Source organism: Podarcis cretensis (assembly GCF_951804945.1).
Source record: "Podarcis cretensis genome assembly, chromosome: 10".
In the NCBI taxonomy this organism is placed as follows: domain Eukaryota; kingdom Metazoa; phylum Chordata; class Lepidosauria; order Squamata; family Lacertidae; genus Podarcis; species Podarcis cretensis.
The window spans coordinates 9,448,438-9,559,183 of record NC_137179.1 but is presented as its reverse complement, the minus strand read 5'-3'; the positions used below and the strand labels follow the sequence as shown (position 1 = coordinate 9,559,183).

The following is a 110,746-nucleotide window of genomic DNA, read 5'->3' as shown; positions in this document are numbered from 1 at the left end:
CGGATCCGGCCCAATCGCCTTCTCAACCCGGCCCGTGGACGGTCCAGGAATCAGCGTGTTTTTACATGAGCAGAATGTGTGCTTTTATTTAAAATGCATCTCTGGGTTATTTGTGGGGCATAGGAAGTCGTTCATTTTTTTCTTCAAAATATAGTCCGGCCCACTACATGGTCTGAGGGACGTGGACTGGCCCACGGCTGAAAAAGGTTGCTGACTCCTGGGTAAGAGTAACCCCTGGGCTGAATTTCATGGGTCACCATCCTGCCCTTTGCTATGTTGGTGCAATGTGAACAATGGGTTAAATTACGCAGTACTTGGTCTTGTGACCTCTACATCTGGAGGCTCTGAGATATGGGTGAGGGAGGGCAGGTGACGTAAGCATGGCCCCCGCTTAGCTCTGGTTGCAAGAGCTGGCCTGGCCTGGCCGGCTCCATTCATCTTCTGTGGCCCACCCCTGCCTGGCATGAATCTGCACTGCCCCGGGCACCAGCAAACGCTGCTACGCCACTGAAAGAGAGGTGTCAGAGTGGGTGGTCCTGTGCTAAGGTCAAGGCTTTCTGGGACATTATTTACAATGAATTAAAAAAAATATTAAAATATAACTTTAGCAAAAAAAACCAGAAGCATTCTTACTAGGGCTAACTGATGAAGAAATTAATAAAAAAGATGTAAATTTATTTATGTATGCCACAACAGCAGCAAGAATCCTCTTGGCTCAAAGGTGGAAGCAGCAAAAACTCCCTACATTGGAAGACTGGAGAATAAAAATGGTAGAATTTGTGGAGTTGGCGAAGTTGACGGGGAGGAATCAGATATCGGCCCAAAGAAAAACATCAAAAGGACTGGAGCAAATTTATTTATTATTTGAAAGAAAACTGTACTCATTTAAAATCGTTTGTAGCATTAACGTGAAATGTTTTGTAATGTGAAATTATGGTCTGATTTATAAATAAGAATGTGATTTCTTAAGGTGATTATAGATAAAGAAGTGATTATGGGAATGCGAAAGATATGTTATAGGCTATAGGGATGTCAGAAAGAGAGGTAGAAGGAAATCAAAGCTCACTTTGAGCAAATAAGATGTTGTGAATATGTGTATTGAATTAAAATGAAAATGAAATATGGAAAAATTCAATAAAAATTATGTTAAAAAGAGAGAGAGAGGTGTGAGAGTGTGTGTAGACCCTAGCCAACTGCTCAAAGGTAAAGTTTCCATTTGTTGCTGTGGCATAGCTGTCAACTTACAGATTTGAAAATAAGGGACCAGCAGCCTCGAAAAGAAGGGACCAGCAGCCAAAATAAGGGATTTTCCCAGCACAGGTATGTTCAACTTCTGAGCCCCTCTGAGCCAAAGGCAGAAAGCCCAGCCAGCAGCCAAACGAAGCCTCAAGCGGTGGTTCCCACAGTGCAGCAACCCAGCAAAGGGGATGCAGCAAGGAAAACCACCGTCACCTCTCCGCTGGGAAGCGCTGAGCAAAGGCGAGTCCCCAGGCAACGCGGCCGATTTGATTGGCACAAGGCATGCAAGTTCCACCCCCCGGTCGTTCTTAGGCTCCTTATTGGGTGAGCAACGCAGCCAAGCAACACAGTTGGAGCCTCCCCCCTCCCTGGCTGGCAGGGAGGGAGGGAGAGGAGCTGCTTCCTTTGAAACCCGGGAATTTTAAGGGAAATCATCAATAAGGGACAGCAGCGGGACACAGCGCTGGGATAAGGGACTTTCCCGCCAAATAAGGGGCGGTTGACAGCTATGTGCTGTGGCTCTGCCCACTATTGGTGTGCAGCCCCAGAAAGGTGGCCCAAAAGATAATGTGAGCCACAGGCTGAAAAAGACTCCCCACCCCTGCCATAGAGACTGGTAACAGAGAACAAAAAGGATGTGAAGTTGCATCCGTTTCCACTTTAAAGCAGATTTTATTCTCCAGAAGGTGGTGCTGCGATGTCAGCGTTTAGCCAGCTCATCTGATCTCTCTTTGCTACAGTGACGGGCTTAAGCATGAGCTTTTCGAAGGTTGCGCAAAAAGGGGAAGGCCACAAGTGGCAACGATCTAATTTCCATGGATGAAAGCTTCCGGTGTAGCTGGGGCACAAACAGGGAGCCCAGTGAACCTGCCGTGGCAAAAGCAAAAGGGACAATCGATAAATTCTGCTTGAGTTCACACCTCTAGATTCTACCTAGTTTCATCCATCATGGAACTCTTAAGCTACCGACCCAAAATATGCTACAGCTAAAAATTTAGGGAGAAATTTGATTCAGTTCAAATTCAAAGACGAACCTACCTACTGTACTTCCAAAGCGGTACACAAACTGAAACCTAGCTATCGTTTGGAATTTGCACTTCTCCAAGTTTCGCAAAACCCTTCGGCCAAGTAATGTGTCCAAAATTGCGCACACCAGGGCAAAGTGAGAATAAAAATGCCCACGTGAATGAAAAGAACATGCAAAAATGCTTTCTATCAGGAAACACTGCTTTGCATATTTATGTCCATTTGGCAAAATTGCATGCAAAATGATAATGATTTCTCCTGCAAACTTTTCTTTTTAAAAAATAAAAATAAAAACCATACTGATATAGGTATGTGGAACAATGAACTTAAGACTGCAGAAGTTGAAATTGACCTTTTCTCGGTCTCTCTAGCTCTAGCAAGGTGTCTACATCACACCCCTCCAGGTCAATAAATGATCTTGCTTGCTAGTCCTAAATTGTGTGGCTGTTCTTTGAAAGTTTGACCTAATATGGTAAATGGGTTTCTCAAAGTGCTGAGGGCTGGATGAAGTTTACACCCACAAAGACAGCATTGTGTTTATATCAGGCACAGATCTGCTCCTACGATGCATCTCAGCCTTTTGTCTCCCACCCATAAGCATATAGTCCCCTGCCCCATTTTTCCAAGCTCAGTGATTGACAGTAATAATGTGTTGATCAACTGGGGCTGGATCCAGCAGCATCCAAGTTGATTATTCTGATTGCTCTTTATAGCAGGGTAGGGGAGCTGGGAGGATAACACCTGTATGCTAAATACATTAATTCTGGTAATGGTATGGTCAGGGCTTTAGGTCAGGTGGTTACACGGGTTGTAAGGCAGGCAGCGGGACGCGGGTGGTGCTGTGGGTTAAACCACAGAGCCTAGGACTTGCCGATCGAAGGTCGGCAGTTCGAATCCCCCTGACGGGTTGAGTTCCCGTTGCTCGGTCCCTGCTCCTGCCAACCTAGCAGTTCGAAAGCACGTCAAAGTGCAAGTAGATAAATAGGTACCGCTCCGGAGGGAAGGTAAACGGCGTTTCCGTGCGCTGCTCTGGTTTGCCAGAAGCAGCTTAGTCATGCTGGCCACATGACCCGGAAGCTGTATGCCAGTTCCCTCAGCCAATAAAGTGAGATGAGCACCGCAACCCCAGAGTCAGCCACAACTGGACCTAATGGTCAGGGGTCCCTTTACCTTTACCTTGTCTCTCATTATTTTCTCTCTCTCTCTCTGTCTTCTCTTTCCCCCTTTGTCTTCTCTCTCTCTCTCTCTCTCTCTCTCTCTCTCTCTCTCTCTCTCTTCTTCTCTTTTTGTTTTTATTTAGATTAACATTTTAGTTTCAATTAAAAAAAATGTTTGATAATATCCCCTTTCCCAAATAATAAAAGATTATTCCAAACAAGATGTAGTTTACGATGGATGCAGAAACCACAGCTCAGCGTGCATACAAATGCAATCAAAGCATCCCAGGTTGAATTCGAAATATTGCTAATCCAGAGAATTTCAGTGGCGAGACTGTGGGAGACCCCTCTCGACCCACTCCAGGCGTCTCACATCAGGCCCAACCAGCATGGACAAAGATCAGGGGTGATCAGAGCCCAGCAGCATCTTGGGAGGGGGAATACACTGTTGAATTAGACAATCCTGGTCCACATGTGGACCAGTGGGCCAGCTCCATCTAAGGAAGAAGCAGCATCTCAACAGCTTCATCCTTTGGGGAAATGACCATAGCTCTGTGGAAGAACATCGGCTTTGCCAACAGAATCCCTGGCATCTGCAGGCAGGGCTGAAAATGTCCCTTGCCGAAATCCTGGAGAGGTGCTGCCCGTCAGTGTAAACATTACTAAGCGAGATGGATACCATGTAAGACAGCCTTCCAGTGCTCCACCGCAGGTCTCTAGATAACTTACAAGGTGCTTCTAGATTCTTGTGAGTCCACAGAAAGCTGGGAAATGTCTCTGAAGACACCCTGCTGCAGCTACATGGTGGGTGGGAATAAACCGCAGGGGCAACTGAGATAAAATAAAGGCTGGGCTGCTCTAATCTTACTAAGCACAAGGCAATGGTCAACAGAAAATAGGTGAAGAAGAGGCAGCAACACAGCTTTCACAGCCGTGCCAAATGTGGTCTTTTTTTGCTAGCGATAACTCCTTGCAATTATTTTCTTATGATAACCAGTTTCCTGTCTGCTGGGTTAGAGGAATTGCGAGAGAGATTAGGCTTGAACGCTTAACTGAGCACCCCCTAACTTTGTCCCATAGGATTTAATGGGAGCCCCTGAGCTTATTCTACCCCCACAATTCTGCCCCTTCATCCAGATATTCTATTCTTATCCGTGTGTTTCCCAATTTCCTGTGATCATGCGTGATCCTTTGGGGGTTGTTTGCTTGCTCCCATGCCTGCTTGTTTACTGACCAGTTGCAATACCTTCCTGACTTTTTGCCAAAGCACTAAAGAAGATTTTCGGTTTAAAAGTGATGTGCAAACAGTGGAATTGCCATGCTCCAAAAGGAAGAGTGAATGGGAAGGGAAGAGTTAAATACATATTTGCACACGTGCTTCTCAGAAATTCACACACCTTAAGTGCACATATGTTATATGCACTCTGAAATGACCTAGTGACATGGTTGGTCCATTCTGCCAACATTGTAATTTTTCTATTTATCAGTCCTAAAAGTGTTTTTCTAAAAACTGAAATCTCCTGAGTGTATGCACCCCAACCTTATTACTCTGCAGAATTCAGTAACTGAACTGGCTTTCTGATTTTTTTTAAATGCAATCCTCTGACCCCCTCCAGTGGGGAGTGAGTGACAAAGTCCAATTGAACAGAATTTTGACTTCCCAGTAAATAAGTGTAAAACTGAACTCTGAATGGCCCAACGCTGAGCACTATTCACTCCCAAACCAGTCCTTTGCCTGCTTACTCAGGAGTCATTCTCGTGGTATTCAAATAAGTCACCGAAAACGTGACACTGCGAAAGCATAAATGACTACTCAGGAGTAAGTCCCAATACCCCTCACATAAGGGTGTGCGTGTTTGTGTATGTTTGTGGTTGACCTGTTTCTAAAAATGTTGTATTTACCAAGTAGTAAACCCATAAGCAAGGGACGCGGGTGGCGCTGTGGGTTAAACCACAGAACCTAGGACTTGCCAATCAGAACGCAATGGGGTGAGCTCCTGCTACTCGGTCCCTGCTCCTGCCAACCTAGCAGTTCGATAGCACGTCAAAGTGCAAGTAGATAAATGGGTACCGCTCTGGCGGGAAGGCAAAAGGCATTTCCGTGTGCTGCTCTGATTCGCCAGAAGCGGCTTAGTCATGCTGGCCACATGACCCGGAAGCTGTACGCCGGCTCCCTCGGCCAATAAAGCGAGATGAGTGCTGCAACCCCAGAGTTGTCCACGACTGGACCTAATGGTCAGGGGTCCCTTTAGCTTTACCTTTACCTTTAAACCCATAAGCAGTCTCACTTGAAAATAAAATTTTACCCACGAACAAAACGTTGTGTTTAATTATTATGGATTGTTTCCAACGTTGGACCTACTTAGTGCAGAGACCCATTGAAGTTATTGGACATGCCTAACTTAGATTTAAGGGACGTGGGTGGCGCTGTGGTCTAAACCACTGAGCCTAGGACTTACTGATCGGAAGGTTGTGGTTTGAATCCCTGCGGCGGGGTGAGCTCCCGTTGCTCGGTCCCAGCTCCTGCCAACCTAGCAGTTTGAAAGCACCTCCAAGTGCAAGTAGATAAATAGGTACCGCTCCGGCGGGAAGGTAAATGGCGTTTCCGTGTGTTGCTCTGCTTTCGCTAGAAGCAGCTTAGTCATGCTGGCCACATGACCCAGAAAAACTGTCTGCGGACAAACGCCAGCTCCCTCAGCCAGTAAAGCGAGATGAGTGCCGCAACCGCAGAGTTGTTTGCGGCTGGACCTAACTGTCAGGGGTCCTTTACCTTTACTTTAACTTAGATTTATTCATTTCAAAGTGTTTTCCCCCCTGAATACAACAGAGCTAAATACAACCCTGTGGTTATTTATATGGATTACCGTAGTTGCCGTATAGAAAAATTTCACCGGGTCACCAACAAGAGAAAAGTAGTAGTAATAATAACTATAATAACTAATGTAACTAATATAAGACAGCTCAGTTTGTCGAGCATGAGACTTTATCTCAGGGTCGTGGGTTCAAGCCACATGTTGGGCAAAAGAAACCTGTTTTCCAAGGGGTTGGACTAGATGACTGTCGTGGTCCCTTCCAACACTACAATTCTATTATTCTATGAAGACAACAACAACAGGTGGCACTTTCAGAGAGTCACCGTGCAATCCTAAGCATACCAACTCGGAAGGAAATCCTATTGAATTCTGTGGAGCACCTTACACTCAGGTAAGTGGGTTTAGGACTGCAGCCTTAATAGCCAAGGCTTGGCATATAAACCTTAAAAAATAAAAATAAAAATTCAGTGAGGTTTCCTCCCAGCCTCAGACTGCAATCCCCATTTAGGATTGTGCTGTAAATCTGCTTTTGGGGATTCCGCCCTGATTATTCATGCCTGCACACAGCTGGGAAATGGGTTCAATAGAAGGCGTCCCGACTAAACCCGCAACAGGACGGGACTTCATCCCATAGCTGTCAACTGTCCCTTATTTGGCGGGAAACTCCCTTATCCCAGCGCCGTTTCCCGCTGCTATCCCTTATTGATGATGTCCCTTAAATTTCCCGGGATTCATGCTCACCCGGCTCAGGAGGGAAGCAGCGGCTCGGGGGTCCTCCGTCTTGAGAGAGAGAGAGCACACGCACGAGCTGCCGCGTCTCCGTCTCTCCCTTTTCCCCCTCAGGGGTGCGTCATGAGGAGACGGGTGGCGGCGGCCAGGCAGGCAGCCCCTCTCTTGCGAGACTTCCACCGCGCTGCCAGGGGAAGCCGGAGACGGCGGCCTGAGGGAGGAGGAAGAGGAGGGCTTGCGGGCGGCCTGGGCGAGAGTCTCTCTCCCTCCCTCCCTCTCTCTTGGGCAGGAAAGGGCCGATGGAACTCCTCGCGCCAGGACGACGGCAGCCCCGACGTGCTGCTTAGCAGACCCTCCAACCAGTGCAGCATCTTAATGTAGTGATTTCCCCCTCTGCATCCCTTTCATAACGCTATTTTTATAAATCATTTGTCCATCCATAGTTCAAATTTTTACTACAAGTTTTCTGTCAATCCTACCAACGTTATGTAACTCTTTACAATAGCTCCTCTTCCTGGTTTTTAATTCTGCCTGTAAGCTTTGCCATCTCGACGTTGTTCATCTGTTTTGTCTGCCACTGTTCTTTGGTTGGAATTGTAGACCCTTAGGACGCAGGTGGCGCTGTGGGTTAAAGCCTCAGCGCCTAGGGCTTGCCGATCGAAAGGTCGGCGGTTCGAATCCCTGCGGCGGGGTGCGCTCCCGCTGCTCGGTCCCAGCGCCTGCCAACCTAGCAGTTCGAAAGCACCTCCGGGTGCAAGTAGATAAATAGGGACCGCTTACCAGCGGGAAGGTAAACGGCGTTTCCGTGTGCGGCTCTGGCTTGCCAGAGCAGCGATGTCACGCTGGCCACGTGACCCGGAAGTGTCTCCGGACAGTGCTGGCCCCTGGCCTCTTAAGTGAGATGGGCGCACAACCCCAGAGTCTGTCAAGACTGGCCCGTAGGGGCAGGGGTACCTTTACCTTTACCTAGGATCATCTAGTCCAACCCCCCGCAAAACACAGTCAGTGGCAGCCAAAGCAGCATAGCTCCATCAGCACCGGATTTCTGTATAGACTAAGCAAAATCCCTTATTTTGGTTGCTGATCCCTTATTTTCGAGGCTGCTGGTCCCTTATTTTCAAATCTGTAAATTGACAACTATGCTTCATCCCTGACCGGGAACCGAAGCGCGCGTCCTTCAGGCGCGCAAAGCTGTCACGGTTACTCGGGAGTAAGACCCATCTCTGCCACTCCACGGGGGGATTTGCACGACGGGGACTGGAGACGCTGTGGGCGCAGGATGCGCGCGCGTGTTTGGCAACTGTGCCGGGGATCAAAAAAAAAAAAGGTCAGCGAAGGAGCCGGCGCGCACACTGGCACACGCTCACACACACATCAAGTACAAGCGAGTGCGAGGCATGCGCACTGAGCGGATGCCATATTGGAAGGAGTGTGGAGCGGCGGCGGCGGCGGCGAGCGAGGCGGGCGCGGATCGCGCTGGCGGGCGGCTGGCGCGGCGGGGGCTGCGCCCCTTCGACGCGGGGAAGGGATCGCGGGGGTGGGAAACTTCGCGCAGGTAAGGCGCGGCCCCGCGCAGCGGCGCGCGGACCTACCCGGGCTGCATCTAACGGAAGGTGGGCTTCTTCCCCCCTTTCTCTCTCCCCCCTTTTTTCTTACGGAGGATGGACCGATCGCTGTGGGTTTTTTTGGGGGGGGCGGCTTCTCTCTCTTCCTCCCCCGATTTTTTGGGTTTATTAGCATGCGTTCTGCTTCGCGCAGAAAAAGCTGACAAGGACCCCGTAAAAAGCAAGTTATTGCAAAGTGATCATTATTTTTTGGATGTGTTTTAATCTCGCCGTTCTGCTAGAAGTCCGTCGTCCCCGCTTCGAATGCGCAGCCCGATCCTGTGCAGGCTTACTCGGAAGTAGTAAAAGTGCCTCCCTCGTCTTTCCTCCTGCCCTGAGGTTCCAGGCGGGCCGTGCTATCCTTTGCATGCTAGCTCGGAAATCAGCCCTTCCAAGTTCAGGGTTCTCCTACGTATTGTTGTGCGCCCGATCCTATGCCTAGAGTTCTAGGCGCGCCTAAACCCGCGCTTGATTGTGGATGACATCACTCTGGGGTGCATTTCTTGGGGGAGGTGTTGCGATCCAATATGCACGCTTTTTTCTAGGGTGGTCCGATCCACTGCGTGCAGTTGGACCTACTTCTGCGTAAAGATGCATCGGGTCAGCTGTTGGTTGTGTGTGTGCGCGGGCGCGCATTTTTTCTCTATGTTGAGGTATTCTTTTTCCTTTTGCAAGGCACGTTTTTGGATCTGTGCCCTAGCGAGTAGAGATGAGCGGAATGCGCGGCTCGTGTTTAATGTCATCGCGTGGCTACTCCAGTTCCTATTTGGAAACGCGCCAAAATTACCGAAGGCTGGTCTCCTACCTTTTGGGGGGGGGGCATGTTTATATCATTAAAAAAAATCTAATGTGATCTCGGCTTAGAATTTACTGAAAGAAAGAAAAAAAGAAAAAAAAATACAATTTTTGAGTCAGTTTCATGGAGCGGGGGAGGGAGGGACGGGAAACTGAGACGGATCAATGGAATACAGATGATTAGATATGTGTATAAAATCGCCCCAAACTAATTCCCGGCCCCTCCCCCCCTCATTGATTTAGTTTCCTTTATGTAACTGCGGTATAAATGGGTATTTAAAGAGGTTTGTCAGTTTCAACATGGCGGGTTTCAGGCTTCTCTACAAACTGAAAATAAACACGTCCCCCCCCCCAAAGTGGAGTAGAGGAAGGCGGAGAAATGTGTGTGTTCCAGTGTAATCTACGCCATCCTATGTAGGCACATTACTTGGGCGTAAATCCTGCGGAAATCACTGGGGCTCCTGAGTAAGCATGTTTAGGATCCGGCAGCCCGAGTTCTCTAACCTGCTGATTTTGTCACGATCTGCTTGGGGGTGGCGGCAGCGGTTAGAGCCGTGCAGCGCAACGCAATCCTATACATGCGCACTCAAAACTATGGATTGCACCATCGGTCCCCCCTGGCGCGGTAGGGTTTACTTCGGAGTAAGCTACACCGGATCCAACTGCAGGCAAGTGTCGCTGCAACTAGGCAGACGGCCCGATCCTGGCTGCCTCAGAAGCGCCCCCTCCCCGTTGTATCCTACGGCGCTTGCTTCCGAGTAAATAATCGCAAGTTTGGACTGAGTACAGTTCTGCATCTGCTTTTGGTTTCGGGCTCGTTTGTCGGCCAGGGATCCTTGCGGGCTGTAGCTCACAACTGCGCAACATCTGTTTGGCATGCAGACGGTTCAGTGCCTGCCATTGAAATCTTGGAGAGTCGCTGCCGGTCAGTGCCTGTTGCGTCCAACTATCTCAGTAGTATGGGCACTGACCGGCAGCGGCTGCAGCGGTGAAACCCCGCGCAAGTTGGGATTTACTTCTAAGTAAAGGAGATGCTTTTTTTTAAAAAAAAAAAACTTTACAAGAAAGGAGATCCCCGACTAAACACCAGGAAGACTTTTCTGACTGTAAGAGCTGTTCGCCAGCGGAACGGTCTCCCACTAGAACTGATGGACTCTCATTCCTCGGAGGTTCTTAAGCAGAGGTTGGATTGCAGGTCTAACTGTATAAGGCTGCAGTGTGGCCCCCGTTGTGGATGCTTTAGTTGAGATACCTGCCTTTCACGGGGGTTGGACTAGATGATTCTTGGAGGATCCCTTCCAACTGTACCATCACTGGATTCTAAGTAGACGTGAGCTGCGCACGTAGAGCTGGCAGGATCCTACCCATTTGAGATCTTATCTGCGGGAAAGCGCGTTAACGATCGACAGAGACCAAAGTCTGAGAGGACGCAGGGAGCGAAGCGGGCGGGGATGATGTGGACATTGGATCCGAATTTTTGGGGGGAGATCAGCCAAGATAGCCGTCGAATCACGGACTGGTCGGTCTCTTACTCTTGCGGAAAAACAGCAGGCTGTGCTTTTTATGCAGATGTGCCTTCGGATTCTGGAGAAAGCCTTTGCTTGTTAAGTCTGATCCCATCGTCAAGATGCAAAAAGCGTCTGGACTCGAGGGACCTTGGAAGTTGCTTTTTAACCAAGTTCAACCATTGGAGCCAGCACTGTCTACTCTGACTGGCAGAGGCATTGGGATGGCGGAGACTGCGCCCATAAAGCTCTGGAGGCGCTGCCCCACCGACCTCAGTCTACCCCCGCCTCCCTTCTTGCTTACAACCAGCGCTCTCCTCCTCTGTCTCAGTTTTGCGCTGAGAGGCAGTGTGTCCTAATGGTTAGAGCACTGGACTGAGACTTGGGAGACTCAGCCATGAAGCTCCTTGGGTGACCTTGGGCCAGGCACCCATCTCCCAGCCAGACCTACCTCACAGGGCTGTTGTGAGAATGAAGGACCATCTGCATCATATTGAGCTCCTAAATAAACAGATAGATGATGATGATAGAGCAGAACTCCGCAGTGAAGAAGACAAAATTAGCGCGAGTGGGCTCAGCGTGTTATTGGCTCTGGCGCCCCCTGCTGTTGGGCTCCCTGCCTTCTGCCCTATCAGTTCCAATGGGTACCAACTATTACAAGTCCTTTCCAAATTGGAAGATGGGAAACTGCCTGGTACTAAGCCAATCCGGACTCAGCGTTATCTCTCGCCGCTCTCCATCGGGCTCCGGAGGCTGTCATATTCCCAACTTTTACCTGGAGATATAGGGGATGCAATCTCCTTCTTGGAAAGCAAATTTTGCTCTCCAAAAAAAACGCATGTGGTTATGATGGGCAGCCCAGCCACGTTTTTTGGAAGGTCGAGCCTCTTTTGCCAACCCTTTGCGGTGACTACTCAGAAGTAAAAAACAACAACCCTCTGCGCTCGGAGAGGCTTGCTCCCGGGTGTTTGCAGGATTGCAACCTGCGCTGCCCCTAAGCGATGTGTGTGTGTGTGTGCGCGCGCGCATCGCAGCCTTGTAGTTGGGTTACTCCGAGCAGGGTTGCAACGCTACGCGCGTTTCCCTGCTTTTCAACTGCGCCTGATCCTACTAGGCATGTTGGCTCGGTATCGAGGATTTGCGAGGCTGACTCCGAAGCAAAGCGCGCAATGCACGATCCTGTGTGAATGTCCTTAGAAGCAAGCCCATTGCGTTGAGTGGCCTTTACTCCCGAGTTACCTTACGCAAAGAAGGCTTGCATGCGTAAATGTTTGTTGAGGAGGTAAAAAGAATGCAACTACTTAAAAAAACAACAACAACAACCCCGCAACCGATCCTATGCACTCTCTTACTCGCGGGTAGACCCCATTGAACTGAGACTTGTTTCCGAGGAAGCACGTCTGCGCTGGGAGGAGCGACGGGCGAGGAGGAAAAAGAAAAACCGCCGCGCGGCTGAAGTTGCGCGGTGCTGCGCGAGCACCTCCCTCTCTGGATCGGCGCAAGGAGCGCCTCGCAAGAGAGCGCTGCCCTCTCTGCGTGGTAGAAAAGAAAGTGGATTTCTAAAATTGTAATTGTGGGCGGCAGTCTGCTTTAAAAGCAGGGCGGAATTTCTCGCTGTTTGCTAGAGAACGAGGGTTGGGAAGTTTTCCCAAAGTCATGTTTTGACTCAAAACTTTTGAGTCACTTCGCAAAAATAAAATTAAAAAGTTGGGGGAGGGGGTGACTCGTGCACTAGGACATTATATATATAGATAATCTCGCAGATTGATCATCAGCCAACAGTGAGGCTAAGAGGGAGTCGATTTTCAGTCGTGTTGCTGGAACTTTTTTTGTTTTTTGTTTTGGAAGAACTTTCTGTGTTTCCTTCTTTTGCAAATTCCCATCAGCAACAAGGCAGGGGAGCCTTTTCTGTGTAAGTGGATCTGCCGCTTGCGGGATAGGATTGCAGAGGTCACCCTTTGCAGCCATCTGCTGTTGGAGGCACACCACATCTGCACCAGATGTGCAGGTTTTCCCCCTTTTTTAAAAAAATCCTCCTCAGCCAGTTGTTTCCCAGGACTTGGATAGCCGCTACCCTTTCACAGCCTCTTCAAACTTAAAACTGGTCTTAAGGCATCACTCTTGTTTGCAAAAACGTTCACCTTCTATGTCATGAAAATGTTGAGATTCTCAACCCTCCACCCCCCCCCCCTCAGAGTGGTGCAGCAATAAAACTGCTAGCACCTTTGCAAAGCTAAACAGGGTCTGGTGTGGTTTAAAATTGGGTGGTTAACTGCGCATGACTGTAGGGGGGGAGCAGATCGAGTAAATAATTAAAAATACTTATCCTTGGGGTTGGACATACCAAAGAAAGGGACACCACCGACAGAACAAGAACAGTTACTGGGTGCAGTTGGAGGAAAGTAAAATAACTACACCATGTCTCTGCAACTGTTAAGCTGGAACATTCGTGGTTTTAATTCCCCGGAAAAAAGGAAAAAAATATTTCATCTATTAAAAAAAGGAACAATTGGACTTGATTTGTTTACAGGAAACACACGTGATAAGGCTACACAGGAAAGTATTAATTAATAAAAGATTAGGCCAAGAATTTATTTCGTCGGACAAGGTTAAAAAGAGAGGAGTTGTAATCTATGCAAAAGAGAGTTTATCACCGAAATTTATATTCAAGGATGACCAAGGAAGATTTGTGGCAATTGAAATTCAAGTTCAAGGTGAGAAATTTTTGATAGTAGGAGTCTATGCTCCGAATGAGGGGAAATCTGAATTTTTTAAGAAGTTACATGAGACATTGGTGGACTTTTTGGATTACAATATTATAATGTTGGGAGATATGAATGGTGTGGTGTCTACAAATATGGACAAGTCACAAAGACAGGTAGTGACTAAAGATGGTAGACTACCAAAAAAAATAAAATTAAAAATACTTAACAAAAAATAGAAATAATCAGAATATTTGAAATTAAAATGTTCCCTGTGGTTACTTGGGTGCATATTCTAGCAACGCAAGTAGCTCGGTTCTGGAATAGGACGGGTGAGTGTCCTGCGCCCCCCCCCCCCATAAATCCTGGCTACACCCATGTTGAGATTCCTGCATTTCAGGGGGTTAGACTAGATGACCCTTAGAAGTCCCTTCCAACTCTACAATTCTATGAACCCTCATCACTAGGGATTTTACCTGAATCTCAGGGGTGAGTGATTCAGTTGCCTCAAATGCAGATGTACCAGAGGCCTCTGTTGTAAGGAGGAAAGGCTGGAGCAGCAACTCATGCAGAGATGCGTTGGGCAGACTCCTCCGGGAAGGAAGTAAATCTGGCTGTGTCTCAGCACCCAGAGTGACAGAGTCACACCTAATACAGTAAGGTAGCAGAATCTGCCCACCTCTCAAGGCAGCTGGGTTTTGGAAGGAAGCAAGTTCAGAACGGTAACTCATCGCAGAGACACAGTGGGCAGCCTCTTCTCTGGGTGGGTCCTTTGAGCTCACAGCGCCTTTAAATTTATGTAGTTGACTCCTCACAACATCCTTGTGTGAGGGTGGTGGCTGGAAGAGGAGCCTGGAGGGAAAATTCATCCCAGAAAGGTTAATGTTGACAAAAGAGAATCTGTGAAAGTTTGGTGGAGGAATCGGGCTGGGACCCACCTGTGTGAGCAAGTCCACGCTCTCCTCTTTCCAAGACCACAAAGCCTCGAGCATCTCACCCCGAGGCTCTGTGTTCGAATCTCGGCATAGCTAAAGGAGGACAGAGGAGATAATACTGTTTCTATTGGAGTGCCAAGAAAGGGCTTTCAGCAGCAATCCAATTTTCAAAGGCTTTCAAAGCAAACTTGGTCCGGACGTGTGGCTAATTAAATAGCTGCAAGTCATTGCAGAAAAAAGCTTTTTGGGAAGGCGTGTGGGAATTGTATCTGTGAAAAAGGACTTTCTACCCTGGTTGAAACAAAATAATAATAAAAAAATCCTTCCAGTGGCACCTTAGACACCAACTATAAGTTTGTTATTGGTATGAGCTTTCGTGTGCATGGTATCTGAAGAAGTGTGCATGCACATGAGAGCTCATACCAATAACAAAGTTAGTTGGTCTCCAAGGTACCACTGGAAGGATTTATTTTATTTTGTTTCGACTACGGCAAACCAACATGGCTACCTACCTCTTTCTACCCTGGAGTTCCTGCTGATTCCAGAGAGGACAGGTCACATGGGTGTAGAATATATTTTTGGTTCTTTGGGCTGAACGTAACCTCTGTAGGGATCTCTGGGGATTCTGCTGGGTAAGGATGGAGAGCTCTGTCGGTAGAGCACGAGACTCTTAATCTCAGAGTTGTGGGTTCGAGTCCTACCCTGGGCATTGCAGGGAGTTGGAGTAGATGACCCTTGTTTGCCCTTCCTACTGTAAATTTCTATGATCCTATGATTCCTTTCTGCGGCGCCATCAGGGTGGGGGTATAGCGCAGAAGTCTGGGGCTCAGCAGACTGGCCAGAAGCCCCCCACAACACAGGGCTGGCTTAACCACATGTTCAAATAACCCTTATTAATGTCTAAAGTGTTGTCGTCCCCCCATAAGCCCATCCGTAAGTCTAGAGTCTAAAATTTCCAAACCACCCCATGCCTTCTTTTATTTTTTGTTAAAAGCACATGAGTTTTCAGTTCGCCACTTCAAATGCTTGCCGATATTAAATTAAAAACTAGAAAAGGACAGCGCAGGAATGTTAGGGATGGAAAAGGATTCTCCAAGTTCTTTCAGTCGGTTATTAAGAAAGGGGAAGGTGGGGGAGAGAGAGGAAAAGGAACTCATTTCCCTCCAAACTGGCACAATATTTTGTAATATGCTGCAATGCTTAATCTATTAATTGGTTTTGTGTATCATAAACATGGCTAATTATGGGTGTCCTTTCATCTGATTATACATTTTTAGGAAGTCCCCATTTTAAAATAGGCATCTCTGCCTTTTTTTTTTTTTACACCTATGGAGGAACAGCCCATTCTTTTCTTTATTTTAGTTTTCACATAAGCGCGAATGTTTCTTTATAATGAACGGTACTATTGTTTATTTTATTTTCCTGTAATTTTTGAAATCAACTTGGAAAGAATTTAATAAAATGTGTTAAAATGACACAACATAACATAAGCTCCCTCAGGTACCCTGTTCCCAAGCCATAGAAGGGCTTTTCAAGCTGAGTACTTAGAAATGTGCTTGGAAACAAATTACCGTATTTTTTGCTCTATAAGACTCACTTTTTCCCTCCTAAAAAGTAAGGGGAAATGTGTGTGCGTCTTATGGAGCGAATGCAGGCTGCGCAGCTATCCCAGAAGCCAGAACAGCAAGAGGGATTGCTGCTTTCACTGCGCAGCGAATCCCTCTTGCTGTTCTGGCTTATGAAATTCAGAATATTTTTTTTCTTGTTTTCCTCCTCCAAAAACTAGGTGCGTCTTGTGGTCTGCTGCGTCTTATAGAGCAAAAAATACAGGTATGTCTGTGTATTTCTTGAAGGGGAAATTTCGTGTAGATTTCTCTCTCACACACGCACACCCTTAATGACAAACTGCACCAGTGGAAGTTTTTTGTGCCATGTGCAACTGTAAGCAGAGGTGAATTCAGTTCTCCTTTGCTTTTTACAATCCTATACACACCCTTTTCAGATTTCTTGAAATCCATCTGCCTCTTCTCCATTTCCAGAGAGATGGTTAAGATAGCTTGTCTCCCATTCTAAGGGATCACTTTCCATAAGTCATTTAAAAAGCATCATTTAAAAAGCAACCGCGCTCCTTGCTTTGAAACTATTGTTTTCACCTGCATGTAAATGTATGCAAATTGAATCCCTCAATGAATCAAACAAAATTCATACGCTTGATTAAAGACTCATTAAACCTGAGTGACGGCCTTCATAATGTGTGCTACAGTCCAAACTTCATTTTGCAGGTAGAAGGAGTGCTTTTTAAACTGGAGCCAAAATAGCTAGCGGTCAACAGAAGTCAGCTATGGTTTATTGGGGTTTATAGAATCCTAAGCTTTGAAATGGACCAAAAAGACACCTAGCCAACACAGAAAATCTGCTACATCCTTGGCTGCATATACATTGCTTTAAAAACTCTGATCATTAAACCTGCTCTGGAAGAGTGCAAGTAATTCAGCTCAATGAATTCATGGAAAAATAGGTTTTCTTTGGGATGTATTAGAACAGCAAATGCATTGGAATCATAGAATCCTAGAGCTAGAAGGGACCATGAGGGTCATCTAGTCCAACCCCCTGCAAGGCAGAGATCTTTCTGCCCAATGCAAGACTTGAACCCACAACCCCGAGAGAAAGAATCTCGTGCCCCACCAACTGTGTTTCGTTTGGCTGGCCTTTTTATCCAAATTAATTTGTATCTCCTGGACTGAAACACATAGCAGAACATGATTTTTATTTATGGATCCTTCATTGCTCTCAAAAAACTTTTCTTTTCTCTCGGGCTGTTGGCTAATTAAATAATCCATGGCCTTTTAAAATGTGTGGGGTGCATGTGTGTGTGTGAATGTTTTTGTTTTATTATTATGTCCCCCCCCCCCGCAAAGATAACACATATATATATGTGTGTGTGTGTATAAAATAACCAAAATTCCCAATGATTCCCTCACATAAAATACAGTGGTGCCTCGCAAGACGAAATTAATTCGTTCTGCGAGTTTTTTATTCTTGCGATTTTTTCGTCTTGCGAAGCATGGACTTTGGAAAAGCTTCAAAAATCACCAAAGTCTTCAAAAACCTCAAAAAAGGCTACCACACCGCGTGCTATGAGTTGCTCCTCGAAGTGAATGCACGGATTTAAGAAAAAGGAAACAAACTTGCAAGACGTTTTCGTCTTGCGAAGCAAGCCCATAGGGAAATCCGTCTTGTGAAGCAACTCAAAAAACGAAAAACTCTTTCGTTTTGCGAGTTTTTCGTCTTACGATGCATTCGTCTTGCGAGGTACCACTGTATAACATCTAAATCACAACAGCTGCATAATTATACATTTAATTATAAAACCCACCACCCACACTCTACTTCCCTCCACAGCAATTCGACTTCTTTATATTTCTTTCTACCTTTTTTCCTTGCATTGTATAATAAATTATTTTTGTTACATTCTGATTTTTTCCTTCTTTCTTTACTGGTTTTGTTATTGCTTACATTTTTTTATTCTAAGCCCATTAGCATGTCATTTTCAGAACAATATTTTGACATATAATCTTCGAAATACTTCCCCTCCATTCTAAACTTTTGATTTGATTGATATCTTATAATTGAAGTTAATTTTGCCAATTCTATATACTCACCTAAATGGAAATCTCAGGGCATACCAACAAAGTAAGAGTGGCTTTGTAAATGTTTTATTACTATGTTATGCATTTTTGTGGTTTTATATTGTAAACCACCCTGTGATTCTCGGATGAAGGGCAGTCTAGAAATCACCACCATCATCTTGCAGTACTATTCTCAGCTCAGAAATTTGCCCAAACTGCATTTACACATGGCCATCCAACCTCTGCTTAAAAACCTCCACAGAAGGAGAGCCCATCACCTCATGAGGAGGACTGTTCCCCTGTTGAACAGCTCTTACTGTCAGAAAGAGCATCTTCCTGATGTTTGGTTCCCAATCTCCTTTCTTGTAACTTGAAGCCGTGGGTTCGAGTCCCGTGATAATGCAGAGTCTTATGCCGTTTTCAGCGCGTTTTGTAACTTGACGTTTATATTAGTGCAGTTTCAAAATATTATACAGTCATACCTCATGTTACGTTTGCTTCAGGTTGAGCGTTTTCTCATATATATATATATATATATATATATATATATATATAATTTTTTTATTGCTTTTAACATATAAATTATAAAATGTACCACAAAACTTATCACTTATACAATCTTTTTGGACTTCCATCAGCACCTCTGATGATCCACCGTTTTAACCACTTCTTATGCAATTCTTAACTTTGTATTGCTTTTACATCTCTTAACAAATTATCCTTCCCCTTATACATTTTCAATACTTCCCATAATACTCCTCACAAAACTTCTTGCAAACCTACAAACGTCGTCTGATCTTCACAAATCCTTTTCAGATAGTCCGTAAATTTACTCCAGTCTTTTGTGAATTTCTGGGACCGCCGGTTTTGAATCTTTCCTGTTAGTTTATCTAGTTCTGCATAGTCCATTAACTTCATCCTCCATTCTTCAATCGTCGGTAATTCTTCTTGCTTCCATTTTTGGGCCAATAATATTCTTGCTGCTGTTATTGCATATAAAAAGAGCTTACATTCATTTCTACTTATATCACGCCCAACAATGCCTAGTAAAAATGCTTCTGGTTTCTTTATAAATGTTTAACAGGTTGAGCATTTTCAGGTTGCTTCCCGCTGCGACTTGTACCGTAACGGGTTACTTCCGGGTTTCGGCACATGCGCAGACACACAAAATGACGTCATGCGCAGAAGCGGCGAATCGCGACACGCGCAGGCGCGGGTTGCGTTCTGCTCATGTTGCAAACGGGCCTCCGGAACGGATCCCGTTCTCAACCAGAAGTACCACCGTACAGTGGTGCCTCGCAAGACGAACGCCTCGCAAAACGAAAAACTCGCAAGACGAAAGAGTTTTCCGTTTTTGAGTCGTTCCGCAAGACGAATTTCCCTATGGGCTTGCTTCGCAAGAAGAAAGCCCATAGGGAAATCTCCGGGGACCTCTTTTAAAATGCTGGCCGTCGGGAGCAAAGACTCCTGGCTCCCAGGGCCAGGTGATGTGAAAGAGAGCAGGGGGAGGGAAATGTAGATTGGACCTCTTCTGAAGGCCGGCGGGGGGCAAAAGACTTTGCTCCCCCCGCCTGCCTTCCCGGGATAGCGGAGAAGCGCAGCGCGTTTCTCCGCTATCCCATACAGCTTTTGAAGGCAGGCGGGGGGGTTCAAAGACTTTTGCCCACCGCCTGCCTTCAGAAGACCTCCGCTGTCCCGGGGACTTTTAAAATGCTGGGGGTCGGCAGCGAAGGCTTCGTTGCCGCCCTCCAGCATTTTAAGATCGCCCCGGGACAGCGGAGAAGTCTCCGCTGTCCCGGTGGCTTTTAAAATGCTGGGGGTCGGCAGCGAAGCCCTCCTGTCCCCGGAGCTTGCGGGGCGGGAGGTGGGGAGAAGGGCTTTTCTTCCCACCGCCAGCCTTCAGAACAGCCTTCTGAAGGCTGGCGGTGGGAAGAAAAGCTCTTGTCCCCCCCCCAGCCTTCAGAAGAGGTCGGGGGACAGACTGTCCCCGGACCTGGTCTGAAGTCGGTTTCCATAGGAACGCATTGATTGATTTTCAATGCATTCCTATGGGAAACCGTGCTTCGCAAGACGAAAAACTCGCAAGAAGAAAAAACTTGCGGAATGAATTAATTTCGTCTTGCGAGGCACCACTGTATAACCTTTGACAACAAGAGTCATAGAAACCTCGCGTCAGAGGAGGTTCCAAATTTCAGAGGGGGGCTGGGGCTTGCACCTATAGCTGGAAGCAGGAGGGACCCCCAAGCTGGTGAATCTGGCGATTGGGACCCCTGCATGAGATGATGGCTGTCTAGGAGTGTTGGAAGAGGGCAGGAGACAAGTTTGTCATGCACCCATGGCCATCATACCACAGCTGCAACGTCAAGGGACGCCTCTTATGAACGATAGACTTCTGTGCAAGCAGCCTCTGGGAATTCTGTGTCTCCACATTTATTTGTCGACTGAGAAATCAAGATGGGCTGCCCCACTGAATTTCTTCAGGGGAGGAGAAATTCTCCCATCAGTTTTTTGTGGGCGGGGATCGCCATTAGTGGCAGCAGTTTCCATAGCTTATTTCTCTGCCCCTCCCCCCCCGAAGCATTTTTTTGCGGAGGGAGATGTTGTTTCGATTTTAGAGAAATGGTACAAAGTTAGGAACAAAACTCACCTGTCAGGTGGCAGTAAGGGACCTGGCAACCCCAAATGTTTGGCCAAGGCTGGCCAAAATTTCTGGGCCCTGGATCACGTGACTAGTACCGGACACTTGATCGAACGGGGCTGGACTAGATCCCTTCCAACTCTGCAATTCTATGATTCTAAGAATCTGCGAAGTCAGAACGTGTTTCTAAGTGGGAAAGGTCTGTCCCACCATCCTCACCATCTTCTGCCACAAATTACTCAGAAGCCTTCAGGGTATCTCGTCACTAAACCCAATGTTAGTGGTACTCTGAGTAGATTCATTGAGGTTAATGGGCATGATGACTTAAGTTAGGACCATTCATTATGGTGGGTTTGCTCCAAGTATATCTGGAGATAATCTTTTGCTCCCAGGGCCAGGTGATGTGAAAGAGAGCAGGGGGAGGGAAATGTAGATTGATTACTGAAAGGTCTTCTTCCTCGTCACAGGAATGCTGTGCTTCGTGGTGATGAATTAGGGCTCAGAGAATCCTTTCTCTGAGCAATGGAGACAAGAGGGTCTGTGATCTTCAGCATGACTGAGAGTCGGGGCCTCTCCTTGGACGAAAATACAGACCTAGTCAACGGGGATGCTGAACAGTTTGATTCAGGTGGGCTTTTTATTTTTGGCTAAGCTTTATGAGCCGGTGTACTGTAGCAGTTAAGATAATAATAATAATAATAATAATAATAATAATAATAATAATACAGTGGTACCTCGCAAGACGAATGCCTCGTAAGATGAAAAACTCGCAAGACGAAAGAGTTTTTCATTTTTTGAGTTGCTTCGCAAGACGGATTTCCCTATGGGCTTGCTTCGCAAGACGAAAACGCCTTGCAAGTTTGTTTCCTTTTTCTTAAAACCGTGCATTCAGGGGCTGCAGTTGCGACTTGACTTCGAGGAGCAACTCATAGCACCCGGTGTGGTAGCCTTTTTTGAGGTTTTTGAAGACTTTGGTGATTTTTGAAGCTTTTCCAAAATCCGTGCTTCGCAAGACGAAAAAATCTCAAGACGAAAAACTCGCAGAACGAATTAATTTCGTCTTGCGAGGTACCACTGTAATAATTAATTTTATCTATACCCCACCCTCCCCAGCCAAGACCAGGCCCAGGGCGGCTAACACCAGATATAAAAACAATTGATTAAAATACAACATTAAATTGCAGCCACATTTCAGTAGAAACTCAAATCAAAAACTTTTTGGGGATGAAAACAGGATGAGAACAGGATGCTGGACTAGATGGGCCATTGGCCTGATCCAGCAGACTCTTCTTATGCCCTTATGCTGATTTAAATTGTAGATTTATTTTATTTTATTTTAAAAATTGAATCTATACATGTACAGTCATACCTCGGGTTGAAGTAGCTTCAGGTATTTTGGGGTTGCACTCTGTGGCGACCCGGAAGTAACGGAGTGCGTTACTTCCAGGTTTCGCCGCTCGCACATGCGCAGATGCTCAAAATGGTGGCACGCGCATGCGCAGAAGTGGCGAAACGCGACCCGCGCACATGTTATGTTTACTTCAGGATGCGAATGGGGCTCCGGAATGGATCCCGTTCGTATCCAGAGGTACCACTGTACATTAGAACACACAAAATTTATGCAGATCTTTCGTGCCTTTCTCCTTTCCTCCCTGTGGCGATACATTCCCTCTTTTTTTGATGATGTAGAAAAGGCTACCCTAACAGAAGCCCACCTTTTTGTGGTGTAGTCAACAGAGTTGACTAAGTACCGGAGCTAATAAACAGCTAAAGTTGTGCCACTAAACGTATTAGAGAAGCAAGTGATTGAAAGGCAACTAATTAAAACCATTCAAATCTGCTTCTAATGAGCCTGTTTGCTTATTCTTCATTTTCTCACATAACCTGTACAACACGAGACCTCATTGCTGGCTTGAACACATAACATATGTGCTTTTGTTTTTTATTAAGCAGATGAAAGTTCAAATTCCGAAGACGTTGATTTCAACTGGGATGAATACTTGGAAGAGACAGGATCTTGCGCTGCCCCTCACACTTCGTTTAAGCACGTAGGTATTTTTTGCCTGGAGTTTCTAGTCCTCATTACCAATGATGAAACCTTTCAAACAGTGTTAGAAACTCATATCTCAGCTAGGTGCCAAATGGCTCCTTAAACCAGTTGCCGAAACAGAATGTCTAGTTGCCATTTTGGGGGAAAGACAGCTTTAAAGTCTTACTTTTCAAATGACTGGGATTGATTCTCAGTTAAACATCTGGCAAGTTCAGATGACAACCTAGAGCTCAGTTGAGAGCTTTGAGAACCTAAAGAAGAAAAGTCACTTGATCCAGGGACAGTCCACATATCTATCAACCTATTTCACCCTCTTTTTCTTAATGGTGACTGCCCATAACTCTAGAAATTCTGATTATGCAGATGAAATATAACAGATTTCTACAGGATGGGATATGAGTGTGTGGAAACAGTCAAGATCCAATGATCCCCAGATGGTGGAGATGTCAGGCACAATCCTGGCACCCAGGCATCTTCTCTTGGTCGCAGGTGGTCGAAAACCAGGGGCAAAATGCGCCTGGCGCTTGGCTAATTTCGAACACTGCTTGAAAACATGGTGCCTAGTTAGACACTGGAATCTGCTCCCATGAGAGATAGCGATGCCCACCAGTGCGAATGGCTTTCCAGTGTGTTAGACAAATTCACAGAGGATAAGGCTGTGTTCTAGCACCTGTGTCAGAGGCGGTGCTCCTGAGAGTGCTGTTGCTCTCAGGTCTTGCTTGTGGAAAGCCCACAGGCCTATGGTTAACCACTGTGAGAAGGGATGCGGATGGCGCTGTCGTCTAAACCACTGAGCTTCTTGGGCTTGCCGATCGGAAGGTTGGCGGTTCGAATCCCCGCGACGGGGTGAGCTCCTGTTGCTCTGTCCCAGCTCCTGCCATCCTAGCAGTTCAAAAGCCGGCCAGTGCAAGTGGATAAATAGATGTACCACTGCAACGGGAAGGAAAACAGCGTCAGACAGTACTAGGTCTAGAAACATTTAGACCTGCACATTTGTAAAGGCTGTTCTAAATAAAAATAAAAATAATAAATTTTATTTATACCCTGCCCTCCCCGGCTAGAGCCGGGCTCAGGGCGGCTAGCACCAGTAAAATTACAATAGAAACGCAATAGGAGAGGAAACAAAACAAAACAAAAAACCAATTTAAAATACAGGTTAAAATGCCATTTAAAAAGCAGCCTCATTTTAAAAGTAGCCCATAAATCAAAACCGTAAGGGGAGGGAAGACATAAGGGTCAGACTGAGTCCAAACCAAAGGCCAGGCGGAACAGCTCTGTCTTGCAGGCCCTGCAGAAAGATATCAAGTCCTGCAGGGCCCTAGTCTCTTGTGACAGAGCTTTCCACCAAGTCGGGGTCAGTACTGAAAAGGCCCTGGCCCTAGCTGAGACCAACCTAACCACCTTGTAACTTGGGTCCCTCCAGAGTGTTGTCATTTGTGGACCCTAGGTCCTCTGCGAGGCATACCAGGAGAGGCGGTCCCGTAGGTACGTGGGTCCTAGGCCGCATAGGGCTTTAAAGGTCAAAACGAGCACCTTAAACCTGACCCTGTACTCCACTGGGAGCCAGTGCAGTTGGTAAAGCACTGGATGAATGTGATCCCGTGGCAAAGACCCCGTAAGGAGCCTCGCCGCTGCATTCTGCACCCGCTGGAGTTCTAGAGGAATCGTATCTTGTTTCCTTCTTGTTCCTTAAGCCAAAGCAACCCTGTTTCTTTCTTCTTTTGGGGAAGGTGGAAGTCAGCCTGCAGAGCAGTTTCCAACCAGGCATGAAGCTAGAGGTGGCCAACAAACACAACCCAGAGACCTACTGGGTGGCAACCATCATCACCACATGCGGGCAGCTCTTGCTGCTGCGTTACTGCGGCTACGAAGACGACCGCAGAGCTGATTTCTGGTGCGACGTCATGACAGCCGATCTCCACCCTGTGGGTTGGTGCACCCAGAACAACAAGGTTCTCATGCCTCCCAATGGTATGTAAGTCTGGCATCTTAATACGGCGACGTTGGCCAAGGTCTTCTGCTTAGTATTCTAGGGATGCGTTGTGCCTCTGTTCTACCTGCAAATTTTAATCATTGGCAAGCTATCTGGCTGAATCGAACTGCCACTGCAAAATTGACTTCAATGGAGAAGGGCCGTAGCTCAGGATTGCTGTAGGGGTGGAGGAGAAATGTGATTAATTCATTCATTTATTGAATTTATATTCAGAGGTACAGTGGTACCTCTGGTTAAGTACTTAATTCATTCTGGAGGTCCGTTCTTAACCTGAAACTGTTCTTAACCTGAAGCACCACTTTAGCTAATGGGGCCTCCTGCTGCCGCGTGCTGCCGGAGCACGATTTCTGTTCTTATCCTGAAGCAAAGCTCTTAACCTGAAGCACTATTTCTGGGTTAGTGGAGTCTGTAACCTGAAGCATATGTAACCCAAGGTACCACTGTATATACCACCCTATACCCAGAGGGATGGGGGTGACGCTGTTGTCTAAAGTACAGAGCCTAAGGCTTGCTGATCAGAAGGTCGGTGGTTCAAATCCCAGCGATGGGGTGAGCTCCCGTTGCTCGGTCCCTGCTCCTGCCAACCTAGCAGTTTGAAAGCACGTCAAAGTGCAAGTTGATAAATAGGTACCGCTCTGGCGGGAAGGTAAACGGCGTTTCCGTGCGCTGCTCTGGTTTGCCAGAAGCGGCTTAGTCATGCTGGCCACATGACCTGGAAGCTGTACGCCGGCTCCCTTGGCCAATAAAGCAAGATGAGCGCCACAACCCCAGAGTCGTCCGTGACCGGACCTAACGGTCAGGGGTCCCTTTATCTTTTATATCCAGGGGTCTCAGGGCGATTCACAAAAAAGATCACAATATATAAAATCAAATTAAAAACTCTAACCCAGTAACGCACACCCCTCCAAGAGCCACGTTTTAAAGGGTTTAGGGTGTTGATCACGTCAGCCAAAGGTCTGGTTAAAAAGGAACATTTTTGCCTGGCGCCTAAAGGTGTATAATGAAGGCACCAGGCGAACTTCCCTGGGGAGAGCATTCCACAGACGGGGAGCCACTGCAGAGAAGGCCCTGTTCTCGTGTTGCCACCCTCTGGACCTTTCAAGGAGGAGGCACACAAAGAAGGGCCTCAAATGATGATCTCAGGGTCCGGGTAGGTTCATATGCAAAGAGGCGGTCCTTGAGGTATTGTGGTCCTGAGCCATTTAAGTCTTTACAGGTCAAAACCAGCACTTTGACTTGGACCGGAAACTAATCGGTAGCCAGTACAGTCGGCGGCTCTATCGATTTTGCACTTTCAGAAACTATATGTCAACCAAAACACAGTTGTCCTTCAAAATTAAGCTTAGCCGAATTCTGTGATCCGTTTCTCCAGCCAAATAATGTTTACCCCCTCCAAAATAAAAAATGGTAATGTTTTAAAAACTGTTTTATTATGGTTGTGTTTGACTCCCTGCCCTCATTCGGGAGGAAAGACGGGATGGAAAATGAATGAATGAATAAAGATAAATAGCTGTGCATGTAGCAATCTTTTGCCAACACCTGTGCATGAGCTCTCAGGTCAACATCTGTCCTCCTTTCCTGAACCTTATCTCATGCGAGCACATATGGACATACTGGAAAAAAGAAGACGAATTTGAAAATTGAGCTATCCGTGAATCCAGGAAATTCACATGGAGACAGTATGTGTGTGCATGTGCATTAGACACCGCCCCCTTCCCAACTCTGCTTTTACAGTGTGGTTTGTAATTCATTTTTGGCAAGGAGGGGAGAAGGGTTTCGCAGAGGCAAGTGAATCATGATCCGCTTGGGTCAAAAGGGAAGAGTTTTTATTGAGTGCTGTAATGACTGGTTTGCAGCTGGAGGCTTCATGGGCATGCTGAATAGTTTATGTTGATGTGATGCGTTGCCAGACACCATATGACGCATTTGCTAAATAACTTCGGAGTACTGTCTATCATAGCCTCCTGCAGCCTAGATCTTTTGGACTCCCATCAGGTGTTTTGGCCGGGGTTGATGGGAGTTGGAGTCCCAAACCCAGGTGCTTCAGAGGAGGCAGAACGGTCCCAGGTTCAAATCCTGGCATTTTCAGATAGGGCCGGGAATGTGGCCTCCTACCGCTCCCCCCCTCTGGAGAATCTCTGGCAGCCACTGTGGACCACTCTACAGTGGTACCTTGGGTTACAGACGCTCCAAGTTTCATACGCTTCAGGTTACAGACTCCACTAACCCAGAAATAGTACCTCGGGTTAAGAACTTTGCTTCAGGATAAGAACAGAAATCGTGCTCCGGCGGCGCAGCGGCAGCAGGAGGCCCCCATTAGCTAAAGTGGTGCTTCAGGTTAAGAACAGTTTCAGGTTAAGAACGGACCTCCAGAATGAATTAAGTACTTAACCCGAGGTACCACTGTATTCTGTATTGGTCAGGCCCCACCTGGAATACTCTGCCCAGTTCTGAGCGTCACAATTTAAGAAGGCTGTTAACCTGCAAAATAAGCAGGTTTTTCCTCTGTACAGTGGTACAGTACATTTGCTTGCCGTAGCTTACGAGCTTCTTGGTAAACAACCAGAGGAACATAAGAAAGTAATTTCGTTGTCCCCGAGAGGGGGCAATGACAATAAAGATATTATTATTATTATTAAACTTCCTTCTACCAGTTAAGACCATTGGTCTATCTACCTCTGCATTGGCAACTCAGACTGGTAGCGGCTCTCCAAGGTTTCAGACGGGGAGGTTTTCCCAGTCCTGCCTGGAGATGGCGGGGATTGAATTCGGGACGTTCTGTATGCAAGGCAGACGCTCCGTCGCTGAGCTCTGGCCCCCCAGCCCTGCTTCATCGAAAGAAATTTGACTGCCCTTTGCAACAACTTCCAAATAATTTGCGACCAAAGCAGGCAAGAAGTGGTGTGAAATGCCCAGACTTCATCCAAACAGCAGGCGCCAAATGAACGGCGTGTAATGACTTCTAAGTAATATTGTGGCTGCAGCCAAATACTGAGTGGAAATTTATGGAAGATTTAATGAATGAATATTTTGCACCCGTTCAGTTCTTCTCGGGTAGTAAATGATTTAGCAGGATACAAAGGAGCCACCTTCAGGGTTTGTTTAGGCTTTTAAATTGAACTAATTTAATCAACTTCTTCAGTCAGGCTTGATATTGGATTCTTCCTGCATGCTGTACTGTATTTAAAGTTTGTTGAGGACTCTCCGCCCCCTTCTCCTCTTTCAGATTAAATAATAATAATATGGATTTATTTTCATTTATTTTTTTGGTTGGAAAGGTTGGAAAAATTTGTTTCTCTAATTGTTTTTCCATAAGCTAAGTTGCTGATTTTGGAGATCAGTTGCTGGTTTTTTAAAAAATTGGGGGTGGGGATGAGCTGAATCTGCTGAGGATACTGATTAGATCATGTTGACTGAAAGACAACAACAGCTTTTTTACATTTGGGGGGGAATCGGCATATAAACCATGATCGCCGAAGAATTGATGCTTTTGAATTATGGTGCTGGAGGAGACTGTTGAGAATCCCATGGACTGCAAGAAGATCAAAACTCCATTCTGAAGGAAATGAGCCCTGAGTGCTCACTGGAAGGACAAGATCCTGAAGCTGAGGCTCCAATACTTTGGCCACTTCATGAGAAGAGAAGACTCCCTGGAAAAGACCCCGATGTTGGGAAAGATGGAGGGCAGAAGGAGAAGGGGACGACAGAGATGGTTGGACATTGATCTCGAAGCTACCAGCATGAGTTTGACCAAACTGTGGGAGGCAGTGGAAGACAGGAGTGCCTGGCGTGCTCTGGTCCATGGGGTCACGAAGAGTTGGACACGACTAAACAACAATGCCATCCTCACCATGCTGCAAACTTTGCCCACCAATTTTGGTTTAGGATCTGTTCCCTCCATTGGCTACTGATGTGACACTTCCTGTGGGTAAGCAACAACCCTTTCCCCACCGCAAGTGTGGTAGACTTTACTGAGCTAGAGGGGCCGTTGGTCTGACTCTGTATTTGGCAGCTTCCGGCGCAGGCCTGAATTCGCTTAATGAACACGGTTGGCAGTCCCTTGGAGCACTGTGTGCGTCGATCTCCTCCCCGTGAAAAACCTCCTTTATTTTTTGAAACGGCATCCTCGTGGCAGGCTACAGATGGACGGTGCCTGTCGTAAAAAATAAGGAGGCTCAGATTTATGGGAGGCTCGGAATGAATAACCGCCACTCTGGGAGGCAGTGAAACCATTTTAATGAAATGACCCTGCGCTATATGAAAATATCCACTCGCCAACACCGCCTTTATGACAGCTGGGAAGTTGATTTTGGGAGGAAACAAAGGGAGATGAAGAGGATTTATTGTGCTATCGCCCTGCGTGGTGCAACATACATATCAATTATATGAGGGGAGACGGGGGATTATTTAATAGACGTAAATAAATGCTACTCTGTGGCATGAGGAAAGGAAATAAAGGTCTCTGCCTCAAATAGCTTACAATCTCAAGCTTCAAGGAAGTATAGAGGACATGGCAACAGGGAGTTGAAGACTGATGGACCCACATCAGATATCTAGGGAGGGGGTATCACCCCCCAAATACCTTAACTTGTAACTATTTAGGGCCTGGAAGCACCAATAAATCTTTGGCCGTGTGCTTTCCCAAGCCCACATTCCCAACATGATTGCATTTCTGTCTCAGCGCTGTCTACGCTGGCTTGGTTCTAAACCACTGAGCCTCTTGGGCTTGCCAATTGGAAGTTCGGCGGTTCGAATTCCTGCGACGGGGTGAGCTCCCGCTGCTGTGTCCCAGCTCCTGCCAACCTAGCAGTTCGAAAGCACGCCAGCGCAAGTAGATAAATAGGTACCGCTCCAGCGGGAAGGTAAATGGCGTTTCCATGCACTGCTCTGGCTTCAGTGTTCCGTTGCGCCAGAAGCGGCTTAGTCCTGCCGGCCGCATAACCCGGAAAGCTGTCTGTGGACAAACGCCGGCTCCCTTGGCCTGAAAGCGAGATGAGCGCCACAACCCCATAGTCGCCTTTGACTGGACTTAACCGTGCAGGGGTCCTTTAACCTGTCCACAGAATGGGAGATGGCACAATCCCTAAGGAGCTGGCTTCAGGCACCAGTCTTGTTGGCAGATCAACTCTGTGGCACAAAGGGGTCTGCAAGCGTGACGCCTGACTTCACATGCAGACAAAGTTCTGAACTCACTGAGGGTTTGAGACCCATCGGCTCCCCGCAGCTGGTTTAGCCGTCCAGTCAACGCCATTCCCGGGGTGTGGCTGTAGTTGCATGCTAACAGCTTCTAGGAGCCACAGGTGAGAGTGCAAGGTAGGGACCAAAGGTGGACAAATGACCCCAGAAGGGGCAAGACATGTTCCCCCCCCCGAGGTACTACCCTCCCCTCACAACCCATATACCCCAGGGCAGCTGTTGGGAATGATCATTTCATACCCATGCTCTGGTTATCTCTCGCTTGGACTACTGCAATGTGCTCTATGTGGGGCTACCTTTGAAGATGACCCAGAAACTACAACTAATCCAGAATGCAGCAGTTAGACTGGTGACTGGGAGTGGCCGCCGAGACCACATAACACAGGTCTTGAAAGACCTACACTGGCTCTCAGTACGTTTCCGAGCACAATTCAAAATGTTGGTGTTGACCTTTAAAGCCCTAAACAGCCTCGGCCCAGTATACCTGAGGGAGCATCTCCACCCCATTGTTCTGCCCGGACACTGAGGTCCAGTGCCGAGGGCCTTCTGGCGGTTCCCTCGCTGCGAGAAGCCAAGTTACAGGGAACCAGGCAGAGGGCCTTCTTGGTAGTGGCACCCGCCCTGTGGAATGCCCTCCCACCAGACGTCAAAGAGAACAACAACTACCAGACTTTTAGAAGACATCTGAAGGCAGCCTTGTTTAGGGAAGCTTTTGATGTTTGATGCATTACTGTATTTTAATATTCTGTTGGAAGCCGCCCAGAGTGGCTGGGGAAGCCCAGCCAGATGGGTGTGGTGTAAATATATTATTATTATTGTTAAGTTGTGGGTTGACATAGCAGACGACACAGCGATTTCTCCAAGTAGCTCTTTATTTTGTAAGCTGGAATAGAACTGACTGCAAACAGCTCAGCCGGCCTGCTTTTATAGGCAGCCGGCTGTCAACATTGTAGCAACAACAGCCCAGCGTTTCCCGCCTAAAATAACTGACGTGGACCTGAGTGAAAACTATCTACAGACCTGAGTGAAAACTATATACAGTATCCCCCTGCTGGCCCAGGGTGAAACTTCACTACATAACAATTATTATTATTATTATTATTATTATTATTATTATTATTATTAAAGCTGCTAGCAGGCAATGGTCCTTCTCCTTCCTGCCCCAAGCAGCCAAGATCAGGCTTGGCTAAGTTCGAAGCCCTGACGAAAATTCCTTCGTGGCAGCAAATGTTGCTCTAATGAACTTAACTATTGACCTTTGATACACAGAAGTAAGCAGCCTAACTAGAAGAGGCTTGGAGGCATTGCGGAGAGCAAGACTTAAGTCTGTAGGGGGAAAGAAGGTCCCATTTATCTGTGTGAACCTTCCAGCTAATGCAGCACTTTACTTCCACGGCCATAAAATTGCTAATTCCTCTGGAGACGCTATTCAAAGATAGCATTGTGTAATACTGTACGGTTAGTTATTATTTTAATTTTTTCTCTTTTCTTTTACAAGGGATGAGAGCAGTCACCTTTGCATTTTCCACAACCCCCTTAGTTTAAATAGATTTGCACGAAGCTATAAAAGCAGTAACGTAATAAGCAATACACATGTTCCGGATAAGGTGAATTTAATCACAGAGGCGCTGATAGACCGAAAGAGTGTCTGGAATAAAGCACTGCTCTGTTAACAGGGCAGAAATTCGGCATATTTATATATTATGCCTGGCCAATCTGGAGGCCTCATACTGTCTACCAATCAGAAGGGCCGATGTTGCAGGCCCCCATTCCTGTCCCCCATGTAGCCCAGAGGGCCCAGAGGTCTGAGTGCAAGTGCAAGGACGTGATTGGATATTTTTGTTGCCCTAAATGAGGGATGGAGAAGCCATGAATCTTCAGGCATTGTTGGACTCCAACTCCCATGAGCCTCAGCCAGCATGAGCAATGGTCAGGGATGATGGGAGTTGTAGTCCAGCAAACACCTGGACAAGAGCAGAGTATAACCTGTCGAGAAAATAACAGTTTGTCTTCCTGTGATCAGATTTATTGGGGGGGGGGAGTCTCAGGGGCATAGAAAGTCACCTTTATACAGAGTCAGACCACTGGTCCATCTATCTCAATATTATCAGTCCCATAAGTCACACATTTCATGTCTAGTTCTGGGCATAGCTGTCAACTTTCCCCCTTTTTAAAGGGAAATTCCCTTATTCCGAATAGGATTCCTCGCAAGAAAAGGGAAAAGTTGACAGCTATGGTTCTGGCCCCACGATTTAAGAAGGATGTCGACAAGCTGGAAGGTGTGCAGAGGAGGGCGACCAAGATGATCAAGGGCAGGGGTAGGCAAACTCAGGCCCGGGAGCCGAATCCGGCCCAATCGCCTTCTCAATCCGGCCAGCGGACGGTGTGTTTTTACATGAGTAAAAAGTGTCTTTTTATTTAAAATGCATCTCTGGGTTATTTGTTATTTGTGGGGCCTGCCTGGTGTTTGTACATGAGTAGAATGTGTGCTTTTATTTAAAATGCATCTCTGGCTTATTTGTGGGGCATAGGAATTCGCTCATATTTTTTTCTTCAAAATATAGTCCGGCCCACCACATGGTCTGAGGGACGGTGGACCGGCCCACAGCTGAAAAAGGTTGCTTACCCCCGATCAAGGGTCTGGAAACCATGCCTTATGAGGAATGGTTGAGGGAGCTGGGTATGGTTAACTTGGAAAAGTGGAGATAGGAGAGCCATCTTCAAATATCTTACAGAAGAGGGAGCAAGCCTGTTTTCTCCTGCTCTGGAGGGTAGGACTCGAAACCACGGCTTCAAGTTACAACAAGGGAGATTCCGACTCAACATCAGGAATAACTTTCTGGCAGTAAGAGCTGTTTGACAGTGGGGAGATGGTGGACTCTTCTTCCTTGGGGGTTTTTAAGCAGAGGTTAGATGGCCGTCTATCATGGATGCTTTAGCTGAGTTTCCTGCATTGGGTTGGACTAGATGACCCTCGGGTGGCTGGCACCGTTCTATGTTCCTATGAATGGTTCCTGCTGTTGCACTTCTAGCAAGCCAGGCAAAGGGTGCAGCTCTGCCCTGCCCCATTGATGCCCCTGCCCCACCTGTTTCTGACCTCCCTGCCTTCTTCTCCCCTACCAGTCGCAATGGACACCAGCCACCACCTTAAATTATCTGATGCTCTTCCCTGGTTGGAGCGAGATTATCATAGCAGCTGGGCCTGGCTCTCTTGCCTGTGTCTTCCCCCTTGAAGAACCAGCTGGGTGACAAGTTAATTAAATAGCTCATTTGTAACGGTTACATCTTGCTGCTTTGTTTAGGCCTTGTCATACAATCGGTCCCCTTCAGCCGGTAAATGATGCTATCTATTGATTCTCTGTGCTGGTAACATTTACAGCCTTTTGTCATCTGCTGTTTCCTTGATAGATCTGCTGGTAGCTGCTAATGTCGGAGCCTGGATATAAATCCAGCCTTGTTGTTTGTTGGTTTTTTAAATCCTCTTATCCCCGCAATTTTGGCCGACACTTTCACTGCTGCTAACGCAATCCCTCTGGAGAGCTCCTGTCACCTCGCAAATCCCAATTTGTAACCTTGTAATGTGTGGTGCTCATGCACATGCCCTCCCAACACCTTGAAGGCAAAAACCAAGAGGCCATGTTCCCAGATGCCATCTTCCAGTTTTGTAATTGCGAGAGAACGGCGGCCATTTTGGGCGCTGTGATCTCACGTGATTTCACACTGCGATATCCTCCTGGAAAATACAACAACTTTTTAGTGGGGTGGGGGAGAAGTTGCGGCATGAAATCATGGGAGATCATGATGCCCAATATGGCCGCTTTTCTCTCACGATAAAAAACGGGGTGTCCATGTTTTTCTGGGGTACGGGATGTCCACATTTTTTGGGGTATGCATGCCTGGCTCACACCTAAATCCATGCAGTGCTTGGAACAACTAATTTCCCCAAGGACACTCACTGGTACTTTTTACTGCTGAATTTCCCTTCCCCCCCTTATTTATTTATTTTCATGGATTTACTGCCTTTCTTCCACCATGGAAACTCAAGTGGCTTGGGACAGATGGTACCTGCAAACCATAGTTTACTGGACCGAGATTGTGATGGGTCATAGAATTTGGAAGCTACCTTATACAGTCTGCCTCTATGTTTCGGTCTAGCCTTATTACAGGTCAGAATCTGTCGCCTTAGCTAATCATGTGCTCACTTTGCTTTCCCAGCTATCAAGGAGAAATACTCGGACTGGACGGCGTTCCTCATACGTGATTTGACGGGCTCGCGAACAGCGCCTGCAAATTTACTGGAAGGCGTATGTATTGAGTTAATATATCCTCTTGAGTGCTACAGTGTTTGTGGTGGTACGATTATTTAAGCCTGTAAAATTGACTCCCCTCTCCTCGCTTTTTAGCCCAGATCTGACGAGGCGGCGGGTGAGAAGGAAAGCACTGATTGTTTGCATGTGGGTCATCTAAGATAGGCACAGCTTTTAAGTGCAATTACATTCTTAAGTGATCGGATTCTAGGCTATTGGAGAGGTGGAGAGGGAGGCAAACAGATCCAGATTTTCTTATTTGGGTTTCTTTCAACGCATGGAAGCAAGACAGTCTATGCTTGTTTGGAATTCCTTTTCACAGTAATGACCTTCGTAGAGACATTGACCTGGTTAGTGTAGAGCATAGGCGCTAGGTCTTGGGGTACCAGGGTACCCACAATTTTTTTAATGGGTGCTTAACATTCACAACACAGGCCTCTGTCGTGACTTCTGGTTTCTATTGGAAGTTGTCACAGAGCCCTGACACGACCTCCCAGATGATGTAGAAACCGGAAGTCACTCAGAGGTCTTGGACGTAACCTCCGAGACCCTGTGAGGCCTTGATAGTGCCGGCGCATCGCCAATGTGATGTCATGATGTCATGTTATGTCATGGGCGCCGTTGGGGATCCATAACATAAGGCCCAAGTCAGCGCCCCTGGTGTAAAGGGCTGGAAAACACATTCTCCTCTTGATATTGTTAATCCTAGCCAGCAGATATGGTAAGATCTGTGGTCCAGCAACATCTAGAGCAGGCTTCCTCAAACTCGGGAATTGAGACTACAATTCCCATCATCCCTGACCACTGATCCTACTAGCTAGGGATCATGGGAGTTGTAGGCCAAAAACATCTGGAGGGCCGAGTTTGAGGAAGCCTGATGAGGAGTGCTGTAGGTCCCCATGCCCATCATATAACAAGGCAATTCTCTTATCTTCACGATCTCCTAATTGGCTGCAGTTTGGGTGAGATTAAGCTGTGAGAGTATTGCTGTTCGGTTCAGTGCGTCCACAACGGTGTGGAGTTTGTGTGGGATGGTTCTGAGTTGTGTTTTTTCAAGATGAGGGTTATCTCCAGTCCAGCTGTGATTCCTGCATTGCAGTGTGGGGGGGGGGGTTGGACTAGATGACCGCTGGGGTCCCTTCCAGCTCCACAATTCTATGATTCCATTCTTGGTGCAACACAGAGAGATGCAAATCTGGGCATGCACCACAGTGTGTGGCTTGCTAATGCACTGCTGGAGGAATGAATATTCTTGATGCCTTGTGGTGTTTTTTCAGTAAAATGAGCCCTGGATATTCCACTTTTTTTTTAATAGAAAAGCCTCTAGCTCTTTATTTTCCTGAGAAATACGCAGGCAGTACATTCTGTCTGGCTGCTCAATTCAACTCATTCCCAGTGTTTATTCTGCCCAGTGACACCCAACTGCATTTTATTGGAGTATTTAATATACCCCATAGCTTTTAATTTTAACAGAACAAGCAGCTTGCATTTCAGTCTCTGCTGGTTTTGAGGTGTACTAACTTTCAGCTTCTCCCCATGATCACCATCGCTGCAAAACTTATGGCTCTAGGCTTGTTTCACAGTTTGCTATCCGAATTGGTGGCTTACTTGCTAGAATAATCGCTCTTGCATTGTTTGCTCAATAGTCAGGAGTGAGGATCGGGCGGGTGTGTGTGTTTGTGTGCAAATTGTAACTGGTTCCAGATATTACTATTTTTTAATGACAATTATTATCACCATCACTGCTTATCAGTTTAGCAAAAAGGCTATCTAGACCGTAGTGCTTCCTTACGGGGTCCTTTTGCTGTAGAAATGGATGCTCAAGCCAGAGTTGATTATTATCTATAGACATCCTGCTCTCCTTCTGTTTCCCCCATTCCTCACCTAAGAGTTTTAATCAGGCAAACCCCAAACCAACAGGAACTTAAAAACACATAGAATGAGTGCATATAAAAGCCCCGTTCGCACCCCACCAACACGGATATGCTTACGAGCCATCTGGAAATTGTCATGTTAAAAATATTCAAGATTTTGCAGATTGGATGCTTACGTTTCAAGAATGATTTTATTTATTTTGGTAAAGGGTTGAACCAGGTGCTGCTTTAACAGCGTGTTTAGCGACCACCTTTTTTTTGTTTTTAAAAATACAATTAATTAATTAACAAGCACATGGGATTGGGGTTAATTGGGACTGCAGTTTGCCAGTCCCCCCCCCGTCCCCGTCCCCCCCGTTGCAATACTACTTGCAGTGATCCCAACAAGCAAATTAGTCATTAGGGGAAAAAACAACTGTCATTGGCACCAATGGAAGCTTTTATTATAACGCTTTTGCCATGCTAGAGGACTTCATTGGGATTGTGGTTGGGGCATGAAGGATGAAGACTCTCTTTCCCACATGCTACAAAAACCTCTACAAAATCCTTTCCACCTGGTACGCAGGCTGAGACCCTACCTGCCCGCGGACTGTCTCGCCAGAGTGGTGCATGCTCTAGTTATCTCCCGCTTGGACTACTGCAATGCGCTCTACGTGGGGCTACCTTTGAAGGTGACTCGGAAACTACAACTAATCCAGAATGCGGCAGCTAGACTGGTGACTGGGGGCGGCCGCCGAGACCACATAACACCGGTCTTGAAAGACCTACATTGGCTCCCAGTACGTTTCCGAGCACAATTCAAAGTGCTGGTGTTGACCTTTAAAGCCCTAAATGGCCTCGGCCCAGTATACCTGAAGGAGCGTCTCCACCCCCATTGTTCTGCCCGGACGCTGAGGTCCAGCGCCGAGGGCCTTCTGGCGGTTCCTTCATTGCGAGAAGCAAAGCTACAGGGAACCAGGCAGAGGGCCTTCTCAGTCGTGGCGCCTGCCCTGTGGAACGCCCTCCCATCAGATGTCAAAGCGATAAATAACTACCTGACATTCAGAAGACATCTTAAGGCAGCCCTGTTCAGGGAAGTTTTTAATCTGTGATATTTTAGTGTATTTTTGGTTTTTATGGAAGCCGCCCAGAGTGGCTGGGGAAACCCAGCCAGATGGGCGGGGTACAAATAATAAATTATTATTATTATTATTATTATTATTATTATTATTATTATTTTATTTCCGACACATGCACACCTGGTCCTTTTTATAAAACAAAAAACACAGGTGTGTTTGCTGAACACGCTATGAAAATAATGTCTGGTTCGTTCTTCAGATTCACATTTGCTGACACACACGTGTGTGCGTGCACACACACACCCTAAAGGCCATACATAGCTCATCCTTTAAAAAAAATAATAATGTAAATCTAATTCAGAAATCAACACCCAGAATCCAGTGGCAACTGGTAGGGTGGAAGGTTGGGAGGTGGACAGTAGGTGGCGCCAGAGCCAGTGGCAAGTAGAGCCAGCTCATTCTAGTTTTGCCCCTGTCCTTCGCCGCCCTTCTGCTGAGTTCTGCAAGTGCAACACTGGGACTTAAGGAGAAGGACATTTTCAGGCAGGGCCACCCCCTGGAGTATTTGTAAGTAAGGAAACAGGGCAGGTGAGGGCTATCTGGGGGCAAACTGAAGATGGCTGGGCACTAGCTCATTTCTCCAAATGGACCAGCTTCTGCTGCCAGGATCTGAATATATGTGTGACTTTGCAAGGTGAACATTTAAAAGCTTACTCCTTTTCCCTAAACATTTCCTTGTCACAGCTCCCTGCAGTTAAGACCGTTTATTTTATTTTCACATAATCTGATTCCTGGGATATTAATAATATTTTTTTAAAAAATGGGGGGATGTGAGTCAATTTTGAAAAGAATAATTATCAAGCATTAAGCACAGTTAATTTCTCTTCCTGTTTTTCCCTTTTTTTTCTTTTGCTTTTGGAATGTATGACTGGGTTAAAATTAGGAGGAAGGAGAGACTGCTGGGATAAAGGTGAAGAAAAACCGTCATCCAACCGCAAACACACACACACACACACACACACACAAAATATAGAATAAAAAATTAAAAAATATAAATCTTCTGCTGTCTCTGTTACCGTGAGAAGACTTCGCATAAAGTTTAAAATAAGGAGTTTTGCTTCTGTTCAAACAGCCTCTGCGAGGGAAAAACCCTGTAGACCTCATTACAGTTGATTCCTTAATAGAGCTTCAGGATTCCCAGAGTCCCTTTCAATACTGGATAGTTAGTGTTCTTGAGAATGTTGGAGGAAGATTACGCCTTCGCTATGTGGGATTGGAGGAGACTGAATCCTATGACCAGTGGTTGTTTTACTTGGATTACAGACTTCGACCAGTTGGTTGGTGTCAAGAGAATAAGTACAGACTGGATCCACCTGCAGGTAAAAATACGAAAGAAAAAAAATGCAGAAATAAGTTTCCTAATGCTACAAATGTTATAGGCAGGTCCCTGCCTGCCTGCGGTTGATGAATAGTATAATATGCTTTAAATGTATGGTACCTGCATGGCCTTAGTTTGCTGTTACAGGTAACTCACGGCGTGCACACATTTAAGTTGCATAAGCTTTGCACAATTGGCAAAAGGAATTAAAAGTGGGCATAGAAGGATCAAGTGTCCGAGGAGAAAAGGACTTTGGCAACCTCACCCGCCTTTGAACCCAAGGTGTTTAGGCCATACATGATTTTGCTATCCCCAGAACGTAAGAGTAGGGCTGGGCGATATCTGGTTTTCAGCATCACCAGCTAAACATCACCGTATACCAATCGATCATGACATCTGAAATAAGGAGGCATGGGCGGCTGGCTTCATGGTTTTCCCCCACATCGGGATTTTTGCATAGTGCCCACACGCACACGTCATGATTTGCGATATACAGTGGACACTCGGGTTGCGAACGTGATCCATTTGGGAGGCACGTTCACAACCTGCAGTGCCGCGTCTGCGCATGCGCGGGTTGCGCCTCTGACCTTGATTCTAGGAGCAGCTGGAAGAGAGCTCTAGTTCCACTTAGTAGGAGAGCCTGCTTACCTCTCCCATCATGTTTTATTCTGGGGCGTGCAGTTTTGTGGGGGCGCAGTGAGGCAAGAGATTGCCCCAGAAGGAAAGGCTTTATTTTAATCTCACTTTCCTCCTGTGAATGGATTTACAGGCGTTTAAAGAAAAACCCGCTGTGAATTGCTTAAAAGCACTGAGTGAGGCAGCCAACGGAACTTTCCCGCCCCCTCGATTTACGGTTTTTGTACTTTGCAAAGCACGGTCATCAGTTGAGTCCTCAGGGCAGCTTAAAAGCAGGTTGCTGTGTGGGTCTGTTGGGACAAATCTGGTTAAATCTACCAGGTGTGCAAATGAGGCCTATATGAGTGAGTGAGTGAGTGTGTGTGTGTGTGAGAAAGAGAGAGAGAGGGAGAGAACGAGAACCCGGTAAAGTGGCCCACCTAGGAGAAAGCAAACTCTGTTCCTAAACTTCCTCTCCTTTTTGGGATATCTTTGGGAGAAGAAAAGGCTAAGGCATAAACGCTACACAAATCTGCAGTGGATTCCCTAAGGATGGCACCTTGTATGCCTCCTTTTGCCAACTCCTGCAGCCAAGCTGGTACCAAATTTATCTCAGCTTTCTTTTGGCTCACACCAGCAATGCCAAGACAAGGATCTTGTCGCCTGGGCAGTCCAGGCCTTCCAGACACTCTGCCCAGGCTTGCGCCACAGGGAAGCCACTTCGGTGCTGCTAATGCGGCGGTTTGACTTCACCCCTGGAGGCTCACTCCATTGCGTCTTGGGACAGATGGATGCCAACCACGTATTTGCAGACCCAGAACTTGAATGAAGCATTGCAGAATGTTAATACACACTGGTTCAACGTCCATGTGATTTCTGATGTGGTTTGTTTTAGAAATCTGTTCTCTGAAGACTATGTCTGAATGGCATTCTGCTCTGGATAAAGCCCTGATTGAGGCAGCACAATTTCCCCTCCCTATGGAAGTGTTTAAGGTAGGATCTGTTATTCCCTTTTCAGCTGAAACAACAGCCGGTTTGAATTTCGGTGGCATCGCTGTATTGGGCCCCTGACTCTCGTATCAGACTCATCCATCTTTGTTTGGAGAAAGGAATGGGGGAATGGGCTTCATGGAAACTGCCAGCTTGATGCCACTTTCTCCATAGTTCTATTACTGCTGCCGCCATTTTGAACCCTGGGCCAGTCCCTCCATGGGTTGCCTGTTGAAGCTATCTTTGCAAATTCCAGGCTACAGCTGTCCTCAACTTGGTGCCCTCCAGATCTGTGGATTCCAACGACCATCAGCACCAGACGACTGGTCAGGGTTGTTGGGAGTTGTAGTTCAACGTGACTGGATGACGCCAAGTTGGGAGAGGCTGTAGGCTAGAATGGGCACTTATAATCTTGCCGTTTCCATGCCTAGTGTTGTCGTTTCACTGAGAGAAAGCTTGCCTAACCTCCTAACACCATGTCAGACCGTAGGTCCATCTAGCTTGTACTGTGCAGTGGCGTAGCGCGGGGGGGGGGGCAGGCACAAAATTTGAGAGGAGGGCATAACCCACTCAGGCGCCAGCCCTCCCCCCCCCCATGTGAGCTGGCAGGGGGCACAACACGACCCTGCTTGGCTCTGGTGGAGGGACATTCCATCCGCATTGGCAGCTTGCCTGCCCCGGGTGCCGGCAACCCCTGCTATGCCACTGGTACTGTATGCACTGAACTGCAACATCTGCCCCAAGGTTTTGTGTTTTCGGTTTGTGTATTATTTTGGAAAAATGTGAATTGGTATCCTGGACTGGCTGGAGTCAGAGGGATTGTGGGAGGCACCGTTGGGGGGGAAAACCCCGCCCCGGCAATGGGAAGAAGGCTCAGAGCCAGGAGAGTGATGCTGGGAAAGACTTCCTCGAAAGCATTGCTGAGACCACTAGGCCTGAGCTGTGGTTTGTTTCCTTGAATAAAGATCCAACTTCACTGGCCTTGAGAGATTTATTTATTTTTGCTGCTGGCTCCAGCCCTGACATTTAGGTGGATTCGCTTTAATATCTGATCCAGGCCACGCTCCCTGCCCCCTTCCATCCCTAGACCTCAGCCAGTATTTCTTTCCAGCAATTTAAAATCCACTGTTTTACAAACAGTTAAATAGCAGTTTCAGGAACAGGGTGGCTTCTCAAAATGCACATCTCAGGTGTCAAAAGACCTGGGCCAGCATTTGCCAGTAGCTTCGTAGCGAAGGGGTCAGATGCAACTCTGTGGAGAGAAGGCAGTAGCTTCCCAAAAAATCCTGTTTCCTGCATCTTGCCTTCCCTTCCCTTCTTACTTTTGTTTGGATTTGAGTTTCTTGCCAGCTATGCCCTGTCAAAGCAATAAATTCTCACCTTGAGCCGCCTGGCTTGTGAGTTCAGTTTCCCCTGCGGTGAGGATATATATTGGTATGGAAAATTCTGCAGGTTTAATAAAAGGAGAAAGTGATGAATTGCAAACAAGTGCACTCTATCCTACAAGCACTTTTACAATAAGCTCTGAGTGGGGGTGCGGGGGTGTTATTGCTCCTGCTTTCAAAAAACACTTGGTTCCTGTGAAGAATGGGGAGTGGAATTACTAGCATCAAGAATACTGTCATGGCTGCAACGCAGGTCAGTGATGGAAGAGGTCCTCTTCCTTTTGATGAAAACCAGGCTGTTGGAAAGCAGTCGTTTTCCAGTGGTGTAAAACCACACAAAATTGGCGCATAATTGGAGGGGAGAGGGGTCGGTGCTGTGTTCGGAAGCGCAAAATGTGTGGCTTCTGGAATCGAATCCTTTCAATTGCAGAGTCCTGCAGACTCACTTAAATGTGACCCACTGAAAGGTTGGGGACACCACCAGCCCACTACTGCCTTAAGCGTTTGAAAGCAAGGATTCTTGATTTATTTCATTTTGTCTAAACACCATTTTAGCCCACCCTTCATCGTAAAGTGACCCCAAGCAGGAGAACAATTTTTAAAAACCAAATGTATTTCAATCAGTAATCATAGAACGAGCTGGTGAAACACCAAAGAACAACTAGGATAGCATTATTATTATTATTATTATTATTATTATTATTATTATTAAACCCTGCCGATCTGGCTGGGTTTCCCCAGCCACTCTGGGTGGCTTTCAGCAGAATATAGAAACAATATAAATATAAATGGTTAGCTAATTGCCCAGCAAACGCCCTGGTGAATCATCTAATTTGCAATCAGTTAAATTACAGTGGTACCTCGGGTTAAGTACTTAATTAGTTCTGGAGGTCTGTTCTTAACCTGAAACTGTTCTTAACCTGAAGCACCACTTTAGCTAATGGGGCCTCCTGCTGCTGCCGCGCCGCCGGAGCCCGATTTCTCTTCTCATCCTGAAGCAAAGTTCTTAACCCGAGGTACTATTTCTGGGTTAGCGGAGTCTGTAACCTAAAGCTTATGTAACCTGAAGCGTATGTAACCTGAGGTACCACTATACCTAAGTCTGGTCTATATATTACATGAGTATTTCATAGAACGCTTTGTTTATACAGATGAACCTAGGAGCTTTGAGATGCAAAGATGCCACAGAGTGGCTGGGGAAACCCAGTCAGATGAATCATAGAATCACACAATGGTAGGGTTGGGAGGGACCCTGAGGGTCATCTAGTCCAACCCCCTGCAAGACCACTTACATCCCCTCCTTCCTATTTTATCCTCAAAACAACCCTATAAGGTAGGCTGGGCTGAGAGGCAGTGACTGGCCCGAGGTCTCCCAGTGAGCTCTGGTTGGCCGAGTGGAAATTTGCACCCAGCTCAGGGTTCAGCAACCTTTTTCAGCTGTGGGCCGGTCCACCATCCCTCAGACCTTGTGGGGGGCTAGACTATATTTTGAATAAAAAAAATATGAACGAATTCCTATGCCCCACAAATAACCCAGAGATGCATTTTAAATAAAAGGACACATTCTACACATGTAAAAACACCCGGCAGGCCCCACAAATAACCCAGAGATGCATTTTAAATAAAAGGACACATTCTGCTCCTGTAAAAACACACTGATTCCCAGACCATCTGGGGGCCGGATTGAGAAGACGATTGGGCCGCATCCGGCCCCCGGGCCTTAGTTTGCCTTCCCCTGGTCCAGCCCTTTAACCGCTAGACTATACTGGCCCTCAAGTCTCTTAAGTATAAATTGGTAAGAGGGGTTAAGTATCACACAATCACATATATCTGCTATGTCGTATTGAACGTAAAGGACCTATGTTTGATGCACCATGTGGGATCCATGAGGCCCTACTTTCTTTTTTGTCTCAAGAGTAAAGAGAAAGAAAGAGAAGTCGTATTATCTGGCACTGATGTGCGCCAAGGAATTCAGAGAGCAATCCATCATGGCTGCGCGTCAATTTGAGCCTAATAGCAATTAAAAGCTTTGTGTTCGCTCCAGTGAAATGTATCCTTCAGAAATTATGTAGATTAATTGGCGTCTTGAAAGGGAGCATATGTTTGCCGTCTCATTCATTCCTCTGAATCTGAGACAGGCTGGTAAAAGGTTCGCTGGGAGGGAGCGTTTTGAAGCCACCTTCTCACGCTTCGCTTTAAACTGGGGCCCATCACCCTGGGAAGGCAGCCCGTCTAAGAGAAGGAAAACCCTGATCCTAAGCCCTGGCGGGATGTCTTTGGGAGGAGAAAATGCTCAGGAATAAACTCTACACAGATCTGGAGTGGAGTATTTGACGCGGGTGGCACTGTGGGTTAAACCACAGAGCCTAGGACTTGCCAATCAGAAGGTCGGTAGTTCGAATCCCTGCGACGCGGTTAGCTCCCGTTGCTCGGTCCCTGCTCCTGCCAACCTAGCAGTTCGAAAGCACGTCAAAGTGCAAGTAGATAAATAGGTACCGCTCTGGCGGGAAGGTAAACGGTGTTTCCGTGCGCTGCTCTGGTTCGCCAGAAGCGGCTTAGTCATGCTGGCCGCATGACCCGGAAGCTGTACACCGGCTCCCTCGGCCAGTAAAGCGAGATGAGCGCCGCAACCCCAGAGTCGGTCACGACTGGACCTAATGGTCAGGGGTCTCTTTACCTTTACTTTATGCCTCCTTCCAGCAATTCCTGCAGCCAAACTGGTGGTGCAAAACATCTTGCTCTTTTTTCCTTTGGACTACACCAACAAGGCCGGGGGGGGGGTCTTGTCATCTGGACCACAGTACACACTGCCCAGGCTTTCTCCTTGGGGAAGTCACTTCTAGGGTTGCCATATAGTCTCTTTACCCAGGACACGTCCTCTTTTTCAGGAATAATATTTCTGTCTGGGTAGATTTTTAACATTTGGCAAAATGACTGGGGGTTGTTGTTTTTTTGCTTCCAGTAACCCAATTTTTCTACTGCATTAGACTCGGACCTAAGATATCCGGCTAAGCTAGTCTGCAGCAGAGAATCACAACAGAGAAGCGTCTTAAACTAGCTATACATACTGTATAAATCCCTTCTCTTGTGACTGAACTAAAAGGATGCTAGCTCAGCTACAAGATCTTGGAGAAGGAGTCTGGGAGGGCAAGAGTTAACATCCCCCCTGCCCTTAAGGAGAGCCCATATGTACATGTTAAACAGTTTAATAAATTGTTCTGCGCACACACACAAATACTTTGATGTGGCAAGTGAGGGCGCAACATGTATATATTATTTAGTTGTTGAAAGTTGAGAACATTGTGGCTAGGAATATTATCACAGCTTCTATAGCCTACATATAGTAGGGGCATTTGAAATGAGAGTCGTCAAAGGGATCTGTATTTAAAAGTAGGAGTTAGCAAATGTGGCCTCTTTTTTGCTGTTCAAAATATGGCTACCTTAGTAACACAGCGGTTCGGCTTCACCCCTGGAGGCGAACTCCATTGTCTCTCGAGACTGACGGATGCCAGCAAAAGGGGGTGTGACTAAGGCAGAATGGAGAACAGAAGATACCAGGCCCATGTAGCCATGGTGGGCCCACAACTGCTGCTGCAAAGAGCACCCAGACCCCAGGAATTCATATAAATGGTGCTTGCTCCCTACTTGGACTCCACTGAGCCTCTTGGGCTTGCCGATCGGAAGGCTGGCGGTTCGAATCCCTGCGACGGAGTGAGCTCCCGTTGCTCTGTCCCTGCCTGCCAACCTAGCAGTTCAAAAGCACGCCAGTGCAAGTAGATAAATTGGTACCACTCTGGCGGGAAGGTAAACGGCGTTTCCATGTGCTCTGGTTTACGTTACAGTGTCCCATTGTGCCAGACGCGGTTTAGTCCTGCTGGCCACATGACCCGGGAAGCTGTCTGTCGACAAACACCAGCTCCCTCGGCCTGAAAGTGAGATGAGCGTCGCAACCCCATAGTCGCCTTTGACCGGACTTAATTATCTGGGGTCCTTTACCATTTTTACCTAATCACCTTCTGAGCTTCGGGGAAAAAGCCTTGGATTTATTTGTTTTTGTTTCATAGGACCATGACGACTTGAGGAACCACCTGTTCACGGTGGGCATGAAATTGGAGGCGGTGGATATGAAAGATCCATGTAGGATTTGTCCCGCTACAATATCAAAGGTGAGAAATTTAAAATGGGGGAAGGCGGGGGGTTGGACTAGATGACCCTTGGATCCCTTCCAACTCTAAAATTCTGTGATTCTAACACAGATGGAAAATAATAATTGTTAAGTTGTGGGTTGACATAGCAGACGGCACAGCAATTTATCCAAAGCAGCTCTTTATTTTGTAAGCTGGAACAGAACTAAACTGAGGAGCTCAGCCAGCCTGCTTATATAGAGCTACAGAACAATTGTAACTGTTGCAGCGTTCTAAAACTATCCAATCACTGAACGTCACTTTTCGATCCTTCATTTGCATAACTATCTACAGTATCCCCCTGCTGGCCCAGGGTGAGAACTTCAGTACATAACACTAATAATAATAATAATAATAATAATAATAATAATAATAATAGATTTCTTACTTTCCCTTTCCTGTGAGGTCCTAGGGTAGGTTATTAGTGGTAACCTCAATGGTGGGGACACTCTGACAAACTCTCCTTTAGCCAAAAAGAGCACTCCCACTTTATTTATTAATTATATTGCATTTCTACCCCACCTTTTCCTCCAAGGCACTCCAGGTGTCTTACGTGGTTCTCCCTCTCCCCATTTTATCCTCACAACAACCCTGTGAGGTACGTTTCGGACCTGAAGTGTGAAAATTGCAGACCCACTTTTGCTGATGAGTATCCCAAACCTAGTATTTTTCCATGCAAAATGAAAGGAAAACACAAGGCTGGTCCCTGAACACATTTGTTCTGTGTGTGTCGATGGCAGGGTTTTCCTTAATGCAGAATTGTTTGGTTCCCTCCAGGTTTTTAACAACCATTTCGTTCAAGTAACCATCGACGACCTCCGTCCCGAAGGGAGCGCAGCCTCCATGATTTGCCATGCCGATTCCTTGGGGATCATGCCAGTACAGTGGTGTCTTAAAAACGGAGTCCACCTGACACCGCCCAAAGGTCTGTATATATTTATATAGCTCTCTCTGGGCAAAAAGTCTTTCCTGGGTTTTCAGAGTGCTACAGTGCCCTGGCTAGCCCACAGCTTGTTCTGGTTTTGATAGTGGGTTGCAGGGTTGCGTAACCCAGGACGTAGGACGTGGAAGAAACCTATAAATGCTGCCTGCTAAATCTGGAGAGAGGGACTCAGCCATGAAGCTCCCAGATATTTACTGTATTTTTCCGTGTATAAGACAATGCTTTTTGCTTTTATTTATTTATTTATTTATTTATTTATTTATTTATTTATTCCCACCCCGCCCATCTGGCTGAGTTTCCCCAGCCACTCTCGGTGGCTCCCAATCAAGTGTTAAAAACAGTACAGCGTTAAATATTAAAAACTTTCCTGAACAGGGCTGCCTTCAGATGGCTTTTAAAGATAGGAAAGCTGCTTATTTCCTTCACATCTGAAGGGAGGGCGTTCCACAGGGTGGGTGCCACTACCGAGAAGGCCCTCTGTCTGGTTCTCTGTAACCTCACTTCTCGCAATGAGGGAACCGCCAGAAGGCCCTTGGCGCTGGATATCAGTTTCCGGGCTGAACGGTGAGGGTGGAGACACTCCTTCAGGTATACAGTACCGAGGCCTGCTAAGAAAAAATCAGGCAAAAATTGGGTGTCTTCTTATACACGGATAGTGAATGCAGAGGGGGGACGTGCGATTAATGGCAGTGGCGATTGGGCGGGTGATTGGTGGCTGTGGCAAGGCCTGCTGGCGATTGGCTGTGGCTGCGGCAATTGGGCAGGTGATTGGCGGCTGCGGCAAGTAGGTGGGTGGGTTGTTGGTGGCGGTGAGCAGACAATTGGCAGCTGCGGCGAGGCGTGTGATCGGCAGTGGCTGTGGCAAGCGATCAGCAGTGGTGGGCAGGCGAGTGAGCGATTGGCAGAAGTGACCTCCCCCACTCCTCCGAAAAGCTAAAGAACTTAATTTCTTAATTTGGGGCGTCTTATACATGGGGGTGTCTTATACACGGAAAAATACTGTATGTTTGAGAACTGGCATGGTGTACTGCAGCAGTCGCCAGCCTTTCTTGGGGACGCCATTTTGCAATCACAAATTGGAGAAGCTATTTTGGGCGCCACAGGAACACCGCAACCAAGCACACACCACAGTCTGTTTTAATAGCAACTGCAGAATTGCCTCTTTCAGCAAGGGAAAGGCATTCAGGAGGACCAGGAAAGACCCGCAATGGTGACTCCTTGCATAGTGGTTCAAGTTTTGGCTTAATGCTAGAGAAACCTGGCATCATCTCTAAGCCTAACTCAGTGTATCTCTAAGTCTAACCCACCCTACCTCACAGGGTTGTTGTGAGGATAATATATGGGGGGCAGAAGCATTTATTTCCCCCCCCATAAGCTTTATTACCATTATTAACAACCCAAAATAAGGGACGCAGGTGGCGCTGTGGGTTAAACCACAGAGCCTAGGACTTGCTGATCAGAAGGTCAGCGGTTTGAATCCCCGTGACGGGGTGAGCTCCCGTTGCTCGGTCCCTGCTCCTGCCAACCTAGCAGTTCGAAAGCACGTCAAAGTGTAAATAGATAAATATTATTATTTTTTTAATGCAAATTTATTAAAGTTTTTTTAAATACAAATGCGTAAATATTAAACAACATTACTTATATCATAACATAATTTTGTCGCTTCTTTGGACTCCCTCACATCTCCCGCTCCCACTTACATCATTACAAAAAAGAAATTTTTCAGGCAAATTACCCACTTCAAAGTGTAAATAGATAAATAGGTACCGCTCCAGCGGGAAGGTAAACGCCGTTTCCACGCACTGTTCTGGTTCACCAGAAGCGGCTTAGTCATGCTGGCCACATGACCCGGAAGCTGTACGCCGGCTCCCTCGGCCAATAAAGCGAGATGAGCGCCACAACCCCAGAGTCGGTCACGACTGGACCTAATGGTCAGGGGTCCCTTTACCTTTTTAACAACCCAAAAGTGCAATGGCAGTGTATTGCATCGCACCACATACAAAACAAGGAAGTCATAAATAACAAGAGAGATAGTTTCATTGCAGTTGAACTTCCAGTTCTAGGGTTCTATGAAATGGTGACACAACAATATTTTTCAAGACATCCTTATTTTTCCAAGCTGACACCTAAACACAATTAATAAATAAATTCTGCTTTATTATACCAACACAGCCTACTTTGGGGGCTGGTTTTCTGGGGACGGGTAGAGATTAGACTGCATGTTTTTCCTAAATTGAATTTACCCCTTTTGCCTGGAGGCAGATTTAATATACATTCCTTCCCTGCTATTAAACAACTGGAAGAAGAATTGTGCAGCTTCCCTGGGGCCAAAAATAGACCCATGTGCTCTCTCTGTTTGGTGCCAGCCAGCAAATGCATCTCCATTAACTGCCAACTAATGTAAGCACTCTGCTGGCACTGCTTATATTTACTAAGCTGGATTTATAGACCTCTTTTCTTTCTTTCTTAAACATTAAGAGCCATTGCGCCCTTTTACGAGCTGTTTAAGGGGAGGGAGCATTTGCTCAAGGATTACAGCACGTTGCAGAGAACGCTCAGCTATGCGCTCGAATGTAATCATGCGCTGCTCCTTGACTGCATGCTATTGCCGGCATCTGATATCTTAACATGGGCCGCTGCAGTTAATAAAACATTTAGCTGGTTATAAAAGGGCAGCTAGCCTCCAACCTCTAACACCTGCTGCCTGAGGTTGATGGGAGTTGTAATAATAATAATAATAATAATAATAATAATAATAATAATAATTTATTATTTATACTCCACCCATCTGGCTGGGTCCCCCCAGCCACTCTGGGCGGCTTCCAACAAAACACTAAAATACAATAACCTATTAAACATTAAAAGCTTCCCTAAACAGGGCTGCCTTTAGATGTCTTCTAACAGTTTGGTAGTTGTTCTTCTCTTTGACATCTGGTGGGAGGGTGTTCCACAGGGCAGGTGCCACCACCAAGAAGGCCCTCTGCCTGGTTCCCTGTAATCTCACTTCTCACAGTGAGGGAACTGCCAGAAGGCCTTCGGCGCTGGACCTCAATGTCCGGGCAGAACGATGGAGGTGGAGATGCTCCTTCAGGTATACTTCAGGTAGTACAACGCACCTGAACTGCACCCGGTTGGAGAAGGGCTGACCTCAGGCATGACCAAAGTCCAAAATTTCAGTAAGTGCATGGGTGGAAGAACAGAGCAGTGAAGACAGCTGGAGATTTGAGGCTGCAGCAGATCCAGCTGCCAAAGAGGCAAGCCGCCGTTCTTCAAAGGGACCTTGGCAGTGGGAACTTTTTGGTACCCAGAATCATAGAACTGCAGAATGCAAAGGGACCCCTGGGTCATCTAGTCCAACCCCCTGTTGCAATGCCGGAATCTCAGCTAAAGCATCCATGACAGATGGCCGTCCAACCTCTGCTTAAAAACCTCCAGGGAAGGAGAGTCGTCACCTTCCAAGCTGCCAAACTGCTTTTACCGTAAAGAATTTCTTCCTAATGTTAAATCACAGAAAAACATCTAATATTAAAAACTTCACTATACAGGACTGCTTTCAGATGTCTTCTAAAAGCCATATATAGTATTTATCTGTTTGACATCTGATGGGAGGGCGTTCCAGAGGGTGGGTGCCACTACAGAGAAGGCCCTGTAACTTCACTTCTCTCAGTGAGGCAACCACCAGAAGGCCCTCAGAGCTGGATCTCAGTGTCTGGGCTGAACGATGGGGGTGGAGATGCTCCTTCTTATGTCCTTCTATTCAGTGCTAGAAAAAAAGAGGTGCCAGAACTCACCAAGAACTCACCTCTGTTTTCTTATAACAACAAAGGCGCCTACCTGAGAGGTGTCCAAATTGAGTTCCGGCGAGTTGAGGCTGAAAAATAAAGCCCTGTTTATATTCTTATGCATTGTCTTGCAGGTTATTCTAGCCAGGACTTCGACTGGGCAGATTACCAGAAGCAATGTGGAACTGAAGCAGCTCCCCAGTTCTGCTTCAGAAATGTAAGATACCGTTTTCCTTTTCTAAAAAGGTTTATTGATTTAATTGAGACAGATTTTTATTTATTTTTTTGGCTGGCTGCAGGCGTAAGAAAGGGGGGAAACTTCATCTTCTGACACCAATGCAAATATCCCATCGATATGTAAACTGATATAGGCAACCCATGTGTCCAAATCTAGTGAGGACCACTGTGGTGCAGTGGTTAGAGTGTTGGACTAGGACCGGGGAGACCAGGGTTCGAATCCCTGCTCAGCTGTGAAACCCTCTGCGTGACCTTGGGGCCCAGTCACGGTCTCTCAGCCTAACCTACATCACAGGGTTGTTGTGGGATGATAAAATGGGAAGAGAACAATTGATGCCTCTTTGAGCTCCTTGGAGGAAAGGTGAGGCATAAATATGATTAAAGACCCAAATGATATGAATGATCACAAGCTGTGCCTTCAGACTTCGAAAGGGCAGCCAGATCTTCAGACTGCTTTTCTTTTATATCTGCTAATCCCACACCGGCCTCCTCGTTTTCTGGTTCTTAGTTTTCACCTTTCAGCACCACGAACTAAGCAACAGGGACTGCTTAAACCATGAGGGGGAGGGGGAGGAAATGCAGCATTTATCTTTTTAAAAATAAAAACAACCCATCAACAACATAGCATCCCCTCCTGGGCATCTGAGCCTCTGGCCTGGTGGGAAAATGTATGCGGTGGACAAAATAGGGAGGCCGGAAGCAGCCCGGAGGCTGGGGTCCACCAAAGTGATGTTCCCTAGATTCAGCAGGACTCCTTTCCCCATAAACCCTAGGTAGAATGGCCCCTGCCCAAAAGGATGATGGGAGATGTAGTCCCAAGCAACATCTGCAGGCCACCACATTGGTTACCCCTGCTAGGGAGCTGAAATATACCCAGAGTCGCAAAGTGATTTCATGCTCTTTATTCAGCTCATAGTGGTGAGGAGGAATGAATGAAAGTCCCCTCAAAGTATCTGCTTTATATACATTATTTACACAATGGGCTGCACATGATTGGCTAATTCCGGAATTCTACTGTAAGCCAATCAGGTTCTGGATTCACTTCAATCTGGAGCATGATTGGGTGGTTCCTGCCAACCAATCATACTGCTGCATTGTTCTAGGACCAATCAGACTGCTGCATTCTGAATCCTATTGTTCTAGGACCAATCAGACTGCTGCTTTTTGGATCCTATTGTTCTAGGACCAATCAGACTGCTGCAGTTTGGATCCTATTCGACTCAGTACATAACAGGAGCATTGGGAAATTTTGTTTCACTGAGCGCAGGAAACTGCCTGACACCGAGTTGGTCCATTGGACTCCATTGCCCTGGTGTCATCTCCTCTGAAGGACAGCTCCAGGCAGAGACGAACCATTGCTGATCCTCCTTCCCAGCATCCTTTTCAACTGGAAACTCGGCGGATGGAACCGGGAACTGGGTGGGGTTGCGTGGAGTTCCCCTTCGAGGAGGAGTTGGAGGAAAAATAAGAGCAGAGTAGAAAACATAGGAAGATTCCTTATACCTAGTCCATCCAGGTCAGTGCTGTCTACACAGACTGGCAGCAGCTCTCCTGGGCTTTGTGTAGGGGGCATTCCCAGTCCCACTTGCAGGTGTCAGAGATCGAAACAGGGAGCTTCTACATCTGGCCTCCCCAAACTCGGCCCTCCAGCTGTTTTGGGACTACAACTCCCATCATCCCTAACTAACAGGACCAGTGGTCAGGGATGATGGGAATTGTAGTCCCAAAACAGCTGGAGGGCTGAGTTTGGGGATGCCTGTTCTACATGATTGGCTGGCGCTTCACCAGTGAGCTTCAGGTTTTGCCTTCTCTTGGTCAGCTGTTAGAATTCTATAATCATTTCCCTCTCATTTGAGGGTTAAAAAACCCTCTTTTTCTCACTCCTTGCTTCCCTTGCCACCCGTAGCTTGAGTTTTCCTGTCCTGTAAAGCTGGGCTGCATTATCTATGCCCGTTCTTGAGAAGCTCCTTCCTTTCTATTTCTTACAGTAAGATTGCGGGAGAGAGATTTTGAGTCCATTCACCTTTCAGTGAGCACCCACCTAATTTGTACTTCCCAGACCAAATTCTCGCTTCTTATAATTTTGTGAGGCAGTTCGCCAACCCAAGAACGGTCACAGAAATGCGTATTAGGGCAAACTAACATGGAAAAAACGCATTATTTATGGGGAAATGACTTGCAGGAAGTGTTTGCGTCAAGAGAAACCTGTAGCTTTGTCAAATATAAAGTGCACAGCGTAGCTTTGCTGTCTAATCCATCATAGCAATGTTGCAAGGCAATAAGGTAACTGATTTGAGTGTTTTAAAACAACTGTCCATTATTTGACAAAATGTGAAAGGTCAAAATGCTTGTGAAATTTTGTGCCGGTGTGTTTGTTTGTTTTGTAAAACTTTTACAAACCAGTGAAGAAACTGGGCAAAATGCACTTGACGCTTGGAACAAATGAGAAACTTAGTGGAACCAAAGTGGTCAGATTATTCCATCCACATCAATGCATGTCCTTTTTAAAAGAATATTCAGCTGCTCACTTAGTCACCGTCAGTTTATTTATATATACCACACTTTCCACGAATACATTTCTGCTCAAAATGATTCATGGAAAATTAACAGCCTAAATAAAAACCCATAGTGCTATAAAATAATGCTTAACAGCTCCTCAGTGAACACTTTGTTCTATTATATCAGAACTGTTATTGAGCATAGAGCTACGATATCTAATACCTTTGCATTCCAAGGAAGCCTCAAAGCTGTTGGCATTGGGGTCTAGCAACGCACCCCCCCAAAAAAAAACCCCTTCAAAACTTTAATGGTGCTAAGAATTGCTAGGAGACCCCTGTTCCCCTCACAGAACTTCAGTTCCCAGAGTTCCCTGGGAAGAGGGATTGATTGGTTGATAAACCAATGATGTTCACCTGTCACATTTTGACCACGAGGAATCGGCGCTCTGGGAGGGAAATATGGGTCTCCCAGCAACCCTCAGCACCTTAAATGGGGGGGGGGGAATACACTTCCCAGGATTCTTTGCGGGGAAACTCAGCCAGATGGGCGGGGTATAAATAATATATTATTATTATTATTATTATTATTATTATTATTATTATTATTATTATTGCTATTTAAAGTGGTGCAATAGTGTTTTAAATGTCTGGTGCTCAAAAGGTCAGGAATTCCCCTTGAAGTTCTTCTGGTAACAGCCATCACGTGAAGGCAACTATGGCAGGCGTGTGGATATAATTTATATATATATTACTTATTTGGACACAGTTTTGGATTTGGGACTAACATGGCTCTCTCAATTTTCCCTTTAGCAAGCTGCTTGAGATCCTCTTTAAATCAGTTCCCATTAATCTCTGCACTCTTTTTAAGCGGTCTTGCATGGTAGTGATTTATGAATGTCTTATTAACGAAGTTCAGGTTGCAGACCCTCAACAGTTAATGGCTTTGCTTAGCCTGAATGCAGTAGGAACTGGTGTGCTTTCAATGGTCCAGGATCAATATTTTTTATCCATTCTCTCTCCCCCCCCCCCCTCCATCCGAGGTAAATCTCAATATCTATCAAATGAGCACCACAAAACAACTTGAGGATTGTGTCAATTTCCGTCATTTGTTCAGTTGAGGAAATATTACATGGGTGACAAAGGCCAAGCGATTGTATGGCCAGGGCCAGCTTCTCAGATCAAACTTAAATTTCGTGCTTGGAAGCGTTGACACATCTCAATCATTCGGTTAGTTATTCGTAATTGCAGTTATTGCAGTTATCGCCGAAAACATTGGACACCTGTTGAACCAGAAGTGTTAGGGGAATGGACATACAGTGGTACCTCAGGTTAAGAACTTAATTCGTTCCGGAGGTCTGTTCTTAACCTGAAACTGTTCTTAACCTGAGGTACCACTTTAGCTAATGGGGCCTCCTGCTTCCGCTGCGCCACCGCTGCACGATTTCTGTTCTCATCCTGAAGCAAAGTTCTTAACCCGAGGTAATATTTCTGGGTTAGCGGCGTCTGTAACCTGAAGCGTCTGTAACCTGAAGCGTATGTAACCCGAGGTACCACTGTATTCAAGATGAGCATCCAGCCCTCTTTTAAGCCGCCGTCAATGTCCTGAAAACTAGACAAAGCGCTGCTATCTGCACAGGGGCCAAAGGGTACAAAACTAAGGCTATGTGGCTGTCTCTTTCAGGTATCCTTCAGCCGAGGCTTTACGAAAAACATGAAACTGGAGGCCGTGAACCCCAAGAACCAGGCTGAAATCTGTGTGGCTTCCATCATCTCAGTAAAAGGGAGGTTAATGTGGCTCCGCTTGGAAGGTAAGTTAGAATATCTATTACCGTGTTTTTTGCTCCATATGACGCACTTTTATCTTCCTAAAAAGTAAGGGGGAATGTCTGTGCATCTTATGGAGCGAATGCGTGGTCCCTGGAGCCAAATTGTCCAAATTGGCCAAATTGAAAGAGGGAAGTGGGTGTTGAAACAAAGCTGGTATTGTTTGCCAATCAGGGAGAGAGATAAGGGACGCTAGAGATAAAGGAGGCTGCCTAGGAGGGGGAGGTAAAGACAGCAAACTTACAAAGGAGGGAAACAGGAAGACTAAAGCAATAAGGAGAGAAATTAGAAGAGAAGGAGGAGCAAAAAACTGCTCCAGCTAAGGAAAAGAAACTAAGGCAAACAAGAGGGAAGGGAGTGTTGAAAGGAAACAGCTGATCGGTGGGATCGAAAGAGAGATAAGAGACCTAGCGGAGGCTGCCTTGAAGGGGGGGCGGTAAAAGCCCATGGATCCTCAGGATTTTTACATTGGGTCACCCCAAATTCACCATCAGATCACATAGCATGTCCATGGCTACAGCCTGCACCAAGAAAATCACACATCGACTGTTTCTTGGGGCTGCAATGGTGCAAAAATGTGGTTACAAAGCACGGATCCACATGGATCCTCAGGATTTTTGCATTGGGTCACCCCAAATTCACCATCAGATCCTCCTCCAAAAACTAGGTGCGTCTTACGGAGCAAAAAATACTGTATATTTTGTAGTTTTCAATGTGCGGTGGCGGCCTTATAGGCTTAGGGCATGGGTCGGCAACAGAGCACCCATGGGCACCCATACGCCCTCAGAGGCCTTCACTGGTGCCCACGGGATTCTGTAGAAATTGGGCTTGAAGGAAGAAGCACAAGGAAGCCTTCTGTCAACTGTTGTGCAATGTAGACTTCTGGGATATTTTACTTTGGATAAAAGAAAACCTGCAAGATACTCACTTGCAGAGAAGAAAAGAAGGCTTTGTTTAATCTTAATTGTGGTGGGGAGATCTCAGCTGGGGAGGAAGGAGTCAGCACACACCCCACTGTGCCAAGTTAGGGGGTATTTTTCCTAGTTGCCGTTAAAGGAGAAGAAGCTGCCATTTTGTCTGACTCGAGTGGTGGCGGAGAAACTGTGTTTGCTGCAGAGCTGATCTCTTACCTGGGTTCATTGCACCCCCTTGTCCTGCTTTGTCTCCTCTTCCCCCCAAACCCCCACCACCACCTTAGCAGCGTTATTTTCAGCTAAATTGTTTCCAGTTGGGCCTGAGATTATAAGCGGCGATTGGCCGCTTGATTGTTGGGGGTGGGGGGGGAGATGCCTAAAATCTCTCAGCTGTCGGAACGAAGTGCAAGCCCAAAATTGTAAGTGGCAATTGTAAGTGACACGAGCGGTTGTGTGCTGTGTTCTGGTGGGTGAGCGATTTTAGGTACACCCCCCCCCAACAATTAAGCAGCCAATCACCACTTACAATCTCGGGCTCGCGCCAAAAAACCATTCACGTGTCGCCCCTCAGCACTACCCGTGTATAAATTTTGAGCCTCCTTTTTGGGTCAAAGAAGCTCGTTGTATACATGGAAAAATACGGTATTGTGATGTTGGCATCTGTATATGTAACCTGATTGCTATTGTGCTAGCACTTTCTGTCTCTCTTTATATATATATATATGTCAGAATTTTTAAAATGCAGCAGCCTTGTTTATCTTTAGGGCCTCATATGATGAAAGGATATTTTGGAACAGAGAGATTATTCCTTGCTGCATGTCTTACCCTTTTGAGATGGAGGAGACGACTTCTGCTGCCGCCTTCCTGGCTTTCAAATGGCATAATAAATTTGCTTTTATAGGTTCACAGGTGCCTGCTTCAGAATACATCGTCGATGTGGAGTCGATGAACATATTCCCAGTTGGCTGGTGTGAAGCGAATGCTTACAAGCTCTCGACGCCGCATAAAGCCGTGTGTAAGTACACGAAAGAGCAAAATTTGGGCTGTTAACCTTTACTGTGTTGTTTCAGCAGCTAGGCCTTAGTTGGCGGAACGTGAAGAGATTCGGGGAGCTTCCGGGCTGTTGCTGCTTTCGAGAGGAATGCAGTCAAACCCTCGCAAATTGTGCAGTTATAGTTGGTTGGGAACCTGGCACAGCAAAACCCACTTCTGTTGATGCAGCCTAGAATAGGGTTAGGTTTTTTTGCTGCTGCATCACCCTGTTGACTCATGTTAAGCTTGTGGTCCACAAAGACCCCAAGATCCTTTTCACATGTACAGTGGTACCTTGGTTCTCAAATTTAATCCGTTCCGGAAGTCTGTTCCAAAACCGAAGCGTTCCAAAACCAAGGCGCACTTTCCCATAGAAAGCAATGCAAAACGGATTAATCCGTTCCAGACTTTTAAAAACAACCCCTAAAACAGCAATTTAACATGAATTTTTCTATCTAACGAGACCATTGATCCATAAAATGAAAGCAAGAAACAATGTACTGCAGTCACACAATCAATCAGTAGCTGAACTGGGTTCCACACAATCACAAAAACAAAACAAAAAGAACCGCAAAAACAAAAACGCAAAATAGATAGCAAAAACAGACCCCTCAGCGTAGCACTCAAAATAGAAGTGTGGCGCTCAAATCGGAAGCATAACACTCAAATTGGAAGTATAACACTCAAAATGGAAGTGTGGCACTCAAATTGGAAGCGTGGCACTCAAAACAGAGCAAGTTCAGCTTTTGAAAAAAGTTTGCAATCCGGAACACTTACTTCTGCGTTTGCAGAGTTTGGGTTCCAAGTTGTTTGAGTACCAAGGCGTTTGAGAACCAAGGTACCACTGTACTGCTAGTACGTCAGGTGCCCCTCCATCCTATATTTGTGCAACTGGTTCTTCCTGCCTAAGTGTAGGACTTGACGTTTGTCCCTATTGAAATTCCTTTTGTTCGTTTGGGCCCAGTTCTCCAGCAGCCCCAAATATGGATCTCTCACCTCGACCCTAGCTTGACCCCGTGGGGCTGCATTTCCCTAGACGCCTACTCCTTGAGTAAAGAAAAAAATCATCTCATGGGAGCAGGTTGACAACTGTATTTTAATTGTTGGGGGATAAGGTGGTTGAAAGGGACACAGGTGGCGCTGTGGGTTAAACCACAGAGCCAAGGACTTGCCGATCAGAATGTTGGCAGTTCGAATCCCCGCGACGGGGTGAGCTCCCATTGCTCGGTCCCTGCTCCTGCCAACCTAGCAGTTTGAAAGCATGTCAAAGTGCAAGTAGATAAATAGGTACCACTCCGGCGGGAAGGTAAACGGTGTTTCTGTGTGCTGCTCTGGTTCGCCAGAAGCGGCTTAGTCATGCAGGCCAAATGACCCGGAAGCAGTACACCGGCTCCCTCGGCCAATAAAGCAAGATGAGCGCCGCAACCCCAGAGTCGGCCACGACTGGACCTAATGGTCAGGGGTCCCTTTACCCTTTACCTTTTAAGGTGGTTGAAAACGATGAGAAGGAACTATGGACTCTATTAGTTTGCTGTTTGGTGGGTCAGGATGGGACATAGCTTGCCTGTTGAATGTAAAGTACAGAATGGAACAAATGGCAAGCCTTGCACAGAAATTTGCAGGTCATGTTGGAAAATACGAAGGTTTTCTTACAGAGCAAAACACATTTGGCTTTTAAAATCAAGGAGCTATGCCCAATTTGGGAGAACACAACAGAGGCAGCAGTACACAGCCTTCATTGCTATTAATACATTAAGTGAATAAAGACACCAGGGGTAATCAAGCGAGCAAAATCTAGCAGCGTAATAAGATTGTTGGTGTATTATTATTATTAAAGTACAGATCCTGTAAAAGCAAGATGAGTGATCCTGTGGAGAGTCATTCAGCCTGCTTCTTAATGAAGCTGAAGCCTAATTGTTTGCCGCGCACACAGTTAAGCAAGCCAGCATTTAATATCAGTGCAGTTATGCCAAAGGGGTGTCCATGTTACTGGGGCTGTACATGCAAACAGCTACAACTCCCAGCACCCTTAGCAAAATATATTTCCCAGGATTGGGGGGGGGAGAGGCAGAGGCAATAATAATAATAATAATAATAATAATAATAATAATAATAATAATAATACAGTCGTACCTTGTTTTGCGGTCGAAAAGGATGCAGGGCAAAGTGCTGCGTCTGCGCGAGCGGAGCGGTTGGCGCTTCTGCACATGTGCAAAGCGTGATTTAGCGCTTCTGCGCTAGCGGCAAACCCAGAAGTAACCCGATCCGGTACTTCCGGGTTTGCCGGAATGGACGCTAGACAAGGCAGACATTCGTGGAGGTATTACTGTAATAATAATAATTTATTACTTATACCCCGCCCATCTGGCTGGGTTTCCCCAGCCACTCTGGGCGGCTTCCAACAGAACACTAAAATGCAATAACCTATTAAACATTAAAAGCTTCCCTAAACAGGGCTGCCTTCAGATGTCCTCTAAAAGTTTGGTAGTTGTTCTTCTCTTTGACATCTGGTGGGAGGGTGTTCCGCAGGGCGTTACTCTTCTTTGAACGAAGAGTGGAATAGAAATGCTAACCAAAGTCTAACAAAACGTCTGGAGGGGCCACAGCTTCCCCATCCGTGCCCAGCACAGTGCAGTTAATAAAATTGACAGCTGTTTGTCATAACCGCTGCATTGATTTTCCATGTTCAGAGGAAGAACCTGATATGGGTGCCAAACACTTGGAGTTTGTAGAGGGTCGGGCTGGCCTTGTAAACTTCTCCATCAGGTCTACTTGGCTATGTTTGGGGACCAAATGAACTTCTAATTCGATCCAACAAAGCAGTTATTATGTCCGGGGGGGGGGGGGGAGGAAATCTGGTCTTGCTTGCAGATTTGAAGTCCCCCCCCTCCCCACCAAGAACAGAATCTGTTAGACATTTACAAGCATGCATTACCAAAATTGTGTTGTTCTCGCTCTCTCGCTCTGCAGTGCAAAGGAAGAGGAAGATTGCCGTCGTGCAGCCCGAAAAGCAGTAAGTAGGCACTTAAAATGTAAATAACACAGCAGCTTTAATATGTAAATAATAAATAAGATTTGCAGCTAAGCCGAATGGCAGTCGTGCTGAAGCTTACAGCACAGGGTGTGCATAGATATTCTCCTTAAAACGATGCCTGTGCGCATGGTTAGAATGCGCATTGTCTGACTTGGGTGAGCACAGGTTTGCGTGTTTTCATCTGCAGATCTTAAGAGGATGTCTAAAAAAAACCCTCATGTATTGGTTGTGTCTGAATGGGCAGGCGGGGTGGGTGGGCAGAATTCGATCCCCCTACCCACCTTGTGGGACGCGGGTGGCGCTGTGGGTTAAACCACAGAGCCTCTTGGGCTTGCTCATCAGAAGGTCGGCGGTTCGAATCCCCGTGATGGGGTGAGCTCCCGTTGCTCAGTCCCAGCTCCTGCCAACCTAGGAGTTCGAAAGCACGTCAAATAGGTACCGCTCCAGCGGGAAGGTAAAATAATAATAATAATAATAATTTATTATTTATACCCCACCCATCTGGCTGAGTTTCCCCAGCCACTCTGGGCGGCTCCCAATCAAGGATTAAAAACAATACAGTGTTAAATATTAAAAACTTCCCTGAACAGGGCTGCCTTCAGATGTCTTTTAAAGATAGGATAGCTACTTATTTCCTTCACATCTGAAGGGAGGGCGGCTTAGTCATGCTGGCCACATGACCCGGAAGCTTTACGCCGGCTCCCTTGGCCAGTAAAGCGAGATAAGCGCCACAACTCCAGAGTCGGTCACAACTGGACCTAATGGTCAGGGATCCCTTTACCTTTACCTTTACCTTTACCTTTACCCACCTTGTGACAGGGACTTGAGCCTCTCCTTGGTAGGGAAGGTGGGGCAGTCTACCATTTGGTGACCAGAACATGTTTAATAATAATAATAATAAATTTTATTTATATCCCGCCCTCCCCAGCCGAAGCCCGGCTCAGGGCGGCTAACAACAATAAAACAGTACAAAAGTACAGCACAAACAACACTCTAAAATCATTCATTATAAAATTAATTCAAATCAAGCCACTGGCAACCATTGGGCCAGAGCTCCGTGAAGATTGCCGAGGGAGGGAGTCAGGCTGTGCCCTGGCCAAAGGCCTGGTGAAACAGCTCTGTCTTGCAGGCCCTGCGGAAAGATGTCAAGTCCTGCAGGGCCCTTGTCTCTTGTGACAGAGTGTTCCACCAGATTGGAGCCACAGCCGAAAAAGCCCTGGCTCTAATTGAGGCCACCCTAACTTCTCTGTGGCCTGGGACCTTCAAGATGTTTTTATTTGAAGACCGTAAGTTTCTCTGTGGGGCATACCAGGAGAGGCGGTCCCGTAGGTACGAGGGTCCTAGGCCGTATAGGGCTTTAAAGGTTAAAACCAGCACTTTAAACTTGATCCTGTACTCCACCGGGAGCCAGTGCAGCTGGTATAGCACCGGATGAATGTGATCTCGCAGCGAAGACCCCATAGGAGTCTTGCCGTGGCATTCTGCACCCGCTGGAGTTTCTGGGTCAGTCTCAAGGGCAGCCCCACGTAGAGCGAGTTACAATAATCCAGTCTGGAGATGACCGTCGCATGGATCACAGTGGCTAGGTCGGGGCGAGAGAGGTAAGGAGCCAACTGCTTAGCTTGGCGGAGATGAAAAAATGCTGCCTTTGTTATAGCTGCAATCTGCGCCTCCATGGAAAGGGAGGTATCGAAGATTACACCCAAACTCTTAACGGACGGTGCTGGCACTAATTGCGCCCCCGCAAGAGATGGGAGTTGCCCCCCCCCCCCAATCCCATATCTTCCCGTCCCAGCCACAGGACCTCTGTCTTCGAAGGATTTAGCTTCAACCGGCTCCCACATCTCTTGTGTTAATTCACAATTCCCTAAACAACTTAAGCCCAACATACCTTTAAGCCCTGATTCCTTACGCTCCACCTCGATTGCCGATTTCTGTTGATGGGGTGTTTTCGGTGCTCCTCCATGTCCCTGGGGTTCCAGGGACCCAAGCTTTTAGTGTGCGGAACTCCTGGCCACTAGAAGCTTCCTGGGATTTGTTCCTGCCTTCTTTAAGACATCTTTTTTTAAACGGTACTGTGTAGACAGGCCCTTGAAACATGATTAAAAAAAAAACATAAACCAGTCTTTTCTGATGTCATTGTAGCGCTGACTTTTTTATGTTACAGAGTGTCTTGTTAGATTTGCTATGAAAGTGCAGTTTGTCACCATACAGATAAAATAAATAATCATAATAACATAAGGGAACATAACTCGTAACCTTAACATTGGAAATGTGGAGAGGCCGCAATGAATAAATATGACGTCTTGCGTCAGGCAACCCTGATCCATCTTCAGGTTTCACAGAATTTAAATGTAGGTTTTTGTCATCCATCAGATTACCACACGGAGAGCCTGTGGAGAAAAAAATTCACGAGCCATTCATGCTTCCACAGACAGACGCAATAGGTGAGTTTCTTGGGTGCTGTTAAATGAACCTTGTGGGCATGGAAGCAATTATAGCAGGGTTGGAGAACTTGTGGCCTTTTAGACATTGTTGGACTACAGATCCCATTGTCCCCTGCCAGCATAGCCAATGGTCAGGAATAATGGGAATTGTAGTCTTATAGCATCTGGGAAGCAGCAAGGTTCTTCATCTGTGCTTTACATTAATCCTGACCATTATGGGCACCTCTGTACCACCATTAAATGTTCCCGTAATTATCATTTTAATTTTGGCTCACTCCTCAGATTTAGCACTCGTGGCTAAATCTGTGGGTTAAACCACAGAGCTTAGGACTTGCCAATCAGAAGGTCGGCAGTTCGAATCCCTGCGATGGGATGAGCTCCCGTTGCTCGGTCCCTGCTCCTGCCAACCTAGCAGTTCGAAAGCACGTCAAAGTACAAGTAGATAAATAGGTACCACTCCGGCAGGCAGGTAAACACGTTTCCATGCGCTGCTCTGCTTCGCCAGAAGTGGCTTAGTCATGCTGGCCACATGACCCGGAAGCTGTGCGCCGGCTCCCTCGGCCAATAAAACGAGATGAGCGCCGCAACCCCAGAGTCGGTCACAACTGGACCTAATGGTCAGGGGTCCCTTTACCTTTACCTTTAGGACCTCAAAATGGGGCAGACATCTGCCCCCTCAAACACCTGTATTGCAGATATTAATATTGCACAACTTGAAGCAATAGGATGACTCCTCTTGGATGAATAAAAACTGACTCTTCTTGGAATAAAAAATTGTCCAGACCCAAAATATGGTTTCAAAGCTTTACTAACAGAACTTCCTTCAAACATAATAATCAATGTTGCATCCAAATAGTCGTGTAATATCATGTGCATGTCCAGCACAGGTTCATCTTCTTGCAAATTTGAAATAGCTGCGAGCAGAACTAAAATCAAAAGTTTGCCTCTCTCCACACAGCCTCCATTAGCCTGGAGCTCTTTGCTATGCAGGAGAGACCTCATAATCACATCCTTTGCTCCATGTGGCTCCCAGAGAAAGACTCAGAGGCTTTCACAATGGAGATTTGCAACTGAATAACCCTCTCCTGTGATCTAAAGTTAAGCACCATGCTGAGAGCTAGCGGAGAACATCTTATGTTCGTTATCAACCGATTTAGGTGCTCAGAGAGCTCTTCTTAATTTCAGTGGAATTTCCCCAACCAGCAGTAGACAAATAGAGCATACACAGAGTTATTTTCCATTTCAGTGCACAATTCAGCATTCATACTTCACAACCTGCCCCAGCTATGAGGACAGCCCCTGTCACACTCACTCAGAGAGAGAAGCTTTTCGCACCTCTTTTCAGAGCAGACATGAGGGAGTGTGTGTAATTCTGGCATCCAGTGAAATGTGGGTGTATTTAAGGGGGTGTCTTCAATGTAGGAGAAGCTGAGCCAGTGCAAAAAGGAATAGCAAACAGTTGCTGGTACATTTTGGAGGGGATATTTCCTGAGGCCTTTCAAGGGCACTGTAGGAGTTACTGGGGGTGGGACAGTGGTCCCACGGGCTCCAGATTGGCAATCCTAGTTGCTTGTTCTTCATTCCAATATGCTGGATGATGATGATGATGATGATGATAACAACAACAACAACAACAATTTATTACTTATACCCCACCCATCTAGCTGGGTTTCCCTAGCCACTCTGGGCGGCTTCCAACAGAATATTAAAATACAATAACCTATTAAACATTAAAAGCTTCCCTAAAGAGGGCTGCCTTCAGATGTCTTCTGAAAGTCTAGTACAGTGGTACCTCGGGTTAAGTACTTAATTCGTTTCGGAGGTCCGTTCTTAACCTGAAACTGTTCTTAACCTGAAGCACCACTTTAGCTAATGGGGCCTCCCGCTGCCGCCACGCCACCGGAGCACGATTTCTGTTCTCATCCTGAAGCAAAGTTCTTAACCTGAAGCACTATTTCTGGGTTAGCGGAGTCTGTAACCTGAAGCGTATGTAACCTGAAGTGTATGTAACCCGAGGTACCACTGTAGTTGTTTTTCTCTTTGACATCTGATGGGAGGGCGTTCCACAGGGCGGGTGCCACTACCGAGAAGGCCCTCTGTCTTGTTCCCTGTAACCTCTCTTCTCGCAATGAGGGAACCGCCAGATGGCCCTCAGCGCTGGACCTCAGTGTCCGGGCTGAACGATGGGGGTGGAGACGCTCCTTGTGTTCGGAAATGTACTGGGAGCCAGTGTAGGTCTTTCAAGACCGGTGTTATATGGTCTCGGATGGTAGCTAGAAGAGAGAAAAAGTTGCTCAGTGAGGATGCAGGAGGAATGTTGGACCATGTGCTTCTTCTCTGCAGGTACCATCAATGGGAGATACAGCTGCCCTGCGCTGTTCATCAATCACCGCTGTTTCTCAGGACCACACCTGAACAAAGGAAGATTGGCCGAGCTGCCTCAGTCTGTTGGCCCGGGCAAGTGCGTGCTGGTTCTTAAAGAGGTGAGGGTTGTGTTGAAGGGATGGGGCCGAAATTCATAGGGACCACAAGGGTCATCTATTCCAACCCCCTGCAATGCACGACAACCCCCTCAATGAACCCACGACATTGAGAGAAAGAATCTCATGCTCCACCCACTGTGTTTCGTTTGGTCGGCCTTTTTATCCAAATTAATTTGCATCTCCTGGACTGAAACAACATGATTTTCCTTATGGATCCTTCATTGCTCTCAAAAAATCTTTTCTCTCAGGCCGTCGGCTAATTAAATAATCCATGGCCTTTTAAAATGTGTTGGGCGTGTGTGTGTTAATGTTTTTGTTTAAAAATGTTATGCATTTTTGTGGTTTTATATTGTAAACCACCCTGCGATCCTCGGGTGAAGGGCAGTCTAGAAACCGTCATCATGCAATACTGTTCTCGGCTCAAAAAGTGCACCAAACTGCATTTTAAAAGAATTGTATTTGGGGATGAAATGTGTCTAAAAAGGCATATATAAATATCCAACTCAATATTAATCTTTGGGTGGATTAATGCAGAAACAGAAGGAAGATTGACCTTTCCAACTCGGCCATTCCATGATTCTTTTTTTTAATATATATTTTTATTAATTTTTTTAAACATATCATTTTCAACAAATATAAAACATACTTTTATATCTTATACAGGTTTTTTTTTTACTTCCATGAATCTCATCTGAAAATTTTCCAATCTTTTCCACTTAATTTACATTTCTTAATTTCACTATTACATTTAAATATCATAACTAATGTCTCCCTTCTTTATATTCTTTGCAATATTTCATATATTCCTCCTTACAAAACTTCTTGTAGTCCTACTAGCGTAATTTGTTGATTACAGTTGCTCTTCAAATAGTTCCATTCCATGATTCTAAAGGTAAAGGTAAAGGGACCCCTGGCCATTGGGTCCAGTCTTGGACGACTCTGGGGTTGCGGCGCTCATCTCGCTTTATTGGCCGAGGAAGCTGGCGTACAGCTTCCCGGTCATGTGGCCAGCATGACTAAGCCACTTCTGGCGAACCAGAGCAGTGCACAGAAACGCCGTTTACCTTCCCGCCGGAGTGGTACCTATTCATCTACTTGCACTTTGACATGCTTTTGAACTGCTAGGTTGGCAGGAGCAGGGACTGAGCAACGGGAGCTCACCCCGTCGTGGGGATTCAAACCGCCAACCTTCTGATCGGCAAGCCCTAGGCTCTGTGGTTTAACCCACAGCGCCACCCACGTCCCTTCCATGATTCTAAGAAGTCCCAAATGCTATAATCTCTCTGTATCCTCCATCCTCCATTTTGCTTTCTTTGGGCAGGTCCTGAGCATGGTGATCAACTCTGCTTACAAACCCGGGAGTGTGTTGCGGGAGCTGCAGCATGTTGAAGACCCCAGATGGAATTTCCAGGAGGAGACCCTCAAAGCAAAGTAAGGGATCCTTTTGCTTCCCCCTTTTAAACTTGGGGGTGGCGTTGAGCAGGGATGAGGGTCTGCTTTTCTGCTGTGATGAGGCTGGAGAAAACGCCCGGCCTGTTTGCTTCCATCCTCCCTCAATCCTGCTTGTTTGGAATCCATCCCTGGTGTGGCCGCAGGAGGGTGGGATTGAGAGCAGTGTGGCATAGCGGTTAGAGCGTCAGACTAGGTCCCTGGAGACCAGGGTTTGAACCCCAAAGGAAGCTTCAGTGGTAGTTATGTATGTGACTGCACCCATCCATGAGTGTTTTATACCCCACAAAAACTTCCTCTATGCTTCCCATCTACACCGGTTGGTTTTGCATTGTGTATTTGTATTGTATTCATTATCCATTCATTATCCTGAATGGGGGAACTGTGGCCCTGAAGGACCAGATGCGCAGCCAGGGAGTCATTTTGGACTCACAGCTGTCCATGGAGGCGCAGGTCAATTCTGTATCCAGGGCAGCTGTCTACCAGCTCCACCTGGTACGCAGGCTGAGACCCTACCTGCCCTCAGACTGTCTCGCCAGAGTGGTGCATGCTCTGGTTATCTCCCGCTTGGACTACTGCAATGTGCTCTACGCGGAAACTACAACTAATCCAGAATGCGGCAGCTAGACTGGTGACTGGGAGCAGCCGCCGGGACCACATAACACCAGTCTTGAAAGACCTACATTGGCTCCCAGTATGTTTCCGAGCACAATTCAAAGTGTTGGCGTTGACCTTTAAAGCCCTAAACGGCCTCAGCCCAGTATACCTGAAGGAGCGTCTCCACCCCCATCATTCTGCCCGGACGCTGAGATTCAGCACCAAGGGCCTTCTGGCGGTTCGCTCATTGCGAGAAGCAAAGCTACAGGGAACCAGGCAGAGGGCCTTCTCAGTAATGGCGGCAGCACTGTGGAACGCCCTCCCATCATATGTCAAAGAGATAAACAACTACTTGACATTCAGAAGACATCTGAAAGCAGCCCTGTTCAGGGAAGTTTTTAATGTGTGACATTTAGGTGTATTTTTTGTCTTTGTTGGAAACCGCCCAGAGTGGTTGGGGAAACAAATAATAAATACAAATAATATATAATTATTATTATGATTATAGTTATAAATTATTGTTGTTGTTGTTGTTGTTGTTGTTGTTGTTGTTTTGTTGTTATTTCTGGAATTTCCACAACACGGAATTCTGGAATTCAGAAATACAGTGGAACCTTGGTTTTCGAACGTAATCCATTCCATAAGACCGTTCGACTTCTGAAACATTCTACTACTGAGGCGCAATGGGCGGCCAGCAATTTCAATGGAGAAATGCGCCTTGGAAACCGTTCGAATTCCGACGCGCTTTAGAAAATAGAAGCATTCACTTCCGGGTTTTCAGCATTCGGGTTTCAAATTGTTCAGCTTCCAAGATGCTTGAAAACAAAGATTCCACTGTAAAACAGATGCATTTTGCAGGCATGTTAACGGACATTTTCTTACCTCTGCCCACGTCACTTTTTAGATTTTTTAAATATACTTTATATACCACGTTTGCACAGAAGGGCAGTCAAAAACAGTAACAAAAAATAAGCACGCCTCGCACAGTTATCTTACTTAACTGTTGGAAGACTGTGTGTTCCTGTTTATTGGACACAATTTATTCTAATGAATGCGTTATCTGGTGTCCTTTTTGGTTTGCCCCAACATAAGGTCTGGGACGCAGGTGGCGCAGTGGGTTAAACCACACAGCCTAGGACTTGCCGATCAGAAGGTCGGCGGTTCGAATCCCCGCAACGGGGTGAGTTCCTGTTGCTCGGTCCCTGCTCCTGCCAACCTAGCAGTTCGAAAGCACGTCAAAGTGCAAGTAGATAAATAGGTACCACTCCAGCGGGAAGGTAAACGGCGTTTCCGTGTGCTGCTCTGGTTTGCCAGAAGCGGCTTAGTCATGCTGGCCACATGACCCGGAAGCTGTACGCCGGCTCCCTCGGCAGTAAAGCGAGATGAGCGCCGCAACCCCAGAGTCGGTCACGACTGGATCTAATGGTCAGGGGTCCCTTTACCTTTACCTTAAGGTCTGGGAACTTGCTTTTTTTAAAAAAAAAAAACCCACATGTACAGTGGTGCCTCGCAAGACGAAAAGAATCCGTTCCGCGATTCTCTTCGTCTAGCGGTTTTTTCGTCTTGCGAAGCAAGCCCATTGACGGCTTAGCGGATTAGCGCTATTAGCAGCTTAGCGGCTTTTAGCAGCTTATCAGCTTAGCGGATCAGCTGATAAGCGGCTTAGAAAAAGGGGGGGAGGGGGGGAAAGTCGGAAAAACTCGCAAGACATTTCGTCTTGCGAAGCAAGCCCATAGAGAAATTCGTTTTGCGAAGCGCCTCCAAAACGGAAAACCCTTTCGTCTAGCGGGTTTTTCGTCTTGCGAGGCATTCGTCTTGCGGGGCACCACTGTAAATTGTCTGTGCTTCTTTTGCATGAAATTCTGCATTCTGCGCATCATTACTTTGGATGTGCACGCAATGAGATAGCAGGGCTGGCTGTAAATCCCTATTGTGAACAAGGCAATCTGGGCATTCTGGCTGTCTAAGATTGGTGGTGGGTCCCCGTCCCCCCTTTCAAAGTTCTCTTAAGTGGGTCATTACTTTGGAAATCTTTGATCCTTGCCCCTTTAGCGTCGGTTGTAATACATTTAATTAGAAAAGCAAAATGGATTTTACTTGTGGAATCCTTAATGCTACAATTGACGCAAAGCCCAGTGAACTTTGAAGTCTTGCAGCGCCGCCGGCTAATAGCTTCTGATGTGGGGGGTTGGGTTTTTTTATTGCTCAAAGGTAGCTGGCGAAATGAAAGTCTTGTTGGAGCAACGATTATGCTGTTAATAATATGGATATCCAGGGTGACATCATTCAATCTAGTGGTCTTTTTACTAAAAGGCGGAGAAGTCTTGCATGCTGTAAAATCAGTGGTAGGGAACCTTCAGCCCTCAAGTTTAATCAGCCCCCACACCACCCCATTTGGCCCAGGCACCTGTTTGTTTGCTTGTTTGCTGCTTTGTTGCAAAGCTGTGTCCACTTCCCTTGATTATATATTGCATAAAGGTAAAGGGACCCCTGACCTTTAGGTCCAGTCTTGGCCGACTCTGGGGTTGCGCCACTCATCTCGCTTTATTGGCCGAGGGAGCCGGTGTACAGCTTCCGGGTCATGTGGCCAGCATGACTAAGCCGCTTCTGGGGAACCAGAGCAGCGCACGGAAGCGCCGTTTACCTTCCCGCCAGAGCGGTACCTATTTATCTACTTGCACTTTGACGTGCTTTCGAACTGCTAGGTTGGCAGGAGCAGGGACCAAGCAACGGGAGCTTACCCCATCGCGGGGATTCGAACCGCAACCTTCTGATCGGCAAGTTCTAGGCTCTGTGGTTTAACCCACAGCGCCACCCGCGTCCCTATATATTGCATAGAATTGGAAGAGACCACAAGAGCTATCTAGTTCAACACTCTGCAATGCGTAAATCGTTTGCCCATCTCACAACATTTGTATACAGTCGACTCTCGGCTCACGCAAGGTTTACATTTTGAAGATTTCAGCTCATAAAGCCAAGCTTGTATAGATTTTATGTATTTATTTAGTAAATTTGTATACCACTCTTCATTCTGGAACAAATAATATAACAAATGGTCAGTTAAAAAAAAAACACCCGCACATAGTAAAAACTCCAACCCTATGTTCAAAAATTAGAATCAGCAATAATCTAAAAGCAGATTAAAACGCATGTCAACATTCTACATGTCTGGGTAGGGTTGCCTAAACAAAAAATGTTTTAAGGAGGCGCCAAAAAGAGTCCAGCGAAGTAATCGGTCTGATTTCAGTAGGCGGGGAGTTCCAGAGGGTGCTGCCACATTGCAAGATCAATTTCTGCCACATACAGAATATTATGTGGCACCTGTAACAGGGCAAGTTCTCTAAGGGGTTGAATGGACACCCATGGTGTTAAACAATATTCACCTGATGTCACGTGTGATGTCAGATTTCGATTTTCCTCTTCCCCACTCTGTCATTTTCCCCTTGTGCCTTGCATTTTTTCATTTTAATTTTTAAGATTGTGAGCCTGCATGCAGGGACTGTCTTTTTTTTGACTGTATTTAAGCTGCTCTGGGAGTCTTTTTGGCTGAAGAGGGGGATGTAACTGCTTTAGATAGATAGATAGATAGATAGATAGATAGATAGATAAGGCTGGACCATAAGGGGGTTTGCAGCAACCGGGCTTTGCATCCACCAGCAGCCAGCTGATCCGTTGCTGCTTGCAAAATGCTGTACCCTTGCCCACAAAGTTTGATTCCAAAGATTGAACCCTGGAGAGTCGCTGCCAGCCAGTGTAGGCAGGTGCCGAGCTACCTGGGCCCGTGACCTGTCTAACGTTTGCCGTGTTGTGACAACCCACCCGCACAGGTACAGAGGCAAAACCTACAGGGCCACAGTCAAGATTGTCCGCACATCTGATCAAGTCCTGGATTTCTGCCGGAGAGTTTGCGCTAAGCTGGAATGCTGCCCGAATTTATTCAGCCCCATCCCAGTTACTGAAGCCTGCCCGGAAAACTGCTCCGTTCACACCAAAACGAAATATAGTGAGTATGATGGAACTGCATTGGCTCGTGGAAGTTTCCTGCCAACTTGCCCAGTTATCTTTGGGGACAGATGGAACGTTTCGTGTTCAGAAAGAGGAAAGATGACCCCTTTCCGTAAAAGCCAAAGAGTGGGAAGAAGCTAAGCAGGTGTGAGGAACCTGTGACCCTTCAGATGTAACCCTCCCAACATCCCTGACTGTTGGCCAAGTTGCCTGGAACAGGAGAGAGCCGAGGTTCATCTGTGGACATCTGCAGTCAAACCTAGCCATGCTAGTTAGTATATGAAGGGGTTAAGGTCCACAGAGTTCTAATTTGCTAGAGTAGGTTCGGTGATGTCACATCCCCTCTTCTCCTGAGAGGGAGGAAGGCTTGTTTCCTGTTCCTTCTCTCTCTCTGCCTCTCTCATTCTCTCTCCCTATTTACTCTGCAAGCAGCAGAGGCAGAAATGCCTCACCTTAGCTCTCTGCCTCAGGAGTGTGTCTGAGGCTGCCTTTACTATATTTTACTACCCAAGAACATTTGCCTGCATTTCTTATTGTTGCACAAAGGCTAATGCATGACCGTGACCTCGGATTAAGTAAGTACAGCCTTTTTAAACTTACTTCGGAGTGTGGTCTCTTTCATTGCATGAGGGTTAGGAAGGGAGCCAGCCACCTCAGGCAGCTGGAACACAATGAACGAAGGTTTAATAACCTATTCTTATGCTCATTTAATCTGCCTTAACGATGGGATTTAAACTCTGGAATGTGCAAGCCCTGTGGTTTTATAATAGGCACCAGCCACCCCACCTCACCCTTATTAATTAATTTGCATCCTCTGTAGAGGATTAAATAATATATCCTCTGACAGATTCCCATCACAAACAACATCTGAAGGGCCACAGGTGACAATGAACACAGGTTAGGATGACTAAGTACAGTCATACAGATGCTTTGGGTTGTGCGATTTCGGGTTGCGCACCGCGCCGAACCCAGAAGTACCTTGATGTGTTACTTCCGGGTTTCAGCACTTGTGCATGCGCAGAAGTGCCGAATTGCAACCCGCGCATGCATAGACACGGCGCTGCGGGTTGCAGACATTGCGGGTTGCGAACGTGCTTCCCGCACAGATCACATTCACAACTCAAGCATCCACTGTAGTGGAATGAACGGTTGAACCTTTTGCACGTCCCTAGCACTAAAGAGCTGTTTAGCACCGATCAGCCATTTAGTCTCAGTCAACTGCTAAGGAATGTCCCGAAATCGTGAGAGTATAGTATTATCCCCCTGCCGTTGTTGCCTAAATTAGCTCTATAGGCTTTGGTTAGTTCAGCGACTAACCAGGTGTATTTTTATGTTCGTCTTCCACTCCAGCTTATTATTGTGGAAAGAGGAGGAAAGTCATCAAGGCTGCAGCTGGAGAAAACAGCCGCAGCCTGGAGAGCAGACATGGCAAGCCATCTAGGCGCAGGAAGATTCAGAAGCCCAGTCCAGCGCAAAAGAAGAGTCAGCCATCTATAACAGACCTAGCGGAATCCGCGGAGGTGAATTTTTGGATTAAAAAATCTTATTTCTTTCAAAAGCAAATTGTCAGTGGAACATGAGTTGATAGAGCCTTGAGGAGGTAGAGGGGAAGGTGCAATTTCAGGAATGATTTCTCATTCTTTTGTCTTTTAAACTATTTCTCCCTGCTAGTAGAAAGCTGGCATATCATGGAAAGTGCTAGGGCCTTTCCCTGATAAGATAGCTTTTGCAAGCCTGCCAGATTTGCAGTTCCTAAAGCAGTAAGCAGACAGGAACAAAACTACCCTGCAAGATTCACACACCTAGAAAAATGGCAATGCACTTCTCCAAGAATAAAGTGTGCATGAGAATGTGTTTATTGGTTAAATCAACCTACAGAGCCACATTAAATTTGACGGAGGCAACAGGTAGCTTTAAGAAATGAATATATCGGCCATGATTGCACACACAAAAATGTGCATATTTGGAGAAATCAGCACCAAAAATGCATGTGATTATTTTTGTGCATAATTTTATCGTGAATAAGTGGAAATGGGCAAACTGGACTTTAAGTTGGGGAAATAAGAAACCGAAGCAATTATCAAACTTTGTGACTTATTATCTAGTTTATAAACCACTTACATGTCCAAATGGCTTTTAATTAGATTCCAAGAATGAAAACAATTATAAAATTTGTTATGAAGTAAGTATTATTTGGGGAACAACCTTCGCTCAGCTTCCTCTTTCCCCCACAAAAACATACAGTCCTGATAACTCATGAATTCAGGGCTGCTTAAACAGCACCATCCACCCAGTTCATATTACCTCAGTTTCATTGCCGTTCATGTCTTTGACCCCTGTGGAAACCCAACTCTCTGCAGGAAAGCGACGAGGAGGAACCCGAGGCCCTGGACGACGAGACATGGAGTGAAGAGACCAGCCCAGAGCTACAAGATGACCAGACAGACGTCTCCTCGGCCGAGCTGCCTCCAGCCAAACCTGCGAGCACAATGAGGCTGCGCAGCAGTGCTGACCTGGACCGAGTCTCTCGCAGCGGGAGGAGCAGGCGAGCCCGGAAAACCTTGGCTGTCTTGTGCGCCAAAGGGCAGAAAAGGGCTCGGTTCAGACAGGTGAGGTTTTGGACCGCTTTCTCGTGTCACCAATGCTTCTGGCGTGCTCCGGTTGCTACTGGAGCAGTTTAATAACTGCAGCAAGACTCCCGCTTGGACTCCTGCAATGTGCACTACATGGGGCTACCTTTGAAGGTGACCCGGAAACTACAACTAATCCAGAATGCGGCAGCTAGACTGGTGACTGGAACCGGCCGCCGAGACCACATAACACCGGTCTTGAAAGACCTAGATTGGCTCCCAGTACGTTTCCGAGCACAATTCAAAGTGTTGGTGCTGACCTTTAAAGCCCTAAATGGCCTCGGTCCAGTATACCTGAAGGAGCGTCTCCATCTCCATCGTTCTGCCCGGACACTGAGGTCCAGCGCCGACGGCCTTCTGGCAGTTCCCTCACTGCAAATAGCCAAGTTACAGGGAACCAGGCAGAGGGCCTTCTCAGTAGTGGCACCCACCCTGTGGAACGCCCTCCCACCAGATGTCAAAGAGAAAAATAACTCCCAAACTTTTTGAAGACATCTGAAGGCAGCCCTGTTTAGGGAAGCTTTTAATGTTTAATAGGTTATTGTATTTTAGTGTTTTGTTGGAAGCCACCCAAAGTAGCTGGGGAAACCCTGCCAGATGGGTGGGGTATGAATAAATTATTATTATTATTATTATTATGCAGGAGACTGGGTTAGATAAGCCACAGGATCTCATCCATTTCTGCGATTCTATTTTTATATATTTATTTGCCCTCTTAGGTGATGAAGCCAGAGCCGGAACAGAAGCTTGTGCTGGAGAGCAACCCGTTGGAATGGACTGTCACGGACGTGGTGAAGTTCATCAAGCTGACTGACTGTGCCCCTCTTGCCAAAATATTTCAGGAGCAGGTGGGCCGTACTTCATTCTACCGCTTCTTCTGGTCAGGGCTAAGAGTCGAATCCAGATCGTAATTTCCACTGAACATAATTCCCACCCCCATCCCAAGGTCTGACCTCCTGCGCTCATTTTGCTTGTGATGCCTCCTGCTGCTGCAACAAGCTCTCCTCCCTCCCCCTGGCAGCTCCCAGAACCAGAAGAGGTCTGAAAAGGGAGGAGAAGAGGTTGGCTGTACACAGGCATAGTCTCTAGTCGCCCGGGGAAAGCCCTGGAGAGAGGAGGGGACTTTCAGTGTCAGCAACTCGATTTTCACGGAGTAACACAGCTGGGAGTGAGCTGCTATGCATTTTTGCTAATAAATTTTGCCGTTTAGTCGTGTCCGACTCTTCATGACCCCATGGACCAGAGCACGCCAGGCCCTCCTGTCTTCCACTGCTTCCCGCAGTTTGGTCAAACTCATGCTGGTAGCTTCGAGAACACTGTCCAACCATCTCGTCCTCTGTTGTCCCCTTCTCCTTGTGCCCTCCATGTTTCCCAACATGAGGGTCTTTTCCCGGGAGTCTTCTCTTCTCATGAGGTAGCAAAAGTACTGGAGCCTCAGCTTCACGATCTGTCCTTCCAGTGAGCACTCAGGGCTGATTTCCTTCAGAATGGATAGGTTGGATCTTCTTGCAGTCCATGGGACTCTCAAGAGTCTCCTCCAGCACCACAGTTCAAAAGCATCAATTCTTCAGTGATCAGCCTTCTTTATGGTCCAGCTCTCACTTCCATACATCACTCCTGGGAAAACCATAGCTTAACTATACGGACCTTTGTCGACAAGGTGATGTCTCTGCTTTTTAAGATGCTGTCTAGGTTTGTCAGCTTTTCTCCCAAGAAGCAGGTGTCTTTTAATTTCGTGGCTGCTGTCACCATCTGCCATGATCATGGAGCCCAAGAAAGTAAAATCTCTCATTGCCTCCATTTCTTCCCCTTCTATTTGCCAAGAGGCGATGGGACCAGTGGCCATGATCTTAGTTTTTTTGATGCTGAGCTTCAGACTATATTTTGCACTCTCCTCTTTCACCCTCATTAAAAGGTTCTTGAATTCCTCCTCACTTTCTGCCATCAAGGTTGTGTCATCTGCATATCTGAGGTTGTTGATATTTCTTCCGGCAATCTTAATTCCGGCATGGGATTCATCCAGCCCAGCCTTTAACTCCAACTTTGAAGGGTGTGATTACTGCCTGGCATGCTCCTGTGCCACAATTTTTTGAAATTGCAGCATATATTTTAAAAAATAAAAAATCACGAATGTTTCCTCTCCTTTCTGCAGGACATTGATGGCCAAGCTCTCCTCTTGCTGACCCTGCCGACCGTCCAGGAGTGCATGGACCTCAAACTCGGTCCTGCCATCAAGCTGTGCCACCAGATTGAGCGAGTCAAACTGGCTTTCTATGCCCAGTACGCCAACTGACCACGCCGCTTGCCACCTTCCCTTCTCTGTGACTTTCGTTCCAAGGTTGCGCCTGGATCTCCCGACCCTGAACCCCTTTGCATTCGGAAGCACTGATAAAATATATATCGTGGGGAAGAAGCTGGCAACCTGGCTGCTTGCTCACGAGGCAGCTGGGGCATTGGGGTGGGGCTATATAAGGGCTGCAATGCTTCAGGTTCCTGAGAGATTATGAGCCTCAAAGAGAGTCAGGTAAAGGGGTAAGATACGGAGTGATAGGCAGAGGATCCCTCCAGATGGATGGTTTTTTTGTTTGTTCGGGTTTTTTGGGGGAGGGTGGTTGCAGATGTGTTCTGCAACTTGTCCCTGATTCATTCAGATTGCATTAATGATGGATTTACACCAAACCATACGCATACCATTCTGCTTCATGAGTTGTTCTACCATGCTTTCCCCAATGTTGGGCACTTTTGCACTATAGCACAGCTAAAAGAAGAAAAATACCCACCCAGAACATTTGCGGCATAGAAAAGGGATGTGCGTAAGCTCGCAAGGGCTGGACTTTGCAGTAGAGAACCTCTGGCAGAAAAGAAATGAGATGACGAGGGTGACTCTCGCTATCTCAAATCAAGCTTGCTTTTCCGTCACTGTAAGCGCCGGGGTTATTTTGTGTGTTGATTTGCTGTTCTCGGCAACCAATATCCACTATTCTAAAGCACACACGAGAGCACCATTTTGAATGACTTCGCTTGACAGGGGAAAGAGGGGTCTTGAAGGCAGGGCAGCTGTCATTTGGGCCTGATCCTTGCAGTGCAATTTCCCTGGCCGAATAATTGTGTACAGAAATGCATGCGCTGAGTTGAAGTGTGCATAAATGAGAAGGAAAGCTCACAAAACTGGTTCACGGTTGCATTGCAAAAAAATGTGTGCTACACTGCATAGGGAAGAAGTCGGCAGGACGGATTTTTCAGGAGGACTCAAATCACCAACTGATGTGTTAAAAGTGCGAGAAAAAAATTGAGAGAAGCTGAAATGGACGGGCCCGGCCATCCCTAGTTTCCAACCACTGTGCAAGATTAAGGGTCCAAATCGTACAAACCATTTTGCACCGCAGAGCATTGAGGGACACCCGCTTCCCCGACTCCTACAACCAGTGGCGGAGGAAGCTGCTCGGGCACATGGGGCGAGCCGCCCATAGGGACAGGACACACCCCAGGGCCTCCAGAATCTGCCTGCCTCCTCCCACTCAGCCACCCTACAGCTGGTGGGGAGGCAGCAGGCAAACCGTTTGGGCAACGTGGAGCTTTCAGGCACCCAAGCCACTGCGTCACTCCCAGGGGAGATGCGTGGTGACCCAGTGGTGACACCCAGGACGGACCGCACCCACCGCACCCCCCCCCTTTTCTCCAGACCTGCCTCCAGCCCCAGGCAGCCTGCTTGCTCCACTCCAGCAGAGCACATGTGTAACCATGTGGGGCTACAGGAGCATCACTTTTTCTTAAAAGCCAACATCCCAATATGCAGCTCTTTTGGAAGGGATGGGGGAGTTGGGCGCATTGAATCTAGCCCTTCCTCCTCTCAGGCAGCTGATTAGAAGGATCCCAGGCTTTTTAAAGGGCCTGTGTGCTTTTAGCTCTTGTTCCCGACTCGGATGCTGTTTGAAATGGAACGGGCTCCTTCAGGAGGTGATGGACTCTCCTTCATCGGAGATTTTAAAGCAGAGGTTGATGGCCATCAGTCAGAGATTCTTTAGCTGTGATTCCTTCATTACAGGGGGTTGGTTTAGATGACCCCGTGGGGTCCCTCCCAGCGCTCTATGAAAACACAAGAATTGGATTCGTTTGCATTATTAAACTTTTCTGTCCATGCCCTGTTATTTTTCTTGTTACTAGCAGGAGGATGGAAGCCTCCCATCATCAGATGTGAATGTTCGACACCAGCATCGAAGTATCAAGGCTGCATTATGCACCATGCATTTATAAAGCACACGACTTCCCCCAAAGCAGCCTTGGAACTGTGGTTAAGGGTGCTGGGAGTTGTAGCTCTGTGGAGGACTACAGTTCCCAGCATTTTTTTTCCGATGGGTGGGGGGATGTGCTTTAAATGTATGGCATGCGTAACAGCCCGAGTTGAGAGTGTTTCGGAAGGCGAAAATCCCAAGAGACGGGTGAGAGCAAGATGGGAAGAATCCTGTCTCCTTATGCTTCCTGTCCACAAAAGAACGAGGCACGTTGTTAATTCTGCTGTACAAGATTGTATTCTGTATATAAATAAATATATATATAAATATATATATATATGATTTCATGTAAATAATGGGGGAAATCTATATTCAGAGTTCTATTTTAATTTTTATTCAAAAATGGAGCAAAAGAAAACTTTTTACTCGAAGCGTTGTAAACCAGATTGTTGTTAATAAAGTCATTCAAAAGGATGCCTGTCTGTTTATGTCTCATTTTCCCTCCTGCTTGAACACAATTTGACCCATCATCCACCTCAGTGGTACCTTGGTTCTCAAATGCCCTTGGTCCTCGTACGTTTTGGCTCCCAAACTCCTCAAACCCGGAAGTGAGTCTTTTGGTTTGTGAACATTCTTTGGAAGCCAAACATCCAATGCGGTTTCCGATCAAGTGCAGGAAACTCCTGCAGCCAATCGGAAGCCGCGCCTTGGTTTTCGAACGGTTCCGGGAGTCGCGAACGGACTCCCAGAACGGATTTAAGTTCAACAACCAAATTACGACTGTAATGAATATCCGTACGGAAGTTCTCTTGTGGACGGCCCACGGAGAGATGCTGCGGACCATTATAGCTCAATGGAACCCCAAGGTTTTCTCAAATACTAGCAACAGAGGGACGGGCAGGGCTGTCGTTTCCATGTCCCGCTTCTGGAATTCTTGGTGACATCTGGACGAGAATGGAAGAAGAGCCCTCATCTAACTCAGCGATGGAAAAGATGCTTAAAGTAAACTGGAAGAAGGACAGATCTTGCCGCTTACCTTTGCCCACCAACATGCATTCAGAGGCTTTGGAAGAGAGATTGGATGGCCATCTGTCATGGGTGCTTTAGCTGAGATTCCTACACTGCAGGGGCTTAGACTAGATGTCTCTTGGTGTCCCTTACGACTCATATGATTTATGGGTCCCCTGTACGCCACCATTTGGTAAGAGTTTTGGGGGAGGCCCTCCTAGGGTGTCGGGTATCCTCTGCTAGGTGGTTCATTCATTCAGTTTTCTTGCTTTCCTTCTCTCCTGGGTCTGTGCCAGGTAGCTAAAGGTAAAGCTAAACGGACCCCTGACCATTAGGTTAAGTCGTGGCCGACTCGGGTTGCGGCGCTCATCTCGCTTTACTGGCCGAGGGAGCCGGCATACAGCTTCCAGGTCATGTGGCCAGCATGACTAAGCCACTTCTGGCGAACCAGAGCAGCGCACGGAAACGCCATTTACCTTCCCACTGGAGCGGTACCTATTTATCTACTTCCACTTTGTGCTTTTGAACTGCTGGGTTGGCAGGAGCAGGGACCAAGCAACGGGAGCTCACCCCGTTGCGGGGATTCGAACCGCCAACCTTCTGATCGACAAGCCCTAGGCTCTGTGGTTTAACCCACAGCGCCACCCGGCGCCATATGCTAAATCAGCTTCTAGAGGGGCAATGGAATACAGTGGTACCTCAGATTACATACATTTCAGGTTACATACGCTTCAGGTTACAGACTCCGCTAACCCAGAAATAGCACCTCGGGTTAAGAACTTTGCTTCAGGATAAGAACAGAAATTGTGCTCCGGTGGCGTGGCGGCAGCAGGAGGCCCCATTAGCTAAAGTGGTGCTTCGGGTTAAGAACAGTTTCAGGTTAAGAACAGACCTCCGGAACGAATTAAGTACTTAGCCCAAGGTACCACTGTATGTGATTCCTCTGTTTAAGAACTCGAGAATTCCCCCTCTCCTATTGGCCCCCTGTGTCTAGTTAAATGCCATCTCCCTCTCCCATGTTTTGAGTCTTCTGAATTAGAAAGGCAATAGAAATTACAGCTAAATAGTCGTTCCAAGAGCATTAATTGCCTCCTCTTGCAAATTTAATTGTATGGGATTCTTTACAGTCACATGCTGATGCTAATGAAACATAACAGGCTGTTATTGGATTATTCCGTGATGAAACCCCTTGGAGCTGAGAGGTTTGCAAAACTGCTCTTCATCTGGGAATCACTTTTCACGTCAGTTTTTTCTGCATGCAAAAGGACAGGGGTCCGATTCTCCTTGGCCAAATTTATTTCTGCATTTTGGGGTTCTGAATTTACCTGATCTTGTTTCTGGGTAGGTAAGAAAGAAATTGAATAAAATACTACTACTACTAACTACTACTACTACTAATAATAATAATAATAATAATAATAATACAATGGTACCTCGGGTTACATACGCTTCAGGTTACAGATGCTTCAGACTCTGCTAACCCAGAAATAGTACCTCGGGTTAAGAACAGTTTCAGGTTAAGAACAGACCTCCAGAATGAATTAAGTTCTTAGCCCGGTACCACTGTAGTAGTAGTAGTAGTAGAAATAATAATAATAATAATAATAATAATAATAATAATAATATAGTGGTACCTTGGGTTACAGACTCTGCTAACCGGGAAGTAGTACCTTGGATGAGAACCCTAGGATGAGAACGGAAATTGCGGTGGCAGTGGGAGTCCCCATTAGCTAAAGTGGTATCTCAGGTTAAGAACGGTTTCAGGTTAAGAATGGACCTCCGGAACAAATTAAGTTTGTAACCCGAGGTACCACTGTAATAATAAAATACAAGTCAACCAATCCTAATTACTAAAGAATCCCCAAAAGTCTTACTAAGTGCTGCCCCATAGAATCATAGAATTGGGACCCCAAGGGTCATCTAGTCCAACCCCCTGCAATCTCAACTCAAGCATCCATGGCACATTGCCAGCCAACGTCTGCTTAAAAACCTCCAAGGAAGGAGAGTCCGCCACCTCCTGAGGGAGTCCATTCCACTGTCAAACAGCTCTTAATGTCAGAAAGCTCTTCCTGGTCTTTAGTCGGAATCTCCTTTCTAGACTTGAAGCCATGGGTTTGAGTCCTACCCTCCAGAGCAGGAGAAAAGAAGCTTGCTCCCTCTTGATTTTAGAATGTATTTCAATTAATTGACTGTGATTTTATGTAAACTGTGCTATTTTTACTGTTGTTAGCCGCTCTGAGCCCGGCTTTGGCTAGGGAGGGTGGGATATAAATAATAATAATTATTATTATTATTATTATTATTATTATTATTATTATTTTCCATGTGAAAGCCCTTCAGATATTTGAAGATGGCTACCATATCTCCTTTTGGTCTCCACTTTTCCAGGCTAAACATACACAGCTCCTTCAAATTCTTCTCCCTTTGTCAGCTCTTTGCTGAGTAAAAAAGCCTTCCTCAATAACCACAATGACAGGATTAATGAAATGTACACAAATCGTAGGACGCGGGTAGCGCTGTGTCAAACCACAGAGCCTAGGACTTGCCGATCAGAAAGTCGGCGGTTCGAATCCCCGTGATGGGGTGAGCTCCTGTTGCTCTGTCCCTGCTCCTGCCAACCTAGCAGTTCGGAAGCCCGTCAAAGTGCAAGTAGATAAATAGGTACCGCTCTGGCGGGAAGGTAAACGGCGTTTCCGTGCACTGCTCTGGCTCACCAGAAGCGGCTTAGTCCTGCTGGCCACATGACCTGGAAGCTGTACGCCGGCAGAGTCGGTCATGACTGGACCTAATGGTCAGGGGTCCCTTTACCTTTACACAAATCGTAAGGGCTGAGCAAATTTGCATCATTGGTTTTCAACGTTTTGATTAACTGTTCATCCACATTTTCTGACATTTGGGGACTGGTATTGTTCAAAAGAAGAATGACACACATCTTACCCTTCGTATGTCCTCCCTAGACTGCTTTCACCATGCCTGCAACATGTGGCCAAATCAGCTGTGGGGTGAGGTTTCTTAGCTTTTCCAATGTTGCTTTCGTTACAGCAGGATTTCTTGCAGCTACTTTCACAAGCGGCTTCTTGCTATTGGCATCCATCTGCCTGGGGAGACAATGAAGGAGTGTGCATTCAGGGATGTCAAGTCAAACCTTTGGAGATTTTACAGCGCCTGCTGTGGCCGTAGAGACCGATAGGGGAGAGACATGTTTTGCTGCAGCTGGGGCAGATGAAGGCATCCTGTTGTGCACCACGGCACTTCTTCTTTTGTTTCATTTGGTCACGCTAGAGCTGGAAAAATCTCGTGTTTGTCATGGTTTCATTGTTGCATCAGCAGTTTCATACTAGCATCAGACAGCGCCTCTGAATAAAGCACATTTTGTGGCTTCAGCAAATCTTCTGGTCCAGCACTAATGAAACCAAACTTTAGATAAGATAAGTCATATTTGCGTTTTGCACGCTTGTCACCAGCGCACATCTCTGTGGCTGCTTCAGCTGCTAATTCTTGGTCGTTATCTGATCCTGAACTACTGCTGGGGCTAACAGAGTTTCCTCTCCTCTCCCAGAACAATAGGAACCCCTCAAACAATTGCCTTAGACGTAAGATTCAACCCATTCTGTTGCAGCTAATAGGACAGGCTGTGGTGTGTGTTTGCTGCCCCTGATACTTTCCCCCAGTTTGCAAACGGTGTCCCACAGGCTCAAAAAGGCTGATCGCCCCTGCCTTAATGCATCATTTCCACTTTGCAAATTTTGTTGTTGTTGTTTAGTCGTGTCCGACTCTTCGTTGACCCCACGGACCAGAGCACGCCAGGCACTCCTGTCTTCCACTGCCTCCCGCAGTTTGGTCAAACTCATGCTGGTAGCTTTGAGAACACTGTCCCACCATCTCGTGCTCTGTCGTCCCCTTCTCCTTGTGCCCTCCATCTTTCCCAACATCAGGGTCTTTTCCAGGGAGTCTTCTCTTCTCATGAGGTGGCCAAAGTATTGGAGCCTCAGCTTCAGGATCTGTCCTTCCAGTGAGCACTCAGGGCTGAGGGCTACCTAATTCAGAACTCCTAAATTCAAACCTGGCTACTTTGGGAAGCACCTCTGTTTAGACAGGATGGGCAAAGGTAAAGGGACCCCTGACCATTAGGTCCAGTTATGGCCGACTCTGGGGTTGCGGCGCTCATCTCGCTTTATTGGCCGAGGGAGCCGGCCTACAGCTTCCAGGTCATGTGGCCAGCATGACTAAGCTGCTTCTGGCGAACCAGAGCAGCACACGGAAACGCCGTTTACCTTCCCGCTGGAGGAGTACCTATTTATCTACTTGCACTTCTGATGTGCTTTCGAACTGCTAGGTTGGCAGGAGCAGGGACTGAGCAACGGGAGCTCACCCTGTCACAGGGATTCGAACCGCCGACCTTCTGATTGGCAAGTCCTAGGCTCTGTGGTTTAACCCACAGCGACACCCGCGTCCCTTCAGGACGAGCAAAGTGGCTGCTAATTACAGTCCTCAGAAGCAAATTTCATCTTTCCACTCCTTGCTCATGAATAAACAAGGCGCCATTGGAGAGATGGGTATTCAAAATATCTTATTAAATTGTGCAGCAGTGGGTAGAGAAAGCAGTCAGGAGAAACAACAATATGGCAATTTCAAATTGTATCAGTTCCTCCCTTGAGTTTATAAAATATGTAGATGAATGACTGCATAATACGGAGAGTTTGGCATAATATCTTAGCAGTCAGCATTAGCAAGTCTTCTCACTGCTGTTGCTCCTTTTGTGCTCAGTAATTAGCTCTATCAATGCATCCCAGACGTGCCAGTATCAAGTCTGATCTCTAGCAGTGGCATCCGGAAAGACGGGGCAGTTTCTGGGGGCCCACTGAGTGCTGAAGGGGCCAACAGATCTCAGACCCACCAAGATCTCTTGCCAAGAATCTCTGCTGTGCTACAGAGTGTTTTGCAATGTGCTAAATAATTAGGGACTAACCAATCTTAGACCACCCCCACCCCCCGAAATAACTTGCCAATAATTCTGCTTTGTTGCAGAGCATATTCTCCCCAGCCTTTGTGTTCCACATCAGGGGCAGGGAAGATGATCAGGAGGACCCCATTAGTGGGGTGAAGGTGACAGCATACTCTGAGACATCTTGGCCCTGGTCTCGGTGCATAATGATGATGCCATCACCTTGTGTCACAGGGCAGAAGGGCTCCAACCCCAATCTAATAGGAGTGATAATATTGGACTATTTCTTAATTGAAATTGAAATACTTTATTGTCACGTGTAAAACTTGTATACAGTGAGATTACACGATACAGTGAGATTAAAAAGGTAAAGGGACCCCTGACCTTTAGGTCCAGTCGTGACCAACTCTGGGGTTGTGGCGCTCATCTCGCTTTATTGGCCGAGAGAGCCAGTGTACAGCTTCTGGGTCATGTGGCCAGCATGACTAAGCCACTTCTGCCGAACCAGAGCAGTGCACGGAAACGCCGTTTACCTTCCCGCCAGAGGGGTACCTACCGGTATTTATCTACTTGCATTTTGATGTGCTTTTGAACTGCTAGGTTGGCAGGAGCTGGGACAGAGCAACGGGAGCTCACCCCGTTGCAGGGATTCGAACCGCCGACCTTCCGATCGGCAAGCCTGAGAGGCTCAGTGGTTTAGACCACAGCGCCACCCACTCCCACACTAGGAGGAGAGGATGTGTATCTGCCATGGTTCTCTCTGAGATGTGTGTGGCATATGGCATGGAAAAATATCCCTGTTCTCAAACCTGGGTGTCAGACGTCAAGAAATCCCAAACACTGCTGAGGCTTCAGTGCCCCCTGCCCCTCCTCAAAACTCCATGTTAACTTTTACATTTAATATAGGAACCTATTATTATTATTATTATTATTATTATTATTATTATTATTTGCATATGGCGTTCTAAGGACCTCTGGGGTTTCTCAGCAGGAAAATAAGAAACTGTTCAACTGTTGGCCATTCAGCTGAGTATTGTCCCTACACTAGCGAGAATCCTGGAGAACTAAGGTTCCCCAGTCCTGTTTTAGATGATTGTGTGCATTTATCCAAAAGTAAAGTGACGGCAGGGACACGGGTGGCGCTGTGGGTTAAACCACAGAGCCTAGGGCTTGCTGATCAGAAGGTCGGCGGTTTGAATCCCCGCGACGGGGTGAGCTCCCGTTGCTCGGTCCCTGCTCCTGCCACCCTAGCAGTTCAAAAGCACGTCAGAGTGCAAGTAGATAAATAGGTACCGCTGTGGCGGGAAGGTACACTGTGTTTCCATGCGCTGCTCTGGTTTGCCAGAAGTGGCTTAGTCATGCTGGCCACATGACCTGGAAGCTGTAGGCCGGCTCCCTCGGCCAATAAAGCGAGATGAGCACCGCAACCCCAGAGTCGGCCACGACTGGACCTAATGGTCAGGGGTCCCTTTACCTTTACCTTTAAAGTGATGGCATTCTTAGCTTCTACAGCTCTCTATTGAAATACCCACATTTCAGTGTTGTTATAATTATGTAGATGGAATAGGCCTTGGAGCAGATCCAGGAAAGCACTTCTTGCCTTCTCCAAAATCATGAAAAGCAGCTCATTTGCAATCATTATATTTTGCACAAATTGCCTGCTACTGGGTTACACTGTCAAAGGCAAAGAGAATCATCGCTCTCTGCCATGCATAATTCCCACCAACATCTCACTATTAGCTCTTTATTCGTGCACAGTGTTAGGAGAAAGGAGAACCTACTTTCTGCAGAGTAACCAGCGGTGTCATCCGGGGACCAGGCGGAGAGGTTGCCGTGTCAGGCGCTAGCAGCTCCTCCGACAGTCAAATGGTGCAATTACTAAAAATCCTCGCTAATGACAAATAAATGGAACTGCAGCTGCTGGTGCCATATGTTTCCTGTCTGGGAACGATTCCACAAACGGCAAACACAATCTGTTGGGATCTTCTCGCGTGGAACTGAGTGACGGCTCTCGCTCGGTGTTAACCTGCGGAGAGAAATATAAGGTCCCTAGATCCTGGCGAGGAAATAGACCAGAGGCCACCCCACCCAGTGTCTCTCAGAGCTCAGGAAGACCCACCGGCTTTCCATGAATGAATCTGCACAATCTAGGACCATAGATGTCAACTTTCAGATTTGAAAATGAGGGATCAGCAGCCTCGAAAATAAGGGATCAGCAGCCTCACCTGTCCTGGGGACAGTCTACGAGATATCTAACAATCCGGGATAGCGGCGGGAAACGGTGCTGGAATAAGGGAATTTCCCGCAAAAAAAGGGAAGGTTGACAGCTATGTCCAGGACGCCGCCCTGCAACGAAGGGACAGAGGAAGGGATCGTATCCCGTAGTGGGGAATGGGACGCAACTTGGAGACTGTTTTCAGACCATCATCTGTAAGAGCCCCAGGGAACTAAAAAAATGTTAACAAATTATTGCTCTTATATGAACAAATAGAAATAGTACAGTGGTACCTTAGGTTACATATGCTTCAGGTTACATACGCTTCAGGTTACAGATTCTGCTAACCCAGAAATAGTACCTCGGGTTAAGAACCTTGCTTCAGGATGAGAACAGAAATCGCGCGCCGGCAGCGGGAGGCCCCATTAGCTAAAGTGGTGCTTCAGGTTAAGAACAGTTTCAGGTTAAGAACGGACCTCCGGAACGAATTAAGTTCTTAACCTGAGGGACCACTGTATTGAGAAATAGAGCTAGGAATTGTCCATACCAGCCTTTCTCTCTCTCTTTTAAATTTTTTTTTATTAACAATTTCAACATGACAAATTATCAAAACAAATCATCTTCATTATTTTCCCCCCTTTCCCCCCCTCCCACCTCCCCAACAAATCCTTCCCCTGAGACTTCCCTCAGCTCCTCTCTCTGATTTCTCAACACATATTATTCTCTGCATATTGTAAAATTGGATACAGTGGTACCTCGGGTAAGTTTGCTGAGCCCGGTCCTACAGTCTCCTTTCCACCATCCCAAAGCCTAGTTAGCTCTTGCCCACTTTGGGAAGGAGGCGGAAGGCTTCCAGCATCTTGCCGGAGCCAGCAGCGTAGCGTGGGTTGTCAGCACCCGGGGCAAGGCAAGTAATTTGCGCCCCTAACCCCTAACCTGCCGCCGCTGCCAGCTTCTTCTTGCTGCTGCCTGGGCTGGGGTATTTACGGTAAGGTAGCCACGGCGGCGGCGGCGGGTCCATGTCAGGTGATCTGAGGCGAGTTGCCGCTGGTGCTGCCGCCCAAACGACACCGCTTGCCCGGAGGAGGAGGAGGGCAGAGAGGCGAGGAAAATGCAACATGGCCCAGCAGCAGCAGCGGCGGCGGCGGGGCTGTGAGGAGGGGCTGCCTGGCGCGCCCTCCGCGGCCCTGACGCCCGGGGACCGCGGCGAGCGCTGAGAGCCGCTGCCTGCCGGACGCCTTCAGCCCAGACGTGCGCACAGCTTGTCGGTTCCGCGAGACATGGGGCTCTGCTACAGCCTGCGCCCGAGGCTCTTCGGCGACTCCAGAGGCGGCGAGCGCCACCCCCCCAGATGTTGCGCCCGGTGCGGCCGGCCCCCCCCCCTGCACCCCCCACGCTACGCCACTGGCCGGAGCCTCACACCTTTCCAAAGCTCAGTGCCTTTCCTTACTCAGCTTTGGTAAGGCGCCACGAGGCCTTGCACAGTGCTATGGAAAAATCTAGGTGCGAGGCTGCTCAGTCACGCAGCTGGTCGGGCAGAGCCTGCAGGTCCCAACCGGAGCAAATAGCTGTTTATTGTGCAGCAGGTTCAAAGAGGAATTTTGAACCCTGAGGATGGGGTGACAAGGACTTTTAAAACTTTCCCACCATATCCCAGAATACAATTCGTACAGCATCCTTGATACATCACTGACATGTCACAAAAGGGGAGGGTAGAAAGGGGTTACACTAGTTTAACCTTGGCAGACATGTCCTTGGTACAAGATTAGCATAAGCGGACATGTCAGGGCAAGACCCAGGTATAAGATTAGCATCGGCAAACACCTCTGAAGTCCCACCACCCAAAGTACAATAGAACTTCCTTTGCACGTCTGGACCCCTTGGCAAGTCCGGTGATGGGATTAGGCTTTCCTTGGCCAATAATCAGCACAGCAATTGTCACCTCTGGGCACTTCCTGGAGTCCCTAATTTTCAAGGGCAAAATAGTGTTGGAATGGAGGAAACTGGCAAAGGAGTTGATTTTATATAATTGTTAAAGCTAGTTAACTCCCCTGAGCTGCCAAGTCGAAATGATACATTTATGCATAATATTTGTAACATTTAACAACTTTAAAGATGTGCCCCCCACCGTAATTTCTGTAACACACAGGATGCCATATTACCAAGATCTGCCGCTGCTCTGGAGGGACAAATGGGGCAGGCACATTCTTCCCACCCTCTGGCAGCTCCACAAATCAGGCTTAATGGAAGGCTTCTCTTCCAGCACCAGACTAGATAATTCCACTTCATTGCTGCTGAGAGCAGCATATTTGCACCGGTGATTCATGCTCGCCTTGTCAGAGCATAATGTACGCTGATCACGCCAAGCGAGCATACAAGAGTATTCTAACCGCATTTGTTTTAATGGCCTGACTTAATCTGAATGCTTCATTAGGTCGCTGACCTGTTAATAAGAGCAAAACGTACAGGAGGCCATTTATCTAGCAAAGGGAGGAAAGCAGAGCAGCTTGCTGGGGTGAGAAACATGGTGCGAAAGATTGCCTATCGGCTTTGCACACAGTTCCTGAGTTTTGGTCCAAAATTGCAGACAGTGAGACAGTGAAACCCCTTCCTTCTCCTTTAATTCGAAGTCTCGGGGTGTCAATTTCTCCATTTTCCAGTTAGATGTTATTAACACTGCAGTAGTTGTATGAGGGATTATTATGATGAGCGGAATGTAATTGAAATTAATAAGATTTGGGAATGCAGAAATAAAGACAATCATCAAATCTAGCACGCGGCGGGGGGGCGCTTTATCTAAATTATATGATTCGGTATTTGAACGATTGGTATGAATAATTCTATTATAAACTGGTATTGTTATAATGAGGCTATTATTGGACTGTAATTGAAGACTAATAAAAATTATTGTTGTTGTTGTTGTTGTTGTTATTATTATTATTAGTTTCTGATTTGAGTTTCTACTGAAATGAGGCTGCATTTTAATGTTGCATTTTAATCTTGTTTTTAAGTTGTATTTTAATCAATTGTTTTTATACCTGGTGTTAGCCGCCCTGAGTCCAGTCTTGGCTGGGGACGGCGGGGTATAAACAATTATTATTATTATTATTATTATTATTATTATTATTATTATTATTATACCTACACTTATGTGTATGATTCATCCAAGTGTATATACAGTGGTGCCCCGCAAGACGAATGCCTCGCAAGACGGAAAACCCGCTAGACGAAAGGGTTTTCCGTTTTGGAGGCGCTTCGCAAAACGAATTTCCCTATGGGCTTGCTTCGCAAGACGAAATGTCTTGCGAGTTTTTCCGACTTTTTTCCCCTCCCCCCCCTTTTTCTAAGCTGCTAAGCCGCTTATCTGCTTATCCGCTAAGCTGATAAGCTGCTAAAAGCCGCTAAGCCGCTAATAGTGCTAATCCGCTAAGCCGTCAATGGGCTTGCTTCGCAAGACGAAAAAACCGCTAGACGAAGAGAATCTCGGAACATATTCTTTTCGTCTTGCGAGGCACCACTGTATGAGGCTATTTTGCCCTCCCAAAATGTTGGACAGTATGTAAGATGTAGTGATGGATGCCAATTCTACTCAGGGCTGGCCCAAGCCATGCTCCTACCTGATGTGAAAATCAGCTAAAACAATGTGCAATCAGGACTGCCATCCATTGCGGTAGAGCACATACGTCGTGGTCCAAAGGTCCCAGGTCTAGCTCCTGGTATCTCCAGGTACGGCTTGGAGAAAACCCTGTCTGAAATCCTGAAGAACTGCTACAAGCCATTGCCAATGTGATGGCCAGGGACTCGGGCTCGGGCTCGGAACCAGAGGAGTCTCAGTCCACACCGGATCCTTTGCCTCAGGCATCATCTGAACCTAGTCTGGGACCTGATCCTGAAGAGCCCCAATCTGTGCATGTTCCCCTGCCACAAGCACCAGCTGGGCCGAGTCAGAGCCTGCCCTGGCTCCAGATGCAGGGATTACCTCGTTGCCTCCAGCTGGGCCATCACTTACAGCTGCTCCACTTCTGGTTTGGTCAGGAGAGGCTGAGGCAGCCTCTGGGTCTAGTAACCCACTGACGTCTCCCGAGCTGCAGAGACTCCTTCTCCTGAGAGAAGGAGAGACCTGAGTACTCGCAGGAGGAGGGCTCAACTTCGGGCAAAACAGGGAGGTGAGTCGCCGGGGGATCAGGACCAGCCGTTACCCCATCAGAGATATGAAATATACTCAGAGTCGCAAAGTGATTTCATGCTCTTTATTCAGCTCATAGTGGTGAGGAGGAATAAATGAAAGTCCCCTCAAGGTATCTGCTTTATATACATTATTTACACAATGGGCTGCACATGATTGGCTAATTCCGGAATTCTACTGTAAGCCAATCAGGTTGTGGATTCACTTCTATCTGGAGCATGATTGGGTAGTTCCTGCCAACCAATCATACTGCTGCATTGTTCTAGGACCAATCAGACTGCTGCATTCTGAATCCTATTGTTCTAGGACCAATCAGGCTGCTGCCTTTTGGATCCTATTGTTCTAGGGCCAATCAGACTGCTGCAGTTTGGATCCTATTCAACCCAGTACGTAACAGATAAAAGGCTGTCGGACCCCATCCCAGGTTGCAGGAGCAACATTGCTGCTTGCTGGAACCTGCCTGAGATCCTGTGCCTGACCTAGCCTGGTTTCCTGCCTTGGCCCTGTCAGACTGACTCCTCGCAGAATCCTTGGATTCAGAACCAGACCTGGACCACGTTGCTTGGGTTACCCCTGGGCCCAGCACAGTCAACCAGCCTTTCTCAACCTTGTGTCCCCAAGACGTTGTTGGACTACAACTCCCACCATCCCTAGCTTGCAGGATTAGTGGTCAGAAGTGATGGGAATTGTATTCCAACAACATCCAGGAACCCAAGGTTGAGAAAGGCCGGTGTGGACCATACTGAGCCCCTGATATTTCTATTTGTTCCTATAAAAAGATTCCTAGTAATCTGCCTCCCTCCCTCTTTCTCAATCTCTCTCTCCCTCATCCAAATATGGAGTACATGTGAGCGCAGGCTAATGGGGGAGAATGTGACAATGCAATGTGTATTTAAGTTATATGGCTTTTTTTTACAGGCATTAAGCAAAGCACCCTCCGCAATAAACAACTCTGCCTGAGCTAATACTCAATAAACAGTATGGTTTATAAGCAATTAGGGACTCGGAATTACAAAACAGCTCATTTTGGCACAACAGCGCCTTTCAACGGGATAATGCTACCCTAACAAGGCTTAGGAAGATAAGTGGCTTGTAAAAGTGCCATCATTTTCTTTCTTTTTTTTTTTTAAAAAAAAATCAATTAAAAGCTTGGGTACATTTTAGTCCACATTCAAGTGCCTCATTCAAAGAAGAATGAATGCATCGCGGCGGGGCCTGTTCTCGTTGCCCCTTCGGCGGCGGCAAGAACCAAAAAGTCTTTTTAAAAAAACAAACGAAAACACGAAGCCATCGCTTTCGATGGCTTGTCGAATCTGACAGGCTGCCGGATGAGTCAGATAACACTTCCCACCTCGCTTTTAGAGAAATAGAGAACGCATTCACCATTTCCTGTTGTTTCTTTTGATTTTAATGGCTTGCTGTTTTGCGAGCCCTAACCACGACGTCCTGAATTGGAAAAAGGGGGTTGGTGGGTGAGGAGAAACACACATTTTTGGGCTTTTATTTTTGCTGGGTGGATTGCCAATGAGCTCATAGGTTACGTAGTTAACCTACGGCCTTCGCTTCCACAAGATGGCCACCGACTTGGATGGCCTTATGGTTTTTGAAATATACTCGGAGTCGAGAGTGGATTTCATGCTCTTTATTCAGCTCATTGTGGTGAGGAGGAATGGAAGTTCCCCCACAATATCTGCTTTATATACATTATTTACACAATGGGCTGCACGTGATTGGCTAATTCCGGGATTCTCCTGTAGGCCAATCAGGTTGTGGATTCGCTTCCACCTGGAGCTGGATTGGGTGGCTCCTGCGGACCAATCATACTGCTGCATTGTTCTAGGACCAATCAGACTGCTGCATTCTAAAGCCTATTGTTCTAGGACCAATCAGACTGCTGCATTTTGTATCCTATTCAACTCAGTACATAACAGTTTTGCAGGTTCAGAGCTGCAGGAAGACAGCGACGGAGCTTTAGCAAAACTCCTGCAACGATAACCAAGGAGGGCAGCTTACCAACCCTTTGACGAGCCAGGAAATGGAATTGTTGATATTGCTGTTAATTATTAAATTTGTATACTGCACTTCATACATAAATCTCAGGGAGGTTCATGACGTAAAATTGCAATATAATAATATTATTTATTATTATTATCATTATTTATTTATTTATTTATTTATTTATTTATTTATTTATTTATTCCGTGCCCTTCCCAGTTCAAAAACCAGGCTCAGGGCGGCTAACAACAAATTTAAAACACTTAATTGTAAAAGCAGCATAAAATACAGTATAAAAACATGAATAACAATAAAATTCAAAGTTCAGAAATCAATTTAGGGGAAATAAGCATTAGATAATCCCCAGTGCTAGCTTGCTGAATTGGTCCTAATTGGGCCAGTGAGGAGGCCAGGGGAGAATTAGCTGTGGGGTCTCAGAGCGTAAAAGGGGCGGGGGAGGGAAGAGAAGGGAAATAAAAGATCAGGCTGAATTCAAATTAAAGGCCAGGTGGAATAGCTCTGTCTTACAGGCCCAGCAGAAGGAGGTTAAAACCTGAAGGGCCCCAGTCTCATTGGACAGAGCATTCCACCAGGTCGGAGCCATCACTGAAAAGGCCCTGGTCCTGGTGGAGGATAGTCTGAATTCCTTAGGGCCCGGGACCTCTAAACTATGGTTATTCATGGACCTTAAGGTCCTCTGCGGGGCATACCAGGAGAGGCAGTCCCGTAAATACGAGGGCCCTAAGCCACAAAGGGCTTTAAAGGTTAAGACCAGCACCTTGAACCTGACCCTATACTCCACCGAGAGCCAGTTCAACTGGTAAATTACTGGGTGAATATGCTCCCATGGCAGGGACCCCGTGAGGAGCATTCTGCACCCACTGGAGTTTGTGGAACAGTTTCAAGGGCAGCCCCGCGTAGAGCGAATTACAGTAGTCAAGCCTGGAGGTGACCATCGCATGGATCACTGAAAACCTCAGAATGCATAGCAAAAATAAGAGCAAAGGCAAACCAGTTGTTGCCCCTCCCTCAACACATTTAAAAGGGCGTCGGATGTCAACCAGCCCAAGACATGGTTGAAGAGGAACGTTGTTGACTGGCGCCTAAAGGTGTATAATGAAGGCGCCATGTGAACCTCCCTGGGGAGAACATTTCGCAGAGGAGACAGTGCCATTGATACTTCTCCCAGGTGGCCTCAGGACCACAGCTCTTTGCAATTTTCCCAGGTGCAGCAGCGTCAGTATATAAGAGACAGGAACACTGTTCCTCAGAGAACTTACTTGTTATGTACTGAAGTTCTCACCCTGGGCCAGCAGGGGGATACTGTAGATAGTTATGCAAATAAGGGATCGAAAGTGATGTTCAGTGATTGGATAGTTTTAGAAAATTGTTACAGTTACATTGTACTGGAACTCTATATAAGCAGGCTGGCTGAACCCTTCAGCTCAGTTCTGTCCTGGCCTGTGAATAAACAAGAGCTGTTTGAAGAATTGCTGTGTTGTCTGATATGTTCACCCACAACTTAACATTACTACTAACCAGCCAGCTTCAAAGCTCTCATATTAATTTACAAAGTCCTGAACAACTTAGGTCCCTCAGGGATCGCCTGAGCCCTCATTTCTCAGCCCGATCATCTGAAGGAGCATGGTTGGGTGTTCCCCAAATTGGTGAGGCTCATTTGATAACAAGAAGAAACTGAGCTTTCAGTATCATTAGCCCGGTCCTGTGAAACTCTCTGCCACTTGAAATTCAGCAGGCACTTTCGGTGTCAACGTCTAAACACCTGCTGAAAACTTTTCCATTCTGCCAGGTCTGTGCAAGCAACTAAGAATACATTCTTCCAGACTGGCTAACTCATGTTTGTTTCCGAATGGTTTTCATTGTGTGGTTTTATGCTTTTATTGCTGCAAACCACTATCTTCTTGATGGCACAGCGGTATACAAATGTTTTTTATAAATAAATAAACTCAGCGTAAGAGCAGAGAGCCCGGCAGTCAAAAAGACATGAGCTAGATTATTTTGAGAAGGCTTTTGTTGCACTGGAGTTTAAAGGCTTTGCAGCTTGCCTTAGACGTTGTGCAGAATAGGCATGTGGTTTTTATGCCCGCTGGTTATTGTGTAATCAAGAAAACCCATAATCTTCACCCACAAGCGCACTTGTTGCCTTTGAATCGAAAGAACAACTGCTCTTGGCAGAGCAGAAAGTCAGAGACTTTGAGTTTGATTTTGTCGTGCTCCAAGACTTCTAGGTTTCTTTCTTGTGAAACCCATTCTGCTAAGCAAATGTTCATACATCACCGGTTTGCTATGACAAATGTGAGGCTTAGTGAGTCTGGCAAGAAATATAACTAGGCTATTGTTTCAGTTTAGTAAGCAAGCACCCAGTTAATGCTAAGAAGGTAACAACAGTGTTGTTGTTTTTTAGGGCCCAATAAGTGACTTGCCATTTGCATTCCTCGTCCATCTCTTGACTAAGCTAACCGTGCGTTCTGTTTGCGTTATCATCGCCACACAAAAATTCATTCTCGGCCATAAAAATGCATAAGGCTTAGCCGTGCAACAGCTGCCAAGCAAATCTGGGATTTCGTCAGTGCTCAGGGCTAATGGTGGCTCAGCTTTTGTCCTCCTGTGCTAATGATGGAGTGATGTGGCGGCTGAGAGCATCAGCCAGGAAGTCCCTGGCCCTTTCACACATTAGGTCGTAGGACGGAGGTGGGATTTCTGTTGAACCCAGTATCTATATATATACATATATACATACATACATATATATATGTTTTTAACATACAAAATTATAAAACATACCACAGAGTTTATCACAAATACATTCTTATTGGACTTCCATCAGCACCTCTGATAATCCTCCGTCTTAATCACTTCTTACTCATTTCCTAACTTAATATTGCCTTTACATTCTTAACATATCACGTCTCCTTCTCCATTTTTGCAATATTTCTAATATTGTTCCTCACAGAACTTCTTGCAAACCTACAATCGTCGTCTGGTCATCACAAATACTTTTCAAATAATCCGTAAATTTACTCCAGTCCTTGGTAAACTTCTGGTCCTTCCGGTTTCGGATCCTTCCCGTTAGTTTGTCAAGTTCCACATAGTCCATTAATTTCATCCTCCATTCTTCCATCGTCAGTAATTCTTCTTGTTTCCACTTCAACTTAGTTTCACTGATCTGGGCAGGGGGGGGTGAAACCTCTCTTCTCTCGCCAGGAAAATGATCAACAGCACCACCTGCTGCTCAGCAAAACAAAATAATGGGAAGCCACATGGAACGGCCAAAATTGCTGTGGGGTTCAGGGATCTGGATATACTTCATAGGGTAGCTGCTCTTGTGTGGAAGCTGTGTGATGCAGCAGCAAAAGGAACTAATGCAATTCTAGGCTGCATCAGCAGAAGTCTCGTGTCCGGATCAAGGGAAGTATATCTGTCTCCAGAAGAAACAGGCTCTTCTACACCCCCTCCAATAGCCCAATCAAGAATGCTACAAGTCGAAATATTGGTACCAGCGCTGGGAATTGACTCAATCTTCGTGGGCATCCTAGAAGCTATTCATACAGAGGAATGAAATAAGGTCTTAGCAGGTGGCTGCCCGGATGGACAAATTAATACCCCATAATTAATCTTTTCCCCAAAAGGCTCCCCCATTTCTCCGCAGCTTGGCTCCATCAAGCCAAACTCAAAAGACCTGAGGAATCAGTGGCAGAAAACAGCTGTGAACGCCTGGAATCTAAAAACCCAAGAATCAACTATTGCCCTAAATAGTACTGCCCCATTTTGCCTTGGGCAGATCCCACCTGGAGTGCTGTGTCCAGTTGTTGTTGCTGTTAATATATTTATTTGCACCCCGTCTTTTCTCCTGATGGCACTTACAAGATGACTTACAAATATATATATATATATAGAGAGAGAGAGAGAGAGAAAGAGGTACCTCGGGTTACATACACTTCAGGTTACATACGCTTCAGGTTGCAGACTCCACTAACCCAGAAATAGTACCTCGGGTTAAGAACTTTGCTTCAGGATGAGAACAGAAATCATGCTCTGGCGGCACGGCAGCAGCCGCAGGAGGCCCCATTAGCTAAAGTGGTGCTTCAGGTTAAGAACAGTTTCAGGTTAAGAACGGACCTCCAGAACGAATTAAGTACGTAACCAGAGGTACCACTTTATATATATAAAGTTTCAGGAGCCACAATTGAAGAAGGCTATTGACCAGTTCATTCTGCTGTCCAGGTGCTGAACTGTCAAGGTGCAACTTTAAAGCCCCTCTTGCTCTCACTTTTTAGGATCCTTTATCTTTAAACAAGCTGGAATTCAGATTGCCAGAAGAAATATCAACAACCTCAAATATGCACATGACACAACCTTGATGGCAGAAAGTCAGGAGGAATTGTGAAAGTGAAAGAGGAGAGCGCAAAATATGGTCTGAAGCTCAACGTCAAAAAAACTAAGATCATGGCCACTGGTCCCATCGCCTCCTGGCAAATAGAAGGGGAAGAAATGGAGGCAGTGAGAGATTTTACTTTCTTGGGCTCCATGATCACTGCAGATGGTGACAGCAGCCACGAAATTCAAAGACGCCTGCTTCTTGGGGGGAAAGCTATGACAAACCTAGACAGCATCTTAAAAAGCAGAGACATCACCTTGCCAACAAAGGCCCGTATAGTTCAAGCTATGGTTTTCCTAGTAGTGAAGTATGGTAGTGAGAGCTGGACCATAAAGAAGGCTGATCACTGAAGAATTGATGCTTTTGAACTGTGGTGCTGGAGGAGACTCTTGAGAGTCCCATGGACTACAAGAAGATCAAACCTCTCCATTCTGAAGGAAATCAGCCCTGAGTGCTCACTGGAAGGATAGACCGTGAAGCTAAGGCTCCAAGACTTTGGCCACTTCATGAGAAGAGAAGACTCCCGGGAAAAGACCCTGATGTTGGGAAAGATGGAGGGCACAAGGAGAAGGGGACAACAGAGGACGAGATGGTTGGACAGTGTTCTCGAAGCGACGAACATGAGTCTGACCAAACTGCGGGAGGCAGTGGAAGACAGGAGTGCCTGGTGTGCTCTGGTCCATGGGGTCACGAAGAATTGGACACGACTAAACGACTAAACAACAACAACAATCTTTTAAACAGGGCTTGCAATGGGAAAATAGAGGATTGTCTTCTGTGAACCAGGATCCATGGCCACCCGGATTTTAAGCTGCATTTCAGCACCTGATTTTCCTCTTGCAAGGGAAATTGAATAATTTGAGAAAGAGATGGAAGATCAATATGTGTATACTTCCATCAGTTCTGGCCTGCATTATCCTGTGTAATTTAATAACCTTGTGATCTATGTTCAACACTGAGTTGTCAGCGTGCCCTATGCCGTGTGCGTGAGCATTTAGAATTCTCCTGATCGTTTTGCCTCTTGCTTGCAAGAATATTTAGCAACTGGAGAATGATAGAGATGGAATGCTGATCGCCTTAATGCACAGATCATTTTATGGGCAGGTCTGCCCAACGCCACCCCATTGGATCACCATCTTTTATACAGCACGGAAAAAGTGCAGGAAATGAAAGTTTCTCTCTCCTTCTCTCATCACACCAGTACTTATGAACATCCAATGAAGCTGAGGGTTGGAAGATTCGGGGCAGATAAAGGAAAGAACACAGCATATGGTTAACCTATGGAACTTGCTGCCACAAGAGGCAATGATCACCACCAATTCAGATGGCATTAATTGACAAATTAATGGAGGAGAGGGCTATTGATGGCTACTAGCCATGATGTCTATGGTCTGCTGCTACAGTTTGAGGCAGCAATTCTCCTGAAAGAAACAGACATAAACAAATACAATATATTACACTTACATGACAAATAAAAATATATAACTTCCAAGAATTCTCATTATACTACTTATATTATCTGTATTCCTTGCACAGATTCATATTATTTTGTTTTGTGTGTGTGTGTGTGTGTGTGTGTGTGTGTGTGTGTATTCCAATATTATATTTTATGTACCCGTATTTTTTGCTCTATAAGACGCAGCAGACCACAAGACGCACCTAGTTTTTGGAGGAGGAAAACAAGAAAAAAAATATTCTGAATCTCAGAAGCCAAAACAGCAAGAGGGATTGCTGCGCAGTGAAAGCAGCAATCCCTCTTGCTGTTCTGGCTTCCGGGATAGTTGCGCAGCCTGCATTCGCTCCATAAGACGCACACACATTTCCCCTTACTTTTTAGGAGGGAAAATGTGAGTCTTATAGAGCAAAAAATACGGTATTTCTTGCTTACCAGTAGCACTCTATTTCTGCAAATATCTTATTGTTCGTAAAAAAGCACTGATGGTAATAAGAGTACCAAAAAGCAATTAAAGCAATGTCATAAGGAACGAGAAGAGGCTATTTCTTTTTTTTTTATGATAATTTTTATTATTATACATTTTATAAAATTCCCTCCAATTCTTCGTTCAATCCCGCATACAACAAATCATAGTTATTTTTTTGACTTCCTTCAACGTCTCTGACAATCATCCGTAGTTACACCTTTAATACACATTCCCTTCTTTCGTATTGCCATTTTTCCTCCTTACTCCTATTATTTCTCATAAACAATACTTGTTTTCTTTTTTTACAGTGCCTCTTTAAATCCCGCTAGCGTTGTGTTCACACCACATATATTTTTCAGATAATCCACAAATTTCCCCCAGTCTTCGATGAACTTTTGATCTTTAGTATATCTAATTTTCCCAGTTAATTTGTCCAGTTCTGCATAGTCTGTCATTTTTAGTCTCCATTCTTCTATCGTCAGTATTTCCTGAGAAGAGGCTATTTCTATTGCTTTGGCCCGTGCAATAGAGGAAGGGAGGGAGGGAGAGAAGGAGCTGACCTCAAAGCTTGGTGGCATGATTCCCCTTCACTTCTAATTTCAGTACCTGTTTCAAGCCTGAACTGAGAGGAATGGCGTCAGGGAGGCAGACTGGGAAGTTAATGGAGTGCTAATGGAGAATCAATGAGTTGATGTATGTTTTCTCCCCTTTACAAGGTCCTAGCCAGCAGCTTTCGCCGTGGTACCTGCTGCGAGTTTCGTCGACAAGGACGTCACTCTTTGGCAATAAGGCCTGGATGTAAAACGCCTGAATTAACCTTTCATGGAGAATGCTTGTCCTGGGGGAAAGGGTGAGGAGAAACAAAAGGATTCAGCTCACGTTTAAAGGAGGAGCTACTCCTTTTCATGTTCTGAGACAATACTCGGACCAAAACACAGCCGAGAATCTGGGCACCTCCAGATTTTTCAGTGCACCTCTCCAGCCAAGTAAACGTAAAGGTAAAGGTAAAGGTAAAGGGACCCCTGACCATTAGGTCCAGTCGTGGCCAACTCTGGGGTTGCAGCGCTCATCTCGCTTTATTGGCTGAGGGAGCCAGCGTACAGCTTCCAGATCATGTGGCCAGCATGACTAGGCCGCTTCTGGAGAACCAGAGCAGCGCACAGAAACACCGTTTACCTTCCCGCCAGAGCGGGACCTATTTATCTACTTGCACTTTGATGTGCTTTTGAACTGCTAGGTTGGCAGGAGCAGGGACTGAGCAACGGGAGCTCACCCCATGACGGGGATTCGAACTGCCAACCTTCTGATCAGCAAGTCCTAGGCTCTGTGGTTTAATCCACAGCGCCACCAGCCAAGTAGCGGTGTGCAAAAAATGCACATGCTGCAGCAAAGCGTGCATAAAAGTGCATATGCTCATGAAGATGAAATACAAAAATGTGTCAGATCAGAGGGAAATGGTTTGCAAATTGATGAACCTTAGTCAAAATCACACAGAAAATGTGCTGAATTGATTCTCAGTTCGTTTCCCTGTTCGAGGTTCTCACATTAGTGTTTAAAGCCCTAAGGACCCAAGCCCCAAATACCTGAAAGACTGCCATCTTCCCTACGGACCCTCTTGGCCAAGGCTTTTTTTCAGCTGGAACTTTCTGGAACTCAGTTCTGGCCCCCCTCAAGTGGGTGCCATGGCCATTCTAAGAGAATTCTCATGGGGAGTTCTGGCACCTCTTTTTTCCCCGAGAAAAATAGCACTGCTCTTGAGTTTTTAATACTGTGTTTTAATTTGCACTAGAATGCTGACAATCTCCCTTTTTAAAAATAAGACATTTATTGACTTTCAGAAAACATGGAAATATACAAATGACAAGAAGAAAGGAAACATACAGGAAATAATAACACCCTGCCCCCAGGGAGTCCCCTGCTTCCACGGAACAATAGAGATTATTAAAAGAAATTGCTGATGAATTATCGGGGGGGGGGGGCTTTTTTATTTGAAAAACAAGCCAACCCAAACTGATGCCGAAATGTAGAGAAATGAACTTCAGACTGGAAAGTTGAGAATCTGGGGGGAACCGAAATTGGCAGATTTGCCTATTCTTACTTGGAAAGATGAGAAAAACTTAAGAGTGAGCTTTCCACAGAAAATGCAATATATCCTGTTGTTTTTCCCCTAAGAAAGCCACAGCTATCAGATCACATTTTTAGTGCTACATGAAACCACTGGATTCATCCAGAACGTCAGTGGCATCATTTGTGGACTGAATTAGCCTATGGGTTTTTTATTTTTATTTTTATTAAAATCACACTCCATGTGTTAATTGGCTTATCAATGCCAAGATAAGAGCTCGAGTTCTCTAAGAGAAATAAATTTAATGGCCTGTTGCAGTTAATTGAGACCAACCGTTGTGCGCTGCAGTTGTGATAAATGCAGAGATCAATACAGATTGAGTGGAAGTTCTAAGAGAACATGATCCACCAGGTCATTTTTCCAGATCTCTCTGCTTTTGGGAGCAGGCTTCTGAATCCCAGGAGTTGGGGAACATTGGAGGTGAGGCTCCTGTTGCCTTCAGTTCCTACTTGTGGGCTACTCACGAGTAAATGGTTGGCCAACATGAGATCAAGATTCTGTACTAGGTGGTCCATTGGCAGGCTCTTTGTATATATTTATGCCTATATGTCACACTTTTGGGAATTATGGTGACATGATGTGCTGGGCCTGAGGGTAACCTGAGTAACACAGTCCAGGTCCAGTCCTGAATCCAAGGGTTCCACGAGGAGTCAGTCCAACAGGGTCAAGGCAGGACACGAGACAGGGAACCACGCAAGGTCAGGCACAGGATCTCAGACAGGTTCTGGCAAACAGCAATGTTGCTCCCGCAATGGGGTCCAACAGCCTTTTATCTATGTTGGGGTAATGGCCGGTGCTGATCCCTCAGAGACTTCTAAAAGTCTGGTAGTTGTTGTTCTCTTTGACATCTGGTGGGAGGGCGTTCCACAGGGCAGGTGCCACTACTGAGAAGGCCCTCTGCCTGGTTCCCTGTAACTTGGCTTCTCACAGCAAGGGAACCACAAGAAGGTCATCAGCGCTGGACCTCAGTGTCCGGGTAGAACAATGGGGGTGGAGACGCTCCTTCAGGTATACTGGATGGGATAAAGGTAAAGGTACCCATGACCGTTAGGTCCAGTCGTGGCCAACTCTGGGGTTGCGGCGCTCTTCTCGCTTTATTGGCCGAGGGAGCCGGCGTACAGCTTCCGGGTCATGTGGCCAGCATGACTAAGCCGCTTCTGGCGAACCAGAGCAGCACATGGAAATGCCGTTTACCTTCCCGCCGGAGCGGTACCTATTTATCTACTTGCACTTTGAGGTGCTTTCAAATTGCTAGGTTGGCAGGAGCAGGGACCGAGCAACGGGAGCTCACCCTGTCACAGGGATTTGAACCGCCGACCTTCTGATCAGCAAGCCCTAGGCTCTGTGGTTTAGACCACAGCGCCACCAGCGTCCCACTGAGATATAAGGTATAAATGCCCAAAGTAAATAAATAAACATGATACATTAAGTGTTGTCAGAGGAGTTGGAGCTGTGTAGAGTAAGGAAGGGGAGCCCGAAATTTGTGTTGTGGAGGAATTTGTCAGACATCTTGAAGGTGCCACAAGGGTCTCTGTGCCACTACTAATTAGAATAATCAGGCTTCTTCTGCTACTCTTGATGGCTGCCTAGGGAAGCTGTGGCAAATAGCCAAGATGATGAAGTTATCAAATTATATTAGAAGAAAAGAGAGCACACAACAAACAGATCCTCAGGAAATTGGATTTTATTTGCACACAATAAATAAGGAACACGGCGGCAAATGCACAGCCATTTGTTTTGCTACACATTTGCTGTGCTGTGCTGCAAATCGTTGCTTTATGTCACTTTTGTTTTGTTTCCCTTTCGAAAGAACTGGATTTCAGAGTGGGAAGAAACACCAGGGCTTGAGAGTCAGTGTTGCGTAGTGGTTAGAGCAGTCGTTCCCAAACTTGGGTCTCCAGCTGTTTTTTTACTACAACTCCCATCAATCCCTAGCTAGCAGGACCAGTGGTCAGGGATGATGGGAACGGTAGTCCAAAACCAGCTGGAGACCCAGGTCTGGGAAGATTAGAATAGAACATGGGTAGGCAAATAAGTCCCGGGGCTGGATCCCGGCCTTCTCAATCCGGCCCAATCGCCTTCTCAATCCGGCCCACGGATGGTCCGGGAATCAGCGTGTTTTTACATGAGTAGAATGTGTCCTTTTATTTAAAATGCATCTCTGGGTTATTTGTGGGGCATAGGAATTTGTTCATTTTCCCCCTTCAAAATATAGTCTGGCCCCCCACAAGGTCTGAGGGACAGTGGAGCGGCCTCTCCTGAAAAAGTTTGCTGACCCCTGGAATAGATTGTCAGACCAGAAACTGGGAGAGCCGGATTCAAATTCCCACTTGGCTGTGAAGCTCACTGGGTGCGACCTTGAGCCAGTTGAGAGCTAGCATGGTGTAGTGGTTAAGAGTGGTAGACTCGTAATCTGGTGAACCGGGTTCGCTTCCCCGCTCCTCCACATGCAGCTGCTGGGTGACCTTGGGCCAGTCACACTTCTCTGAAGTCTCTTAGCCCCACTCACCTCACAGAGTGTTTGTTGTGGGGGAGGAAGGCAAAGGAGATTGTTAGCCGCTTTGAGACTCCTTCGGGTAGTGATAAAGCAGGATATCAAATCCAAACTCTCCTTCTCCTTCTTCTTCTTCTTCTTCTTCTTCTTCTTCTTCTTCTTCTTCTTCTTCTTCCTGTGAGGACTCATTGAGGAGGGGGGAACCATGTATGCCACCTTGAAGAAAAAGGCGGGATAGAAACACAATAATTAAAATAATAAATTGAGTTGGCCTTTGGCATGATAAAGCCAATGTTCTTCCCGGTCTGCCTCTGACTCCATTGTCTGCTGACTGCTGCTGCTGACACCCCATCAAGGATTGTGAATGCCACCACCCTCCATGACATGGTGGTGTGGAGGTTAAAGTGCCAAACTAGGACCTGGGAGACCAGAGTTCGAATCCCAGCTCCGCCACAAAGTTCACTGGGTGATCTTCGGTCAGTCACAAGGCTTTCTCGGCCTAACCAGCCTCACAGGGTTGTCGTGCTGATGGCAAACCAATAGGACTCACTTTTGTTGATTGTGGGTGAACATATCATATATTTTTTTATATAAATATTTATTGAAATTTTTTAAATACAAAATGCAAAAATAATAAACAATATAACATGGATCATAACACATTTTTCAAAACTTCTTTGGACTCCCTCGCATCTCCCACTTCCACTTACATCATTATAAATTTTTTCCAGCAATTTATCATCTTATTTATATTCTTAAGTCTTATTCAATTAATTTAATCTAATAATTCTCCAGAAATTTTATATTTTCCTCAATCTCACTTATCGTCAAATTCAAATCTAATTCAATGGTAGGCAGTTATTTATGATCTAGCATCCTTCTTAGCATTCGACCAAATTACAATACTTTTGTAGATTGTGGGTGAACATATCAGACGACACAGCGATTCTTCAAACGGCTCTTGTTTCCGCCAACCTACTTATATAGAGCTCAACTACAAAGCAACAGTAACAACTTTCTGTAACTATCCAATCACTGAATGTCACTTTCAATTCCTTATTTGCATATATGGACCTGAGTGAAAACTATCTACAGTATCCCCCTGCTGGCCCAGGGTGAGAACTTCAGTACTGTCAGGAGTGATTGGTGGATGCTAGTAGAGATAAGAGTCCGGGAATCCAGCCATATTTACAAAGATTTATTGGTTTCTTCAAGCTATATACAAGAGCTCAAAAGTCCGTCTCCATCATGGTGAGTCAGTTGCCTCGATTGAAGGGGCTTTCTGTTTCCCCCAGCATATCCATTTCCTGAGCCCAACCCCCTTCCTTCCTCTGTTACGAGAGTGGCTGGGACCCAGAAGTGGCTCCCCCCTCTCAGATTCATTGCCTCCTGACAGCCCCTCGTCACCTTCCTTGTCCGAGGAAGAACAGCTGCTGATTAACAGAGCCTGATCTCTGTAAGTCCCCATTCTCTCCCCCTTCTCTGCCTCCGATTCCCTGACAAGTACATAACAACTTTTGCATAGAAATGAAAGCAGAAAGTGAGACCTCAGACCCTCCAACTTTTCTACAATGAAAATAAGGGTATCCTATTGCTTAATAATAGTAATAGTAAAAGTAATATTTTTACCATTTTTGCCCTGCTCATCTGACTGCGTTGCCCCAGCCACTCTGGGCAGCTTTCAACATATATGAAAACACAATAAAACATTGAACATTAAAAAAAAACCACTCCTATACAGGGCTGCCTCCAGATGGCTCAAAGGTTGGATAACTCCATACTCTCCAACGTTTCTCTGATGAAAATAGGGGTGTCCTAAGGAAAAGGAGGACATTCCGGGATCAGATCAGAAACCAGGAGGGTTTCTGTAAATCCAGGACTCTCTCTGGACAGTAAGGGCGCTTGGAGGGTCTGATGTTGCCAAATTCCACCCTAAACGGCCACCACCTGCTACCCACAAACTCTAAAATGGTGTCCCTTGTCACCATTCCCTCATTCCCAGACAGACTATGCTTCTTGGTTTAGCAGTTTACATAGCTGTGTCATGTTAACAGATTTCTGATCAGCACACCAAGTAACTTCTCTCTCTTGGAAAACTGTAATGAATATTCTCCACCGCCCAACCCCATTCAGCTTTCTGAGAGCTGTAAGTCGGTGCCAACAGATGCGCAATGCGTAGTTATAGCCGAGGGATAACTCAAGGTAGACTGCCTTTCCCCAGGGGGACGAATGTTCTTTGGAGGTTGTTGGGGTTTCTTGCAAGACTATAAACCTCAGACTATAAAGCTCAGATGGGAATGTCAGAAAGAGGGAAGTAAATTTGCTAATTGGCTGATGGGCCTTTGTTGTAACAGTTTGTTTGTTCTGCATGCACAATGTGCGAGGAAAATGCTTTTGCAAGCCAGTGAATTGCTAGCTTCACAGATTTGAAGGTAGAATCACAGGCCGGGTGACATCCCCAAAGATCATGCAGCTTTTTCCACTGCTTTAAGGCAGGGGTAGCCCCCCTTTTCGGGACGCGGGTGGCGCTGTGGATTAAACCACAAAGCCTAGGACTTGCTGATCAGAAGGTCGGTGGTTCGAATCCCCGTGACGGGGTGAGCTCCCGTTGCTCGGTCCCTGCTCCTGCCAACCTAGCAGTTCGAAAGCACGTCAGAGTGCAAGTAGATAAATAGGTACCACTCTGGCAGGAAGGTAAACGGTGTTTCCGTGTGCTGCTCTGGTTCGCCAGAAGTGGCTTAGTCATGCTGGCCACATGACCCGGAAGCTGTATGCCGGCTCCCTCGGCCAATAAAGTGAGATGAGCGCTGCAACCCCAGAGTCGTCCACGACTGGACCTAATGGTCAGGGGTCCCTTTACCTTTACCTAGCCCCCCCTTTTAAACCCAGAAGTGTATTTGGAAATTGAAATATGATTGTGGGCACCTTCCACAGAATCACTGCCAACAGGGGCCTGACTAGTTCCAAAATTTTGCTGGGGAGTTGGAGTTCACCTAGTCATGGAGAGGAAATAACTTGCCCAAGAAACTGGGTGCAAATCTCCCTGGGGGTGGTGGAGGGAAAAATTGAGGTGGGTCCTTAAATCCCCAACATTTCCAGGTAGGGTTGAGAAACTCTGGAGAGTGGCTGGCAGTCAGTGTAGACAACACTGAACTAGATGGAATAATTGGTCTGAATTCTCGAAGCTACCAGCATGAGTTTGACCAAACTGCGGGAGGCAGTAGAGGACAGAAGTGCCTGGCGTGCTCTGGTACATGGGGTCACGAAGAGTGTTACACGGCTAAACGACTAAACAACAACAGCAACAAGGCAGATTGCTATGTTCCTAGTTTTCTACTTGGATCATTTTTTAAAGAAAATTGTTGGTGGTGGTGTTATGTACTGAAGTTCTCACCCTGGGCCAGCAGGGGGATACTGTAGATAGTTACGCAAATGAAGGATCAAAGTGACGTTCAGTGATTGGATAGTTTGTATGCAAATGAAGGATCAAAAGTGACGTTCAGTGATTGGATAGTTTTATTAAGTTGTTACAGTAACAAGGTACTGGAGCTCTATATAGCAGGTTGACTGAGGCCTTCAGTTCAGTTCTGTTCCAGCTTACAAATAAAGACCTGCTTTGGAGAAATCGCTGTGTCGTCTGCTATGTCAACCCACAACTTAACAGTTGGCATCCGTCCGTCTTGGAGGACAATGGAAGAGTACGTTTTTGGGGGGTGAAGTCAAACGGCTGAAGAGCTACAGCACCTGCTGTGGTTGCAGAGGCCGACACAGGAGAGACATGTTTTGTTGCAGCTGGGGCAGAGAGAGTCATCACTCAAAGTGCTACATTTGGCTTAGTGGCTGCCAGTTGCTGACTCCACCCTCTGGATGATTCTTGCTTCCCTTCCCCATCTTTCCAAGATAGAGAGGGGGAAGAGAGAGAAAGACGCACACCTCTGTCTTTCGGTTGTGATGAACCAGCTCATCGATAACTTTAGATGAAGCACACTTGCTCAGTTAATTCGACACCTTGAGATAAGTTGGCTTTGAATGCTTCCTGATTGATTTACACCCAGCCAAAAGCAAATTGCATCAACGGGAGTCATTGCAGGAGGGAATTTTTTTTGGGGGGGGGGGTTGTTGTTGCTTGGGGTCTGTTTCAACGCCGCTCATTAGTCTCCAAAGCTGTGCTTCTCCGCCACCTGTTGTGTTTCATATATTTTTATATGCTGCTTCCCTCTAATAAAGGAAATTACACTTTGGTGGTAAACCGCTCCCATAAGCAATCAGAGGCGAGCCGTCTCTTCACACATAAGCACCGCCGGGGCTGCCGTCACATCGTCAAGTTATAATGCAAGCCGGTTATTAGTTTTATCCTAGCCTGACACTTCCGATGTCGGATTGCCAGGGAAAGTCAAATGCTCCCGCGACTGTAGGAATCAAAAACGTTAGCTCAGTGTGGTGCTGATAATGCCAAGGTTGTGGGTTCAATCCCCGAAGAAGAGTGCTGTGTAACTCAAAACCTCGCACATGTTCTTTTCAGCCTAGGGCAGCCTTGATTGAGGCATTTTTATTTCGCTGACTCTGGGCCTGTTCTAATATAGGTCACCGTGATGACTTGCTTCAAATCAACAAGTGTTCGAGATGGACTAGTGACATAAATAGGGCGTTACCGGTGTTACCGGAAAAATCCGAGGGCTCCCTTGGACAAAACAAAGACACCAACCAGGATAACTTGGAGCAAAACAGCAGCCTGTAGGCTTGGCCTTTATTAAACTGTTGCAACAGGGTATTCCCCTCACGTGCAAGAGAGAGGAAAAGACCCAGAAGAATAGTGTGCAAGGTCTTATGAAAACTTTTGAAATTCCCCTCCTCTAGGTCTAGCCCACCCCCAGAAACATCATGCATACATTACAGAAAGGAGGGGTTGAGGGAGGAGTTGGTGGTAACTTGAGTGTCTTGTCACCTGGCTGGTTCCTCCTTTCCCCCCTCCCCCTGAGTCACTTCCAGGAGACAAAGGGGAGTTTGCAGTTTCCTGTCCCCTGAGGGAAGATCTGATCAGTGTCCTTTGTTTCAGTCCATGTTGAATCCACTCCCATATGCAAGTTCTTTGTGATCTTGATTGTCTTCTGTCTGGGATCATCAGGGTTGGTATGGGCAGGGCTCCTGTGTATGTGCTGAGACAGTGAAGGGATTATGGCTGACCAGGACTAAGTCACCCTCCTTTGTTAGTTCTTGTCATATGGAGTAAAAATAAAATGAAACAGTGCAAATCCGATGTATGATTGATTTTCTATTTTTCTATGAATTTATAACAGAAATGTGGCGTGTGTGTGTGTGTGTGAAGTTTATACAAACAGAATGATTGGGGTGGGGGGGTTCCTGCAACAGTTCCCCCCTTCGGAGATAAGATTGCAAAGGTGGCTACTTTGCAATCCTTTTCTCCGCACAATTTAAAGTGGTAAATATTAACCTGCTATTCTCCCTCCCAGATGCGTGTGTCCATGTGAACCTGAAAGGGACTTGGATGTCACATTTCTCAAGGATATTTGCATAGAAATGTAACAGTGTAACAGTGCTCATAGTTAGACATAGGATATCACGTAAAATCAATATTTTGTTGCTCAGTTACTTGTGGTATTTTAGCACCTTGGAATAAATATTTTCTCAATAGTGGCGTATGCTTTACATTTAGCAGGAAGGTCCACTAATGACTGAAAAATGCAGTTTGCTTTGCCCCCCACCATTTTGTGTTCTCAGGTGTCAAAGTAGCTCTTCTGTGGTCTCACACCGGCCTGGTGTAACAGTAGTAGCAATCCCTGGTGAATCCACTTAGGGCTTTCATATTAACCATGTTGCCTGGCACTCACCACAGCTGGCACAGGTTTGGGCACGTCAGGAGAGAAATGTCCTTGCCTGGCCATTCTATGGGATTTTATTATTACAGGCTCTGGTCTTGCAGTCATGGGAAGTTGCTCACTTGCACTTTAAGGACCAAAAAGCTAATTGCAGCCTGGATACACTTGCCCAATTCAAACGGAGTCCAATTTGAATTTATCTTGCCACATGGTTCTCAACTTTTCAAACCAATCTGTTAAAAAGAAACCCATTCTTAAAAGGGCACTTGTCCAAATAAGTCAATTTAACTCTATAAGGGATTATTCCGGCTAAACCAAAGCATACACACCTTCCTGAAGCTTCTCCTTGGTAAAGTGAGTTTTAGCACATTTTTAAAATGGGTAGGGAAGTTGGCAGAGTGCCAGGTGAAACAACTAAATGTGGTTATAAATTTATCTAATTCTAAACATTGGACTACATAATAGCCTGATCTGTAAAAAAGCATAAAATGTATGAGAATCCTCCACTGGGGTGTAAGGAATAAGACATTAAACATAAAAACAATTACACACAAAAATAGCCACAAAAATAGCCCCAATTCCCCCCATTTGTGGAAAGAACACACTGTCAGACACATTTCAACATTCCTACATAATAACACATAATACAAAACAAACTAATAGTATCAGTTGCATATCTTGAGACAATTGTGATATTTTTACGCATGTATCTTGAGGTTCAAAAGTGAGAAAATGTCCTTGTAATTCAACTCCTCCCCCCTTTGTCAGCCCCACTCCCCCGGCAGTCTATATCCTTTGAAAGAGATAGCTGTGGCCACTTTGAAAACTTTGGTGTCTTCTGTTGTGGTGGCGAAGCTTTTCATTGGATCTGTAGTAACACACTTGTAGAAGTGATATCCTGTAAGGGCAGGGTGGACTTAAAAGACACAGTTAAAATAATAATAAGACAAACACACACATACAATGACCTATGAGGAACCAAAAATAAATAAATGCTAAGACACACAATTTTTAAGAAACCTGAAGTAACCTGTTTTGGCATTCTAACATCCCAAATGAAAATAAAAGAGTGTTTCTTGATGGGACAACATCAGTTAGAATGTTAATAGCAAAATACTGGGAAATGACTTAATACCAAGAAAATGAATGGCAATTTAAAGTTGTACAAGTACCTTGAACTAGCCAAAATGACAGAATTAATAAGAAATGATCAGGCAAAGGGTAAACAAATACCATTCCACAAACAATGTTTGGTTGTGCTTCGCTTAATTTCATAGACATCATGGAAAAACTGATTAAATAAATGAAAAGAGATTATTTGAAACTTAAAGCATCAAAGCCACAAAGAGATGGAAGTCACTAATACAGCAGGGATTCAGACTTGTTTCACAGAACAGGAAAGAAAGTTGCTGTGGGAGAAAAGAAGGAACAAACACTTTGTTATCGGGGTTCACATATCCTGTTAAAAGGGAAAATTATTTCATGTGAGAAGCCTGTCAGGAAATGCTGTTCCTAAAATGCACACAAAGTCTGTGATTTAAATCCCTTGGGGAGGGAGTGCTTTGATATTTACCTGTGAAAAGAATTTGGCATGTTAATCATGTTAAGATTTGAAACTTGGCAACCTCTTGACTTTGATGGTCCAGTACTTAACACCTTTTGTCTTACGAAGCCCCTGGAGCAAAGGACACATTAAGGGTGATTTCCCTCA

General features: G+C 46.3%; 1 protein-coding gene across 3 annotated transcripts; it reads left to right on the top strand.

Annotated features, from left to right (window-relative positions):
• Positions 1-8,432: 8,432 nt before the first annotated feature.
• Positions 8,433-77,288, top strand: SFMBT2 (Scm like with four mbt domains 2). 3 transcript variants are annotated; one of them, XM_079992366.1, is made up of 21 exons: positions 8,433-8,519; positions 21,240-21,400; positions 22,726-22,820; positions 24,553-24,793; positions 34,227-34,315; positions 38,383-38,629; positions 40,139-40,236; positions 45,683-45,784; positions 46,580-46,727; positions 50,662-50,744; positions 54,944-55,070; positions 56,902-57,015; positions 60,003-60,045; positions 62,443-62,513; positions 64,857-64,996; positions 66,318-66,427; positions 70,870-71,045; positions 72,398-72,567; positions 73,408-73,656; positions 74,397-74,525; positions 75,830-77,287. In XM_079992366.1, exons 2-21 carry the CDS (start codon positions 21,295-21,297, stop codon positions 75,968-75,970), a joined length of 2,679 nt encoding a protein of 892 aa, XP_079848492.1. In that variant the 5' UTR covers positions 8,433-8,519; positions 21,240-21,294; the 3' UTR covers positions 75,971-77,287. The 3 variants fall into 3 exon arrangements, with proteins under 3 accessions (XP_079848492.1, XP_079848493.1, XP_079848491.1); XM_079992365.1 differs by lacking the exon at positions 8,433-8,519 and having other exon boundaries at positions 19,911-21,400; positions 75,830-77,286; XM_079992367.1 differs by lacking the exons at positions 8,433-8,519; positions 73,408-73,656 and having other exon boundaries at positions 19,904-21,400; positions 75,830-77,288.
• Positions 77,289-110,746: the final 33,458 nt, after the last annotated feature.

What these genes read in the sequence shown, in the direction of transcription:
- SFMBT2 (XM_079992366.1), top strand. Translation starts at nt 21,295, where the DNA reads ATGGAGACAAGAGGGTCTGTGATCTTCAGCATGACTGAGAGTCGGGGC. An exon ending in CCCAGTTCTGCTTCAGAAAT is followed by an intron (nt 50,745 to 54,943) that starts GTAAGATACCGT and finishes TGTCTCTTTCAG; the next exon opens with GTATCCTTCAGCCGAGGCTT. An exon ending in GAGGAGACCCTCAAAGCAAA is followed by an intron (nt 66,428 to 70,869) that starts GTAAGGGATCCT and finishes CCACCCGCACAG; the next exon opens with GTACAGAGGCAAAACCTACA.